The 117765-nt window shown below is 43.0% G+C and overlaps 3 protein-coding genes across 5 annotated transcripts; 2 read left to right on the top strand and 1 right to left on the bottom strand.

The window, feature by feature from the left end:
- Positions 1-3281: 3281 nt before the first annotated feature.
- Positions 3282-11577, bottom strand: bmp4 (bone morphogenetic protein 4). Its single transcript, XM_034563331.1, has 4 exons — positions 11329-11577; positions 7404-7526; positions 6453-6817; positions 3282-4265 (listed from the first exon to the last, which is right to left on the bottom strand). Exons 3-4 carry the CDS (start codon positions 6808-6810, stop codon positions 3412-3414), a joined length of 1212 nt encoding a protein of 403 aa, XP_034419222.1. The 5' UTR covers positions 6811-6817; positions 7404-7526; positions 11329-11577; the 3' UTR covers positions 3282-3411.
- Positions 11578-53374: 41797 nt separating this feature from the next.
- ddhd1a (DDHD domain containing 1a) lies at positions 53375-74018 on the top strand. 2 transcript variants are annotated; one of them, XM_034563148.1, is made up of 14 exons: positions 53421-54701; positions 56319-56495; positions 59988-60089; positions 63316-63444; positions 64524-64671; positions 66958-67067; positions 67485-67591; positions 67683-67945; positions 68547-68622; positions 68919-69068; positions 69379-69443; positions 69548-69720; positions 70352-70549; positions 70650-74018. In XM_034563148.1, the coding sequence occupies exons 1-14, from the start codon at positions 54053-54055 to the stop codon at positions 70835-70837; spliced, it is 2535 nt and encodes an 844-aa protein (XP_034419039.1). In that variant the 5' UTR covers positions 53421-54052; the 3' UTR covers positions 70838-74018. The 2 variants fall into 2 exon arrangements, with proteins under 2 accessions (XP_034419040.1, XP_034419039.1); XM_034563149.1 differs by lacking the exon at positions 59988-60089 and having other exon boundaries at positions 53375-54701.
- Positions 74019-76780: 2762 nt separating this feature from the next.
- fermt2 (fermitin family member 2) lies at positions 76781-114470 on the top strand. 2 transcript variants are annotated; one of them, XM_034525399.1, is made up of 16 exons: positions 76781-77012; positions 78719-78876; positions 91765-91998; positions 97962-98090; positions 101807-102032; positions 102163-102265; positions 102990-103097; positions 105623-105757; positions 106373-106422; positions 106923-107047; positions 107175-107281; positions 107370-107588; positions 109946-109966; positions 110914-111038; positions 111160-111301; positions 112141-114470. In XM_034525399.1, the coding sequence occupies exons 2-16, from the start codon at positions 78720-78722 to the stop codon at positions 112312-112314; spliced, it is 2055 nt and encodes a 684-aa protein (XP_034381290.1). In that variant the 5' UTR covers positions 76781-77012; position 78719; the 3' UTR covers positions 112315-114470. The 2 variants fall into 2 exon arrangements, with proteins under 2 accessions (XP_034381290.1, XP_034381291.1); XM_034525400.1 differs by lacking the exon at positions 109946-109966 and having other exon boundaries at positions 76834-77012.
- Positions 114471-117765: the final 3295 nt, after the last annotated feature.

Here is a 117765-nt window from a genome sequence, read left to right as displayed (position 1 = left end):
TTGGGACTGTAGCACGGCACAGCGTGACGCATCCGATCCTCAATACACGGTCCATAAACACTCGCTTGTGTCTTTGCTGTTTCTTTTTTTTCTTTGAGGGTCAGTTCACTCAAACCGCCTTTGTTTTTTTAGTTATAGTGGTATTTAGTCCTGCAAATTGTTTTGATTTTATTTGCAGGTGGGTTGAGATCTCCACTGCTGTTCACAACTGTTACGTTGGAGGTGAGAATAATTTCCTTTGTGGTGTTCAAGGCACGTACATATGATATTTGAAAAATTCCAGAGCAGCATGCGCTTGCAGAAACAATGTCCCAGTTACTCAGGGTGATCCCAAGAACTCACTCTGGACAGTTTTCTTTGGAATTTCTTCTGTGGGTATCTCGAAACTTAGGCAACAAACACATTGTGCATTACCACCATTAACTGCGAAGGATTTGAAAATAGATTAATACTATTCTGCTTGGTCTTAGCAGAGTCTACTTATATTCCGTCTCCTCTGATCACTTATTTTCATTTTTTATTTCTAATCCATAGGGTTTTGGATATCTAAAAAAGGATTAGGCAACACAAGTTTCGATCAGAACTTTGACAAATATTAGTTCTTTCTAGCCTGAGGATTTGTATCTTGTGTCTGTTTTATATCATCAGATTCAATACTTTTGAGTGTTTGACAGTTTATCTGATTTTACATTAAATGCTTAAATTAAATTGCTGATGGAAACAATAGTTAATTGCCAACTTGTGTACAATAACGACGCACATGTATTACTTACCACCCCTGGCTTTCATTGTAAAAACATTAAAGTGTGCTCAAGGTGGAAGGACCTCAAATGGATGTGGCACTAGTTAACATAACCAAAGTAAAAAATGAAAGGAATAGTGTAGATTTTTGTTACATGAGGTTGCACAACTCAGCAAAGATCTGCAAGTCGGCAAGACATCATGCAAAAAATGAGCCACAGCTCACAAAAACGTAAAAGATTTTGAGCTACAACAATATTAGCATTAATATGTTTTATCTTCTTTCTGCCGGTAAATACTTCTGACAGGTCTCTCAGAAATGTGGAACCACATATCTCATTTCCGTTGGTAAAGATTTAGTTAGTAATGTGTTCTGGTGTCTTGTATGAAGGCCTGATTTACAGAGTGCACAAGAAGGTAATACAAGAGAGGATCATCTTCCTTTGTTCTTGCGGGGAAGTTTACTGTCTATAAACACTTGGCTTTTACGGTGGAATGTCCAAATAAAAAACGTTTTGAAGACTTCACCCAGTCAATTAGTCGAGCAGTGTCAATAGACCTGCTGCATAATGACTCACCTGTAATTGCGTGAGAACGAGCACTTACAGGAGACTGAATGGCACGTCACATAGTAATGACAAAGCCCTCGATCTGCTTTTAAGGACTCATTCTGTAATTGACAACAAACCCCCCCTCCTCCTGCATCCCTTCACACTCCCTCACACACTCTCACATGTATCTCTCTGTTTACTGAGGTTCTTTTAATCACACGACTGATGACACTCAGTGAGGCATATAGGACTTGAGGCATGATGCTGCAAAACACAAACATGGAGGGCCCGACTCGAAGGCTGGCAGGCTCACTGCGTGTGCTGAGAGTGTGGACACGTCCCTCTCTGGGCCTTTTAATAAACACGCTTTGTGTAGGGGAGTGGGATAATGAACAGGCCAGACAATTACCATAACTGGCTGATGTTATCAGTTGAAATGTTGTAATTGCACTGTCAAGCTGCTGAAAAGATCCCCACCCCTGTTCTTCTTCCTGAACACACACATACATATACTTCCCGCCCCTTCTCCTCTGCTTTCAGCCACTTCAAAATGAAATTCTTCTCCGTCTTCTCCCCCTTTAGCAGTCTCCCTCGTTTTTGACGCTGATATGCAGGCATCAAAGAGAAGCCCAGCGGTCATTAGAGGGCCTGAGGGCCTGCGCATGCTCCAGTAGAAAAGAAACCCGACTTGTCATTAAAATAAATCACCTAGTGTTGTAACTATTTCACTTGACACAACATACCACTCAAGTAATGATTAAAAAAAAAAAAAGTTTCTATTTTGGTACCAATTTACCAGAATGTGTAGTTAATAAAACAAAACTTATTTAAAGCTTTGTAATTATTTATCTGTGGGCCCCGTACAGACATGATGATGTACAGGGCACTCTCTGCAAAACAATGCACAGCCAGCGTCTCCCAGCAGTTCAAAGGAGCCCCTCTCTCTAAACATTATCATATAATTTGGGCCAGCCGTCAGCTTGTAAATAAGTGATGTAGAAGCCTATTGTGTGATGGGGCACAGGTTGGAGACAGGCGTCTTTGCTCTGTCGGCATGAGCCGCTGGAGACAAAGGCAGGAGACAGAGCGTCTAACCTTTGATTCTTCTGAGGACTCAGCCGCCTCGTATCAGGGCAGGACGCATCGGCCAAAATCATGCCCCCAATGTGGGGACGTCAGGAACAATAGAATCACTCTCTCACAGTCGGGCTCAACAACCCACCCCGACTGCAATTGGATTAGCGGGTGTCCAACCACCACATGTTAGCCTAATTGACATAAAAGTGAAATTTGAGAACAATAAGGCCTGAACCCAGGAAGTAACAGCTTCTGTCCTTGAAAGTATCTTGAAAAAGGAGAAAACGCTGACCCACAGGGTGATTATTTGTCTTTCTTTGATGAAGTGTGTATCATTCAAAGTTGGTGAGATGTTAGATAATAGAACAAACTATTTATAATATATATATAAAAAGTGATTTGAACACATGTTAAATTCCATCTGGCAAATATTAGGCCGACGATTTAAATCAAAATTCATATTTACACAGTAATAGATCATTACTGTCAACTTGTATTTTGTACAACTGCCTTACAGTAGATAATTCATATTGTTGATTTAGTTTTAGGGTCTTATTTAAATGTGTTAATGCAGTGCTCTAATTTACGCAAATAGACAAAAGGGTGCATAATTGTGATCTGCTGTAATATGTTATTGGAGGCAATTCAAGTTTTTTATTTTTTTCTTCAAAATGTATATCATATGAAAGCAATAAATATTACCAGTAAATAAACTTTACTTTTTAGACTGTTTTTACTATTTTCTCAATAAAAAAAACCTTATACAATCTAATGTACATTATGAAAAGTTGTACAGCTTTTTATGTTTAAAATAAGGACTCAATTTATTTTTAATATGTAGATATAAATATATATATTTTGTCAAAATATATGATCATATTGTCAAAGAAACAAAAAAAAGTGAGACAAACATACACCTCAACATAAAAGTTATAAATAAGGGTCCAAGTGAACATTTTTGGGAGTAAAGACCTTCTGATTTGTTTTTGCGTCCATGTTGCTTTTTTCATGGCTCCTGTCCAAGTTCTTGTTAGTCTGTTTGTTAGCGGCAGCCGCAGCCCTCCACTACCATTTCCTGGTAGTTTTTTAGGACCACCTTGTCATGTTCGTCTAGGTAGAGCATGGAGATGGCGCTGAGCTCTGTTGGCACGCAGCAGGCCCTGGGAATGTTGTTGTTCACAGCGTTCACCAGTGTCTGAACAATGGCATGGTTGGTTGAGTTCAGATGATCCGCCAGAGGAAAGGGACATTCCCCGTGGCAGTAATAGGCTTGGTAACCAGGGGGCGCCACTATCCAGTCATTCCAGCCTACATCGCTGAAGTCCACATATAGTGCGTGGCGCCGGCAGTTGCGGTTGCGTTTACGGCCCCGCTGCTTGGGGCTGCGCTTGGTCCGGCGGGTCAGCGGGTGACCTTTCCCATCGTGGCCAAAGGTAACCAGGAGAGGGCGTAGCTGCTCCCAGTCCTCGCCGGGCTCCCGGTGTAGCGAGCGGCTGACGCGAACGTGTCGGCCCTGGTGGCGTGGCGTCTGGTTGAGGTGCAGAACCTCCACTGCCAACCCATAATTTGGGAGGCTCTCACGAGTCCAACGCAGCACCGCTGGGCTCACATCAAAGCTCTCCCAGCGTGACGTGTTGTGGCGCACAAGCCGCGTATCCAAGAGCTGCGTGATGAGCTGCCCTGGCCGCGGGGGCTTCAGCACCTCGTACACATTTATCCGGTGAAGCCCCTGGTTGTCTGAGAAGGCGTCGTCAATGGCCTCGTCAATCTGATGACGGTAGAGCCTCAGTTCGGCTGAAGAAAGCAGCTCGTCCTCTGGAATGCTGCTGAGGTTGAACAGGAAGCGCAGGGGCGCGGTTTTTACATCATCCACATCATGCACCCTCTCCATGTGCTCTGAAAAGAGAAATGGGGGACAATTGATTAGCTGCATAATTCATTCACATCAACTTGTGCAATGTGTAGAAGTTAAACTTACAACTTTACTTCATATGTACATCTTATGTATTCAAAAATATTGAGATATTAGGTTTCCATCAAGATGCTGTATTGTTTGTTCCCAGAACAACCGTGATCGTTGTCCTCCAAACAGCACCAACAGAGAAAACTAGAAAACCAAACTCCCACTTCCTCACAGTAGGTGGCTTAATTCACACAAAGAATGTACATTTTCAAGGCCTCTGGAGTGTTGAGGAATATAAATATACAGCGTCCACGCTTCCTTATCTATCTATAAGGATTATCCTGCCCTTCTCTCAATGCCTTTCTCTGAGCACTTTGCTGAAACATGCATTACAAGGAGGGTGGTGATTAACGTACCACAGCTACAGTATAAACACAGTGGAGGTACCCTGTTCCACGCTCAGTCTGCAGATTTCTGGCAAGATCACCATTGTTGGGGAAAGGAATGTTGTGTCTACTATTTTCCTGCTCAATCCACCCCTGTTATTTCACACCCAGGCCCTAATCTTACCCAGGTGCTTCTCATTATTAAAACCTGCTGTGTTTTTGATTAGCTCTGCAGTTTGTTCACTTAAGACGTTTATCATTTTCATCATGAATAATCATTAAGGAGTCAGACAATACAATAGAATGTCATTTATCTCAAGCCCATGGGACAGGAGGAGGCCTTGCGAGGGAATGCAATGTATTCAAATCCTTAACCAAAGCATATTCAAAATGTGAAACACCCTCGCATGCACGCCATGCTTTGTAGATTCATTCATCCCATCTCACCTGTTACACACGGCCAATAAGAACACAGCTGTCTTGCTGCTGATGAAAGGATACATGGGGTTTACCTGTCCTGTAAACATGTCCCCTCCCTTAACTGTCCATCTGCTGCAGATTGTAATCACTCAGTGTTTTGGATAGATAAGTCAACTGAATCAGCCTATCGCACAATGGTGCTTCCATGAAAGCGAGCACTCCCACTCAGAAGGCCTCAAAGCGTGTTATTAACATAGTTTCGTGGAGGAGAAGGAGGGTAAATGCCTGTACACATACATACGTGCACACACACACAGTGCAACACAGGCCGCAGTTTCTACTCCAGAGGCGGTGCTCTTTCTTCCTATCTAACGTTGGTACTATTAGCAGTGTGTTTGACAAGCCCCATTAAGGCTGACTCATCCCTCCTTACTCACTCCTCCCTCTTAGGCCGGACATGTTCTCTAGCCCTAAAGCTCCACGGTTTTCTCAGTTTAATGCGCTACAAGATCGCTTCCTCACTCGCTAAAGTCTGGTACATCGCCTCAGTCTCTCTGCTGACTATCGCTTTCAAGTCTTCATCCAACCGTTTCAGTCGGGCTTTCCAAACTCGACTTACATTTACCAGATCGGGTACCCTGGATCTTTTCAGAGGCCAATTGAAAACTGCATTTCTCGCTAAAACAAAGCAGATCCAAGTCACAATAAACAGAAACCCTTATAGCGTTCCGGTCTTTCTATCACACCGGCTCCTGAGACTGTTTTTCCATCTCTACAGAGAGTGGCAGCGTCTGCTCTCAGCACCCACATTGTTGGCAGTAGGGGCTTTATTTAGAAGTCTGCAGAGTAGCATTAAAGATAATTGCACGTCCTTCTAAAAGAGCCCTCCATATAAACTGGAGACATGAGAGAGGAGCACACTCCAATTCCAGGCCAAGCCCGGGCTTTTTTAAGCAATGTTCTGCTGGGTGGGGTGAGAAGTGTAAGTCAGTAATATGAAGGCCTGCTTTTCCTACAGCTGCTGACCAAACATGCAGCGTTTCTTTTCAAATGAGGCTCTTGAGAGCTTGTCTAGCAGATTTATTTTGCGGCTCTGTAGACAGTGTTTGGTGACCACATCCTTAGATTCCTTGGTTGTGGTGAGATGGGTGGAGCTGCCTTATAATCATGTTTAATGTGATGTAGGACACTGCACTGAATACTTTGCTGTCCTCGCCCATGCTAATGAAATACATTACTACCAAAATCATTGGAATGCCTGGCAGCAAAGACCGTGAGTATGGTGTAATGTGTCTGTGGTGAAATGATGCATTGATCATCTCTCTTCCTACTGATGACAAGTCACTATGTATGATCCTCAATTTGTTTCCTTACCCTCATGGTGGAAGCCCCTCACAGTGTTGGCCCGGCTGGCTGACCTCTCTGGGTACTCAAAAGCGATGTCGTGCACTCCGGCCTCCTCAGCCTCCCCAGATTGTAGCCGATAGAGGTCCAGCAGGTAGCGAGGCACAGGGGCTGAGCGGCTGGGCCGCGGCCGCTTCTTGAGGCCAAACATGTGCAGCAGCGTGGCCTCGAAGTCCCGCAGCAGTTCATGGCTCTGAGCGGCCGAACGACCCTGCAGGCCGGGTACTTTCTTTTTCCCTTCTTCAGGTATCAGGCTAGCATGGTTGCTCTCTCCCAGCAGGACTTGGCATATTAAAATGACCATCAGCATTCGATTACCAGGAATCATGATGTCTCTGAGGGGAGAAGCAGAGATAGAAAATTAGAACAGAGCAGCGGGGAAGAAAACACTAAAAAGAAGAAGCTCCAATACATCCACCTCCCTAACTGTTCCCACTGAGGGCAGGCTAATTGGTTTTAATGGTCCAGTCCGCCTTGTTTACAGTAAAGCAGCCCCCGATCAGATAGACTACTCGCAGTTTATCTTCGGCGACATCCTCCAAAGGTAAACAGCTGGTTCAAGAACCAAATTATTTTGAATAGAATCTGAGGGTCATTCCTCTTCACTCCCCACCCCACACACACACACTATGATTAGACAAATAAAGGAGGCAGCCCTGGGGTCAGAGCAAATTCTTAACTCGATAAGGAGCCACGGTCCCTCACAGTCTCCTCTAACAAGCCATGGGGCAAACCAAGGACTATGTGCCCCACATGTATCTCTAAAGGTCTTCCTCACACAAGAGCCTTGCCTTCCATACAAGTCTGGATGAATGCCACCAAAGCCAGTGACTCGGTGGACAGAGAGGAAAGGGGAAAAATGTGAGATGCAGCAATGTGTCACATGTTACAAATTGAGAATGGCACGGTCCATTTACTTACCGACAGAAAATAAAGCATGGGAAAACAGTCCATGTTTGTTGGGAGCAGGCAATGGACACGTTCTTCCAGGAAATGTTAGGTGGTGCTGGAAGGCTGCAGGAGAACGTTGGAGTGACCCTGTTCCTAAAAGACAAAGGTAAAAACACAGGGAAATGATAAACTGAATGCAATTTCAGACACTTGAGACTGTTACACACTATTTACTGGGTAGCAGAGGGTATATCTGTGTCAGTGTGTATGTAGGTTAGAGAGAGACCCAATGTCTCTTTAAGGCTTATCATTTTGGCCCATGGGCAAAGCTATTTACTGTAACTGGAATGTAAGGAGGTATGTTCCACAACACAGACAGCAGATCCGTATGCCTTATGCTCACCTAAGACTAAAAACACACCTTGTTATATCCATTCCAAAAAATTGATAAGAAACCTGTTTCAAAAGCTAAATCAAAGAGCAAAAAAAAAAAGAAAAAAAAAGACAGCCAGATAAGTGCTGACTTCAACTGAAAATCTATCCTCTCATGTTCACACACAAGACCAAAGAGCTGATAACACCACTTTGATCAGGAGTGGTAAAATCTATATTCAAAACAAGAGGGCTGTTTGCTTAGAGAAACTGTCTCCAAGTGAACTTAGTCAACCTTTATCCCCCCAAGCGGCAGAGACCACCTATTTCAGACAAGGAACTGAATGCATCTATTGCAAAAGTGCTTCATCTCTTAGTAACGCGTCCCCACTTGAGGGATCACACAGGTCGAAGTGTTGCTGATGACAGGCCTTCTTCTCTTTGACATCACTGTCATCAGTACATTCAGCACGGGTGTGTGTTGGTGTTTTTTGAAGGGTATATTTTACTCTTAATCGCATATATAACTGCAACACCATGTGCATTTTCTTGGTATATAAAAGTATTGACAAATTCTCCAACAGAAATCTTAAAATACCTCCTAAAAGTAAATAAAAGATACATTTTGGGGTGGTTTTTTTTGCAAGGTTTACAGCTACATGGCTCTAATGACTCATTGTTTTAAGCGTCATTTAATTGTGCTAAATGCTGTTGAATCAGTGACCGCAACAACAGGACCGCATTGCTACTAGGTCATTGGTCATCGTTTGGAGCCTGTTCCACTGGAGAGCACCCAAGCAATACTACACAGTGAGGATGCACACTAACAGGAACACTGTGTGTATGTGTGTGTGGGTCTGGGTTTGCATGGCTCACTGTACATGCAATCAAGGATCTTTTTCCTAACAGCATTAGACTTTGACCTCCGATTGACCCCCCCAAACCCCCCCCCCCCCCCCCCTTTTTCGGTCATGACACTAGATCCAGTGAGAGTGAAGAAAGGGGTGATGTGCGCTGTGTGTGTGTGCATGAGCTAAACGGCACGCATGCCTGTACGCGTGCATGAGTGTGTGCCACCGCTTGCATGTTCGTGAGAACTGTGGCAAAGAGAGAGGAGGGTTCAGAACATGATCAGCTCTATTACCCATGGGGTGGGGGGATAACTTGTGTGTGTGTGTGTGTGTGTGTGTGTGTGTGCGCGCACATCTCTTACAACAAACGTTCATTGTACAGCGAGGGCCTCTCCCATGATTACAGGGATTCATAGCACTGAAAAACACTGACCATACAGAACATCTTGTAACTGTAACCAGCCACTGACAAAGCTGCAGGCTAAAGCAGACAGACACTCAAAGTGGTGCGACGATGATGAAAGAAGATGTAAGGCAGACAGGGAGTAACTTTCAACTCTGGAAAAAAAAGTTATTGCGTTCATTTTTCTGGCATGTTTTCACCAGTGATGATTTATAAAAAAATAAAAAAAAATATTTGGAGTGTCACCAGCCCTGTTCATTTTTTTCAGTGATTTTCCACCACATGTATCAGCGTTGTGGACTCAGTGTTGCTCCTCTTGATCCAACAGTGACAGCAAAACCAAATTCCAAGATTATGAAATGTTTTAAGACGCTCAGAAGACATTTGTACTGACCGGTAGACACAAATGCATTTTACAACAATAAATGCAGAGCAGGGTGCAATTAGGCCAAAGCAGTCAACTTCCCTTGGCTGTGCTCCATCCCCCTTGGCCTCTCTCTCTCTCTGACCAGAGATAATGTGATCAGACTATGCACATGGCTCTTCAAATGTGTTTCCTGAGGATTTTGACAGTGATGGTGAGAGGGAAGATGGGAGGGAGGGATGGAGGGCAACAGGTTACTACAGGAACAGCCAAGTCTTTGGCATGATTTTTAAATCATTTTTGAAGCCAGTAATCGGTATACCAACAAATCTTGTATTTTTGTACTCTACTGCAACATATCATGTTAAATGGCCTTCTCTGGTTAATGCTAATATGCTGTAGATTATATGCAGTTCATAATGATACTGTGTATTCATTATTCTGATGGCCAATAGTTTCACAAAAGATGACTATCCTTTAAAAAGGGACTTTTGAGTTTGTTTCCTGACAACAAGTATGTTTTCAAAGGATTTAAAATAATTACTTCACAGTGAGCCAGTGTGCCCAACAACATGCAAACACCTCATTTGTGTTGAAATAAATAAAACAGAGTACTGTATGTCTCTTGTTGTTTTGTAGGTTTGGGATTTTATTTGCTCCCAGCGAGCAGTTCAAGAGTAAGAACATTCACAGTCAGTGAGGTCACCGAAACCAGGTTAATGGTTTTGTTCGCTGACTGCATTCTGAGAGGCAAGAACTCTGATAGAAATGATGAGTCCTATGAGTTCGTATATCTCCAATGCTGATTTTGCTATATTTTAAAGAATAAATAAAACATGACAAAAAAAAAAACTAATACATTTTGTAATATCAAATGCTTCAACTGGCTTGCTGGAATGTGTTCAATAATATACAAATAAAAATAAAATCTAAATGATCACCAACAAAAATGTTCTCCTGAAACGACCCAAAGACATTGAGCCTTTACCAGATGCTCGTGATTTTTTTAAATACATAGGCTACTTATGTCGGTTTCAGAGAAACTCGGTTCAGAGAAACTATGAAAGTAAAGGAGTGTGCCAAGGACGCCATGCGCCTGCAGGCCGCAATACTGTGTGTATTCCTTGCTGCAGATTTTCTGCATTTAATGACTCCACTTTATAATAATTAGCTTCAAACAGGTGAAAACATGTTAGTCCTTATAACAATGTCGAACGATTGAAAAACTGGTATCACTGTTGTGCCACTGTAATTAGTTGGCACTGACGCGCCGCTTAAAATATGGCTTAATTGCCCATGAATCAGTCCTAACAATTATATGTAAAGAGTAAATGAATTAAAATTAAATACATTAAAAATAGCTTTAGAAAATAACCGTTGTTTTTGTTCCTCATATATTCTGGCTCCGTGTCATCTCCATCTTCCACATTACGCACCGGGATGGCACGAAGTGAAACAGACACAGGTAGGTGGTGTTTAACCGTGGACAATTGGTACCAAACTTCGGTTTGAAAAGTTAAAATCTGAATAATGTGAATATTGAAATTGTGTTGAAGAAAGACAGCCGTAGCGAAATTGGACGCTCTGTTTTGAAATGACCTCACCAAGTTGGTGTGTCACTGCTCAACTCTCCGGCACAAAAGGCTTTAACCTGCTCCGAGCTCCATTAGGATCATTGCCCTATTGGTCCCCAAATACACTTCTATTTCACTTGGACTTCGTGTCTGTGTCAATGAGGTAGACTCTAAGATGTATATGCACATTTAAACATTTACATTTCTCCCTGGAATGCTATCCAAACTTTCATTGAAGTCGGTTAAACGCGCACAAACAGCATACAACCAACATGAAAAGCCACACACTGTCAACTTCCTCCTGTATAACTCAATACGTTTCGTTTTAAAAAAAAAGAAGCTCCGTTGCTAAATCTGCTTCGTGTGAGTGTGTCCGTAGATGTGCGCTTACCATCAGTAGAGGTACAGGTATCCTCGAATGAAGTGAATATGAACGGGAAGGTATGAGGCAGTCCAGGCGTAAAGCCGAAAAACGGCGAAATGAGCCTTAAAGGAGAAGTTGGGTGCCTTTTTGGCTCATTATTCCTTTAGCGACACCTCTAACCGGACAAGAGGAAACAGGGTCGGGGTGAAGGCCGGCGCTCGGGGTCTGCAACGGGGTTTCCTATCCGTCTCCAACTCAGCTCGTGACGGCGGGTGGTGCGCAGGACGGCCAGACTTTACAAATGATCCAGCATCTATGGCCCCTTGCAGTTTTTATGTGTCCGCCCAATTTACCGTCCTTGCCTCCTCCTCCCTCGCTCCCTCCCTCGCTCCCTCCCTCCCCGACCCCCACCTCCCTCATCTGTCTCAAACACCTTGGATACCCCCCCCCCCCCCCCTCGCCCCCCCCTCTCTCTCTTCTCTCCTCCTCCACTTTAAATAAAGAGAGTTCATTGCGCGAAGTATTTTCTTTTTCATTTCGTGAAACGTTGTAATTTGACTGTGAATAACAGCCGACGGGTCAAACGCTCAATCTGCATTTCAATGCTGGGACCCAAATACAGTAACGGACCCGTTGCGAGGTAACGTCGTGGTACTCTAAATAAAAAGACCCATGTGGACACCTGTAGGTGTAAAAGGTCTAAAGATAATTGGAATGGCATTTATTGGAAACATCAAAATTAGGCAACGAGCCTAACTCTAAGATGTGCACAGTAAACACTCAAAAATCAAATGAGAAAAAAAACAGCACGAGACAAATTTCAATACAAAGTGTTCCCTGCGCAAAACTCCCTGCTGCTCATGTATCACATCCACCGAAAATAATTGTAGTCTCTGCTCCGCATTAGACCTGGCATTCATCTAAATAGCATTTGGGGGGGACAAACCCAAAACGTTTCCTTTTTTTTGTCCTCAAGCAGAGGTGGGGACATTTATTTGGCCCATTGAGAAGTAATTATGAGTGTTAATGAGGTCCTTGCCTTCTTCACTCACTGTCAATTTACTGAAGTGCTCTCTCTGTCTTTTATTACTTTGATTATTAAGGTCATGTGGTCATTTTTAGGGGATCCTGAACAAAATATGATTATAGTCAAGAGCTATAATTTAAAATTGTGTAAGAGCCATCAGATTTTACACAGATGAATGTTATGCAAGTTCTATTACTCATTATGGTGTAATATAAGTTAAAAGAACGGTCTTTTTATGGGAACCTCAAAATCCCACAATAAACCATATGAATATTTTTGCTGTAACTCGCATTGAACATGTGGAGATGCAAAACAATGATTTAATCAGCAACTTATTTGGGGCGTCTCTTTCAATAGCTCTTCATAATAATAATAATAATAATTTTACTAATTAACATTATACTTATTAATAATAATAATGATAGAAACAAATCATGATTACAATAATACTAGTAATAGTAACAACAATATTAATGATAATATTAATATTGATAGTATCATAAATACACACACTTGAATCAATTAATTCCAGAATACGTTATGTAAATATGTGGGTTATAACACAAAATAATACATTCATCTTTAATATTGCATTTTTTATTCTTAGTACTTTTCAAAAGCATTTCTCAGTGTTCGAGAAATACAGAAATCTGTTTTCCCTTAAGATGTCTGAGAAACAGAACCACTCCGCCATGCTCTTATTTATGTCTGACCATACAACAGCCAAAAAAGCATTATGGCATTAATATATTTCTAAATAACAATTGAAGCTCTGTTTTGTTTTGTTTGCAGTGGTGTCTCCCCTTGTAGCACATCTCCAGACATACACACACTTAATATGGATATATTTATTGTCTTTGGGAAATAGATTGTTGTTTCTATACTCAAAATAACAATATTGTCTGACATTTAGCTTAAGCGGTCAATATAAATTGTTTTAATCAATGAAAAGACGCAGAAGACCCAGGAAGCTGAACTGTTGCACACCACACTTTAATAGAAGAGGCTGTAAATGATATCATATTAGTGGAACAATTTCATAGTAAACTGAGCTAAACACTAAGGAAAGCACATAAGAGGTTTATTCTGGTATGCAGTGTAGAGTGATATATTTTTACAGCATGCAGACTTTCAAAAATACAATAATTCTCCTTAATATGAACCCATAGATATTCATGCGCTGCACTTCTCACTAGATTATCCACAGCTGATCTGCTATTGTTTGTTTTGCTTTTTATTGTCTTTAGTGGCAATATGGGGAACACGTTGTCAAGCTTCCAGGTTTTGGGGAATGCACTTATAATGTGCAATGGTGATAAAGTGGATTAACTAACTGAATATCTCATATGTGTCGTTGTCACTGCCTGAGGATTTACCCTCAGGTAATGATTACATTTGTTTGAAACTTTTTCACTGATTTTATGTCCAATGTGAGTGCAACAAAAAAGTAAAAGATAGATTCAGACAGAAAGGGTTGAAAGTTTAAAATCCATCAAATATGTATTGCCAAAATATTCTTAAAGAGGGATTGTAGGTATGATTCGTATCCCTGAACCATGGAGATAAATAGCTCTGAAGGGAAACCCTCAATGCTTCTTGAGGCTATGCTATCCGTGGTTTAGAGATCCGGGATGCTACAAAGTTGACTTTATTGGTCATGTTACATGTGGTTCTACTCGAATACATTGTTTGCATTGTGTGCTCCTTTGAATCAGATCATTTATTTTCTTAATCATTATTGATCTCCTCAGACTTTGGTTCTTCCTTCAGCTCTGACTGTGGGGCTTTGCAAAAACTGCAGATTATTGGCATGTGTGTGTGTGTGTGTGTGTGTGCGTGCGTGCGTGCGTGCGTGCGTGCGTGCGTGCGTGCGTGCGTGCGTGCGTGCGTGTGTGCGTGCGTGTGTGTGTGTGGCATTTGGCATGTCCTTGGTGACTCAGTTCATATTCCTCATATACCTTCTGCTTGACTGGTGATTGTCTCATTTCAACACTATTAGTAAAACCATTTGTCTATTTAATGGAAACCTTGTCATGCACAATTTAAATTTGGTCAAATTTACAGCCTTTCAAGTGGGATCCATAATTCATTATTTTCACTCTCGAGTTCCAATGACTCTGACTCTGATCATGTTGATGACCTGGAGGATCCACATTTTTTTGTTTGTCTGCCTCATTGCACGGTTTGGTATTATTACATTATTGAACACAGCTGAAGGTAAAACAGCAACAAGTGTCGCAGGTCACTGGCACTTAATGCTAAAACATGCAATATGTTTCTTTATAATTACACATTACATTGGAACTGTTTTCAAGGTTGTGTTTTTCAGTGATGGTCATTTAGTCATCGCTCCAGTTTGTTTGCAACATTGTTAATATGATATTGCACATACTTTGAAATGAACATTTCTTCAGCTTAACATCACTGTGATGTTGTAATGTTGATTTTCTTTTGTTAATTTAACACATAATGCAGAGTTGTTAGACATGTGGTACAGTGTGACAGGACATTAGTGCAGGACATTATAATATCATGTCTGGAGGGTAAACTAACAATGAGCCAATTATAACATAATGTAGAACAGGATGTCTGTTTGAGTAGTTGTGATGTGTGAGATTTGGCAGTGTTACGTCAGCATAGTACACGTACATACATAGTACACATATACAGATACATAGTACAACATAGTACACGTAACTAATCGGAGGTTGTGTAAAAGACGCCAGCTTTACGTTCAAGCACAAGATGAAAATCGCAGATAAGCCTGAAAAAACGTCACGTAAAAACAAAACAAACAGCAAGAAGTTATGGAGCAATTTGTGAAGGACAGATAACACAAAGATACACCTGTACTGTATATGTATCAGCGGTTGAAAATGGAAAGTTTGTAAAAACCAATAAACATGACATTATTTCTTTGGGTGGATCGGTGTAACCGATGGCAGCAGAAGCAGGAGCAGCAAACCTAGACGTCTATTTCATCATTTAAACGGAGAAATTACTCCAGCGAGAAATTGCACTCATGATTATTAGTCCAACTTTATGAGGATTATTTATTATTAAATGTATATCTTATTATTTCCCAAATTTGCCATCTTACCCTTTAAAGAGTCCATTTGGCTTTCTCTTTCCTGCAAGAATGCACAAATATATTCAGCAGTGTGTACAATTATAATTGGCATATCATGGTTGTGTTATGTAATGGTCACCCTAAAAGTTTTTATTTCGGTAATCAAATAATTGTGTAGCAGCATGCTTGTTGTTACTTAATGTTAATTCGTATTGCTTGGGCCTAAGAACTTGAGAGATTTTCAGTGTCATCTTTTTGGAATAATTGTTTTGGTATTTATTCATATTTTTAAAGAGCCTTCTTTCACTTTATTTCACTCTATATATTTTTTTTGTTTTGAAAGACTGGCACACTGAAATGTTCTGATGCTCCATTATTTTGCTCATCGTTATGAAGTTACATGTTCTCCATGTGCAGCCCATGAAGGCGTCTTCCTCACATGAAGCCTCAGCCGTGTTTTACCAACCGGGCTGCTGGGAGCACTTGAAGATATGCTGTGGATGTCCCCTCCTAGGTGTTGACCAGGCTTAGCCCCTTTGAGCCCCTCCAGTTCCGAAGGTGATTACCAACTGCGGGTGGCTTTTAGAACCACTGACTATTGACTTACTCCACAACTTATAACATGAACCTCTGATCCCAAAGTCTGGGACTCGTAGATCAGAAACAATTGGTTGGAGCCAAGTGTGTCCTGCCTCCAACCATCTATCTAGTTCTGTATCTGGTTCTGTTCTAGTTCTTTTTCCTTTTGATTATTTTTTTAATGTAAATAATTTGTTTGAGAAGAGACTTCACTTGTTCTTTGCTTGAGCCAAGCTCAGTCCCAGACCTCACTTATCTTCAGTCATTTGCCTTTGGCCATTCGGGGGAGAGGTCAGCAGTGCTCCTTGCTGGGAGAGTGGGGGAGATCTCACCTCTGTCACTAAATCCTGCTCGGAGCCGCTCACCTGTGAACACCAGCCCTTAATCAGCAGCAGCTCAAAGGTGACCCGGCCGCCTAGACCCTGAGCCCCATGTCATAACACACCTTCAGTTTCTCTTTCTTCTCTTTCAGACACTCCGTGAAGTGTTCACTAGTGCAGACACGCGCCACGGCCATTGATCAAACCTCAGCTTTCACTAATGCTCGGACATCTCATTGGGACATTCTTCGACACAGCCGCCTTGTGTTTCTTTGGGTGTTGGGGCTGCAGCGTGCTTGTCCTGTAATCCCCTAACCCAGCCCTGGGACCTGAAAGCCTGTAAGTGGTATGAGGGGTTAGGGGAGGGAGAGGGACAAGGGAACCAGAGTTTGAGGATGGATTGGACAAACTATTTTAATCCCTGTAATGGAATTGGCATGTAAACTCATGAACCTAGAAGTAAACAGAAAACGGAGAGGGATGGATGTTGAATTGGTCTGAGCCTTTCCGGGGGAGCTGTGTTGAAACTCACATTCAGGCCCCTCTAAACTGCTGCAAACCCCCCCCCCCCCCCGAACAAAGATAGGTCCAAGTCTTTTCCGGCCCATCTCCTTCAACAGACAACACTGTTTAGATAAACACTATAAGTTTCCTTCTATAAAGAATGTTTAGGTTTCAAGTCTCAGAGTTGTGGTTCTTGTTCTGTGGTCAAAAATACATTTGTACAGAGTCGTTTGGCCTGAATAACTAAGTGAGTGTCAGCAGCCTAAGTTATTCTCATGATAAGATAAAGGGATTTGAGTTCAGAATAAAAAGCAGCCATGCCAAGCCATCATCTCATATAACACTCTTGTTGGAGAATATCATCAGACCCATTAGAAAGAGAGATCATCAGTGACACTCGAGCGTAAGCGATTGAGGTTCAGTCTGCCGAGTTACCGACCGCCTTCCTGCCAAGTGAGTGACAAGACTTTAATGTCCCTCCATCTCCTGCTGTCGCTGGTGCAAATCTGCCCCTGCCAGATGTTATCAAAGCGAGCTGGTCAAGTGAGTGGCGGAGGGGGGCCTTTTTTTAGGCCTTTCTCTCCCTCTGTCAGGGTGCAAGGAGGCACACTCGGGCCCCAACACTGTCCAGACGCAGCCTGAGTGGGGCAACGCCTGATGCCGGGACTCTGGGGGGGTTACACCGGTAAACCTTCTCAATGGATTAAAAAGCTTTTTTATCACCATTTGGATTGGCACTTGAGGATACTCCTTTAATCTGAGAGGGGAATTGACTTTGCCCACGCCGCGGTCTCTAAGAAGCCACGCTAAGAGGCAGTCAAATAGATTCTCCAGCGGTGGCCCGGCTTTGTGACAGAGAGCCTCGCAAGTGTTGTGTGCCGGTGCTCAAGAAAGACAGATTAGACTTGAAGAGATGGAAATTGATGCGGTCGACTCTGATACAGTGTCCGAGAGGTCCTGGGACCAGAGCTTAAAAGTTGAATATCTGGAATACCTTCTGTGACAATCAAACTATGTGTTTCATCTCAAAATCAGGTTATGAAGTCACTGAACAAAATTGCCATTCAGCTAATCAGATTTTCAGAAAGTCATGTATCACCTAAATTGGCTGTGAATGAAAGCATAAATGCAAAAGTCTTCAAACTGTACGCTTTTTAATTCCATCAGCAGCAAAGGGTTTAACCTCATAAAGTATAAATGGACCAGAGACCAGCCACAGACATCCCAGTAAACCACTGTGAAATAAGACATCAGCAAGACTTCACAGAGGTTGAATGCACTCCAGCTCTCTTCTCTCATTTCCAAACCTACCATTCCTCTATACTATATTTTCATTGTCTAAAGCTGTCTTATCATTTGAGGCTATCAAGAAGCTCTTAAATGGGCAAGTGTCAACAACATCTTTTCAAATCATGACATTTAATACAGCATGTAAATCACTCCAGGGACCCGTTATTCCTCCAAGAATGTAATTACATACTTTCAAATAAAACTTGAAAGGGTCCAACAAGTTTTAAAACGCAGTGTGTGCTCCCAAGACGGCAGGAAGGAATTCCAAGCAGTTGGAATATGCTAACATCCCTGTGTCGGCGAACCATGGGCAGCAGGAGAGACGAGCAGAGCGTTGAAACAGAAGAGTGGACAAAATACACAGAACAATTCACAGGCAATAACAAGCTCAAATCCATGGTATTGAATCTGGGTTATATTATACAGATATCTGCCATCATAGTGAAATGTAAGCACCGCCCCACTTCGTCACTGTTGCTATGGCTTACTTTACATACATGATACTTTTCAGGGATAATGGTGGCAGATTTTACCACTTGAAATTATTTGCAACCTTTGAAAATAAATCTTTGAATTCAGACAAAAATAGAGAAACTCAGGCTGCTTACAATTAGCATGACAACTGCCACTTGCAGGTTTTATCAACTAGCTAGAACATGAAGCTCAGATAGCGCGGGTTGTGGGTTGGCTTAAAACACTGTTTTCAGCTGACTTTCATTGGCACTTGGTATAAAGTTATATATAAACTGGCTATATAAATGTGTTAAAAGAATGAGGCTATACTTGCATTACCCAAGCTGTATGTCTACATCCTCACCGAAGCCACGCAGAAGACATGGACATAAAGAAGAAGCAGCATTATTGTATTGCAGAGTAGAGTACCAATATTATAAGAAAGGCCTATTATAAGGAATCACGTATCAGACTGTTATTTCACCCTTTGTGTGTATTTGCTATTCTTTATAGTAGTTTTCTTTTCCAACACTCATGTTGCCTAACGTTAGTGTACACCTTTTAAAAAATACGATAAAGAGCAGGACGGAGCTGCATTATCTGAAACGCTTTCCCCTAATACAGAACTAAATATATAAATGTATAAGCTTACGTCAAAACAGATGAAGTTACTGTTTTTGGTTGAAAAAATAAATAATGAAGAGTCCTGGAGTCCCATGCACACCAGGTTGGCATGTCATGACAGACCCGCCTTGCTTAGTTACAGTTGCTAAGCTTTAATTGGACAATTGCCGTTAAGAGGTTTTTAACAAACGGTTAGTTCAGATTTGTGCCAATAATGAGTGAAAAATGTAATGTAATTCAATTTCAACAAAAGAAGGTGAGTAGAATTTGGGGGGAATGCTTGTAAATTTGATTCATAATTAATAAGCAAGAGTGCAAAAAGTTTATTCAGTATGACCCTGGATTTGACTGTTGAATTACTCACATTCTAAATTAACTAACACACTGCTAGTACCACTTAATACAACACTAATAAAGCATGATTGTGATGAAATATTTAATACATATATTTAGCCGTCGGGAATACTGCGCCATGGTCTCTCCTGCTTTGTGAGCAAGCTGCACATGCTGACTGATTATGTGCTTGACTGATACGTCAAAACACTAATAAAAGCAGCATGAATTGATATATTAGGAGAGACCGATTTGTTTATTCAGCTTGAGTATTTGTCAAAGTGAATTTGTTTGTAATGTCAACACTGCACAACAGCTGGATGTGAAAAAGAGAGGAGACTTGTGTCACAGTTCGTCAAAGAATGACTTGGGATTGACTTGATGCTTGTATTCATAATTGATTTTTAAATACTTTGACTGTTATTACATGTGCAACGTAATAACCATACAAAACCATGAACGTACATATAACAGTTATGTATCAGTATTCTCTGTATCAGAGGAAAACAAAATCAATGGTTATTTATCGATCTTTAAAGTTCTCGATTAAATGCACTGTAACACGATAAACCGAACAATATGGCTGCCAGAAATGACACGTTTCCTTTCAGTGATACAGTTTATCCACCGGTTTAATCCAGTCTGAGTAAAGCTCCTGTGTTTGTGAGTATGTAAAGCTGTTCTCAGTATCCAATGACTCACTCCTGACGTAATATTTCATGGTGTAGTCGGATGTTACTCTCAGGGGTGTCTGGCCTGCTGCTTGGGATTTGGCATGGAGCAGTAGGTGGTCAGGCGATTAGGTCACCACACTGCTCAGAGATCTAGGAATGCTGTAAACCAGGTTTTGGGATCCGCCGTGATTCCAATCACTCTGTGGGAAGCGATATATTGCATGCTCGTGCCATGGAAAATGCTCTTACGTTGGAGCAGAGAGGGGAGAGTAGCCTCCAGGTTCCACCCAGCACCACATAATTAAACTAGGAGGGAATTTTACACACTTTAAAGAGAGAACCTCTCCACTTTGCTTTCAGGGCAGCAGCATGTAATTGCTTCTGCTGGAACGGTTGATGTTTTAGGAGTGGTCGGAATATCTTGGCGAAGCCGGTAGCAACAAAGCTCTCGTGCTTGGAAGAATGAGCCTGTTGTGATTGTTTTGGGTGGAAATTTTACAAATATGATGATGTGACATATATACTCTCAAACTGCCGTGTGTTAACGTGTGCGTGGTAACTACATCAACCCTTTCACAAAAACTGAGGGACATATTTTGGAAGCAAGTCACTTCAACAGCCATGACAGTATGGCGTTTTAGGAAAAGAAAAAAAGAAGGTAGAAGGAGAAGGGGAGGACTACCCTTCGCAGGAGATCCTATGATCTTTTTCTGGAACGCTGACTGAAAACTTAATTTCTAGCTGGGCTTGTAATTGTAGGTCATTTTGCTCTATGAGTGCAATTGCAGATTTGATAAACAAGGTCCTCTGGCAGTGCACTGTTTACTTTCAGGGCCTTGATTTGAGAGCTGAAGCTCAGGGGTGGGATACAGTTTACCCCACATACACTCACGCAGGCACGCTAACGTACTGTACAGTGTGTGTGCGCCCGCACAGACATGCACACGTGCACGTGGGACGAGAGGTCATCATGTTAATTGATGGTTTTATTCTGTATTTTTCTGATTGTCAACAAATCACATGTAAATACTAACAAATTGTTATTTTGTCCCACCGTACTTTCTTACTTCCCCAGCTTGTCTGTGGCTCTGAGTTACAAGCCCATGTCTTACTACTGAAGACGTACATCTTTAAATGCAGGTCACAACGTTCACTTCATAAAAAATTCAATATTTTTCCCAAAACAGCTGGCCACTGTAGGTTTTTAGCAAACACCACTCAAACAGGAGTATATAGCACATATTGTGGGAACTATTTTCAACTATTTCACATCAACAGCTTGGCTCATCGATATGTTTGTAATAGTTTGTTCAAGATAAGAAAATCAAGAATATCATCTGAATTATGCTTTAATTTCATATCGGTGCTGAGCTGAATATAATCTGCGAATTAATGCGCAGGGTTGTTTAATTCTCTCTCATTTAAGTTATGGTCTGCACCTCCGGTGGGCTCGAGACGATCCTAAATCAGATAGTTACGAGGCCAGATGTAACTTGAGTTGTTGACTGCTGGGAAGCTCTTAAAAGCATGCTTAGTCATATTACCTCTAATTCCACGTCAAATCAAGCTTCCTGTTGAAAGTCTGGACAGAGACGAGAGTGTAATGCCGGAGCAATGGAATAGCAGAGTTAGTAGGGTTGTGTCGTTAAAAGAGATGCTCCAGTCTCCTCAAACACATTTTATACAAAAATAAAGATAAAGACGGGAGGGAAAAAGCAGTCCGATTCATCTGCTGTAGTTTCAGAGACGCTGTAACAGATCCAGCTAACGGAAGCCACATTGCTCTCTTCTCTGTGCTTCACCACCGGTCCCCGGGGCCCGGTGACATGACACACATGATTCCAAAATGAGTAAGGAGCATTAACAGTTGTTGTGCTTTTTTATTATTATTCTTTTTCTGCAGGAGCATACTTGAGGGCTGCAGCTGGAGATCACACACACACACACACACACACACACACACACACACACACACACACACACACACACACACACAGACACACACACACACACACTGACACAGACTTCGAAGATGGGGCCAGGCCCTTGAGGAGTATAGGAGCTGGGTTAGATACCGCACACAGTAAGTTTTGGATTTTCTTTTCAAATGTGAAATTTATAATGGCTGTGTGTTTATACATACATCAATTTCCTTTTATCATCCAGGAAACACAAATACAACATGTCTGTGTTGACGCATGCAACATTGTTTCCTTTTCATAAAAGAATCCAAATAAGTTCATGGAATAAAAGTTTACTGGGAAAGTTTACTGTTTTAGTGATATTAGCTAGGATTATGATGCATGTGTCCATGTTATTCCATGTATTGTTGTCTTTAGTGGTTTGGCTCACTATCAATGGTTTCAGAGGCCTCATTTGGAATTATTTGTTTGTTTATGTGTGGTGATATCCCGGAGCACGATCTAGAAAGAAATGTGTATAAACATAGTATTCAGAATTTGAGCTTAACCAGAACAAAACTAAAAGATATAAAAAGGAAAAGTACAAGTGAGTAAACCTCCCTCCACCCTCTTTGTTCCTGTAACAAACACCTTCCATCCCAAGCTGCTTCCTCTCTTCTAGGTGCGAAAAACAGGAGGCCCGGTCCCTGCTGCGGGAGCCCGCTGGTCACCAAGGCAACGGCTCAAACACGCCAGTGGTTAGTGTTGGGGTAACTGCCAAATTTGTTGCGTTACTCCGTCGGTTTCCCCTCCAGCACTTCGCCCCACCCACATGGGAGCCTGGGGAGAGGAGGTGAGAACACAGAGTGGAGAGGGTGGAGAGGGAGGGAGGGAGGGAGGAGAGGAAAAGGAGCAGAGGGAAAAGTGGGCAACCAAATGACTTCTCAGAAGTCGGCACCGCTCCTCATGCTGCTTTGAGTCAAATTGCACTCTGCTTCCCCGTGGCTTCTTGTTCTCTCCTCCCATTACAGCACTTCTGGCTGACCTTTTTGATTTTATCTATCACACCTAGATAGATGGATGGATGGATGGATGGCCTCAAACAGCTAGATAGATAGATAGATAGATAGATAGATAGATAGATAGATAGATAGATAGATAGATAGATAGATAGATAGATAGATAGATAGATAGATAGATAGATAGATAGATAGATAGATAGATAGATAGATAGATAGATAGATAGATATATAGATAGATAGATAGATAGATAGATAGATAGATAGATAGATAGATAGATAGATAGATAGATAGATAGATCGCTCCAGCAGCATTTATACATACAGGTAAGCAATACAATATAAAAAATGCTAGACACCCACGCTTACGTCTTCAGAATGTAATTGCCTGCTCCCACTCATTCAGCTGGAGGCATGCCCACCTGGAGGACGTGTGCACAACTGTAGACTTTCACTGCCAGCCACTGAGCAGTTATTAGCAAGTGTCATGTTCAAAGGCACCTCAGCCGTGTTTTTTGGCTGATATGACTCACTCCCAGATTTTGCTCATCCACCTTTGTGTCATTTTGGCTTGATACCAAATTGGTAAACATGTTTAGGCTCCTGAAGAGGGGTTGTTGACAAAAGGACAAGAAACATTTACAGAAGCTGCTGCACCCTTCTTGGCAAGAAGAGCAGGAGATGACATCAGAGAACAACACAGTAATTCACTGTTTATGTGGTTTATTTCGGGGCTTGATTATGTGTAACTCCACAGCGTTTTAGAGGCTTTGGGAACACTTCGAACCATCGGGGCCTCAGCCGTTGTTATTATTGCCTGCATCTGTTGAAAACCAAATAATGGCGGGTGGTCACCTTTCATCAAGGAATGATGGGAATGGGTTCTGTAAGGTGAAACCGTAGAACACAGACATGGCTGTGACATCATTGCTTTTTTAATTTGTTGTCTGTCCATTAGCTTGCAGTGACAAGAAACATCTGTTGGAGGAGGCTGGAGGATCCAGGGAGAAGCAGTGCGTGTGAGCGTGTGCATCTGTGCTTGTGTACAGGACAGTATGTGTGAACCTGTGGAGCCCAGGCTTACTAAATGCTTGTATTTTGGGTTTCACTAAAAGGGTTTTAAGCCGTTTGAGCTTTAATGTGCTCACAGGAGAACGATGTGTAAGATTGTGAGAGAACGTTTTCTGGGTGAATGTCGAAGAAACACAGAGATATCGGCGGTCTGGAGTCGCTGGAGCGTGGATGTACCTTAAAACTCTCTGACACTCTCCCGGTCTCTTGCATGAGGCTTATGCTATTTGTGCCACCCGGTCTACATTAAATACACGTATGCCAGCACATACACACAACCACAGAGACACACACACACTGTTACCCATTATCGCCACCCTGCCCACACTCTATTTCAGTCTGGACTTTACCATTCCAAGGACCGCGGGCCACGCCACATAGAGAGGACTGTGTTGGGCTCTCTAACCCCAGTCAGACCAGGCTATTCGCCGGGGCGGGGCGGTGGTGGCGGGGAGGTGGGGTGAAGGTGGTGGTGGTGGTGGTGGGGAAGAGGGGGTGTAGTGCTATCCCGCAGCTGTTTCGCTAAGGACGGCGAGGTCTCTCAGCATAAATTTCACTGATATCACCTCCATCAGAAGGCCATAAAGCTGATTTATTATAAATACAGCTCTCATGTGTTTACTGCGCGCATTCTTGGGCCTGCAACATCTTTCAAAGTGAGCACTTGCAGGTGCTCTGGCTCCGTCTCCGTGGGGCAGATTGGAGTAAATCGAGGAAAAAAGAGGAGGAAAAAAAAACGACGACTCGGAGACACAGGGAGAAGGGAGCGATGCACAGGGGAGGGAGAGAGAGGGGATAACTGATGGTGGCGAGCAAGGAAAACACGGCAGCCATTACGGCAGTGATTTAGCTGAGTCTGAGGGGATGAGGATAATGTTTGAAAGTATTGAGTTACTTTCTGTCACGATACTTTCAGCTCCCAGAAAATAAATCTGCAGGTGAAATTCCAGCTAATCGGCCTCTGCTGCAAACATTCCTCCACCGAGATGCTCGGACATATCTAACAGATTTGGGCCGAATATGCCGCTCAGTTATCTTTGAACTTTAGATGTTCAAACTTTCTGTGATTCTGGGCATCTCAGGCAGTTTAGCATGCTTCAAATGAACCAGTTTGCATGAAGTAGTCACAAACATAGCGCCAAATATAGTGTGAAGAGAAAACAAAAGCAACTGGTTAATGTTTACCACTGTCTGAAATCCATTCATGGATACTGAAGGTCTTCCTGGTTAAACTTTGACCTGCTGGGCTTGCCGTAGTTGTCCTTTGATTTTGATAAACATTGAGATAACCCGTTTGGCCAAAACATACAAAAATAAATAAATAAATACAAATATTAGTTTGGCAAACTTGCGAGACCGGATAGGTGAATGGATGCATGGTTGAATTTATAATATACTAGAATCATCCTTAAAATTCACATTCACTACTCTTATCGTGAAACTACAAACTAAACTCAAACGGTAGCTTTAATAACGAATATGAAGTTCCTCATATTTCAGCTCCAGTACCTTGTGCGGTGCCTTTTTATCTCACACTCTGCATCTTTATTATTGAACTGCTTCTGTTTTCAGACACGCAGTCGGATTTAATCTCATCTCTTCACTCTCTTGACATGAATCTGTTTGTATACCAGCCCTGCTGTCAGAGAGCATGGGAAAAACACGTCTCAGTAATGACATCAAGTGCTATTTAATCTTGTTTATGAAATAAAGACTTGGCACTCATGATGTAGAGTTGAGAAAATGAACAGTTCTCATTTTACAAGTCCTGTTTATTTTAGGCACTTTAAAACTATTAACATAACAGGGTTTTGTTCTTAATCTTGCCACTTTATTGTGTGATTGCAGAGCACTATGACACAAAGATAGCATCTAAAGGAAACAAAATGGAGTCCAGATGACCGAGAAGGGAGTACCCTTCACCGCAGCTCGTGGATTTGCTTTCTCTTGATCTCACCTAAGTTTCCGACAGTGACACGGCAGAAAGGACGAGTCAGGAGGGAGAAGGAAAGGAGGAAAGCAAGGGGGGCATCTTGGCTAGGAACCCATAAAACGATCAGCAATAATTAAAAAGAAAGCAGAGGGGGAAAGAAATGTGAGTCATTCCAGAAATGCGAGGGAGCTGCTTGCTTTGTGGATACAGCAGGAGACTGGCTAAACCTCACACCGGGAACACACTGCGGAACTGCATCATTGTGTCTGTCTGACCTCACGCGCACACACTCGTACATTTTCTTTTACAAAACATATCTAATGCAAAGATGCAGCTGAAAGAAAGGTGAAAGAATAAGTCTTTCACTTTTAGCGAACCTGTAAGTGCTGAAGGAGTTGTCCTTCCCCGTGCTTCAACGCCTCTAATCAATCTTCTGCCTCGTCCCTCCTCTCTTTTATTTGTTAAACACTCCACAGTAAAAGCAGCTTTGGTAAACAGTAACGTTAAGCTACCATTGTTTTTGAAGCACCTGCTATGCCACGGAGAGCGGTTAGGCTTGGTATTTATTTGCAAAGGCACACACACACACACACACACACACACACACACACACAGCGACATGTAAACAAATACCCACAATCGTCCTACCACTAGTCCACAATCTGGCTTGTGTTTGCTTTCCGGCATTTTTTCACAGGGTGGAAATATTTAGCCCTGATGAAACATGCATTTATCTAGCTTTTTTTCTCCCCAACCACAACCTCTAAAATCAAATAAACGAGGGAGCTCTATTCTTTTTTTCTTTTTTTTTCTTCCATAAAACCCCATCAACAGGAATGCTGGTAATCCATGTCTACTCCTCCATCATGCCTTGTTCCTCTCATTACCAGCCATGTTGTTCCGATTACGCCTCAACATCCTCCGCTCTTATCAAGATAAATGCGTTGAGATATCATTTCATGTTCCCTCCGTTTTGCTTATTGCCTTCCCCAAACACAGAACACAGGTTCACTGCACTGAACCAATTTGCTGCATGGTTGTGGTGTGAGGGGTTTTCTTTTCTTTTTTTTGTTCTTCCATCCCTTTTTTCTTTCTCTCTTTGTGAAAGCTTTTCCACTGACTTTTCTTTAGCATGAGGAGTTGTTTACTCGGCTCTTGTTAAAGATGGAACACAAGCCTCAGAGACTTGCTTTCGTTCGAGTGATGCAGAGAAAGAACGACAACAACATGTAGGTGACTGACATACACAACACAGAGGACGGTCCATGTTCATTAAAGCGGATTGCAACAAGATTTGACAGGTCCCACTTCAGACGATTCAGGGGATTTTCAGAAAAGTCATATTTTAAAATTCCCAGTTGTTTACAGTTGTTGTTCCCATCCACTATGACCTTGCACAGATCATCTTATTCCTCAGCTCAGTATCGCTAGGAATTACACCTATATTGGCCGATTCCACACCTCATGATTTACGCCAATTTTCAGTGCCAATGCAGGAAGTAGTGAATGTGCAGAAAGAATGTAGCACGTCTAACTTTCTATAATGCAGTCCAGCTTTCTACAGCTTTATCCAGCAGAGCAGGGCGCTTTATACACGTCATCATGTTACTTCTTTGATATCCATCCATGCTCTCAGTTTATGCCACTTCTTCAAATTTAACTTCCTTTTTGCTTTAATCTCTGCTGTTTTAAGAACTTGGATTTTGGACAACGTTGTAAAATCCCAGATTACATGCAATGACAAATTTATTTAGCATCTATCACATTGTTTAAAAGACTTCTACTCGCTACACCATCTGCACATGCAACTGTAGGTTATGGTTTTGGTCAAGGAAGGACTGCAGTTATAGTCAATACACTATGGTTAAGGTTAGCCATGGGTATGGTAAGTGAAAGATTGTGGTTATGGAAGTCATACCTGTGACTAAATGCAAACTCCTGTCTGGCCTCATGGAGCTGATGCTTTGTGAAACAGATTGACTAAATCTAATACCAGGAACTGTGAATACTTACCTGATCAACACACACACACACACACACACACACACATGCACACACGCACATAGCAAAGATAGCGCTAAGTTTGAAAATATCACAAATTGCAGTGACTGGCTTCCGACTAAGCTGGTGATGTTTCTTGGCCTTGTGGGAAATCGTGTGTGTCAAAAACATCCTTTACAGAAATATTAATATTTGCTCAATATGTTTTTTTAGACAAATGATCACATTAGGCAAGATTATGTTGTAACAGTTCTTGTTGTTCGGTTTTCTTACTCCTGGCACAGAACCAAGAGAGAGAGAGAGAGAGAGAGAGCACAGACAAGAACGAGGACAATTAGCCAGTGTGTGAACAAGCTCTTGTTTATTGACTTTCAGGGAGAAACTTTATTAACCTGCCCAGCCTTGAATGGAAGACACCTGCTGTTGGCACTTAGGCTGTCATTACTGCAGTAGAGAGCCACGGGGAGGGCCCTCGCCATGCCCAGCTCCGCCTGCTGTTCTATTGTGCAGCGCCCCATCATCCAGCAATTGAGTGCTACAACGTTTACAATGAGATTGCCCTTTGTTGGGTATCGTCGCTAAGCTGACAGACCTTTTTCCCCTCACTTGTCAGCAATCAAATTATGGTGGACAAACTCACCGACTCCGGTTTTGTTCCTTTTGTCTGTCTGTAAAAATAGGCGCTGTCCGTGATTGACTGTTCTGTTGAGGTTGCTGTTGGTGAAGTGGGCGATTGCGAAAGAATTAAGTTCACTACAATGCTGGAAAAAAAACCCAGTTTGGATGGATAAAGAGCCTAAATGGGAGACACTGAGTCATTGTTAGCTTTAAGTTAGCCAATGTGGACACCATACGGTAGACAGGACTGGACATTCGGATTTCACACACTTCCCTGTCAAACTCGTTGCACTTCCTGATGTTTAGATAACTAGGTTGTATAAAAACAGAATTTTCCTTTAACATCTGTCGGACAGAACAGAAGAGCAGCAGCAACTATAATTCAGTTTGACACCAAATACATAATTTTCTAGCAATAGTAATAGATTTAATTGCAAAAGCTGTTTCTCTCATATGTCTGATCTTGCCCCAGAAAGGGGAACTAACTGTCACCAAGGAGATGAGAAGATAGATGGCTACTCCTACTGAGTGATACTTCCTCTAAAGTGCATAGTGTCAATGGCTGACTTTCAGCAGAGCAGATAAAACCCAGCTATCCTGGCTTTTATCGTCCTTCGCGGGCTCAGGGAGCACTGATACCGCCCATTACAAGGACAGCACTGAGGCGAGCCTGGATGCGTGGGCTTCGGTATGTCTGCAGCTAAAAGGAGTATGTGTGTGTGTGTGTGTGTGTGTGTGTGTGTGTGTGTGTGTGTGTGTGTGTGTGTGTGTGTGTGTGTGTGTGTGTGTGTGCTCTAACTGATGTATGTCCACTAAAAAAATAGTTGGAATTATTGAGTGTTGCTTAGTCGTCTAAAGTCTCTTTATGCAAGTGTGTATTTATTTACTTGTTCTCATTCAGGAAATTAGGTAACTGAAAACCAAGAGCCGTTTACAACCAAACATCCACAAATATACAAGCTGTGCACATCCAACTTTTAACCTTACTGGAGCCCACATGCACTCTGTGGACCCCTGAGGCAAACATTATGGTGATGATCACAGTTCAACAAAAATAATGTCGCAAATTCAGTTGTTGCCTTGTCCTTCCGTTCTCCCAGTGCCCGACAACAAACTGTTCATTTATTTATACACTGTTGGAAAAGATTTGATACCAGACACTGAACTTCCGGCTTTTGCTTCTTTGTGTGCAACTTGTGCTCTCATTCCTGTCAAACTGGCCCACAGTTCTGAGCATGTTATGAGGGCTGAGGTGATTAGCTGTAGCAAATTCCCAAGGATTACCAGCCAACTAACAGTTACAGGTCAGCCCTGCCTGCCTTCAGAAATACCAAACTGTAAACAAGTCAAAGCATGACATAAGCACATGTTTTGGTCCAGCATCGCTGCAAAGCTGCATTCTACTGTACTCTCAAACTAGCTGCTATACGATTTGATTTAAAGAAAATGCATTTTGGCTTCAATGGGGTGTCAGTGTGTGCATGTGTGTGTGTGTGTCTATGTGTGTGTGTGAGTGTCTCTGTGTGTGTGTGTGAGTGTGTGTGTGTGTGTGTGTGTGTGCGCGTGTGCGTGTATCTGTGTGTGTGTAGAATGTGGGGAGTGTTAATTAGGTGTGGAATGATGACCTTTGCCTGGCCTAAAGGGACCTTTATGCATAGCAGCCATGGAGAGATTAATAGGTATTGCTAGGCAACATCAATGTGTGGTCTGCAAATTCTGGTCATTAAAAACACTTCATTTAGCCATGTCAACACCATATCTACACTCAGTGTTAAGTTGTGGACTGTAAAGCTATGATTTAACCCATGTAAATGTGCGAACACTAGGCTGCACAAAATAAGCGCGGCTCCAGTGATCCAATGAGTGATAGTTTGTGTACTTAACAGCTTCTTGCTGATTAAAGTGCAACAATGCAAAGATAACAGAAGTTATTTGTGCATGAGGTATGAACAGCATTATTAAAGATGCGTTCATTGTTCTCTCACTCAGCCTCAACACCAGCAATAACAAATATCCCAAAAGCATGTTAGACGGATTGATGTCTGCATAAATGTAAATGTGTTGTCGTCTACTAAAGGTCATTCATTTCATGACTCCCACAAGCTCCATCCCACCCTTTGTCTGCCGCTTCTTGGCCAGACTCAAGAGAAGAGGCCGTGGAGCTAGTGTGGTGGTGGAGCGATCTGTTCAAATAAAAAATTAATTTCTCTCTTCTTCTCTTGGTGTATCTTCCTCTCGGTCTTGGGTCGTTCTATCTGCTCCCTCGTGTGTCTGAGCACTGCTGAAGCCACTTTTGTGGTGCTTTTCGAGAGGAACCCCTTTCAGAGGCAGCTCCTCAGGGACTGGGGACAGGCAGTCGGCCAGCTTCCAGAGTAAACATATAATCATCCTTGGACAGCTATAATTATATCTTAGACGTGAAGGAACAGAAGCAAGCGAGAGCCACGCAGATGCAGAGCAGGAGAGCTACAAGCAGAAAGCTCTACACTTAATATTTGTTTTCTGCCTTGAAATAAAGCTCAGGTTGTCTTCGGGCAAACAGGGAAGAGAGGGGAAAAGATGGAAAAGCAAGTTCACAGCCTGTTAATTCTGGAGAATCCTTCTGGCCAGTGGCGTTTACGCATAAGCGTGCACACACAGACGTTTAATGTTAAGATACGTCTGCGTCCATGCAAACACACACATGCAGGCACCCACACCTTACATGCACATCTCCACCCACGTACAGTTGAACCACACAAGGAACAGTGGGTGGTTTCAGGGCCAGTATGGGGAGCTCCCCTAAGGCCTGTTCTTTAATCCAACGTCTCTCAACAGAGCAACTTTAATGCGGTTCAGGCTTTGTGGTCAACTGCTATTTCACCAAGCCACGCTGAAGAGAAATTGATTACAGCGCCTGGCTGGAAAATGAAACGACTTCCAGGTTGTTGATTCTGTAATTAAAAATAAATTTGTCGCGACTGAGCAGCAGAAATGAACCTGGCCAGTGAGTACCTGCATGTTTTCCTTTGCATCACCTGACTTGAAACCAGCCAAGCCTTCGTCTTTTATGTGAAAGTTACCCTCTAATTTTCCTTGTCTATAGTGCCCCGAGGCGGGCTGGTTTTAGGTGGGGATGGATGACATCACACCATTTAGGCAAATTCCATTTGAAACCCAAAAAAAAAAAAACGGTTGAAGCTATTGTCTATAAAACAGTGGAAACGCTATAAAGTTATAGGAAGCGATTAGGTAATAATTAAGCAACCTACACACACAACCACCCATCGTTCTCACACATCATTACTGCCTCCCCGAACATACAAAGCAGTGCACATGTGCACACAGTGGAGGTTGAGGCTGTCTCTAGGGCCGTGGGTTCAGGCATCGGGAGCAACAGGGACCGAGGAGGGAGGGATGAGCGAGCAGGCTGCAGCTGGGGTCAGGAGAAGGCACGTTAATCACCGCTATCCTGTCAACAACAAAGAGTGGGCCTCACCCAAATGCTCTACTCGGTAGCCATAATAACACCACGTAGGTATCACTGTGAGTCAGGCAGAGGTGTCACTAGAGAACCGAGGAGAAGGAAGTGAAGACACGGTGTGATGATGCAATTAGAGGAGTAAAACAGGAGAGGGGAGGAACAGAGAGTATAGGACAGAGAAAAAAAACTCAAGTGGTTCCTTTTTTTTTTCTTCCTTTTTTCTACAACCACAGGTTTTTTTAATGGGATCCCACACACCCACTCACCCCCCAATTAAAACACTATAAATTATCATCACTGGCTGGTGTCTGATGTGACTTATTGCCTGTATGCCCCGCTCATCCCTGTAAACACAGTTACTCCGCACCATGCAGTCACACTGGATACTTGCACTTCAGAATTGTGTTACTGTCACTCCATAACCTCTGATTTATTTATTTTTAGTTTTAGCCTCCATCTTAAAGATGCTCCGAAAGTCACCTCTGTGCATACACGCATGCATGTACACTCTTTTTAGTTTCCATTTAGCAAATGTGTTGATTCAAGCCTCGGTAATTGAAACATAAGCCTTTCCTGCAGTGACCAGACTGCGACCCCACATCGGGTCACATTACTGAGCAATGGACATGTTTAGATTTTTCACTCCAAAAGAAAACATCATTAGGATCTGAGAGTGGATTTCACTTTTCCCTCATGTCCGCAACTCGGACTCGCAAATGACGGCCTGCACCCCCCCCACCCAGCAAGGACCGTGGCCTTAGACCTGACATTCAACCTACTGGCCCTCCACAGTATACACACACACACACACACACACACACACACACTATGTTTTGTTTTGCATTTCAATTTTAAAAAAGCATTGTCACTTGCACAAGTGAACTGTCTCGTGGTCTTTTTCTCTCTCTTCCATCTGGACTGTTTCTGCTCCAGCAGTTGTCTGATCTGACACTCAGTCTGATAATAGGGTCGGGCCCAAGTGAAACCAGAAACAATTTGTTTTGGTCTGAGCTATCATTCCATTTCCCATAAGCCGTGCCTCTCCCTTCTCTCCTCTCAGCCCCTCTTTGTATCTCTTGCCAAGAATTAAAAGGAATGACTTTCGACACAGTTACAAAAAGCAGCTGCTGAGCAACTTTCCTCTTAGAAGCATACTAAAGGCCATTACAGATTTACATATCTTATTCCAAATCACAAACTGCATGCCTTTTAAAGAGCCCCAAGGCCCTCTGCTCGCTAAGATGGAGCAGCATTTCAGAGCCCTCCTCTGGAATGAATAAGGGAGGAAGTGGAGAGGCCACACTCACCCCAAGGCAGGAAGTGACATACACTCAGTGACGCTAGGCAGCAGTTGTTTTGAATCTTGTCGGACAAAAAGAAAGTTCTTAAGAGCAACGATCGACTGAAGGGGAGAGAATGAGGAAAGGAAAAGGTAATTTGATTAAAGTCGTTGCCTACAGCAGCATTTCCAATTCCAAACATGTCCGTCCTAAACCCGTTGATGTAAACACAGCATGCTCTCTGACCTTTGTGGTAAACATCTGTTCAGGGATAGGCTTTCACCCTCATTCGAGCACCGCCTGACATGACATTGATGAATACGCTTTTAATCACCAAAAGCAACACATAAAATGAATCTTCATTATCTACTTAAGCAACTAAGTAAACACTGCTGTCTTGTGAGCACCAGAGATACAAGTAAAGCTGTACAAGCAAACTTTATTGACACAAACAAAACGGGAATTTCAAGCTTGCTGCAAAGTCTATAATCCATGAGGGTTTAAAGAAACTATGAGTCTTAGAGATCAAATCCCTTTGGGGTGAAGAGTGTCAAACGTTGTCCTACTTTATTTCAGGACAAATTCTCCTTCATCACTTCTCATCACTCCTTCTATCTGTCCTCAATCTTGACGGCAAACAGGTTTGCATGTTAGTACAACTCTACTGTATCATCTGAAAATAGAGACAATTGTAGTCTCGGTGCCTCAGGAGACAGAGGGACATCCCTCTGGAGAGGAGGAAGACCCTTGAAAGGGTGATCAGCAGCCGGTGAGTCCGGGGCCTCGGCCTCGTAAAAGAGCCGCAGCCGGCTAGGCCAAGGGGGAGGAAGGAGGCAATTAAAAGACCTGCAAGTGGCCTGAGTACTGGGCACCAGCTGACTTTTATCACGTCATGAAATAACTACATGCAGGGACAATGGCAAATGTAGAGAGAGTGAGGTAGAGAGAGATGGAGAAAGAGAAAGACATTGAGATGGAGGTAGATGAGATGTATGCTGGATTGGTGCTAGGCCTGGCCAGACCACCACTGAGAAAAGAGGAAGGCAATATACACAGACGACTTCCTACCGTAGTCTGATTATCCCCTGGAGGCCTAGGGAGAGCGCAATAAAAGCCTCCTCATTAAGACCGGACCATTTATAGACGGCTTAATGAGTCTAGGCCACTAAAAGAAGAGAGGGAACGAGGGACTGATAAAGAGAGTGTCCACTTACTACTTCAGGGTTCCTGTCTCTGCACCTCCCTGCCCTCAGAGGTCTAGTCGGAAAAATCCCCATCATATAGGCGCCAAGTCCAAATTTTACAAACCCAAAAGTCAACATATTTGTCTAGAAATGTTTACCTACCTCGGTTACCACTGTTGGCTTACATTGGGAAGATTCAGTTTTTCTATTAAAACTTCTTGAAGTCATCTATTGTTATTTTCTCCACCTGCTCACACTTTTTTGCCTCAGAGGCAAAGACTGAACGTCAACCAAGTGATTGGAGGTCATTTGTCACACCCCTCCTCCTCAAGCTCCATGCATCTTGGTCACCGCCCTCCATGACTGATAAACCACACTGATGCTATCTGTTCCTCTGAGAACAACAAACGCTACATCTTGACACCAGCTCCTTTAAAGTCACCTTCAACGCATGTAAGTGTGCACACGAATTTAGAAGCACAAACCTTGTCTGCTATATGATCTCAATTAGAACCAGATGCTTCTTTGTGACATATTTGAGAATCATTCAATTACATTCAACAAGTAAAAAAGGAGAGACAAATATCATAAAGCCTGCCTCATTTACACTTTATCCAACACCATCCTTAAGACCACATTGTAAAATCCCAGTTAGACCAATCATGCAATACTTATAATAATGCAATGCCAATTACTAATGCCATAAAAGTGCTGGCAGTAGTGCAGGAGTCCTCTCGCGGTGCACTTCTAATGACTCCAGATGGATTAGTCTCTTCACTTGTTCGGCAGCACACTGGGTGTTATTCTCCCCCTCGGCGTTTTGTTCTTTCAGAAAAGGGTTTTGAGGTGGTATCAGTGCGCCACTTTGTGCCAAGGCAGAGAAAAAGAAAGGGAGAGCGAGTGAAGCAGTTTGAGGAAGAAGAGGTTGAGAAGAGTGAATGATTAATAACGCTGCGAGCGGAGAGCAGTAGAGCGGGAAGGGATGAGACACCACAATAAGACAGGAATCTGAAGAAATCTTACACATTTAATTAGATAGTCCCCCCCACACACAGATCCAGGCAGCATAATGCTGCGTCTCTCCTGTAAAAGGATATAGTGACGAAAAATAGTGTCTGACAATCAAAGAATAGCTGAATTCGAGGGACATTTTTTTCTTCTTTCAGCCAAACCGTGAAGCACCTTGGAGCATGAAATGTGGCTCCAATTGTTACTCTGTGTGTGTATCCACCCATAGCACCAGAGAAGGGTTATTGGCAGGCAGGAGGAGGGGAGTTTCGGGAGGGGATGCTGAGCTGAGAATGCCAGGAATGTCCAGTCCTGTTTACAGCCCGGGCCGGTTCACACCTGCAGGTCAGGGTGCTATCACCAGCCCCGGCCCCTCCTCTCCCTTCTGCCATCCTCATTACAAGAGGGTCAAGCTCAGAGGTGACCTAATTAGAAGCTCATTACATCACAGACAATCTCCATTAGCATGCCAAGCTGGCCTGTTAATCCATTAGCACCACAGAGGCCCCCAGGGCAGCCTTTACATTCCTGCCCCTGTGGCCCTCACTGAGGGCCCCCGCCACACACAAACACGCAGTCACACACACACACTTATATCTATGTTGATGGGAGACACCGAAATGTACTTGTCAGCGTACACCCTAATATAATGGTTGCCAATTCAAGATGAACGACAGTATCAAGCTTGAGTCATTGTTTTAATACCGTTAATGACAATCATTTTGGAGTTTTTCATAAATCGTGTACTACTCTGAGGATCGGATTAAACCTCTTGATTTACAGTACAGTAGATGCTAAGGTATGTTATCTATTTTAATCTACCTCATTGTTTGATTTTTTTTTTTAAACTGCTACCACTGGTTCAGAGAAAATCTACATTCGTCATACAGTAAATTTAGTTTTTTCAAGTTGCATTGGTCCTGTGAAAGCCACCATTCAGAAAGACATTACTTGTGTTTGGTGAGACCTGGCCAACATGACATTTCGATTAGGCGGTGATGTCCTAACACTGAAAGGTCTTTTGCCACATTGGGACAGCCAGAGGGGGGTGGGGTGTCAGCTACTTCTGGGCTTTTATACAACTAAGAGTGTTTTGGCTGAGGCACGAGTGAACAGGCTTGAGAAAAACTCAAAACATGTTAGCTGTACTCTGGATCTGCTAAAGAGCATGTGCAGCTCCAAGATAAATCCTTTCCTCCCCCATATGACCATTAGAGAGAAATGAAAAAAAAACAAAAAACTGAAAGTCATATTTCAGCAAGCTATTTTTTGGCACTGAAATTTAAAAGTTACAACCCTCTAAATGCATTTGTGTATTCACCCTAGGTCTGCTTGTAATTATCGTATACTTCCAAGTGAAGTTTTTAAAAAAGTGAAAAAGTACAGATCCTCTAAGGAGCTGAGCTGGAGTCAAGCATATGTCATTGCTCTTTTTCCACTGTTTACCACCATAAATGAACTTCCCGCTCTGTGTCTTTGTTAAATAAGGCCTCTCATGTGCTGGGTGCAGCTGTGGGGTTGTGGCCCAGTGCTGGGGACTGAAAGAGTCAGTATCTATCTCCTCAGTAGGGACCTGGGAGACACTGAGCCCCACTACCTTCCCTTTGAAACCTCTCCCCTCTGGTGACTGGCAGACCATACAACGCTCAGAGCTTTGTAAGTGACTCCATTGTCGGGGGCAGATTGAGAGGAAAAAAGGAGGCTAGCCCTAGGGATAGAAAAGCAAGGTGAAACAAAAAGGTCTGGCTCTGTGGTCTGAAGAGGGCAGGAATGGATCAAAGGGCTGGGTGCTGACCTGCGGCCTTTGTCCGTCAGACAGCCCTGGCTTCATTTAACCTCTCTCTGGAGGCCGGCAAAGCCCACTGGGATATCGTGCTACACAGAAGCCATGCCCTATGGGGACATCTCAGTGCCTCCTCTGCAACCCCTCCACCTTTCCCTCTGTCTCTTCCTCCACCCCTCCACCTGGGACAATATCACAGGTGAAAGTGGAAGGGAGGGGTTGGTCTGCGCTTCGCCCCAACCTGTCAGGGATCCACCACAAAAGGAGCTGAGCCCTCTCTCCGGATGCCCGGCGGCCAAGTCTTACCTTACTGCACAGCATTCACATGGCCTTGCTGCCTCCCTGCCCTGGCTCCACTGGGAGAGCCACAGCATGGAGGGAATCCGAACAGAGAGGAGCTCTCAGTTGCTCACCTGGGGACGATAAACCTCAGCTATGTGGCAAACAAAGGTGAACTTAGTGGATCTCTGCTGCATTGTTTAGTTGGGGAAACTTAAATCTTCCAGCCTTAATGAACTGCTGAATAGAGGGGATTTTCTATGGTTCAAGGGGCCATGTGTGACTTTTAAAAACCTGTCTATCATGCTTTCTATAGGGGCAAGCCGAACAAACACACTGTGCACAGGATAGGTTCTGAGATAGTCAAATTAAATTTTCAGCAAAAGAGCACTGTTACAACACTATTAGGACGATTATCACATTCATTTATATCATTAAACTGCAGGTTTTATGTGGAGGCCCTGCTCATCTCACTCATCATGACATTTTAATTATTAGAGGCTAAAAGTAAGTGCCTTATAAAGAAGTTGTCGCGGCATTAGAGCAACAGGTGAGCATTTCCAAAAGAAGCAATTGGCGTAATTACTGGGTCACTCTGCCCCAAAAGGCAACCAGAGGTCAAGGTGTGGAGTAGCTGAGGAAGAAGGAAGCTGGGACTGGAAGGCAGATTGAAGCAGAAGGAGTACCTGCGCTGAGATGGGGATGGGGGGTCTAACTATGTTGGGAACGAAAGCGGCCAAATCGTCCTGCTTTCATTAGTGCGCTGAGTGAAGCCTCTGCCGAGGCCTCGATTCCCAAGACTCTCAGATAACAAGTGGCTTCCCACACTGAGGCTTTCTGTTTTCTGTTTCCTCTCCAATAAAACCAGCCAGAGAGCGGGAGAGAGAGAGACGGGCGAACAAGAGTGATAGACGGGTGGGGAAAGGAGAGAGGGGACCCCCTTGGTCTGCTGTTATCTGTCTAACTCAGTCATTTGGGGGAGGGGAGGGGCAGTTTGGTTTATTTTCCCTAAGCCCAATGAATGGCTGCTGACAAGGCATTTCTGATGGCCGTGATAAGATACCCCACACCCGGTGTCCAGCCCCTCTTGCCCCAACCAGACCTCCAGCTCCGGCCTTTTAAGTAACCAGGTTAACCATCCTTCCAAGAGCTGGTACTGAAAGACAAAGTGAGGTGGTCTCGCGCTGAAACGCACAGATATAGCAGACTGAGTGAAAGCGGAAGGCAACGAGTGGAGGTCACTTAAATGACCCCCCCACACACCGTAATGCACAGACCGAGACAAAAGCATTCCATAGGCAATGCCAGCCATCCTGTTAGTGATAGGCTCTAGATAGGGCCTATATAGGACTCTACTCCATGCAGCTGGCTGGTGTATGTGGAGAATGTTGTGTTTGTCTGAGGCCCAGCTACGGTCCTATGGATACAAACATTTTGAATGTACAGAGGTCAGTGCTGTGGACTGTTTAACCAGCTGCCAGCTGCTATCATACTGTATGATCATCAACATGTATTCTGTATATACAGAAAGAATGGAAACAGTAAAGCCATAAAGAGTCATTCATCCATTTGTGGTTTGTGTTGCATGAGTGAACGGAGGTTCCTCGTCCTCCTCAAGACAGTGATGGGGAAATTGTTCAGACTGAATGTGCATTCGTTAAAGACAATGGTAAAAGTAAACGTTTTTGAAAGATCTATAGATTTGGTACAGGTGCCGTCATATGAGCTCAACATGGATGGGCCGTTTTCTCCGCTCTGTGGAGTGGGGCTGTTAAACACCACATAAAAAAGAAGTTAGGAGGAGGCCAAGACATGAAATCTAGCAGAGACAGTCTTATTACTTCCTGTCACATACCCTATCATCCCTCCTCCCTCATGATATGAAAGGAACACACTCAAAATATACACACAAATGTGAATGAAATTGAATTGAAGTGCAATTCACACTGTCAGAAACCACACAGTAAGAACTTCTTGTCAGCACTGAGCAGAAAGGGCTTGAAACTGAAGCACAGTGAGATGAGAGGCAGCATGGGCACAGAAGCTAAACACATGTACACTAAAACACACAAACACACGGCCGGCCACAGCATACTGAGCCAAGCTGCTTCTCATTTAGAGGTTCCACTACAGAGCATGCACACCCCCAAAGGGACTTGATCGAACCCTCCCTGCTCTGCCCTGTCCGCTCACCTCACTGACAGCAGCTGGAGGACGCGGTGGAGGGAGGGACGGAGAGGAGAGCAAGCGGGTGTTTGTGTTGGAGAGGTAGGGTGGCAGCAGGGGTGATAAACTGTGACCTTCTCCTCATACTGCAACATGCCTAATGGCTGCCCTGAGTGCCCCAGCTCAAGGTGTCTGAGCCTCTAAATGGAGGGGTATTTTTATCCAACTCACTCACGCACACACTCACATATTAACGAACGCTGTGAATGGTGTGTAGAGCCATGTCTGACGTCCGGGTGCACCACAGGGTGAGGGAGGGCGGGCGAGTTGGCACGCAGCGCTGGCAGTACTCAAGTTCCTGATAGCTTTCAGGGGCCTTTGATGTTCTTTGCATCCCCCGGCCCCCTCACCGCTCCATCCCCCACGGCCTCCCCCTCGCAGGAAATTGCATTCTGTCCGCTGCCATAGCAGATAAATGAGGCAGGAGAGGGGCTGCACACTGTCACCAGCCGACCTGGCCTGTCTCACACTGCAACCTGCTGTGTGTTAGCCGCGTGTTCTCCTATCCGGCACCCACGGCTAGCTGGCTTGCATGTGCACGTACATGTAAACACACGTGTGTACGGACAGACACATAACCAGAACTGTAGACAAGCATGTCGTTGTGTAATCTCACATACAGTAACACACACATTTAGGTACTTGTGCAGTTATACAGAGAAGGCAGGCATTACCGATTCCTAATAGCTGTGCAAACACATACATCCTCACCTTAACAATAGCATCAGACAAGGATAACAACACTTGTCACGCTTGCAGCTAGCGTGTCACATCTGATTACATCACGGTGAGATTCCTGCGATTCCTTCGGAGACACTGTCTGGGAATGTCGAGAAATAATACAGCTAAAAAGGACTGCTCACGCAATGGGGACCCCAATGGTACTTACGGGCATTGAGGTGACGTGAAATTTACGGGACGTTGCCTCTGAGCATGTGTGTCCGTGCATGTGTGAGATCATGCCTTGTGATTGTGTGTAAATGTGCACATGTGTGGCTATAGGTACGTGTCTGAGATCATGGCCGTTTGTGCAAGTGACTAGCCTCAGCCAACAAGTATGTTTGATTAATGTTGCGCTACATGCAGCAGGGTTCGCTGTAATGAAATGAGTTACAGCTACAAGGTGATGTCAGTCCTATTGAAGCCCAATGGTGCAACCCCACCCTGCATGCTGTAGGCTTGTAGCCCTTAAACTAGGGGGCCACTACACTAGTGCTTTCAGATGTTTAAGTATTTCACATACAAACATCAAATATTCCAGTCAAATTCAATTTCCATGTCCAAATAATGATACGACCTCGACTCTTATCTTTCTGAGGCTTTATCAAGTTGTTTCAGAGATATTTTGGGAACTTTATGATGCACCGCCACAAGTGTCAAGTTTTATGTTGTGTATGACTCATGAGCATGATCATCACATGGAACATTTACTACTTTGATAGACTGTTGTTTATCTTCCCACTCATACACTTCCTCTTCCCCTCAGTCTAATGAATGAAATGTTGGGCTTAAACAGGAGGGAAAGCTGCTTCATGTTCCGAGTGTGTGGCCTGAACCAAGAGAGAACCAGTCTGCTCAAAGAATCTCTTTTCTCTTCTGTTTTTGTTCCCTTTTTTTCTCAGACCATATCCACATTAGACAAATGCTTTTGAAGACATTAGAATTTGAAGGAAAAGAGTTATCGAGATGCGTGTGTGTGTGTTTCCATCAACTTGCGTCACATTATCCACCTGAAAGGGCATATTTGTTTTTTTTAAATGAAGGAATTTGTCTCTTCTGGTCCATGTGTACTTTCTGTTGTTTTTATAAGCCGTTATTGTAATAGAGAGGGGGGGCATATGCAACAAGCGCCAGCGTCTGAACTTTAACTGAGGACACTGCAGTTACATGCACCCCCAACACCCTGCTGGCAAGTAACATGACATGGATGTTTTTATTACCCCGGTGATGCAGATGCCAAAACAATATGCATTTGATATATCTCTTGCCTTCAGCCATGACTGGATCTCCGCTTTTGTGAAAAGGCAACCTTTGTGCAAAAAGTCAACTATATTTTATTTAGTTTCTGGTGTTTCCACTGGAGCTTTTATGTGCAAATGGCTGAAAACATACACCACTTGTATTGATTTATGAGCGTTAGTCACATTGACGTAACCCGGAGTACAATTACAGAGACAGTAGCAGGTGACAGAATGTGGGATTCATAGCGTCACTGACTGTCAGTAATGTTTTTATTTAATTTTTTTCAAATATATTTACTCTGGACTGTGTTTCCAAAAACATTTGTTTTGAAAGCCAATTTGAAGGAAAAGAAAAGTGTTTTTTTTACAGCAAACATGGCCTAACTCCCTCATCCTTTCCTCTGCGCAGAGACACTCCCCTCCCCTAAACACTCTCCTGTTGATGGGAGTGATCCTGCATGTGATGAGTGAGGAGAGCAAGGACACCATGTGGTTCCCTCCTGTGTAACACACACACCAAATGCACATACACACATTACACCGACCCCATTACCCACCACCACCACCACCTCCGCAACTGCCCCATATGACCCTTCATACTCTCCTGAGCTGTACCAGAGCGCCCCTACAGATCAGCGGGCTTCTGATTGACAGGCCGTGAAGATACACCAACATGGTCTCCATTTAGCTCAAGTACCACACCGCCATCACCTCAGAAACCCCCACCCGCCCTCCGCTCCATGTCCCAGGAGAAAACACACTTGAGCCAAAGTGTTTCAGAGCAGGATGTTTCCTGGGGAGAAAAGGTTTCGTCTCGGGTCAGCGTGCACTGCTGTGATGGAGGGTGCTTTTTCACGAGGGTGTGGGAGGGGGCGGTCAGCTTATGGTGAGAGGATGGAGAAAATACCAGGAGGAGGAGGGGTAGTGAGAAATGGAAACAAGGCGTGTGTATGCTTGAGGAAGCGAACCATGGCATAGGTAGGGTGGCAGGAGTGTGTGTGTGTGTGTGTGTGTGTGTGTGTGTGTGTGTGTGTGTGTGTGTGTGTGTGTTTGGGACGGGCTGGAAGTGGAAGTCGGGTCAGTGGATGAAGGGGTAGAGGGGTGTCAGGGGGTTGGAGAGTTTGCAGAGGTGAGATGGTGGAGGGGGTGCTGCGGGTGTTTAGTCCTAAGAGGAAACATTAGCAAAGCGAGGAAGAAAAGCTGCCAAATTAACTTCTCACCCTTTCAATCACACCCCTGAGAGTTCCTGCCCCACTTTACTTCTTACCGATCTGGCTCCACTTTTTGGATGGAGGAGTTGTTTCTTTTTTCATTATTTTCCCTCTTTCCTTTGGCCCTGCACCGTATAGAAACATTGCACCCTCACACCAACCTTATGACCCTCTACACCCTTGCCCATGCATCTCGTCCGACTGCAAACACTAGTTCCGCAGCCAATCAGCTTGCAAAAGAACCTCCTGTGCCTCAGCTCCTGATTCTGCAGCAAAGGAAGGGCTTCAAACATGCCTGTCTAAAATAACAGCAATGTGTCAGAAATCCAACTCATACCTTGTTAAATATATCCACTCTCAAACACTGGCCAAGAGACTGAATTCGAACCCCAGAGAAAAGAGAAAAACACTCTCAATGTATCACATCATTCTAGGAAGAGAAAGAAACATGCATTAATGTGGGTTTAAAAGATCACCAGAGGAGTGGAGCAGATGGTCTTTCATGACTGGTGCTTTTGTAAAGCCATCCATGTGCATTCAGCTCAACCCGCTCCAGCCTGAGCAGCATGGTCTGGAGTGTGGTAATACAGTTCAGACCTCTCTCCTCCTCTGTCGTTCTCTCCCACCCTCCCTGACATTCCTACACAAAGCCGTTCTAGCCTAATTTGTTTGTATTTGTGCATTTTGTTTCAGCTTTCTGCTTTGCCGGCTTTCTTTTCTCGCTCCCTCTCTATCATGTACCAGATTAGGTGGTTGGTTCCTCCCCTTTAGGTCCCTTCAATCTAAAATAGATGATTAGAGTCATTCTGCAAGACAAATGTAACTTTTCTGGACGCTCTAAATCTGTTTAGGCACATTTAATAGTGTCAATTATTGTGGGGCCAGGCGGGGGACTTGGGCCTTTCTGTAGTCAGGGCCCTTAATAACATTGGCTACAATGAGAAGCAGATGCTGACCCGCTTGGTCCCTTTGAAAAAAGACATTTGAGTAGCTCTGCTTCTAATTTATGAGCCCCCCTCCACATCTGGAATTCTTTATAATTAAAACATAAACCCCAAAGTTCTACTTCCACCTGTCAAACGTTGAGAAGATGAACATAGTAATGGGCTTCTCTTGCATTGGTGGAGAGATGGAGAGACTGGTTTTGCTTGTTCTTTTTTTAAGGGAGGGAAAAGGGGGCGATAAGGGGGTGCAAAGTGAGGCCTTCTTTTCTGATTGTTTTGCTTTATGGTAAGGTCTGCTGCACTGCACAACTTTCAGATCAAGTTTAACTAAAGTTACTAGATCCACAAAAGTGAGAGAGAAGTTAACACACTTTGGTGTACAAATTCATATTTGAGTCAAATCCTCTCGGGGTCAATAATAGGGAAGGAAATCCTGAACAAATGGGCAATTTTTTTTCTTTTGAAGTCTTTTTCTCAATCAGGTTCAAAGTGATGAGAGACAAAAGCATTACAGCGAGACGGAAACAAAGATTTCCGATCTCACACTCAACACTAACCGGAAACAACACGTTAAAGCTTAATAGATTTCCTTTCCATGTATTGGCAAGTAATCAAAGCAAAGAAATGGATTTGCCATGGCTGGTGAATAACATAATTGCCCATAATAGGGTTTGTTCAAACAGATCAATATGACCTGTGTGTGTGTGTGTGTGTGTGTGTGTGTGTGTGTGTGTGTGTGTGTGTGTGTGTGTGTGTGTGTGTGTGTGTGTGTGCGTGTGTGTGTGTACGTGCCTGGGGAGGTGTGCGAGCGCAAAGCCTTTCAGACTTAAAGCTACCTTCATTAAATCGAATTAAGATCCTGCAGCCAGCAGATTAATTTTCTTTGTCTTTTTCTTCTCTTTTCTTCCTCTCCTCCCTCCTCCTCACACCCTCCTTCCGAGACAAAAGCAGCTGTGAGAGGGGCCGTCGAGCTCGTGGAGGTTGCAGAGTGCAGCTCGTGCAGTTAATCCTGCTGTGAGTATGGCCATGAGGACAGCATTCCTTCCATTTTCTCTGCTATTACCAGATCACCATAATTAAGTCCTCAGTGTTAACGGGGACACCAGGCCCGGGCAGAGAGCTGATTCCCACCAGCTTCATGTGGCTACAACAAGAATTGAGGAGGGGGTCCAACATGCCGAGTCTAGGAAGAAATGGGTGTTTGAGAATCTCTTCTCAAATGCACACCTGTAACACCTGCAATACAACTCATGGACATATGAGCCTGCATGGATTAACACATGCTAGACCACATGCAAACATAGACATAGTCTTTATTCCCAAAGTGAAGGTCAACATCCTGTAGATATCTTGCTCCTAAGAGGGTGTTTGCAAATCTTCCTCATCATTCTCCTGCAGGCAACTGCCCTCTGTTGCTACTGTCAACTCACACTGTCAGCAGTGATGAAGAGGCAACATTGTCTGCAGGTGTGAGGCCGTTAAAACCAGACCAAGGTTGTTCGTTCCCAACAACGACATCAAATGCACAGCCTCAAAGGAGATGGAGGCGGGTGTTTTTAAAAGGGAGGAGGTTACGCTGTGGTCCTAAGGGAGAGAAACAAGCACAGTGTGTGACAGGTTTGGGAAAAGAGCGCGGCTGAAGGGAGGAGAAAATGAGCTGAACAAGGTGGACGGAGTGAGAGAGGGCAGATTATGAGTTGAGCGCAAGAAAAAAAGGGGGGAAAGTGGCAGAAACATAGGGGTTGAAAGGAGGGGAAGGGGAGCAGGGCACGCTGCAGGGATCTAGAGGGAGAGGGAGCGAGGGAGGAGGGCCTCTTTGTGGATCATTGACAGATAATGGGCTCATTAGGCCAAACGTAGCTTAAAAAGGCTGTGGCTCTCTAAACAAACAGAACGGGGCGCTGAGGAGACGGACTTAAGGACATGGATAGAGATATAATGAGGCCCTCTGCCCTCGTCCTGCAGAGCAAAGGGAGCAACTGGCTGCCCGCTCAAGTTCCCCAACAATCCGCCAAGCAGCTTTAACCCCTGTTGCCCTCAGCTCCCTCACAAATGAACCTCCACTGATTCTCTGTCCACCTACTTTTTTCTTCTTCTTATTTATGACTATCTTCAAAATATTCGTACGTTTGAAAACGCATCTTTTCCCTTCTGTTTTCTTTACCGTGAAACGATCATACAGCAGCAAAGGAAATACTATGTAACAGCTATTGACCGGCGATCACACTACTTTTAGAAAAAATGTAATACTGTTTGCCAAAAGAAGAAGAGCATTTATCATTGTTCGTTTCAAATTTTATGATAGAACGAGAGTTTTCTGAAAACCTGGAATCACTTGTGAGGATGTGTGTTGTTTTGACACATAACTGCTGTTTTCAATATAACTTGCTTAGAGCAGACAAAGTCCAAATCTCGTACACACACAAATACAAACACTTCTCAACTCCCCTTGCTCCATTTAGTGGCCTGGCCCACACATCAGCCACCCAAGCCTCGCTCACTGCAAACAAGTCTGTTTGTTGTCGAGTGGGAAATACTCATTTTGACTCATGCATCGGATCGGTTCTCCCTCACAAAACACCTGGAGTTATTTATTTTCCATCACCTTGTAAAACGCAGTCAACATCATACTGTACACGCCATCATGCTGTATTACTCACTCATTAGGTTTAGCGATCCAGCACTGTCCTCATCCCCGGCTCTCCCCGGGGAGCAATATCGCAAATAAAGACCCTCAAGTGATGCAAATAAAATGTTACTGAGAAGGCAGAAGAAATTTGACCTGCAGTCTTTAATGTTTGTGGCTATGGGATGCTGCTCCAACAAAGACGTTTGTGGGAAACTTGAATTCCTATTAAGCAATTGGGATGTGAGTTGCATCGCCAGAAGGGAATAGACCTTCAGTTGTGTTCACTCAGATGCCACTTCTCTATGCAGCAATTGCTTTGGTGAATAACAAATTCCTTTTGAGGTCCAAATTGATATTGTATGACAGCGCATGCGATTGAAGTGCTCCACTGTAGCATACTATTAGGTACCATGGCTGTAAGCAATAACAGAGCAGTTTGCCTTGAACTCTTGTAATCAACTCGGGGAAACGTTAACACAGAGCGTGGCCATCATACCATTGAAACTGCCACGAGATTTATAGCGAGAAGAAGTAAAGAGGCTGCTGTCTGGTTCTCCAGGAAACCAAAATATCTTCCTCTCCTCTCCCATTACAGAATGGTTGCCTTTGTTTCCCTTTATTAATATCAATATATTACTCAGGGAAAAGCAGGAGAGAATACATGGAAGGAATTAAAAAAATGGAGGTATTGTAAATGAGGCCCGGGCAGTTTCTGTTCATCTCCAGCTGCTTCCCTGCTCATCATGCTGAGAACTAACATGAAACACGCTCACGCTACGGCCTCCTTTCACACACAGCTGACATCCATTAAGGATACTGATGGAGGACCAAGCCTCTGAGGGGAATTGCGGTCCCATCTCTCAGCTACTCTCCGAGAAAAGAAAGGAAGGAAAAGGGGAGGACGAAAAAGATTGTTAAAAGAAACGGGGATATTTCTGACAACTGGATATTGGTGCAAACTTGGGCAACAATGCACACATTTTCTCCTCTAGAACACATGTGCATACTTCTTCTTTCTTTTTTTTTTTTTACACATATAAAATAGCATGTACAATTTGGTAGGACATATATTTTTAGCACAACTCCCGCTGAGAATTGAGTGATGTCTTTCTACATCACGGCATAAATTAATAGACAATAAAAAGACAATTATAATGCTAACACCACTGGTAACAAACCAAACAGAATAGACACAAAATAAGTCTATTTCTTGATCTGGTTACCCCAGCGTGTGGATCATACCCATCTTTGAAGGTTCTTGGGCCATTCTGTAAAAACATTCCTCTGTGAGATATGTCTATTCCCTGGGAACTTTTCCCCACTCAGATAAGTCAACCCTGACAGTGTGAAACATCATCTGAAAACACTGAGGATCGGCCCAACACATGTAGGTCTCCATGCTGGGCCACACAGGTCCTAAGGGCAGAACACTCGCCTTGTAAATGACGGGCAGATCTAAAGAAAGAGAAAGGGTTCTCATGGACAATATACTCAACATCACCTTTTTGTGATTATCATCCTTCCTGGAAGAAGAAAAAAAAAAGCAGAGTAGAACATTTGCATTTGTGATGTCTGTTGAAGAAAGTTCAAACTGCTAAGCTGGCTCTTTTCTATAGTAAGCAAGCACACAGCATCTCTTAAACGCACTAAAGCTAAGCATACATGCTGCTGGCTCTAGACTTAGCATTAACAGTAGGAGAGCGGTATCACCCATTTCAACTTACTCTCAGCAAGAATGCAAATATGCATATTCCCCAAAATGTCAAACTATTCATGTCACTTTTGGCAAGAGAACAAGTTCAGCTCGGTAAAAACAAGAATAATTGATAGGACGTGTGTAGATTGAAGAGTCTAGGTGTTTGTCTAAACGGAGAGAAGGTGTTTGTCTAAACGGGGTAACACTAGCTCCGTGTTTGATGTGTATAAAGCCGAGTGAGAGGAACATCACCCTGCTGTCTCCTCTCCTTGTTTACTTCAGCATGGTACCCCATCGGGCCACCCCACATGGACCCACAGCCTGCACAGACAAACAGAGGGATAGAGAGCAAAGGTATAGTGTGAAAGGAAGGAGGGACACACCTCATTAATCTTCCTGGCACTTACCACTCCGCGGCTGTCTGTTTCGCCAGCAGGTTTACTTTTACGTGGAGGTGAAAGTGACCGATACCCAAACAGCCTCCTTGAAATGCAAAATGTTCAACATCACCCACAAGTAATAAATTTACACAGTTTGTAATGTACACGCCATCTTATTTTCCAAACTCTTTCACGCTCTCTGCATTTTCTCATCTCTTAAAATGGAATTCCAAATATGTTCGGACAAATACTTTCTCCTCCTGGCTGGTGTTTTAAGGAGTGAAGTCTATTATGACGTGTTGAAGAGAGCACATCAAAACCTACATGTACAGTTAGTGAGTTTTCCTGATAACATTTGTGGTCTAAAGATGTCACTCGTGAAGTGCTTTGACTCACTCACCAAAGTTATTTTACTCGAGTGAAAGAATTCTGTCTGCGGACACAAACCAGGCCGGCAGACTCGTCCACCTTATAAAAACGGTGTGGCACGTCCGTTCCTTCTATTAAAGCAGACACAAATAAATGTTTCAAGGAAGCAGTTGTCTGGTGGTGCATTAAACAAAGTAGCCGACGATTTTTCTGGAACTATACTTGCTCGCTGTCTTGCAGAGAGAAGAAGGTTGCCGTCTTGTCCACGCTGAGGTTTTCAGGCAACCAGCGAACTCACTGCTCCTGGCACATAACTCCACATAAAACCGCAACTTGTCATTTTCACACTTTGTTTTTTGCAATGTATTATGTAAACGAGATACAATGAGCTTTAAAGTGGTTGGCAGGTGGACTTTTTTGGTACGGCCAGGCTTGTTGTTTCCCTCAGTTTACAGTCTTTACGCTAAGCGAACCGTCTCCTGGTCCCAACTTCAATTTTAATGCCTAGATAAGAAAGTGATACATTTTCTTACTTAAATCTCAGTCAGAAAGCCAATAATTGTATTTCCCAAAATGTCTATTCCTTTAACCTTACTTGTATGCAACTCTCATCTGCTTATGATGTAATTTAAGTCTGTTTTTATTGTTGTTTTCAAGTCTAATAAAAAAAAGAGACTGCATCACAGACACAATAACAAAGAGTAGACTTTACTATTAACATGTCTCACTTATGAGAACACATTGTGATTAAAATACCACCACATACAAAGGCGTATTATTCTGGACAAGCTCACATTCTCTCACACAAACAATCATGGGGACAGCAGTCAGGCAGCCCGTCCCAGGCTCCAGTGTGGAGGGATGTCAGACTTGTGAATTGTAGCGGGGAGTCTGAATGACAAAGGGTCTGGGATCCCTGGAGGAGATTGTTATGGGCAACAGGACCAGGCAGCGGCTGCCGTGTGCAAGAGTCAACAGCCCCAATCACCCACCTGGAACCTGGAGCCCAGACAGCCGGGAGGGGGGTGGGGGGGGGATGGAGCCGCCACCCTGACCACGGCTACAGGCTGCAGGGACAGTGGAGCCCCCGGCCCAGACGGATCACCCAGGACTGTGTTGTCTCCCCGCTTTAAGTCCCGCCCTGTTGGTGACCTGCATGTGCCCCTCCCTTCCATTATCGTTGCCCAAAACCAGCCTTGTTAAATTCCCCTCCATTTGCTCCCATCTACTACCAGCTCCTCCTTTTCAGGACCCTTTTGACCACACCCAGTTATCCCCACCTAAAACTGCTCTGCTCTAGTTTAATCACCTCTGGATGTGGGTGGAGACGGGTGGGGGCTTTGAGGGAGTGGAGGCAAAAACCACACATTACATCATGTATTTACTTATCCAGGGTTGCTAGCGAGTGACATGGAGAGTGGAGCTGGGGGTGAAAGGTGAAGGATTCAGGAGTAAATGAGTCATGACCAAAACCAAAGGCTTGTATTCTGGGGACAAGGTTGCTTAAACACCTAAAGGTTCACAACACCTCCATAAAGACACTAAGATATCTGTGGTTGGAGCGTAAAGGTCCTTAAACTCTCACACGAACACCTGGGGTTTGTGTGATTGCTACAGACAAATTTCTAACCTGATCCTCAGAGGCTTCCCAGATGTACACATCTTGAACATAACACCATAATGTGTCCCAGAATACGGAGTAAGCACTTTAAGATTATTTGCTATTAATGAAAACAATTAGGGGCTCAGGCTTTTGGTAGCCTGCCAACTACTGTTTCAACATTTTCCCTTCCTTGCAAGTGGAATTTGAACTCTCTAAATTGCTTCGCTTTAGTAACAATGCCGTAAACACCCTCCAATCCCCTCTCAAACTTCTGCCCATGGTCAACATCACCTCGGTAACTGCTAGTGACATGTGCCGCAGATCGACCTTGTAGTGCGTCCAACCACCCAACCTTAGAGAGGTGGTGTGGCTTAGAGAGCCCGAACAGACCCAGTGAAGTCAATCAGCAGACTGTTCCATTTACAGTGAGGGTGGGATTACTATATTTGAATCGAGAGATCCTCAATCCCCAGAAAATAGGCTATGCAGAGAGGGTGAAACAGAGGTAAAAAAAAAAAAGAAAGAAAGATAGAGGAGGTGAGGGAGAAAGCAAAAGAAAACAGAGGAAGGGTGGACTTCCACTCATTTATCTCTCATGTCCCAGCAACCCTGGCCTGTCTGTTGGAGCGGCAATGGCCCACGCGGAGACATCAAGCACATTCCAAGAGTCGGCCCAATTACGGGCAGATGAGGGGCAGTTCTCTTTGTTTAAGAACAAAGCCAGAAGTGACACAACTGGTCTTTAAAGGGAGCTCTCACAGCCGTGGCTGAAGAGAGGGGGGCAAAGTGGGTGGGGGACGTGACCAGCTGGTTATAAATATCTATTTGGTCAGTTACTGGAAGGAAAATGTGCAGTTTGTTTGTCATCCACTCATCCAGGTGGTGGGCCTGGTGGTTGCAAAACATCAGAGCAGAGAGAGAGAGAGAGACAGGGGCCAACCTGTTTCAGTTTGACTGCCATTTGTATATGAAAGCAACGTGTCATCTTCAAGTGTGTACCTGCAGTGAGAGAAAGCTCTTGGCAAGATCTTGTTGCATATTTAAACCGGTAATTATTCTGACCGTATACTTGCGATGTGAATTAGTCTTGCACTCATAATGAAAAAAAGTGGAGCATTTTTTTAATGGCTGTCATCTGGAAAATGCCAATATACTTAAGTTGAGTTGACTGGGATTGCAGAACATTCTATGTTGAGCAATTTATGAATATATAAGAAAATAAAAGTGTAATTACAGGCTTTTTGGTTCTACTGTCAAAACTATGAAATGCAATAAGCTATTGTGATAACTATTGGGGTGACTCAAAATCTTTATTTTGAGTACGAAACACCCAATAGGCTAGAAATGTGCCTTTGAAAAGGGGTTTTGTTGGGGGGGATAGTCAGTTACAATGGTTTTCAAGTTTTCAAGGTGGGCAAAAACATCCACAGAAACATTTCAAACCACTTTTAAACCACGCAGGGTAATCTCCTTCTCAGCTGTCCATCCATAATTCCAGAATGTTTCATCACCCATTTTTTTTTTTCAATAAAGAGGTACATATGCAGATTCCACTTTGTACTAATGCCTAAAAAAGAATGTAAAGCTCCTCCGGAAGCTGTGTTTTGTTGGGAAAGACAACATTCTTCACATCCATTTTTCAAACCTACCAGGGGTATGAATTTCTGACAGGAAGAACACTGTTATAATGCACATTGTGCAAGTCGTTATTGATGGCAAGAAGCATGGAGCATTGGACTGCAGAGGGGCGGGACAAGTTTAAAGTTTAATTCCCACTCTGCAGTAAATTAGAACACAGCAGGGTAATGTCTGTTTATCCCAAATACAGCTGCCTGGGCCTCTCTTCTATCCCTCTCTCTCTCCCCACAGTCCACACCACAGCCCCAGGATCACCTGGACCAGCAGTACACACAAAAACAGCGCTACACAAAACACACATTATGCGAACACATGCACTTGCATAAAGAAATAAACTAGCACATGCATACATGCATGCATATGCATACAGATACGAACACAAACACAGACTCACACAGTTCTCATGCAAACATATGCAGAGATGTAAACACACTGGTTGTGCACAAGATCAGATATATTACAAACCAGATTTTGGAGTTCAATGACACTAGTGGCTTGTGGGCTGAACTTAAAACTGAGAGGCAATCACTTTGTGGCTATTTGCCTTATTTTGATTTTCAGTAAGGGGGTGATTGTATATATCTAGATTATATCTCAAAATAGTCTATAAGAAGGAATTTGTAGTGTGACTGTCAGAAAGGTGTTTATTTTTGCTCTATTTAAAATGCTGTGGCTTTAGCAAAGTTTTCAGTCAGGCTGTATTAGGCTGTTCTTGTTATTTTGGCCACCCTTCTGACTACAAAAGTTGCAGAAGCTTGTAATTCTGTTTTTGAGACATTTACTCTAATTCCTCGAAAAAGAACCGGGCAGCAGGGATATTGCTTTATTCTGAGTCGTTATGAGTAGATATTTGCTGCCATCTAGTGGTGGTTCAAGTCATCGCATGTTGCATACCATCAACTTGAGACTGATAACCATTAATGGGTGTTTGTCTCCATCTAGTGCACGATAAGAATAATGCAGTTTATGAGCGGACCGGATGTCGTCATGTTCGCGCAAGTTGTACGTGCGCGTTCACGACCGAATCCTGTGCTCTATGCGTCAGCTGTCAAGCCATTCACACGCATATTACTGTACTGTCTCTATGCAAGATGTGTTTGTACAACGAACGAATCTGAAATCCCACAGAGACTGGAACACCAACAAAGTATGAGGACCGCAATGGTGCGCCTCTCAAGCTGGACTAAAGCGACTCTGTGACAAGAAAGTGGTTTGAAAAAAAGGCGAAACGTTACATTAGTTAAAGAGAAGAGAAAAAGAGGAGAACAGGTTTTCCGGTTGCAACGTTGCAGACTTGCTAATAAGCTAGCCTGGGACTTCTACAGCCCCGGCTTCATTAGCTTAGCTAGCTAGCGAGCTAACACACTGATGTAGCGACATCAAAGAAATGCGGTGGGAGTTTGTCCCGAGGTCTTTCATTGCGTTAAAATGTTTATTTTAAAACTAAACCAGTATGACGTCGTGTAACAGCCGCTGTAAAGTAACACCGAGAGCTTTAATGTGAAGCGGCGGGCGAGGAGGGAGTGAGGTTGCTCAGGTAACGTTAGTTATGAGCAGTTTCAACATTGCAACCAAAACCTTCTAATTGAGCACCGACGGCAAAGGGTCCGCGTTAGCGCCACCATCAACAACAACAAGGAGTGGGGTCTCGGGGGCGATGTGTTTCCGTGCTGTCACGAGATGAGTCCCATGGACGACATGATGCAGGCAGGTATGTCCTCGGTCCAGTCGGGGCTGGACGGACACCTGCCGCTTCTCCACGCCAGGCACCACGGCGCCCAGGACGGGCTGCTCCTGGACCTGGACTCCACGACAGCCTTCCTCGACAGCGGCTCTCTGGAGTACAGCGACAACGACGGCAACAACGCGGGTCCGTTGTTCGAGAGGAGGAAGAGATCGCGCTCCAACAGCTCCAGGCACCGCTTCAACGAGGTGGTCACGGAGCTCGGTCCCGAGGAAGTGCGGTGGTTTTACAAGGAGGACAAGAAGACTTGGAAGCCCTTTCTCGGGCACGACTCCCTTAATATTGAGCGCATGTTTCGGAAGTACTGCGAACTGAACCCTGGCGCGGCAGGCTCCCAGGTCAGATGCGGGGAGGAAGACTGCGGGAATAACGGCGTGGAGGGCAGAGGAATTAACGGCACGGTGCCGGTGGAGACGAGGACCAGCAGTGTGCACGGTGGACACGGGTCCGTGGACACATCCACCGTGTCCTCGGAGGAGAGGGACACAGACTGCATCGACATCAACGTTGAGCCTGTCTGTGTCCGGGGAGGGCTTTATGAAGTGGATGTTAAAGAGAGGGAATGTAATCCTGTTTACTGGAAGCGTGAGTATCGTGGCGAAGCTAACATAAACAAAGTCTATGAAATCATGTGTTTGCTTTACATCACTCACAAATGATTGTGAATGAAACGGTTGGCAGGTCTCAAAAAGCATCACTGAGTGCATTTACATAGGCACTAATTCCTGCTCATATATACTTAATATTCTGCAGTAGAATGGCTGACAGCATGCATATTAGTGGCCCACAACCAATCACATGTCACACGCAGACTCATTGACAGTCCCTGCTCCCTTAACAGATGCAACCCAGCATCTGATTATCCATTTAGTTTAGTTACTGACCGACCCCTGCATTGTTTTGAAGTTCTTTCACTGGCCAAGTAATTAATTCTTCTTGTCTTTTGGGAACATCCAAACAGCCCAGGAAGTCAGTCTATTAGACTCAGCTGATCTGTGCTAACTAATTCATGGATATTTCCAGGAAAAGGCCGGGAAGAAATGAAGGCGGTCACTGTAGGGCCTCGCCAAACCTGACCTTGATAAAAGGGTTCATGAATAGCTGGTACATGTGAAAGTTAATCCAAGTGACATTTAGAGAAGCAGTTATTTTCCTCAATGTTCCTGCTGTGGATGTAAGTCCTTTTGTCGGCAGCTCAGACATTCCAAGGCCTTTTCAGCCTAGCCTGTACCACTGAAAACACAATGTCATGTTAACACTTAAGACCCTGTTGCACTACGAGGATATTATTTTTAGTAAGTCATCAAAAGCATATCAGTTAAGAGGAGAGAGGCCAGTTCATGTAATAGGAGATGTGGAGAGTAGTGGATGTCGATATATTGTAATCCAAGAAGTAAAACATCCATAAAAATACTAAGGTGTTGGACAGCTTTGTGTTTTAACAAGGTGAAAAGATCACTTATCGCTTCATGAGAACTTAAAAGTACAGACTTATCTTTTCTGACCAAACACAATCCACCTTAACAAATGAGTGAATAGTAGCTACTGTGGGCCTCTTATCAGTGTTTTCTTTCTTGTGTGTCTATCTTGGCGTTGTCTCGTGGGCCTCTCGCCGTAGATAAGAGAATGCACATTTGCTTTTATACTTTTCCAGATGAGCGGTTTCGCCTGTCTTTTGCAAAGTCTAAATTCAGAACTGCCTGTACAATCTTATTCACCACCAGAGAATCGTTTAATAATGTTGCTCACTGTAATCAAAACTGTCCTCGCTCCATGAGCCACTGAGACTTGCCCCCCCTGGATTTTGCCAGACTTGTGGAGGTAAGTGTCATCCAAAACCCATTCTGAAAGGCAAAGGGATCCACTCAGTTCCTAAAAAATGACATTTTACAGCATTGTTTACACACATGTTTACAAGCTCACAGTCTTCCTTTTCCCGGCCTTTGTTGGCACATTGCTGCATGTCTTGGCGTGTTACCACCACCTTTAGATTAGTGGTATAGTGTGAAACATTTGGCAGGGCTGTGCACAGCATCACCCGCAACCACACTTGTAGACAAACAATGCCAAATGTAAAATGTAAAATGTCTTAATTTAGATAGATATTCCACCACAGACTACATAGGCTCCTGACCCCGGAAGGCCGGTTTCAAAATGTCCATCCTTAAGGTTAAGTCCTTCTTTTGTCTTTTTGTCTTACAGAACAAGACCATATCCCAGTCATGAGGGGCCAGTGGTTTATCGATGGCACCTGGGTCCCATTGGAGGAAGAGGAAAGTGACCTCATCGAGCATGAGCACCTGAACCATTTCCGCGGGCAACAAATGCAGGACACCTTCGAGACGGATCTGGTGGTTAGGACCGTCGACAGCAAAGATGGTGAGAGAACAGGAAGGGGAAGAATAAGGATACGGTTGTGTGCTTTTAGGAATGTGACAGACTCTCCTAAATCTAGAAAGATCTTTCAAACAACACAGCACTAAAGCAACCATTCTGGAAACTCAAGTTTGCGTAAATAAATACAGCTGATGACTTCATTATAACTAGATTTGGAAGTGAATGTTGTGATGGAGTCAGTGTGTGGTTCGGTGTAGAAACATAAGGCCAAATCACATTATTGCTCACTCACCAGTATTTTACTGCTGCATTCACTTAACCCTGCAGTGTTTGTAATCCAGGCAGGCAGGTAGTAGCAAAAAGAACACCCTAGTACTGTGTTAGGGCAGTGAGTACATAAAATACTCTCATTGGCATTATTACTAATAAATACCATACCAAGTTAAGTCATCAGTTTTACAATAAACCAAAACAAAAGCATTGTGAGTATATATTTAATTATGTTAAAATCCTGCCTGCTGTGGTATCGATTCAAAGTCAAGAGAAGTGAATGCAGCAGGTGCTTCCAATCACGTGAGTGTAGGTTTTGTCATGTCATCCTCCCAATGCAAAGCAGGTGCAGCTCGTACACTAAGAGACGTCGTCTCTCTGGCTCAAGCAAAATGTAGCAGGCTTTAGCTGCGAGAGGCAATAAGAAAGAGGGTCTTTGATTCAGCAGTCTCCTTAAGGCAGCCAGATCTCCAGGACCTTCACTGGTGATGAATGCGTGGGTGTGTAAATGTGGCAGATAAACAGAGAGGAGCAGTGAGAAAAAGCAACTGTTAAAGGGAGTGAGAAAATATTTAGTCTGCATCATTAAAACAGAGAAAATATGTGCGAGAGACATAAACCATCACAAAGACAATACAAAGCATTTATGCAAATGTTTAAATAATCAGCCTAAACCAGTTCTTAGCAGTTAATCCTGAAATGTCCTTTATTTCCTGTAACCCTTATTGATTAATCATTCGCATGAAGCCTCTCTAAGTTTCTTTTTTTGCTCGCCTTGTTTCGAGCACGCTTTACTGTAACTGACATGTCAGGATACTGTCACTACCCCCTACTCAGAATAAATGAGGTCCTATAAATAAAGAAGAAAGTCACTGCAGTAGGTCAGTCTGGCTTGCATCGTCACTCCTTGTGTGATGTGCTCGTAGCTACTGGCACTTTTCTGAACTGAATCACAGAAGTTGTGAATCAAAACTGGAAGGTCACCCCCGATGTACAAGCATTCGTGTACATGTACACATGACACGAGTAGACCTCGACACCAAAGCAGGTTTATAAATAATCACAGGGGACAGAGGTCTCAGCCTCATAGTCAGATTATCTGCAAACAAGGAGACACAACAAACAGATCATGTGAATTTATCGTCTCTATTTGATGAGCTACTGCAATTATGACTTGTACCTTTTTATAATTCTACTCACCATATCATAAGGTGAGACATAAGTACATACCCTGATGAAATATATGTGTCATTAAAACCTAATGCCTGCCGTATTTTCACACGTTCTTGTGGTTTCCTTTATGCATGGAACTTGAAACGGTGAGCATCTGTTTGAAACCCTCCTGCGGCCTTTGTTGGCAGATTGCTTTCCACTCCTATATTTAGCAGAGTGCGAAAGCAAAGTGAGTGTTAATTCACCTTGTTTTGGTCTTTATTGCAGGGAGCCTTTACAGTAGAGTGTTTCATCTTGGAACTAATATTCTGAAGCACTTGGAGCCATAAGCGGGCTACATTACAATTGATAAATGGACCATAAAGCCAGTGGCAATACTAGTACATACATTTCCCCTGCTATCTCCTCCCCTCCCTATCTCTACTCTCTTCTCCCGTCCTTCTCTTTGTGTCTGAGTAGCTAGTCGAGACTACAGGTTAGTAAAGCAGAAGACAGGCATACCAGCATGCTATGCAGGCATAGCATCATAATGTGGGCTGGACGACAGAGGTACCAAATGTGTATGAATGTCCCGTTAGTGTGCTTTTCTGCCGATCGGTAATAGATCGTAAAGGAGGATGGCAGAGCGGAAGAAAAATTGTGTTTTAGGGCTGAACAATGGTAGTTTTCACAGTCGATCTTTCAGATATTAGAGGAAGTGAGGATCCATTTGATGGCTTTTGTGAACTTGATGTTATGAATTGTCCTTCACAAATATTTTTCTTAATCACAAAGTATTTATCTGTCTTACAATAATTGTCTTTCTCCTCCCAAATTCAACATCCCTTATTAGTGTATATGTTACTGTTATTAACTTTCTTTAATGAGTGACTGCTGCCGCAGAGGGAGGTTGACTGGACATGTCCACGAGGGCATTACAGTTGATGCGTTTTAGCAAGCAAGCCTGATGGTGCCAATTATATTTTCCAAGCCCAACTAAGGAAAATGTTATTTGTAATTTACAAAGAACTAAGAATTAAGAAAAACAACCCCTGAATTAGAAGAGAACCCCTTATATTCACTGTAAGCTTCTCCAGTGAGTGTGTATGTGTGTATAGAGCAGTGAAGCCCATTATGGAAACTATAGGGTGTGTCCCTGTCTGCCTCTCTGACGTCAGAGGAAAAACAAAGCCAGCGGGCTGGGCGTCTGTCAGCATAATACTTTTGGTATATTTGAGTTAGGCAGGTTTGTGAACACTACTTGTTATTGCATATTTATTTTATCATTACATCAGGATGGGAACACACCGCATGCTTAATAACAGGCATATGCTTAGAAGAACAGCTGATCATCTACAAACAGCCCTCCAGCTCCTGACACTTGTTAGATTGGCTCGGCACTTGTCCTTAAGATATCAAATATGTTTGAAACCATCACGTGGCAGCAGTCTTTTACATTTAATCAATATGAGATTGTCTAAACATGCTTTCAGGTGACCCAAAAGTCATGTTGTGTGATCTTAACCCCAAGACCAAGCAAGCACTACACACTACCTGACCAATCAATTTGTCCTCATTACATCCATATGAGGATTCTGTGTGTAGTACATATTCCAGTCATTAGGGAACACCAATTTATATTGATGCACCCATCAGTGCTGTAATGCCCAAATGGACTTTACTGATAGCTTTTACGGCAAACAAACTTCCTGTGCACTCAGGAGGTCTCTCCTCCTCCTCCTCCTCCACATTTTAGCTCTGCTGAGGGAGACACTGCTGACATTTGCAAGTCAGATATCTGTGTTATCACGGAATCAAGGATTTAGTCGAGTCTTGAAGACTTTGCTGATTTGATTAACAAATGCGGAGACGGTCTTTATAAATGTCAGACATTCTTCTACAACCAATTCAGTTGTTACAGCAGCCATATGATTCAATGCTTTAAGTTAGATTTTAACTGGTATGTAATTATTGTAGAGCAATCATTTTGAAAATATCAATTTGCAAATTTGATAGATTTGATAGATTGGCCTGATCAAGCGTGATGACAGCGGTAGCCTGTGTGACTGATGCCAGGTTAATAGCCATTACTCACTCTCTCTTGGTTGTTAGTTCTCTCCCACCTGCCCCCTTTCTACCTCCCTTTTCTTTTCAAATGGAGTGGATATCAGACGAGTGCTAAAACTACAGGTCACAAGCGCAAACGCTGCCAAGGTACTGTAAAATACCACGTTCTTTTTTAAAAAATTTTTATACCTCTGCTGTATTAAATCTGCTATCTTGTGTGATCTCTCCTAGTCAATCCTAGATCCTTATGGAACTATATTTTCCTTTCTGTTGTGGTTCAGACCCGTTCAATCTAATATTTAGAACTAGACCTAGGCTCAGTTAGAAATGGTTGTATAAAAATGGATTTAGTCTGCTCTCTAAGTTCTCCATTGCAGCCTTAACTGGGCCTAGTTCCTAGAGCTTCTCCCTTTTGTGCTGTGACCCAGAGTTTGGTACTACTGCTGCTGCTGCTTTTTGAGGAAACTTTTCTCCCCGTCTCTCCTCTCCTCTCCTTGCTTGAGGATAGTGAGTAGACAACACACTCTACAGCTCGGGCAAAACCCTTTAAGCCAGCAGATGTGAAATAAATAAGCTGGTCCTCAAAAAGCCACCCTTCTTTACCCCTTTTTATCTCTCCAGCCCCGTCTCCCACTTTCTCATCGCTTCCTTTTCCTCATCCCTTCTGGCAGTCTGACTGTCATTAATGGACCATCACCAGCTCTCACTCTAAGAGCAGTGAACAAAGCTCTCTGTTGAGAGCTAAACACAAGTGATGAGCTGGACAGTAGCGCCATTGTGGTCCTTTACCATAGCCCCCTAACATGTTGTGTAGATTCACCCTTTTAGAGGTCCATTGCTGTCCTGAGTTCTCGGGGAATTGACCCTTGCCATAAAACTCTGAGCAGAGAGGTCTTGAGGTCTGTGTCTTAATCTCGTAGTTAATCCAAGCGACCATTGACCTCAACAGAGACCTATGATTTTCCTGCACTACACGCCGCCTGGGTTGAGAGTATTACAGTGCTGCTAGTAGAACACTTTTGACGGACATTACATTAAGATTACACTAATACTTTTTCTTCGCTACAAGAGGTGTGAACACCTTGTGAGCTGATATGTTCCTCTTTCTTTAGCCAGGAACACGTTTGAACTGGTATCTTGCCACTCATCGTTGTCCCATAGCACATTGTAGATGTCATTAGTTAGAGGGCTCCCTTCTCCTCCCAGCTCTGTACTTCGTGTATATTTCCCAAACGCTCCCTTACACAATTTTTTTGTTTCTCCTTTTCTCTAACGCCCAGTTCCTCCATCCTCTTTGTCACATTCTCTGCCCTCCATCCCAAACTTTTTAACCCTATTCCTTATCCTGTGTGTCCCTCTGTAATTTGCCAGCAGTGTAAGAGAACGCTCTCAGTGAACTCTTCAAAAGTTCTTGTTTGAGTGCCAGCTCCTCTGTACATCCTGATCCCCTGCCTTTCCTTTACTTTCACAAAGCTTTGCCTTTCATTGTAAAACAGGAGGCGTCCTTAAACAGCTCCTTAGCACCACTTCATCTTGCTGGCTACATTGACGCCGATAAACAATACAACAATAATTTGTATTGATAAAGCCAGCTAACTGGAGAACTTCCCCATACAGGAGTTTCTATTCTAGCTGGACTAATACCTCCTGTTTTACAGTGGACTCAGTTATGAATACAGCTCAACAGTCTGGAGTGGCTTAATCCGCCCATGTGTAATAACAATGTGTTGGTCTCATGACAACTCCAACCGTCCCCTTTTTCCTCTGCCCTCGCTTGTGACACCATGAGGTAGATGAGGAAATGAGGCCACTCTAAACTGTTTGAGATGAAGCCAAACCAGATGGTGAAAGGTTCTCCTCTCAGAAAAGTTGATTGTTCCCCTGCGCTGCTTCTGTCATAGATTCGTTAAGTGATATCCTGTGTAGTGGTGGAGGTTAAGCATATGTTTGCTTTGCTGTTGAGTGGTTTCATTTGAGGATCTGCAAAGATAAATGGAAATGTGTGAAACAGTATCTCTCGCATCAGGTTCCTCAGGATATGAGCTTTATTGTTTTATGTGGTTAGAAAAACAACGTGCTTCCTTTTTGTTATTCCAAATTTAACTAGCGGCCTTTACTCCTACACTTCTGTTCCTGATAGCGAATTCTTCTTCCACAACCTGCCTGTTCTTCTCCTTTAGAGGCAGCCATTTCTTTTAACACTGGTTGCCCTCAGAGTGAACATCTAAGGTGCATTAATTGCTTGGCCTCGTATTACCCACTAGTCATGCTTGTCCAATGAAGAAATTGGCCTGCCAGGCTACAGAGGCCCAGTTTTACTTCACCATGTGACACACAAACACATGGCTCTGTTTATATATCGTTGGTTATTAATTTACATGGGAAGTGAATTTAGAGATGGACACATTTTGGAACTTCTTCACAAATGTCTTAATTACTCCTTCCTCGTATACTATTACTACTACTAAATAAGGAATGTTTTACACACATAGAATAAGAAGACATAAAACCTATGGAAAGGTCTCACACATGACATACATGATTCATGTTTCCACTCTATGAAAGGTACAAAAAGATATTCAGTAAGCCCTATATAGGTTTTCTTATTGAAGCCCAATTGCAATACAATTTCATTTAATTTTCACATTGCTTGTGAGACTATATTGTTACACGTTTGTTAGAAAAGTAATCTGAGGAATTTTTATTCCTCCAAGTACTTACCCCCATCCTTAAGGGTTTTAATCCCCAGATTGGTTCAGAGCCGTACAAAGAGTCATGACTGTGCACTGGGCCTACGGCAAAGTCCTCCACCAATTTCATCCAGAAGAACTGGACTGCACAGGACATTTAAAGGACAAGCTGCAGAGACATAAATAACTCTCTCAAGTCAACCAGTTTCATTTATCGCTCTTCTTTGGCAAATGGTGTCTCCTCCCCAGCCATACCTCCGCTCTTACTTGCCCTAGTCATTGCATTTCAGTTTGAAGCATTCACATGGAAGTAAATTGAACTGAAGGTGAAATGAATTTATAATATAAATATATATAAGCAGGACAGACAAGCAAGAGCTGAAATATGCATTCATGGTGTGTGTGTGTGTGTGTGTGTGTGTGATAGTTTGATGTGCAGATCAATGCTCCGGACTGCATTTGATTGAGCTGTGAATAGTGTTCCTAGACTGCGTTTAAGATGATCACAACTTGGTGTAATTCTTACAATGTCTTCACCCTCTTTTCTCTTGGAATTTGTAATCACATCCCTTTTGTATCGGTGATCCTTTTTTCTGATTTTCCCTTCCCTTTGCCCAATTTCCCCACACCATCTACCAATCCTCTGTTCATTCATTCACTCATCTCTCACTGCCCCCCTACAGCCATCCACAGTCTGAAGCTGAGTCGGACCCATGTGGATTGGCACAGCGTCGATGAGGTATATCTCTACAGCGATGCCACCACTTCCAAAATTGCACGCACCGTCACCCAGAAACTGGGCTTCTCCAAAGGTCTGTAATCTTCACGTTGGTATGATATTTTCCGATAATAAGGTGAATAAACAGTTCCCTGATCATACTGTATATTTGTGTTTGTACTGCTAATTAGCAGTACAGCTGAGGCGGATGGAAATGTCATCAGTTTAGCAAGTATTTGTTTATAAACCATAAGTTGTGTGTGTCAGTGGTGCTTAATCGACCATCAGAGGGGTCACTAAAGTTGGAACATATCACCATGAGGCCTCTGTACCAGATGTCACGGCTATCCATCCAATAGTTGACCAAAGTGGTGCACCAGCTGACAACAGACCAACATTGCCATCCATAGAGCTAGCCTTGCTAAAACCTTGACTGCTTCCCTGATACACGAGAACTGCGCCTGTTCCAACTTTCTTGCTCATCTAATGCAGACATGATATACTTATAGCTGCCTTCCCAGTGTGTCGCCATTTTCTATTATTCAACAGTAGTTTAAACATGGCTGTGTACAGTTCAGTCTCTTAACTGGATTAGCCCAGAAAATCACCCAGTGTCCATCTGCTATTCTCAGGCAGGCGGCAGCTGCAGTTTGACCTCATGTTCGATGTTTGATCTGTATGCATGACTCTAATCTGATCTACAGTCTCTACGGTGCATTTTCATCTCCTGCTCGCAGAAAATGAGTAAAGGAGTTGTCACTGGTTATGTCAACCTCCCCTGCCACACAGATGCTCAGTGAGGGAAATCTCCTTAGTGTTATCTAGAAAGCAGCACATGACTGGACTAAACTATAGATTCTAAATACGGACACACACTCAACCCTCGAGGCACGGTACAAATGCTGGCACGGTGTTGGGCAACAGTCACAGCAGGGCCTGGGCCTCGCCTACTGGCCTCTTTGGCCTCAGAGCTGCACGTTACTTAAACCCAATCATTTAGAAATCTATGGCCATCTGGTCATTGAACATAAGGGGGGGGGGGGTCTCACAAAACACAGCACATACAAATACTGCACAGAATGTATAATTGTTTTGCTTTACTCACTGTACAACAGGCCAATAGCTAAATACATAATAAGTAACAGTCTGACGCTGTAATCTGTTCTCTTTCAGCCTCCAGCAGTGGAACGCGGCTCCATCGGGGTTTTGTCGAGGAGGCCTCACCTGAGGACCGACCCCCTCAGACTACACACATCGTCTTTGTGGTTCATGGGATTGGACAGAAGATGGACCAAGGACGCATTATTAAAAACACTGGAATGTGAGTTTTTCAGAAGAATTTGCTAGTATGCATGTATATTGTTTTTCATTTTTGTTCCATTAGACTGTAAAGCGGCTCAGCCAGATTTAAATGTATTTGCACACAAACCAAATCAGTTTAAGAAAAAATATTTCTCGTCTGGCGAGATGTTTGAAATGCCATGAAGTTTGTTTATTGTTCTTTTTCTTATCTGTGTGAGAGACACATTCTGACTCTCACACTTCTCATTCGGTTTTTACGGTGGCTTTTCAAAAGAAAGCTCACTTCTTCCTTCTTTTTACTTTGTATATCTATTTTGTTACAACAAAAGAGCCGGAATAGGGTCCAGGCTTAATATTGCAGCCATTGAATGTCTCACATTATCTTGGTTCATCCAAGGCCAATCAGGGTGGAAGTTCTTTCCAGCATTTCTTTTGATAACACTGCACCTGCAGCTTTTGTATTTGTTTCTCCCCCCTCTGCCTCACCTTTGTCTTCTCCTGCTGTTCTCTTTATACATACACATCTTAACGACACAACTGAAACTGTTGCGTTAGTAAAAGACATGTTAGTGTCAACAACAGCAACATTATAATACTGGCGCTTTGCTTCCATGTAAATAGACTACACAATACATTTTACACAACATGTCAACATTCACCCAATCACACACATTGAGGCTGCCATGCAAATGCCACCTGCCCATCAGGATCTAATCTAAATGCTCATCCACACACCGATGGCACGGCCTTGAATCCTTCGAGCAGCACAAACAAATGAAAATGTCTTCCTATTTTATTGGAATGCTGGCACAACCTTCAGAGACAGATATCTCATACACTTGGCAAATCAATCCAAAAGTATCAGCATGGCCTGGTACTGCCAGCTGTTGATTTAACCAGCCTTTTTTTTATTTTTCAAAAGCTTACCATTTGAACGGGGAACTTGGTCAAGAGTAGATATTTGTGTAAAGGCCACAGTGGGGAAGATACAATAACACAATAATGACTTCTGCCGTAAGAGACATGATAGAGCAGATTATGTCTATTGTTCTCCTTTTTTTTTAAAAACACCAATGAAGTCTCGCTGCAATCATCAGTGTAGAGGCTGTTGATCAGTTTTGAATTGTTACTTAAGCTAGGCACAGTCCCTTTTTCTCTTTTTCGTGTCTTAGTGTGATGTATTGTGTAAATACCCCGACCCTGAGTGGCACCGCTGTACTGACCACGAGCATTACAGGCAGTAGTACAGAGCGTGCAGACCAGAGCCGTGTCTGTCTCTGTGTCACTAAGTTAGCGCCGGGCCACTGGCTGCGGCTTAGGCCAGCTAAGCAGGTAAAGTAGACCAAGTCAAGCTGCAGAGCACTTTAAGCCTCACTCCCAGCTCCCTGTGGATTACGGCATACATGCTTTCCTCAGCCAAGAGGAAAGATCAACTTGACATGTCTAGCCAGTTGGTTTTTTATTTTTTTAATTTATTTTTTTTACCCTAAAATAATGTCAGCTCCATGCCTTTCTGAGTGTCATCAGCAGCAGTGAAAGGAAATTATGGGGGGTTTATGGAGTGTCCTTTTAAAACCTATTTTAGCTAAACTTAGTATGTAAAAGAAATCAATGCCAAACTATTACCAACCTAAGAGTGAGGGGAATCCTTGTGGGAGCAACACAGAAAGCTCTGTAATGCAGCGCTCAACCCTCTTAAGTATCTTCACAAAAGCACACAAGCCTGCAGGTAGTCCTGTTAAAACGTACATTAGGTGCTCCATTCACAGACCAGTCGCCTAAAAGCCTCCATGTACCCATGTAAACACCCAACCTCACTCTCTCCCTGTATTTAGTGTGTGTGTGTGTGTGTGTGTGTGTGTGTGTGTGTGTGTGTGTGTGTGTGTGTGTGTGTGTGTGTGTGTGTGTGTGTGTGTGTGTGTGTGTGTGTGTGTGTGTGTGTGTGTGTGTGTGTGTGTGTGTGTGTGTGTGTGTGTGTGTGTGTGTGTGCGCGCGCTTCATAAGGGAGAAGCAAAATGGGCGTCATTCTTTTCTTACTGAAGGTCATTAAATTCTGTGAGGGAACGAGTGTGAACACGGACTCCCTAGCAGTCAGTAGCAGGGCTACTGATGTTGCTCTTCCACTCAGAACGTTATAATACACTGCGGCCCAGACAATGTGATGATGACATTTATTGTTTCTGATTCAAGCACTTAGCATTTTCTATCTAAATGTTTTGGCAACATATACCAAAATCCACTCTGAAGTAATAAGGATGTTATCCTCATACAACGTATGGTCTTCTTTTGCATTGCGTCTATTCAGGCTGAGGGAGGGTGTGAGGAAGATGGAGGAGAAGCACTTTTTGGAGCACAATGACGAGCATGTTGAGTTCTTGCCTGTTGAGTGGCGCTCCAAACTCGCGCTGGATGGAGGTCAGTCAGTGTGTGTCTTTGAGACTGTGCTTCCATGTATTCATGTGCAGTGTGTTTATTGTTAACTCTGCTTATGGTGGATGCTTCTTTCTTTCCTATCCTAGTGGAAAAGTTAATGAAGCATAGCCCGAGTCATCCCTTTTTAAAGAATGTATTATTTTTTATGTGTATATAAATATATAGTATTTTCTTCTACTCTATTTAATACACTACAAGTACCTCCTACAACCCAACTTCAAATAACCAAAACTAATCCCTTTAATACATCTTTGACAGTGGCAACATGAATATTTTTGTGAATGTGGATTTTATTGTACGCTGTTCTATTGCTTTGCATTACATTTTGGTAGGTATGGCTAATAAAGTGGCAACTGAGTGTATGAATTCAGGCTCCATCGTGTGGCTTTGTTTTCGTAGATACGGTAGACTCAATAACTCCAGACAAAGTGAGAGGACTGAGAGATCTACTCAACAGCAGTGCCATGGACATCATGTACTACAACAGCCCCCTTTACCGGGATGAGGTGAGAGTCACACGCTTCCAAATAACAAAAATGATACTTCTCTGTGACCCACTATTTCTACTTGAAAGTTCTTCCCTCCCCGTCCCTCCAGATTACCAAGGGCCTAACACAGGAGCTGAACAGACTGTACACACTTTTCTGTTCCCGGAACTCTGAGTTTGAAGAGAGGGGAGGCAAAGTGTCAATTGTGTCTCACTCCCTCGGCTGCGTCATCACCTACGACATCATGACAGGATGGGATCCAGTGCGCTTCTGTCAGCAGGAGCATCACGCTGTGGAGGAGGAGCTGGACCTGCGCTGGATGTCCTATGAGGAGAAGCACGTTTTAGAGCAGCTGCAGCTAACCAGGAATAGGTAGAGCTTGCTCATGTGGATCTTTAGTGACGTCTCGCTTGGCCTCGGGGGTTGAATGTATAGCTAAGGATCCTCAGGAGATGTTTGGGTTGAATGTGGTCAAGATCTCAGAGAGGCTTGAGATATAACTTTTGATATACAATACATAATAAATGTAGGTGTAGTGAAGATGAGTTCTTTCAAAACAATATCAAACCAAGCATTTGTCTTTTTTATTTGATGAGCAGCACACGTAACCCTGTGCTGTTCATCACATGCTCCAGCTGGTTTTTGTGAGGTGGCCGGGTATTGTGATACGTCGCAATCAAATAGACTGGAAGAGGCTTTGAATATATTTCCTCTGCACCACCCATCGCTCTGTAATATCATTAAGTGTGCGCCCCATTACTTTAGTGAGACAGGAAGCCGCTGGAGAATAAGTTGGTTGATCTACTGAGATTATTTTTAGTAGCTGATGGGAGAAATCAGAATGTCTCGGTAGCTTGAATTTATAATAATGCATATGTGAGTATTTTGAAAGAGAGAACTTTCAGAAAATGTTCTCATATATTTTTGTTTAGTTTGTGAGCACTGTACTGTGTCCCTTTTCTGCTTCGAACAGGTTACAAGAGTTGGAAAATCAACTCCTCACACTGGAAGCCTCAAAACCTCTAGCACGCCCAGCCCTCAAATTTAAAGTAAGGTCCTCACTTATTTGAACTTGTTGTGTGTGTGCTATTACATTATAATTGTATAATTGTTACTCTAAATCGATAAGTAATGGTGCTTTTTGTTGCAAATATATTTGCATTGAAATGATACTTAATACTTAATGCCGTGTCTTAAGTTTTGGTTTCCTCGTGAACGTATGTTATTTTCATGTGTCCATTATTATGGGACGCAATATAAATGATAACTGTTCACAGCATTGAACACATGATATGTATGTCAATAGCAAAGACTCACTCAATTATTATCATCTTTTGTCTCACAGGTGGAAAACTTCTTCTGCATGGGTTCTCCTCTGGCCGTGTTCTTAGCTCTGAGAGGGATCCGGCCTGGTACCAGCTGCCACCAGGACCACATCCTGCCTACCTTCATCTGCAGCAGGCTCTTCAATGTCTTCCACCCCACAGACCCTGTGGTAAGTCTCCCTTGATGGCCCCAGCACATATATATGCACTTTCTCAATCAGGCCTGTGACACCAAGTCCAGATTTCCTTTTTATCATTATTTTCTGACTGACTTCAGCCTAGCCCACACACTTCTAGGGGGTGATTCTTAAGTAAATTAATTTGCTGTTTTTACCGGACTTGCCATTTTCCACTGCACTCGGCGAATGTAAAACCAAACCTTTGCAACTCACTCAGACGGATGTTGGAATTGAAAAAGTGCATTGTTCGCATTTGACAGCTTGTACTGTAAGCTAACTGAAGTTGTATTGATCTGTTCAGGCCTACAGACTGGAGCCCCTCATCCTCAAACATTACAGCAATGTTTCACCTGTTCAGATACACTGGTAAGAACTTACATATTTTTACACTTGATGTTATATCTGTACGCACACAGAATGTTTTCAGAGTGTGCATGTTTTGAATGTTTGGGGTTTCTTTTCTCTGTCAGGTGTAGCGCCATTAACTCCACACCGTACGATGAGCTCCGGCCGACCTATCTGAACCCAGTCAAAGAGCCAACATCTGACACTGAGAGCATCCCCAGCCCGAGCACTTCTCCTGTACTTGCCCGCAGGCACTATGGAGAGTCCATCACCAACCTGGGCAAGGCCAGCATACTGGGTAAGACACGACCATCACCTTTCAAATTCAGGTCTAAATTTGGCTCTAGTGGTGTACATGACTAGATCGGTCTTTTAAAGCTAGCTCATGATGAAGAATACAGAAACTAAAGGTATGTTGGACTTCAAAACTGTTTTATGTTTGTGAATGATACAATGATTCTATATATCAGTCCAGAAGAGTTGTACAATTATTGAATAAGCCAATACAAAAAACATATTTAACTATTTAAACATGTGTGAGGATAGACTGCTATGATGAAAAGTGAAGAAATGTAGATCATTTATTTGTAATACATATATAATGGCATAGAGAAATAACATGAGTTCTGACAGCAATGAGTGAATTCAATTTGACCCCCGAGATGGTCCTTATTCCACAGGTAAAATCCATTCTCTCCTGTGAGTTCAATATTTGAAGTCATGTGAGACGCTCACTTACTACAACAACAGTGCCACCATGTGGAGGGATAGAGAATGGGCGTATACACTTTGCTTTTCCTATACCTTGAAATAAATTGAATTAAGAAAAAAAGAAAAGCCTTACTACCATTATTTTTGTCTTGCTCTGAAACCTCATCCCACTCAGCGTATCTCTTTTTGTGTCTCTCCTCCTACCATAACCAATATAGGAGCGGCGAGCATAGGAAAGGGCATCGGAGGCATCCTCTTCTCTCGATTCTCCCGCTCCAACAGCCAGCCCTCCGTCTCGTTAGGACTGGAGGGAGGGGTGAACACGGAGGAAGAGGAACAGAAGCGGACTGAAAGCCAGTCAGCATACGGCCTCTCCACCATGATTCGGCCCACCTCACCCATTACTGACACATCATGTTAGTTTACTTAACTTGTCCCAGCACTAAACAATCATGGCAAACATCTCACATTTGTTTGTTACAAATCAGTTCCAATGTCTCTATTTCTGTCTTACAGTGGAGCTGAAGAGGCGCGTCGACTTTGAGCTCCGGGAGGGTCTGGTGGAGAGTCGCTATTGGTCAGCGGTGACCTCGCACACGGGTTACTGGTGCTCACATGACATAGCACTCTTCCTGCTGGCCTTCATATACAAGCCGAAGGCGACGCCCCCTGACCCAGCAGAAGATACTCCAGAACCAGACTGAGGCAGCACATGCGTCACACTTGAATGGTGTCTTATAACCCTGAAGTGGGGTATGTCAACTTCTTGACAAGACACAAAAATAAACCTCATTCATTTATTTTCATGCACACAAACTGCTCGAATACAATAATGATCTTATTTTGTTATAGCTCCCTGTGATCCCGCGCTTTTAACTCGTGGGAATCATGACTGACAAACTGATTTAATTCCAAGATGTGCATTTTTGTCTTTTTGTGTGTGTAATTTGTATACAGTTGCGCACCCTAAGGGTGACATTGTTGGACTAGGAACCCCTAAGGAGGTGCACCCTTTGCCAGTATGACCACAAGCAACACATAAACATGGAATAAGGGTCTTGTAAATTTAATCCAGAAGAAGAGAGTTCTATCTTCACCCCCAAGTCTTCAACCTTAAACAGCTGCAGCCTGTTGATAAAGTGTCCATACAATTCCTGTTAATCAGTGCTTAAATCATCCAGCCCCCCCCCCCCCCCACACACACACACACACTCTGGAGCCTTGTGACTCACATGCCTAACTCTGTCACTGAGGCTTCGAATTCTGTGTCTGTTCCTTCTTTTTTCTTTTTTTTATACTCTTAAAGAGAAATATAATTGTCAAAAAATATGGTAGTTTTATCATTAAAATAAACCTTTTAGCTACTACTTCTCAAAACGTAATGCTAACAAGCAAATGTGATGCCTTTCAAAATAATCCAAATAATTTTAATCTTGCAGAATTACTGTTTAGCTTTTCCGTACAAAAACGTAGGGCATTATCCCTTTAATAATGTTTTCAAAGTATGAAGAAAGACATGAGAAAAAAATATATTATTACTGGTTTTCCTCATTTTAACATTGTTTGACTTTTTAAATAGATTTGCACCAAATAAAACATGAACAAAGCGCCATTTTTTATATACTACACAAACAGTAGATTTTAGTACCGGGCACAAAATGTCTTTTACTAACACAACAGTTACAGCTAAACAGCCTCCAGGACATCTTTAGTTTACATGTGATATTTGCTTTACATACAGAACTTTACATGAGTCAACCACTTTTCTTTTTTTTAAAACATTGATGTCATTCACAAGACTAGAGGTCAAAATCAGTCATTTAAACTACTGCTTCTATGTTAGGCGATAGTTATGGAGAGGATTGTCTGCTATATCTTTATATTGATACCCAGATGAAATCAGGGGTACTAGATGTATTTTTTCTTTAAAAATAAATATTTTTCCTAGTGATTTTCAGGCTTTTGTGGATATAAACCGGGATCTCATCTCTTGACTCAAAGTTGCGGCCAAATATTATTTTTGTGTCTAACTTATGCTTTGCATTATTCATTCTCATGAAAAAGGAAATTAACTAGGGTAAAAATAGATTTTTTTATTGTTTGGATCTCTTTTGCCTTTTCTTGTGACCAATTTTCACGTTCCTCATTTGAGCAATGGACATGCCAGCTTGTCTCTTCATTTCTGTGAAAGAAGAGTTTCTTTAGTCTTTAAAAAAAATACTAGACACCAGACTGTGTCTTTGCCTAAATGACACTACTGGCAAATTTACTCCAAAATAAAAATCAAATGTATACAACTGGAGACACCAAATCATGATATTTTGTTTAAAAAAAAACAAAAAAACTTTCTTTGACTTTTGCTGCTTAACATGACTCTTGCCTTGGGTTTGTCAGAGCCCTTATTCAAAAAAAGAAATTCTCTTGTAATGATGGATCGTACGCCTGTCGAATGTGGTCCTTTTAAAAACATGCCCAGTTAAGATTATGCAGAAGGTCGACCACTTACTCACTTTGCATGGTGTTATATTAATAGTGGAACAAGACAACATTGCAGAGAGTGCCAACAACTCCGTTGTGTTCTTTATTGAGTAGAAACCCACTCATGGTTGTTTATAGACTTCTAATGAAATCATTTATAAGACATTTGCATTGGATGAAGAAATGGAATTACCCTCAGATTGGAATTAATCACATGTAACAGACATGAATATTGTCCGTGTCAAATTTTCTTTGTGTCCTACTTGTTATAATAGGGTATCAAAACGTTTCTTTTTGATTTGCTTTGGTGCAAGCTGCTGCTTTACTTTTCCACACAATCAAGGGCTGTTGTTGACTTGTCTACCACTTAATGGAATCCATTTATTGGTATTTAATGTCTGTTTTTTATGCAAAGGGAACCAGGCTGCCTCTCAGATGACCGGATAGGTGACAATACTGGAGAGTGATATGAAAATGTTTCTTTGTTTGATCTGGTGGATCTTGCACATTCATCATTTATGAATTGCACAGAAAAGATTTTTTGTTTCGTTTTTAAACAGCCCATTATTGATGTTTTTATTTTATTTTTGCTGAGCATGTGTTACATTGCAGCAGTAGATGCAGAACCCATGTTGAACATGTCACTTGGACAGTAGGCTTGCAGTTTGCCTTGGAGACCGTAGACATGTAATGAAACATACAAGGACAATTCCATTGTTGCCTCTGTATCTTTGAGTGACACCGTGTGGGTTCAGTCACAGCAAATACGTCACGTAAGAATGTGGACAGACCATCATAAACAATGACAACAATGTTCCCGAAAGTGTTTGTTTCCAAAATGTACCTTCAACTTTGCACATGTTTCATTCTCACCGTCATCGATTCAAGCAAAAACTGTTACTAAACTGGAGCGCATTCACGAAAACTTTTGTCAAGACACATCATACTTTTGATCACATGAGCATTTAATTAACAGCATTCTGAATGAGAACAGTATATTTTTCTTGTTAAAGGCAGCGCGAGCATCAGGGAAACGTCTGCTGTGACATGTTTCGTCCGTCCGTCACTGCTGTTGACGTCAGTTTGAAGCCATTATTGAGGAAGAGAATTGAGTCACAGATGTGTTGTCAGTCTTTTTAATGTTCAGTGGTAAATAAAGAAGGGCCTGCAGCCATATGTAATCAGTCACTGGGTGAGAAGGAGAAAGAAAACACATTGAAATTTATTGTGGGTGAATCGAATGAAATTTGTGTCAGGTATCACTGTTGCTCTAACTTTGAATGGATGTCAGGAAAGTGATTTTTGTCTGTCCTTAGAGCTGTGCAATAACCCATGCCTGTTATGGATTCTAACTGCCATCCAAAGCACTGTATTTATTTCCTTTTATTAAAGCATTTCTTTTTTGGATACCATACTTCTTCTTGATCTATCACATCCCACTGAGAATAGTTGGGAGAAAATGAGTGAATTTGGACTCGTGCTGTTGCGTAGGAGGTGGAAATCATCGGAGAAAGATGGTCTCATTGCTCATTTCCAGAATGAATTTGGCAGAACAATAGAACCATTTGTTCATCTGAACCTCAGATCAGATTCTTTCCAAGGCACCCCCTGCTGTGAATAACAAAGCTGACTTTTGGATCATGAATAGGCCGCATTGTAATACTCAAGCAGTTATGGCTTCCACATGAGTTACTAGGGCTTTAATGCAGTTTCGAAACATCTGCAAAGGCAAGGCTCACAGATGGGATCGTTTAGAACAGCAGTGATTCTCATAATTAATGCATTTGGTCCTGCTGTTCTCTGTTTGTCCAGAAGATGTCAGTCATCTATTGATAAGACTGGAACAAAGACCCTATTGACCATCTGTTGGCCAGTGTCCTTTCTCCATTCCTATTTCCAGCATATTGCCCTAAACTATTATAGTTATTTTTACACTTGTTAATGCTCTCATGTATGACTTGATCAAGGATGTTTTGAGGTTTGTGAAATAAAAATGAGCAAATTGTTAAATTGTCAATAAATACATACAGAAACTCACTCATTTAATATCACCAGCTACAATCCCAATGCTTAAAAGCTGACTGTTTTTCCAGAGGTGACTTCGGCAGACAGTGTAGACCTCCCCTCACATCCTCCACCTTTTTGCTTAAATCTCTCTCCTCTTCACCTCATCATCATCATCATCATCAGCCAAGACAGCTCTCCTCTTCATCTGACTCTCCTGCTCTGCATCTGACCGACTCAAATATTTACTCCGCAATTAAAACACAGCCTATAAAAGGCAACGTGTCGGGTGCCAGACTCTGACGAGGGGGTCGGAGCTGCAGGGAGAGGAGTTATAAATCGCTTTGATGCCGACCGTAGTCTGAAGAACCAGATTCCTGAGCTGGAGGATTGGAGCTGAGCGAGTTCACCGGGACGGGGAGCCAGAAATCGTGATGATTCATGGGCCTTTACTGCAGACCACTTGGAGAGTGTGTGATGGAGTGTGTATTGTGCCTCTGCTTTGGAAAGAGAGGAGACAGCAGCCTTTCTCTATTCCACCCCCGATCATTTGTTTGAATGCACTCGTAAAATGCTGTTATTCATCTGCAGCAGTGAAGACGTAAGCAGACAAGATCATGTTCAGTGTCTTGCATGTAATGGATGAACAAAGCCGTGATCTTCACGTATACTGATGATATGCTATTGTATTCTCTTCCTGTGAACCCCATTACAATTTTGAATTTGGCACAAAAAGGGAAAAGAAAACATGAAACACATGATGTTGCCATGCACTGAGGATTATTTTAGTGTATAGTTACAGTGCTAATTATAATGCAGACAGACTGCTGCAGACAGCTTAGGATGTCTCATGGTTATTAGCCAAACAAAGTAAACATGGTATTGAGTATCTGCTACATTTGAAGGCATCTAATATGGGAAATCAGGTGAAGTACTTAAGAACAGCTTCGAAACTCTTGGCACTTTAATTTCCATCTCTCTGTCTTGTGAGCAGTTGCGTTTGTCTGCAGCTGTATGTACATGTTGCTCTCCAGAATGCAATTTTATATTAGAAAATAAAAAATGAAATAATGTATTTTATTAACTTTAAAACCCCAAAGTGTTTGTGAGGTAGTTTGACAAACGTCTGCCTAGACCAGCTATTCAGCATGCTGCTCAAACATATGTGTCAGGAATGAAAGTAGATATCTGACGTTGGCTAATTCCTAAACCTCACAGTCTTCCACTGGGGCTGTTTTTGGTCTAAATTAATTAGTCTACACTGAAATAGGAGGGGGAAAAAGTGAAGAAACACATAAAAGGGAGATTTTTGAGAAACTTTTCAGTTAATAAAACTGTAAAAGTGACAAACCAGAGAGCCTTGTTATGCTGTGCCGTTACTTCCTGGGCTAAAGACCCAAAGGTCCCTGAATGCGGCCGCAAGGCTCCGCAGCATTATTGCCATAAAAGGCAGCTTGTGATCTTCACTGCATGTCCATCATCCACACAGCGTTGAATGTTGTTCTGCAACTTGATGAAATCTGTAATAAAACACACGTACAAACACAAGGCAGTCTCTCTGTTCTATTTAAAATATGATGTAGTTGAGTTACTTGATTTATCTTTTTCACACATCCAAAAAGTTATATTGACACTCACATGAATAACTGTTCTGAAAAAAGTATTTTACTATTTGATGCACAGAGTATTGTTTTTGCCGGAACCAGGTCCAGAATAAGATGAATTGTTTGTACTAAATTATGCAATGCTATGGATTTCAGTAGTCCCCCCCCCCCAATGTGGGTGGAAACAAACATTTTGTACTTGTTTTTAGTGGATTACAGAAGTGGAAAATATGTTAGATTGTTTTGGACTATTTTGAAATGTTTTAATGCTGAATACCAGACTAGACCAGTAAATTGTACTGGTAAAATAATTATAGATATATTATTTTTAAAGCCTGACTTGTGAAAAGAGGCTGTCTGGTTACCAGAAAAAGGAGCAACAGGGAGAAGTAACCCACAATTCCCACTCACGGGTCCTAAACGTGTGTGCGTGTGTGCGTGTGCGTGTGTGCGTGTGTGTTTGTGTGTGTGCGTGCGTGCGTGTATGTGTGAGGTGACAGTGGGGCCAGTAGGGGACCAGAAAAGCTCCCAGTATGAAAGGAAAAGTGGGACTGGAGCAGTGACGTGATATGCTGCTGGAAAGAGGGAGGGAGGAAGAGAGACGGCTGGACTCCATTAAGCCGAAGCCTGCAGGGGAACTGTTTGGGATACTTCACTTCTCCAGCGAGTTCCTCGGGGATTTCTTTCCGCCTTTTATTGTCTGAAAAAGACGGTATACATGATTTAAAGAGGGGGAACTTGTTCTGCACCGAGTAGCCGACAGTTTTAGTGTTTTCTTTTCGTCTTTGTGAAGGTGAGTGCACAGATTTAAACGTTCGTCCTCAAAGCTGCTGCTAGTTCGCCGCTATGAAATATGAACATGTTTTTTTGTGTGTGTGTGTGTGTGTGTGTGTTGTCTTGTCGTCGTCGTGTCGCTTCTGGTACATTTCACCCGCGTTTCAATTAACAACTCTTTAGCTAATGCGAGCGGCTCGGTTCGTTTTCCTTTTGAAGCCACTTTCTGCTTCAACTTAAAGCTTTAAGACCGACTGCTGAGTGCGCGTGGAGCCGAGGAGCTGCTGGTCGGACTCCGCTGACATTACCAGCCCCTCTGCCTATTTGTAAGAGTGCCTTTACCGTTAGTTTTTTATTTATGTAACAGGTGAACCGGCACTTTTGCGGAGTAAGCTGCCAAAGGTCCTTGTCTAGACTTGTAGCCGCGGGCCTGTGAGCCTTTGTTTGCCGTGTTTATTGATTAGACTCCATCTGATCAGAGAATGACAGACAGTAATGTAACTTTTCTGGCAGTGACTTCACACAACAGGGCGCGTCTTGTGCCCCAGCAACGAGCACGAGGAGGATGACGTTCACCTTCATCCCGTTTCCAAATCATCCCGTGAGGGTCAAATGGGCTTTCGTGAGCTAACATGTCTCATCTGCCCCGCCACTGTAGTATTTTCATAACGGTATGCAAATGTTGGAGGAAGTACGTCATACTTGAATAGAGCGAAAGAAGCAATAGTGGAATAAAAAAAATAAAAGTGATTCTTTCATATTTGTACTGATCAGCAGCAATATATTTAAATTAAAAAAACGTGTTGGGAATGTAATATAAATACAATCTTTATTGATCTGTAGATTGAAAAACAGTTTAGTGTATTGTATCCACCACCAAATCGTGAAACCTAATTTTTTTTTTTACTCTATTGCCGATGATTTAGTTTTGTATCGTGTTTGGAAAAGTCCCCGGTTGTTTAAACTCCACAGTCTGTAAGGCTGGCTTTTTATTATAAATCTGTCTTCCCACTCCAAGGTGACATACAGTAACCCTGATGTCATCAATATGACACCATCACAGTTACTTTTGAAGACATTACCCAACTGTTACATGTTGAGTAGTACCAGTAACTTCGATGTGCAGTGTTGCTGGAGTGCCCCTGTAAAAAGGGTAGCTACAGCACTACTGCAACCTCTATTTGTCTTTGTTTTTGGCTCTTTGGAAGCAAGAAAGTGCATGTGTGTGACATAGTATTGGCAAGCATTGATTATTTTATGTTTAAGAACTATTTTTCCTAAGCGCTGTCTAGGTGGTGCTCAAATCGATTCCCTTTTTATGCCATCGCTTTATTTGTCAAACTAATCATGTATTTTGAACGTAAAATGTTAATCTACAAAGCAACCAGCAGCTACAGCTGTCAGGTACTGCAAATGGAGTGGAGTATTACTGTAAAGTCTCCCTGGAGAAGGGTGTATTTATAAATTAAAGTGCTGCAGTAAAGTACTGTGCTCAAGAACAATACTCAAGTAAATCTACTTGGTTAATTTACACGCCTCCAAAGTGCACATGCACAGAAATAGCGCCTCGGTTCGGCCTGATATCTAACAGGGTACAGTTCTAGTGCATGGACTTTGCACCACATGTATTCCATTCCAGAGGGTCAAAAGGTTTCTTTTCACGCCGGTGTGACAGAATTTCAGCTGGACCTTCTCCCTTCTTGACCGTGTGGGTCTGTTTGGCAGGATGGCGCTGGACGGGATCCGGATGCCCGATGGCTGCTACGCCGACGGGACGTGGGAACTGAAGATGCACGTCACCGACCTCAAAAGGGACGTGTCGCTGAGGGTAACTGGGGAGATCCACATCGGAGGAGTCATGCTCAAACTCGTGGAGAAACTAGGTATGTATGTATGCACGCTGTTGCCATGCAGGGGCCAGAGCAGTTCACTGGTGCTTTTCAAAGATCTAAAGTGTAATAAACAGACTTGATCTTATTTTTAATTGACTCGTTTTGACATGATAGAAATGACAGCAGTCCACCGTGAGTCTTCAGACTTAAGATGCATCCCATTTGCAATCGAGTGGATATGGTTGGCAGTAATAAAGGCCCTTTCATTTGAACTCATGACCCTCTACCTTGTGTCAATGGCAGATTTGTGTTCATATTGGGCAATAAATACCTCTTTTTCTCTTTTACCATTCTGAGAAGTGAGATTCTTCTAAGTAAATACGACACGTCTATGCAAGCGTACAGACCGTTTCTCAATACTGGCCAAAGTTAAGAACATACATTCTCCAATTTAAAAAAAAAAAAAAAAAAAAAAAAAAAAAAAAAAAAAAGCTGCAAGGAACACTGAGACAAAGCGTATGAAACTAGAGGTTGGGAACAAGCTGCATTATTGTCTTTGTAGATATAAGGAAACCTGTTTAGTTTAAAGAATTTTCTAATTGTGTAGACGACATAATGAGTAATTGTCTGTCTTGTCTTTGTTGAGTTTCCATGAGATTGTGGACTTTCCTTTCAGGGGTTAATATTCCTCTTTGTTACCCTGCAGTGTATATGGGTCAGTAACCAAAGGTATAAAGAAACCATACACAGCTCCACCCCCACCCCCACCCCCCCACCTCACCTCACCTCCCCCCCTCCCCCACTGTATCATGCACTGTTCTGTAGCTGCAGTCACACACTTGACACATTTTGGGTGAAAGTAAGCATAAGGGTCCTCTGTTCCAGCCTCTTGAACACTGCCCTGCTTCATGGAGGCAGGAGTAAGTTCACTGGTGACGGCGGCGGTGCGATTTGGGAGTGACAGTGTTGTGTGTTGATGGCGCTTGAACGCTCGGCATTCCTGCAGCGCTCCAAGGTTTTATTCCCTGCCCATGGTCCTGTTTTTAGCTCTCCTGTAAGAGCGCCACATAATTGAGGTCTTTGTTCTCTGTGGCCGTCTGTGTGGACCATCATCTATGCTCGGCGAGTGCGATGTTGCTGCCGCGTGTGGGACAACATGAATTCATTGGTCCTCCAACGTCACTCAAGGCCTTATCCATTGTTTGAGTTGTGTTTGCCCTTTTTGTTCAGTTCTGGTTGAAGGGTATGACCTTTCTGGACACGACACCTTCTCTGAGGTGTAGTGTGAGAAAAGTCTTTCAGTGGTGGCTATTTGTATATTAATTTGTTCTAGAATACATTTTTGCTTCATGTGTTTGAAATTGTATCAGTTGTAGTGACAAGTTGACAATAGCGTAGCGTGAAGAATGTTTTTCTATTGTTTTCCTCCGTCCTAGTTTCCTTTTGGATGTAGCTATTAGCTGATGACCTTTTTATTTATCTTTTATGGATTCCGGCTGTTTGACAATAGTGTTGATTTGTTGACCGTTGTTGGTTTTTGTTGCACCAAAGTAAAATAACAGGACATGGGTGTGCATGATATTTCCATTGTCAAAATATAAATACTGTAATTCCTGCCATGGTTACTGTTATTCAACTTCCTTTCATCATATCATACTACGACCACCTTTTACTGCAGTTAAATTAGCTCACTGTAGTATGCCTGAAGGTAATCGAGCCTCTGAACAAGAAGCAGAGCTGACATCAAACTGCTCGGTGAGTGTTTGAGAGTGTCTTGGTGCCTCTTGAATGGTTTCACAAAGTGAGTGTGGGGACATTTAATTTGACTGCCATCTCCCTCCTGCCCTGAGTCAACACGTTGTTTTTCCGTTGTAATCATTAACCCGTCGACAACGTGGGTTTTCCACATGGCCACACACTGCAGGGAGAACTGTACACTATTCGTTCCACGCACAATATTTTGCATTTGGAACAGGCAATAATGTGCTCTTGATTCAAATGTGTCCAATGAAATGATACCGTAGACATGATTTTTCAGTGACCCTTCTTGTAAAATCCAATACCAGGCTATGTGATATTGTTTATTTGATGTGAGGGGAAACAATCTGTGCAAACAACTGAGTTGCGTTGTGAGGTTAAAGAAAATGGTAAGCCAACATATTTCTTTTCCCAGTGGCCTGTCTCTAAACCTCCCAGCTCGCGCTGGTGACGGTGCTGCTCAGTCCTCACTGAACACCTCTGAAGTGCTGTCACGTACCCACTGTTTGCTTGGACGTGGTGGTTATACATAGACATGTACATGTCCAAATGCACATGCACGTTTTTACGTGGTGCTGTGAGAAGGGACACACGTATGCCACAGAGTTTTGGCAGGCAATGCAATGCGTCAGTCTCACATTGGAAGGACATCCTGGTGCAATGACAAATCTCTTCCTGTCCTTCCTCGCGCTCCAAAATGAAGGATCTGTTATTCTTTAATAGATTTCCATGAGGCTGAGAGTGTGCTGTCTTCTTTTTTTCTATCAAACGTGTGTTTCTGCATGCAGAAGCAGTATGTGCTTGTGTGAGTCAGCTGTCCTCTGTACGATGGCCAGTGTTCTCATTAGTAGTATTTGTGCGTGCGTTTGCACACGTGAGCAGGGCCGTGCGGGTCGGTGGGTGTGTCTCGCCAACATGTATCCTGCATCCATTTTTCAACTCTTCCTGTGCGCTGCAGGTCTTTCATCCACATTGCAGACTCAAATGGCCTTTCGATAATGGATTAAATAGACAAATGCCAGGAAGGCACTTAGCTATTGATCACGGTAGCGAGCACTGCTTCCATTTCCCCTGCAACCCTCCAAGAGAGCAGTATTTAAAGCCAGCTGATTCCCCACCCCCTGGTCCCCGCACTCTTGTGATCCTTTCATCCCTCCTTTCTTACCACCACTCCTGCTTTCTCTGACTGTATTTTCCTCTCTAAAAGCTCATATTGCCATTTAGATGGGTAAACAACTATTGCACAAACAACATTAGCTGGTGGGAGATTTATTGGATTTCAAGGGATTATTCCCAAGTTACATTGCATTTAAATCTGGTAAACTGTGGTTTACAGTAAGTGCTTAAGCTATCAATGTTTCACACAAATGTATTGTTGTTTTGCACACACTTGAGGTGGAAAGGTTTTTTCTGTATAAGACTCAGACTTTCAAACCTGTCAGGCCTGTAGATGGGAATACAACATTTTAGCTAATTGTGCAAACCACTGAAAAAGCAAGCAAGTCATGGAATGAGCAGCATGAGTAGCGAGCAAACGTAAATGATGGGTGAGTGTGTTGTTACAGTTGCATTGCGGGAGATGCATTGGCTCTGCTTTGCCTCACAAAAGACAGCTGAGGGTAAAGGGACTGGATGGAGGAGAAAATGGGAGGGAAAGAGAGAGGTGGGGGTAAGGGGATGTGTGGAGTGAGAAGGGCCTGAGCTTTCTCGCTCTGTCTCTCCTTCCCGTTATGACGTTAGCCACGCTGCTAAAATTCCATAAAAGTCTTCGATGAAGCAGGAAATGACTTCCAGTGTTTGGCATGTTGTTCTCTGGTCACTGCCGTCATTGCTGGATTCTCTGCTGCCTGCTTCATCCACCTCCCCCTCCCTATGTCAACTCCCTCCTTTCCATTCTATCTGTTTCCCCCGCCCCCCTCCCCTCCCCTCTCATTCCAACTTCATCAAAAAATGTTTTGTGGAAAATATATATTTAACATTTTTTGTCTCACTTCTTTTGGCAGCAATTCCCTAACGTTTGACACAATCCGCTCCTCTGGCCACGTAGCAAGGCTCACTAATCCATAGGAAACATTGAAGTACACATTGTTCCCCTTTCTCATGGCTTCTGAACCAGGTCCGTCTGTGCTGACTGTTCAATGCTCCATAAATAGAACTTGAGCGAACTAATTGGTCCAGTGTGACTCTTGATAGTTCATGTGGTTGTTTCCAGTTAGGGGCCTGCAGTTTTTGGCTGAAGTACCACCAGCCGGCCACAAAAAAACTTTCCCTGCATGTCAGAGAAAATGAGTGATTTGTATTTGCGATGACCTACATATTCGCAAGTGAATCGACGAAAGTCATCCGCCCACATTCACTTCGTCCAAATCATGTATTTTTACAAGATAATGCTGTCAGCTATTTGAACTCTGTGTCCTTTTTGCGACGTCAAGATGCTGTCTGCTGGCGGTTGTGGTGACCAGAGCGAGATGGCTTCGGTTTTGACAATGGAGCGCAGGTTTCATTAGGAAACAGACGTGATTTAACACAGGATGCTGAACTTCCGCTGGGCTTTTTTTTTAATGCGCCTTCTCCCTTGTGCCTTCCTTGCATTCCTGCCTTCCTGCCCTCCTCAGGGTTTTTCTCTTTTAAGGATATGATTCTTTTGGGCTGAGCGGAAAGATGGTTCTTCAGTAGATGGTTCTTCAGTCCCTACAGAAAGCCAGATGAAGAGCTGAGATACTGTAGTCACATCTGTGAATGAATGCTGTGAACAGCTCTTTACATTCAACATCACACACACAGGAGAGTGTGAGATTTATTTGATGAATGTCTACAACCACTTTCCCTCTCCTTGTATCGGCTTGCCCTTACACACAGTACAGATATGTCACCGTGTGTCATACGACTCATTGATTGTGACTGTGGAGCCATCCTAAATGTCTGTCATTACCAAGTGAGAAATGGCCTGGCGGCCTGTGTGATCATCCTGCTCTCTAATCTCTCAGGACAGGAAGTAGTTAGCGGTCCTGCCCAGGCCAGAGCTTTCCTGTTTCACTCGCAAGATGCTACATTGATTGTGCTGTTCTGTACTCTGACTTGCTCATGTGTTCACACATAGACGGCACCAAGCCTATACATTCACATGCATCAGTGTTTCCCATATAGAGAGTTCAATTTAGCCGCCCCCACACAAGCTAAACATATCTATTTTTTAATTATGTTGGTTATTTCTTCCGGTCAATATTCTGCTTGGCAGTGCGAACTGGATTGAATGAAACGTTAGTCTGAATGTCACATGTGCTACCAGATGGATTGTAAAAGTTACCTCCCTATGAGCAGTCCTTGACTAATGCTTCAGAACTATGATGTCAGTGAAGGGATCCAACTGTGGAAGTAATGCTGTGCTATCCTACCAAGTTAATTACTTGCAGATCGTTCAAGGAAAAGTTTTGTTTGAGACTGATATAAACTTGACAGTTGTCAGTATTTCGATAAAGCCCCTCCATGAAGGGTCGTGTGGGAACAGTATCAGCTGCTTGATGCGCCAAACATCACATGAAGACTTACAGGGTACTAGGGCCTCAAGAAAATGAGGACACAAATTCATATTTGAAAAGATTAATTTGCTATGTTAGAAGGAGGAAAAAAATGATAATTGGGATATTTCAATCACTCTTTGTCCTCTTTCATGAAAGAACCGGTGTGCTTGATAAGGGCGATCGTTGTGTTTGACTTTTTAAACATGCAGAAAGACAAACTTTCATGTCACCTCTGGGAATTGGAAGCCTGTTGCTTTTTCCCCCCCTCGCCTTCCTGTTGGCTACGCAGTAGATCCCTTGGAAGGAAATGTTGGAGCAGCACATTGTTGTCGTAACACCACACACACCTGGGTGCTAATAGAGTAAACTGATGTGACGTTTTTGTTCATGTTCTCAGCCCCCCTTTTCATTCATTTAAACTCAGTCAGTCTCTGTATTATCCTTTTACAGAGCAAAGCAGCAAGTGAGTTGTTAATTTTCATAACCAAGAGATGAGGCTTTATTCTTGCTTAACTTGTTAAAATGATTGCATTACAGCTATGTCAAGTTTAAACATGATTTAAAATTCCGGGTTATTTAAAGGCGACATTGGTTCCCTCATTTCCTCCACAGCTGATGCATTTGTCAGAAAAATATCTCAAAATAGGAGATTCACCATTTACATTTTTTTTTTATTTTTTTTTTTACATTTTTCTTGGCCAATTTCTGTTGAAGTTTCACCTGCCAATTCAGATTCTTCCTTTCTAAGAACTATAATTAACAGCAAAGCTAAAAAAAAAAATATTCTAAATGTTATCATTTTACTTTGTTATTGTGATCTATCATGGTTATTTGCATAACATAGCATCTCTCCTGTAGTGTCTTCAAAATGTGTGAAATTTAACAAAACATCTCTTTAAAGGCTGTTTTCTCTCTATCTCAATATTATTTAAAATATGTCTTCAAATTGCAATTTTTTTTCTGACCAACAGCACTTCATTTATAATTTATATTAAAAAGATACAATTAATTAACTATAACAATTTTTCTACTTGAAAGTGATTAGTTGGTTGTCAGATTAGTCTGCTCATTTATTCATTGATAAATCAGTTAAGTGTTATTGTTGAATATATTGTTAAATATTAAACAATAAGGGTTTCTAGATATTCAGCGAGAAGCTTCTGAGCTTCTGGTTCAACTCTCACCGGCATCAGTGGGCCCTGGCAGGATGTATTCATGGCTAGAAGGACAGATGATTATTGTCTATCTGCTCCATTGATCTTAGTCCCAGAATTTCTTTGTAATGTCATTATTCCACCGGGTCCCTGAACACTTAATTGTATAAAGCTGTGTCAGGGCGGAGGGGACACTGTTTTGCTGTGTTTGTATTATGACAAATGGATACAAACAACATCTCTAAGGAGGTTGGTCTAATAGCCCTCCTGGCCTCTCCTAATGCATCAAAGCCTGTTGCCCTCTCTTCTTACTCCAACTGGCTGGATGTTCCCAGATTTCCTGTTAAGATTTCTGACCCATTCCACTCTGAGGAAATATCTTTATTGTCTTTTACTGAGTATAAGGCATGATTCTGCCTCCACCACTTCGCCTGTCAACCTCAATTGTAGCAAAGCAGGCTAATCTCGTCCTTTTTGGAGCTGTCTGGTGAAGTGAGACCTGAACCATGATGCAACAAGGATTGGGTATCGTCCCATTTCAGATGGAAAGCCTGAGTGTTACCAGCGTCGAGCTTCTCCTGAAGCTCATCTTCTATTCTTAAGGCTATACAGCAATGAGCACATTTGGGATATGTGTGTGTGTGTGTGTGTGTGTGTGTCTGATGTCAAATCAGCCAGCAACTTATTCTCTGAAAAATAGAAATAATCTAGATTTAGACTGGGTTTGTCTGTCCGTATGTGGTGAAGACGTAGTGGTAGTATAACACTTTTGTATGGAATCAATATCCGTCTGCCACAATGTCCCCCGACTCCTTTTAGGCCAGCCCTGACCTTAATGATCTCTCACTTGCGTGAGCTGTGTATCACTGACACAGGGCACAACCTCAATGAACCTGTGTTTCTTGTTTCTGCAGCCTAAAACACTTTAATGGCAGCACTAAGTGTCTCTTTGTCTAAATGATTTGTCAGGTAAAGTTTGACAGCTTGAAAGGGTTCAGGTGGGTTTTGCATATTTAATGACTGTGATACATGGCCTGTTTGATTTACTATTGGCAGGAAGCTGAGCTGTTGTATAATAACTGACTGAAATATCAGCGGTTGCTGCTGCATGAGCGCCGATTAGCTAGCTGGAGCATGGAGCCTCCCCTCACATGATCGGAATTGAATGAAGTACTCATTTGGGTTCATGTCCTTATCACTTTAAGGCTACTGGTATTGTCATTATTTGTTTTAACAATACCCATCCTTCAGTATTGCACACTCTTGGTTGTTTATCAGATGGAAAAGTTTCATGGCACGTATGACTTCTGGGTTTAGTTTGTTATCTGTTTTAACATTCATCACAAGTGCAGAAACGAGTTTGTCTGCTGCAAATCTTCACCTTTAATCCTGTGTGACCGTATCTCATGTCTGCCACACATATTTTGCAATCACCTGTCTCAATCAAACGTGTTGTATACATGTGAGGTATCTGATGTTGATACTATCTTGTTGGCCGGCAAGTCACAAGGGAGAGAATGCCTAAAAAACATTTACAGTAGATCTAATTTAAGGACGCTTCCCGTATTTTTGCTGGCCTCAGACCTGGAATATATTTAGAAAGAGAAAGGCTTTTGTGTTCTAGAGGGAAAAGAGCTGCGTGTGCTTGTTAATAAGACTGACAAATCTGCAGCTTTGTCTTTGTTGTGTATGAAAACAAGTTGTCGCCTCGCACCACTGCCCCCACGGCGTCAGCCTGGAGTCGCCAAGGAAACGGCATGACCAGGCTCACCCAGATGTCATTTTTTACATCAGCTGAAAATGACAAAGCCCTTGCACTGTGTGGCCTTGCTTATCACTGATGGCTAACTGCGTGACACTGACGGCGTGCGTAAAACATGTGAAACACTTTAATCACCTTCATCAATGACGCAAGAGATGAGCCTGCTTTACGTGTCAGCTGACTGGTACTGCTTTGCTGCTTGAAGACAAATAAATAGTAAATATGAGTCATCAAGTGCACATGCAACAGCAATGATGTATTGCCTTCCAGTCCAAAGCCTGGTGCCAAGTCTCTAACTAATCATAAAATTGGTGCGAGTTAATGTGTATTGTACCTAATTTTGCCTAATTCAATTAGCCAGCGGCGTGTCTCAATTTAAGTTTTTTCATACTTACACTTGCTTTTTTGAGTGCATCGGTGCGTTCACACTGACAAGTATGTCAAAATGCAGTGCACTGACTAATAAGATGGAGTACTAACGGTCCAATAGTTGAGTGTGGAACCATCACACCCTCAACGCTCGCTAGCAAAAGGAAGAAAAAGGTGGCGATGCCGGCGTATTGTCCACCTCACAAGCAACTAAAAGTAAACTCGCCAAACAAGCCGAGTGACGCGGTCATCTGCTGTGATCGTGCACAACAGATGTGTTCGATTTGAGACGGCACTACCCTAATGAAATGTATGCACTAAGTACATAATGTACACAGTACATACATGGGTTTTTCTGTATGCATGGAAGTCTACTCACGGAAATATCCAAATTTAAGACTACCTTCTGATTTTATTGAAATGTCATACAGAATTCCCAACACATTTTAAACAAATTAAACGCAGAATAGCTTTCTGATGGAAAAATAACCAAGTAGTTTTTTACAGAACCGTAAAACTATAAATCCGACAGCTGAGTCATCGGCTACTGAATCTGTGTGTGTGTGTTTCAGTAGAAGTCTGTCGAAAGGCAGTGTTTCAATTTCATGCGATAAAATTGGAGCTGCATGCAAACTTTAATTTAGCTCCTCCCCTGTCCTCTGCTCGTCCTCCTCGTCTTTCTCCTCGTCTCTTCTGTCGTCCCATCCCCTCCCCCACAGTCGGGCCTCCATAAACATAGCTGCCTCCTAATGTAAACACCACAGATACTCGGAGGGGAGGCATTGAGAAAGCAAAGAGGAGTGATGGGGAGGAGAGGGAAGGAGGAACAATTCAGTTTCCTGTATTAGTCTTGCAAACTTAAAAACCTTTGGCCTTCTATACAATATTTTAAGTACCATGTGCTATTTGTGTTGTCTTTTAATTGCTTTGTTGAATATTCAGAATTAACCCATGTCTTTTCCAAGCGGTATTTCTCGCTGTGGTATCTGGTACTCAAAGCAAAGGAAGTGGTCTTGTTAGAGAGCTGTGATGGTGATGGTGGTGAATGAAAAGAACTGTTTGACATAATTTATGGATTAATTTCGCTTGTTAAAGCACACACACACGCACAATTGCACAGAACTAATGTAGTTAATGGATGGATAAGAACACCCTCCCTTCCACAAATCCCCACACCAGTGTGTGTGTGTACACACACACACACACACACACACACACACGATCTCTGTATCATCTTTCACATCCTGCGGAGGTCATAAAACATGGTTTTCCTATTCTGTTCCCCCCCCTCCCCATGTCTTTGAAGCCCTCCTTGCTCACACACACGCACGCTCGCATCAGTCCACTGAGGGGCTGTGGGTCCACATTTCATGTACCCAATTACTTAGGCCTCCGCTCCTCTGGCTGCTGCATTACGTCAGGCTTGGCAGGCTGTATTTTTAGCTTGGAGATGCCATTGGCCCTCTCTCCTTCCCTCTCTGTAGATTGAGTTACCACCTTGTTGCTGAAAGAACCCAATGGACGCCACGCAAGCTGCCCTCGTCCAATCACAACACATCGAACCACTGAGTAATGACACAAGCGAGCAGAAGGAAAGGCTATGTCCATTAAGGTTTTGCTGGTGGGCGGGGACAAAGAAACGGTGGAGCAGGGGCTATTGAGAGCAGGTTGAGGCTAACTGGCACCAGCCAAGGCGTGCATTCATGCCTTGCCACAGACTGTATGGTGGTCATGCATGCTGAGTATGAGGACGTTTCTATAGAACGTGGTCTGTGGTGAAGACCGGAGTGCCACATTTTGATGCTAGCTGTTCAGCATTGCTCCCAGACACCAGCAATTATAAGGTTGTAAGAGGAAAAACTGAGCAGTTATGAAAATATATTTTGGTCTATTTAAAATGTTCCTCTCCTTACTCCCTCTCATTATTTCAGCCTTTTAATAGTTGCAGTGCACTTAAGGGAGCCGTTTGGTTGATGGTAGCAATGAAGTTGTGTTCCGCACAGCTGACGCATCAGAATGGAGCGATGACAGCTAGACCCCCATGCTGCTAGAGTAACTCACACAGGGTCTCGGAAAGAAAGCCTGGAATGTTTTCTCTCAAGTACCAAGTGTTTATCCACGCAGTGGACGGTAAAACACCCAACAGCTTGACAAACAAGTCCTCCCCAAATCAATTCACACGGCCCTGGGCCTTCACAATGACATCTGCATTGAGACTGGTGGCCAATGTTCCTCCCCATTTTAATCACCAGTGTAATCTCTTCCTCATCCCAGTTTGCTTTACTCTCATCGCAGCGGTCTTATTTCCTGGCTCTAAGCAGCTAATCCCAGTCATTCAGCTTTTAGAAGGGATCAGCAGGAGTGTCAACAATGCATATGGATGCCCGTATGTAAAGTTAAGGTCAGGGGAAACAATAGCAGCACATGGAAACCAAGGGCCACTCGAGGTTTAGGTTACCATGACACCAAGCTGTTTGACAGACGCAGGAGGTCAATGTAGACCAACATTCAAGTTCCCCTTAACTTTTAACATTGTTGCCATGTTCCTTTCCCAGTGAGTATTGGAAGCAATACGCATCAGTCAGTGTTGGACTTCGATGGAAATAATCCAAACTGCCATGACTCCTAACTGCTGCTAGCTCGCCATGTGTCAGAGGGTAATTTTAGTCCATTAGTAGCTGTGTCCTTCCTCCTGTTATACATGGATGGAATATGTTAATGCCACATGTAAATAATGTGCTACCAGCCTTGAGTATAAAGTAGATTTGTTTCTCAATGAGGCTCTTTACTGTATTTTCTACATCTATCTATCTGTGTGTGTGTATATGAATGAGAAGATTAATGATTTTCCAGCTATTTAGATACTACTTGAAGAATCAATTAGTCATTTATTGAGAAATAACAACAGTTACCAGTTTAAGCCTCTCAGATGTGAGGATGTGCTGCTGTTCACGTTTTATCTCTGTAAATGTAATATTTTCATGTTTTGGATTGTTGATAAAACAGAATAAATAAGCTAACAATCTTATCAAAGCTAAATGCTAGCTCTAAAGAATTAATTGAACAATCATAAGTTGCAGCACTCTGGTGAATAACATAATACATGGAAGTATTATTGAGAGAGAGAGAAAAAGTCCTAAATCAGGATATATGCCTTTAAACTCCTGCTGACACTGCAGTTGAAACGGTTCAGATTGACTGTTTTGATTAAAGGATGACTAAGCAAACCCACATCTGTGCCTGGTCACAGTGACTGTGTGTAGAGAGAGAGAGAGAGAGAATAGGCTGGAGAAGCGATGGAGTATGTGGGTGGAGGAAATTAGACCCCGCTTTGGGAAGTGCCTTCCTGGACGAATGCTGACGCAATAACATCACTACATGTACTCTGCCGGGGCATCTGATAGTATAATAGGCTAAACTTAAGGTGTATTCACTCCATCTCAACGATCATAGACTACTAAGGCGTTTACTCTTGAACATAAAGTAATGTGCATAGTATGGATTTGCTGGATATTTTAACACTCTAAAAAGTGAAGAGAAGCTTCTTTTCTTTTAGCGAGTTGGCCTGCCATTCTTTTTTGACCCGATTAACACACTTTAGCTATTTTGCTAAATTATTTCATTAAAGTGATGCATAGATGAGGAACGAATGCAAAGGAACTTTTACACTCCGAGTGGACAATTCTGCCTTTTCCACTTCGAAGTGATTGGCAGCTCAAACCATTACAACGCTGCTCGTGTAGAAACCAGAGCAAGGTGATCTGCAGAAACAGCTGCTTTGAGTTCCCCTAAATCCCTGCGGTTTCCACCTTCCCCTTGAAGTCAGACACACACACCATGAGACCACAGGTTGGTACCCATTGTTTCTGAGCCCCTGCGGAGCTATGTGGGGTTTTGGGTGGTTGTGTCTGCTTTAGAGGGATCACAGTGTGACTTTTGAACAAAGAGGGAGGTATGAACCTGATATCCCCGCGGTGTCACACAAACAGCCACGTCTTTCACACACTCGGTCGTCTCCTCCCACTCACTTTGACTTCACCGCCCCAGTGCAAACTTCTTATGCCCACCCCCCACCCCCCTTCTACCACCCTTTCACCCCAAATGTGACCCTCTGCCCTGGAGGGACATATTTTGAGCTTGGGTCAGTACAGTGTGATGGTTACAGAGCGAGCTCTCTAGTTACACTTTCCATTTGCCAACAATATCTTAACCTTGCTGTCGATAGATAAATATGGCAACTAATATAGCCATGCTCTTTAGCAAAGAGAGTGCTAGTGACTTCAGTCTTTTGCTGTGTTTATTTTGTTGCGTATCTGCAGTTCTTATTACCAAAACTCATCCACTCCACGTTTTTCTTTCCCCCCCCCCCCCATAGATGTGAAGAAGGATTGGTCCGACCATGCTTTGTGGTGGGAGAAGAAGAAGACATGGCTGTTGAAAACCCACTGGACGTTGGACAAGTACGGCATCCAAGCCGACGCCAGGCTGCTTTTCACGCCGCAGCACAAGCTGCTGCGCCTCCAGCTGCCCAACATGAAGCACATGAAGGTCAAGGTTAACTTCTCGGACCGCGTCTTCAAGGCCGTATCCGACATCTGCAAAACTTTCAGTAAGTGGAGCGACTGACTCATTTACAGGACAGCTGGCAGATAAATGTTCAGAATGTTAGCCGAGATGTGGAAAACTGTCTTTAAGCAAATGTGAGATGAGGTGTGGCTGATTGGCGGATAATTATGGGAACGAGTTTACTATAGTGGTCAAGTTTACTTGGCCCGACTGAAGGTGCCCACCCTGCTGAACCAAAAACATCTCCCAGAAAGACTATTTTGGAAAAGGCTTTGGAAATGCTCTCCATCAAACGTGGCTAATCATGTCCTTCCTCACTTTGTTTTTGTCCCTGGCAATTTGTTGTGTTTATTAAACACAGTCTAAGCTATGCATGCTGGAGTCCACTATTAGCTCTGGAGTCATGTCCTTGGAACCTGGGCTCCATCGGACTCACAGTAATGTTTAGTAAACAGAGATTATCAATCTGTCTCAGGCCTTATAACACAGACACACACCAAAGAATACATTGCTAGATGTCTTGCTTACCTACTGTCTCTTTCACTAATATCATGTCCACATTTAACAATCCCCCATGGTGTAAGTAGTACCAGAGGGTCACTCACACTCTGCCATCCCTGGCACCACGATGTCCTGACAGACGAGTCAGAGGGTCACACACTGGACCCCAATGACCTTTTCCTCAGCTCAGACCTCGCTCTTTGCCCCTGCCTCCTGAGGCCTTTACGCACCAGGGGGGCGTAGTGTAGAAACAACACGGCAATGCGAATTACTCGCCTGCAAATATTATATGTTTAGGGCTTTTATTGTGAAAGGTACGAACGTAAGGAGTGGATCTTGTACACACCATCTTTCTCAAGGCTCAAAGGCGTAATAGAGTTTGTCGTCTTGGTTCAGACTATTGGAGCCTCCGTATAGTTGTTTTATAAACTCAAATTGCTCCGTAAAACGTGATTGGTCAATGCCTTTATTCACAGTTTTTAGAAAAATCAACCTTGTTCCGGGAAAAAAGAAATGAAAATATTCAAGTTCCGTGTTTTAAGTATATGCGCAAAAAAGAATAACTTCTGGTGTGTTCAGGCCTATAGTCACGGTCTTACCTCCAGTGGGGTTTGGAGAACCCTCACCAATATAACTCCTTTCATCAGGAAGGGTCATAACACACCTGTTGTGTCTTTGTCACTGGACTGTGTTCAGCTCTCCTGCTTTCATTAGCACTACACTTTTTGCTTTTCATTTGGCAGGAATGGAGCTTTACATATTTTTCCAATGTCTATGGGGTCAGATACAGTTCTATGACATGAAGAGACCAAATGGCACATTTAATTTAGTGTAAATATACAAAGACGCTTTTGAAAAGCGGAGGCGGGGGAGAAACGGCCTAGTTAGGAATGTGTCTGCTGCTTCTGTAATAAATCTATTTCAGCTTCGTAGAAATTCAGGACGAATTGCTTTTGGCTGACGTGGCGCGTGCCAGGATGTCGCATGATGTTGTCGGTGGCTGTTTAACGATGCATTATTTAATCCACAAAAGCAGAACTTGTGCTCACGGACAGTTAGAAAGCTTTTAACTTAACTGTGTGTATGACAGCTGACTTCTCTGGCCTGGAAGCATTTAATTTTGTTATCTGGGCGGGCAACTTTTAGTTTGACAATTTCCTGTGCATATTTCTGCTGACTCCATGTGAACTGCACAGTATAGCGACTCGGATGGGACAGGAAGAGACGAGGCCAAATGTCCTTCGCTCCAGACAGCAGAAAGGGAGGGGCAGATATACTGGAAGACAGTAATGTCATTGGAGATTTGTTGTTTTGATTGGTTTTCAGCAATGTGCAACTTTGGCCCCAGTTCCTTTTCCCATACAAATTTATTGGATTATTATTATTTTTTGCTGTAGTGTGTACAGTTGGACGGTCACACAGAAGCTATTTCCTGTTCCAAAAGAAGTTCAGTCCTCAGTATATAGTGTTTGGCTGTTTTGATCCCCACCCACTCCGGGGTTTTATTTTTGTTATTTCACTCCACAGTTTAGTAGTTATGCCATTGTCAGCTTTTCAATCTCTATAGCACAACTCACTGGCAGGGACTGTGCCATAGAGTGGAAATGCATGGAAAATCAACAAAACACTCCAAGTTAAAAGTATAAAACCAATTATGATCGCTGTACTTCTCCCATGTCCATGGCAGCTGTGTCCTGACACAGACACAGTCCATCTGGGCCGGCTGGGAACCTCGAGGACTCGGCAAAAGTTGATGTACTGACAAACATGAAAATCCAGTTTCACTCCTGTTTTGACCCCTGATTACAGTTGGCTGCTCTTACATCCTGTGCAGCACTGGTCATTTGATAGTGAAGCATAGGCGTTTGGGATTTTCCACTTTTAGTTGCAAAACAACATTTTTGAACTGTCAACCATTCTCCGAATTCTCTGAAACCAAAGTTGAGTTTTTTTTTTAAATCTTAAGAATCGCTCAGCTATAATGTTTTTGTGTTACAGTGGCAGCTGAAACAAAATATGCTGTAGGGCTGCAACAAGTGATTAATTAATTATTAATTATTAATTAAGCTATTGTGCATGGCTCTTTTTATTATGACCATATTCAGTTTATAATGATATAAAACCGAAAAGCAGCAATGATTAATAGATGTTCACAACTGTTAACTAATACATTATTCATGAAAGTATTTTGGCACTAAATTGCTCTATGACTTTAGAGGGGAAGAAAAACATAATGGCACTGAACTGACTTCTCTGGCTTTTGATCAGGCTAATTTTTCCCAGTGAAGAGTCAAGACATGAGCTTGTCCCGTCTAGACAACCTGGGTCACGTCCAACACATTAAACACACTAATACACCTCCTCCCTCTGACAGGACTCTGTTCTACTCACACAAAATGTGCTCTTCACAACTGACTAACACATGACTGGACCTGGGGGCCTGAGGTGGGACAGAAATTAGGCCGTTTCCCTCAGCAAAGCCCCACTTCAGTGCGTTTTTAGTAAACACTTGTTTGCTACTGTGTGTGGGGAAAACAGACACAATAGCATTCTCTGGAATAGGCCCGGGGCAGCAGCAATACTGTGACTTGTTATTATTTGTCAGCACCGAAACTTTACAATGAGTCAAAAAACTGTCTGGAGAAATTGATGAGCAGGATAGTGATTGAGAGGGTGTGTGTTAAGATAGTGGGACAGAAAGAACACAGGAGGACATTGCAGAGAAGTGTTTCGTCGTTGTCCTCCCGAAAGATTTTTTAGTTTTGTGTGGGACCGTTGCTTCATCGTTTTGGTCCAACAGATTTATGGCACATCAACCTGTGGTCTGCTGGACTGGCCCGAGTGAGCTGGCTTCTGTTGTCATAACACAGGAGAAGGGCAGTTTCTCCTCAGCTCCAACCCCATAATGAAAGTGCATTATTATTATAAGTGGCCTTCTAGCTAATTTGAACCTGCCTGTCTGATGGATGAAGATAACCTCTGACACTAAGCAGCTGAGGTCTATTAATGTCTCCTGTTGTTTTTTTCTTAAAGTTAAAAGTGATCTATTTGAGTCATAGAAATCTCTAAATGCCAAAACCCTTACTTCACTGTACTTGTCATCAGCCAAATTCAGAAAAAGCTATAAAATATCTACACCATTACGTTCTTATTATAATTTTCCCATCGGACTGAGGCTGTATGTGAGTTATCTTTAACCCCTGCTTTTAATTAGTCTTCCATGGAACAACTGCTTTTTCTTGCCCTTAAGTATTGATCAGCCTTGCAGCCCGATGAGTACCTCTTCATAACATGATGATTAGATTAGATGGTGATTAGAGCTCTTTGATTTTATTATTTTTGTCCATGTAGGGTCTCAAACTGTTTGTACGGTAAACTCTGGTGCTGTAAAATTAGACTGTGTGACGGTGTTTGTGAATCTTCTGCGGTTGGCCGTACTCACTGCAGTGAATCATGTGTTCCTAGGAGTCGATCTCGCAAGCCCAGCTGGCTCTCAGTCAACTGCTCTGCTCAGGCTCCAGTCCTGGTTACTGCCCACATGTCTGCAGGATGGAAGCTCAGGGTCTCATTGTCTTAAGGTGTCATTTCTGCTAATGGAAATCAACCAAGCTTTTGTAAGCACTCTAACCACCACTCACCCGTCCGCCTCCTCCAGACACACGGCCACAAGTATGTGGTGAGCGACGTGGCAGTCTTTCCCTCCAGATCCTGATTCTTAAATTATCACTATAAACATATAATTCAACACTCTACTGTGTATGTCAGCAGAAATTGACAGTAATGCTTGCCCGTCTAGAAAATGTTATGTTTTTTGTTATTTTCTTCTTTATTTCTACCGGTCAATCTCTTTTTTTTCCTCTTCAGCAGACATTACATCTTCATTGTATTGACTCTACTCACTTCATGGGAATGATGGAAAAACGCATATCCTTACATTTTCTTTCTCCCACCGCCCGCCCACTATCCACTTCTCTTGTTTCCAGGCAATTCAGTAGAGATACCTAATATATTACTTTTTACAGGAATGTTTTTACCACATTGAGTAATGGTTTGCCAAAGATGCTTATTCACCCACACTTCTGATCCATACACGGTTATAATATGTTAGGAAGCAACAGTTCCATGTATATAATCGATAAATGTTGATTTATATCAGACGTTTTACTGTGTCGGATTAGTTTAGCTTGGGGTTGGTGACAATGAGGTCATAAGAATGATCTTTAAAAGTGACTGCGTAGTAAAATGCCACATGCCTGTGCAATGCCTCACCAAGAGACACAGTCCTCCCCACGTACACGCAGTTGGATACAATGTGTGTATTAGCCTCCTCGCACAGCTCAGTGGGACTAAAGCTCGGCAGCACGCCTGCAACTCACATGGCTGTATAAGGGCACAGGGATTGCGCTTCATCGCTGCAGCAGAGCGAGAATGAAAGAGGGAGGCCGAGAAAGAGAGAGGTTGAGCTCCCATCTGGTAGTTCTTAAAACTGCTGGAATGCTTTTGCTTTAGTTACACAAACCAAACAAGCTTTCTCACCAAGCCAAGCCGTTCTCTCTCCTCCGCCCCTCAACACCATCAGCAGCCTCTTTAATTGGTCTGCAACACCTTTCCAATCCTTCGTTTAAAAAAAAAAGGAGAAGAAAATAGAGATTTGTCAGTGGACATGAGAAACTTTTATTTTTCTCAACAGTCCTGAACAAAACAGTGGAAATAATAAAATAAGGCTCTCAAACATCAGCTTGCTCAATTGATGCGTATGGAATCTTTGGAAAACCATATCCAGCTGAGGATCCAGATGTGCTTGCATCCAGACTAGCGCCATCTATTCTAGTCTTGACACACACTGGTTGTCTCACTGCTACATCAGGACTATCCCAAGCTCATTTGAAAACTGCTGCTGGTGAGTGATGGCTCCCTGCCCTCCGTGGGAGGGTGGAAAACGATGGTGGAGAAGCTGCTCTGTTTTAGTCATTAGTTTGGAGAAAAATCATCCTTGTAGATACTGAGATACCATAAATTCCTTTTACTCACCAATAGCAACTGAAAATGTTTTGTATGCGTGTGTGTGTGAGGAAAAATCATAGGACAAGAGGGTAAGAAGAAGATGGAGGTTGTGTATGCCCTGTCTCAGTTGGGGATTACAGTTAAAGCAAGATTAGTTGGGGCCCTGAGAAAAGGGATTTGCAATTTTCCACCACTCGTGTCCACAGCTGTCGACAATTGGTACACATCTCCTCAGTCCCTTTTAGCGTTCTCTTACTTCGCCGCTGTTTTACCCAAAACCTTTTCCAATTCAAGTTACATCAATGTCTCTGTGTTCACCCCCATTACACGTTCTACACATCGTCTGTGTGCTCTGCAAGAGGTCTTGTGATTTATTTGAAACAACACAAGTTACCGTTTTGCTTTTAGTGACTTATTGTCGTCTTGCTTGGCTTTGTTGTGAGGCAAGATTTTGTTAATTTGACATGAAATGAACTTTCTTGCTCTCTTTCTTCCCTCCAGATATCCGCCATCCAGAGGAGCTGTCTCTACTGCGTAAGCCCCGTGATCCCAAGAAGAAGAAGAAAAAGTTGGAGGAGGCAGAGGAGGACGATCTGGAGCTGGAGGGTCCGCTGTTAACCCCTGGATCAGGTGAGCTCAGCTGATGAACCGTAACTCCTACACGGAGTGCACTTGTTCCAGTCTTTGCTCATAGATATTACAGCTGAATGTCATAGGGTTAGTAGGAAGGAATGATAATAAATTAAATGAGGCCATTGTAAGTTATGCACTTCACAGTTTAGAAGAGATATGGCTCATGCAATACGAAGCCTGTATGAAGTTTCTTTTAGTTCAAGGTCTTCAAAGTAATTACGGAGCATTGGGTTTTATTTTTGTATTTCATTGTGAAAAGTAATAATCTCGTTTCCCTCAAGCAGCAGGTTGAATAAAAGGTTCCCCTGGCTGCTATGGGGCGTCTTGCACTTTTTTTTGTGGGAGATCGCACTTGTGGTTCGAAAACCACTAAGGTTATTCCAGAGTGCTGCACCATGCTTCCAGTGACCAAATATGAATGTGTGAGATTTAGGTCTGCATGATATCTGGAGCCCTGGCTCTCAATTCCTTGGCAGGGAGGACGAAGAATGGTTGAGATTCCACACATAGTTGGTCACGGTGCCATTTTAAACCCAAACCAGGCTACACAGCTATACTGGCCCTCCGCCCTCCTCCCTCCTTGCGCCAGTGAGAGTTACAACCATGTGAGCAGAGAGGATCAGAACAAACGGGCAGTGCTGCTGTCACAGAGTTGGCATTAATCAAAATGGCTAACTCTAAGAGACAGGGTCTTTGTCTGTCCACTGGCTCCATAGACTCAGAATGCATAGATGCACTCTCATGTGAGTCGAAAGAGGGCTGACAATCATTGTGAAGTTGGTTAACCATCACAATGCTCATTGTCAAGAAAAACTCATTCTGCTCACAGTGAAGCTAGCAGCAGATTATGTATCCATTTTCCTTTTTTTTTTAATCAAAGTACAATAAGGGATAGAAAGTGTAAAATGTTTTTATGAAGAGCAGACATTTAGTTTTCAGTGGGCAACTGTGGTCACACTATTAAGTGTTTCAACAGGAATGTGTAGAATCTGTTTACCGTCAGTCACACTTCCTGTGTCCTCCCTATAGGATCACATGCTCCAGTCAGAGAGTATATTTCATGGCCAAGTTGCAAGGCGTTAGTCTGTCCCTCGTGGGGAAGGGCTGGCCTCTTAGCTCAGGTCTCCTGATAGGAATCACAAGGTTTTGCCAAGAGGCAGCGATGCAATCACAACCACAGCCTTCCCCTGTGCAGCGGCACACTCCACACCACCGGGGAGATGAGAGACAAGGAGCCCCTCCTCAAGAGAGGAGGGCTCCTTGTCGCTCACCGTGGTCTAACTTTACAAACGCCATGGATGGATGGTGACCAGTAAGGTCATATGAGGAGAATGTGACCAACTATTTCTACCCTTTTCCAAAACTCCAACCTCTATCCTTAAATGTAGTGTTGAGGAAACCCCATGTCCCGTCTGTCTGCGCACTCATGTCAAGTGCCTGACAGAATTGGTCATTTTGGTATATAAAAAAAACCCGTTACTGATCTTAAACTGTTGTCGTGACTCGGAAAAGAGCCCATGATGACAGTCCACCGAGTCCCTCTGGGCCAACCACATCGCGGCTTGCCTAATGTATCAAATTATCTTTCCTGTCATCGTGGACAACATACCTCAGACACGTTGACCAACGCCTTGCCTGGGTTTTCAATCTGTCATTCTGTGTTGGAAGACTATGAATGGTAACGACAGAACCTCAAAAATCATTCCAGGGTGATCTCCCTCTGCAAAGGGGGAAACTGAGTCATCCACTCTGAGGCTAACAGTTTGCTGTGCCCATGGAAATGCCACAGATCTCCCCGTTCTTGTATTTCCCTACGTTTGTCTTTTCTCATCTGTTTCCTCCTGTTCTTGTAGAGTTTTGAGTATCTTAAATCTGTCCACTTGAGCTCGTTTGCTCCCCTTCTGCGTCTTCCCTCCACCTACCTCCTGTCTTTTCTTTTCTTACTCTTTCTCTTTTCATCCTAGCCTCTGAGGTAATATACATCGGACCTGTCAAAGGTAAGCTTTCCTCTTCCTCTGTCCTTTACTCTTCTGCACTGCTTCCTCGCCCTCGCCTTCCCCTCTACCCACCACAGCTGGAGTGTTGAGGTCACATGAGAGTAAACTTCGGGACTAACCACAGAGTCACCTGACTGCTCCTCCACAGGAAGTCAGCTGATTAGAGTTGTCACATGATTAAGGCATTGCCTCTCATTAGAAATAAGCTCAAAGCGCACTTTTTCTTCCAGCTACCCCAGACCTGCTCACTGTGCCTGCTGACTGTTGTTCACTTTTTTTGCCCTTGAAAATTGTAAATTATTAGTTTTTTTTTATTTATTTATTTTTATAAAGGGGTCAGAAAACTGGACAGGTATGATGTTCATTGGTCCATAATCCTACATACATGCCACAGCCAATAGGTCACACAGAAATGTTCAAAAATCTAATCCACTAGAGACACTTTAATTTATTGACAATCCTCTCATGTTTTACTTCTGGTCTTAACAGCCCATGGTGGTCCAGCTCCATCCATCTAAGCCCTCTCTGAATCCCCAATGTGGGAGCATTAGGGAGTCAAGTCATGTTAACATTCTTTGTGCATTTTCTCCTGTATTGGAGTCAGTAAACAGGATGGAGGAGGCCTCGCTGCATTTTTAATGGGCTGCCAGCTTTCACCTTAGACATGGTCTCTCTGGATATTTGGTATTCCTCAAGAGACCCTTTGGGAGATGGGAGTACTCTCCATGCCCTGATGCACTCAGCAATTAGGGAAAAACCTTGAAAGAACCACCAAGCGTTCTCATGACCTCAGCTCGCAAACACAAACACACACACGTGCACACTCACAAACACAAACCACTTCCTGATTTCACAAGGGATTTAGTGGTTTAGCCAGTGTTGCTTCTTGACCTCGGCCCCACAGAGGGAGAGGGAGAGAGAATGGGGGATATGCGGCCAAAAATATTACCATAAGGCCAGCCAACAGGAAATGCACACAGCTTCCCTTTGGTGGTGTGCTAATGTTTGCAGCCTAAATGGAGAATATACTCTGTGTGTGTGTGTATGTGTATATATATATATATATATATATATATATAGATATAGATATAGATAGATAGATAGTGTGTGTGTGTATATATGTGTATGTGTATATATATATATTCACATTCATTCAGTGAAGATGTTGACTTGATTTTTATATAGCTGATTATTTTCCGCTTTGTAAATGTTTTTCTTATCCATGCATCCACTCATATCTTTGCGTTCCCTCCCTCCTCTCTGTGGCGAGTTGTGTAGTAGTTTGCTGTGTATTCCTGATGTTGACTAAGTGACCCTGATCATGCTCTGCATCATTTGCATGCTGATCCACATCAATCCCCCCCCCATCAGCAGGAGGAGGTGGTTGAAGCCATTCATCTGCAAAGTGTAGGCTGGTAGTCACATGGTGTTGTTGACCGCTAGCTGGCCTGGCTAGGCTGCAAGTGTGTGTGTGTGTGTGTGTGTGCTTTTTTGAAAAGTGATCACTCCTGATCCCGTTTGTGTTGAATAGTATTTGTGAATATGCACTCCATTGTTTTGAAATGGGAGTATTCATTAGATTGTCTTTGAAGAGTGTGAGATAACTATTAAATAAAAACAATATGTATGTTGAATTGTTCTTTTTAATGAATATGATCTCCTTTTTTTGGACCTCGGTGCACTATTGGGGACTAACTGATGACTGTATGTTTTCAGGGAGCATCTACTCCAGTCCAGGCTTGTACAGTAAGACTATGACCCCCACCTATGACTCCAGAGACGGTAGCCCCCTGTCGCCCACCACTGCCTGGTTTGGGGACAGCCCCCTCTCTGAGGGCAACCCCAGCATCCTCGCTGTCAGCCAGCCAATCTCCTCTCCAGACATCTTGGTCAAACTCTACAAGCCCCAGTCCCTGCTGGACAAAGCCAAAATCAACCAGGGGTGAGAGAACTTTCCCGAGTGGTTAGGTTTGGTTTGGTAAACTGCTCATAGTCTGAAATGCTGTGGTGTATTGCAATACATGTAAGGCTGTGTAGAGTTTGTTTCAGAAGACATTGTATTCCCTGTACAGGTGGTTGGACTCATCCAGGTCTCTGATGGAGCAGGATGTAAAGGAGAATGAGGTGCTGCTGCTGAGGTTTAAATACCACAGTTTCTTTGACCTCAACCCTAAGGTACGTCCCATAGACAATGCTGTTCACTTTCACCTTGCTAACCTTGAGTCATTGAGGACATTTGTTGAGGTCATGGTGTGCCAGAAAGCATCGAATCAGTTCATAAAAGTTCAAAGAGAGAAGGATTGTACGAAGTGTCCTGAGAGCACAACCGGCATAGATTTGTTTTAATTAATTGTAAGGCATTTTAGCGTGTAAAGTATACATACTGACAACCTAAAAGTGAACTCAACCGGTTTTACACATCAAAGTCTGTGTACAGGTTTTCGGGGAGTACTACTGCACATGTAACAAAAAGTTGTATAAAGCTTTTTATGGCTCCAGAGGGAGCTGCACGAAATCTGAGAAAAGAATTTGATGAGTTGGAAAGCGGCTCGCCAGACTTCCGTAGCCCACTCCTCATCTCTGCTTGCGGCTATCGGCTGAGGGTATATTAGGCGCTAATAGCATAGCACACAAATCTTTTTTTTATTTACTTTTTTTTCACTTTTCGCCATTAGTCCGCCAATGTCATATTAGTGTTATGCTAAATCGGTGCAATGCTCCTCTAAGTAGAGTATTTGAAAGTCAGTGGACATTAGTCATGATACCAATAACGACGTAACACTTCTAACCAGTGCTCCACACAAATCTAGTTGTGTCCTGTCTGTGTGAGTTTGTTTTTACTTACTGTTTGTTTGTTTGTTTGTATGCATGTTGACCTCTGTGTCAAACCTCTCCACAGTATGATGCCATCCGAGTGAACCAGCTCTATGAACAGTCCAAGTGGGCCATCCTGCTGGAGGAAATTGAGTGCACGGAGGAGGAAATGATGATGTTTGCTGCCCTGCAGGTAAAGAGAGAGTGCTTTTACGTGTGTGTCTCTGCCTAATCTCAATTTTCCTTTTTCAGCATTCATTTGTCAAGGACTGAAGACCTGCAGTGCTCTTTTCATGGGGGAATGGGCACATTGCCTTCTCACCCGAAAGCCAATGAATTTGGTGGGCTTGAAGCCCAAAGCTGAGACATATGGCTGCCAGTTCTGCTGCACGCATACTTAAACCTGGCTATTTCGCATTTGATACTGATTGAATTAATAGGTGCATTATCACACATTCCCACTGAGCTTCTCAATATGTCTCAATGTCAATGAATTGCTTTTTTTTTTGATCATCGTTCATAGGGGGGAAAAAAAGTGTCATTAGCATTTTGAAAAAAGAAAACGAATATTAATTGTTTGTGAATATTTAATGATAATGAACAAAGACATTAAAGCATTTACCCCACTTAGTTAATTAGAGTGAAGTGTCACATCGAATGCCTGGAAACGAGGCTGAGTGAGTCATCATGACAAGGAACTAAAAACATGGTGTTTTATTTAAATCTTTGAATTTTCTTAAATGTTTTTGGACTATATACAATAACCTGTAGAACTCTGCATTCTATTCTTTTGACATTAAATTCTCTCCCTAATACCAAAGAATGTCCAGCATGTTTGTATACTGGGCCAAGGCTATTAGCGTTATGTGAGTAATTTCTACAAACCTTGAGGCAACTTGCTGCAGCCACTCATACAGAGCTGGGCCGGCTGGACTTGGGAGTCTCTGGCAGCATCAGACACATATGTTTCTCTTTTGAGACTCGTTGAATGGAGGATCAAGAGGAGGAGAAATGAGGAGCAATGGAAGTGATATACAGATGTGAGCCCCTTTAGCCCCCTGCTATTTCTGACCCTCGTAAACTGTGGGTGCCAAGACCTGAGGACGCCACCCTGTCCTCACCCCCAGGGTAATTATAGAGCATCTAGGGCCACAGGACCCAGTGCCTCGGTCCAGACCACCCACCCCCAGCAGTACACCATCTTATAGATGCTGCTCACATTCCTCTAGGAGCTTACACTCTGAGGTGTTAGGTGTGTGTCATCAGACCAGTTATAACTACACTTAACTGGTTTCTTGTTTCTATTCCTGAGAGCGATGCTAATCCGAGTTTGGTGTTTGGACTGGCGGCTGCCCTGTTGCTACCTGGCTGTTAGCACGTTTGCCAGATTCTACTATGTTTCAGCGGGGCAGTATGAGCCCAGGGCTTTTTGCTAATGTTTCACTGGTGAGTGGATACAGAGTCTAAAAAAAGAGCAGTCCACATCCAGTATGTTGCTGGCTTGTGTTGGCATGCTATCACCTGGACGTTTTACTTTGGCAGTACATAGAAATGAGATAATCAGGAGTCGTGAACAGTAACTGACCTCATAGTCACCGACTTGGGTTGACAGCTTGTGCTTTGAGCCTCAGCAGATCAAAACGTACATTCAGCCTCTCATGCAGACCAATGGGAAACAAGCCTCCCAGTGTTGCTGTTACAAAAAACAAAAAAAGTATTTAAAGACTGTTACAGTGGAAGAGGCAGATGAATGGAGTGTCATGGCGAGCCCTTTGTCCCACATTCTGAAACCTAAGCAGGCTACAGCCTTGCATATCTCTCTCAAACTCTCCCTTTGTATCTCACTCTCTCGACAGCTGTTCATTCATATATTGGTGAGGGGTTGGTGATGGGTTGACATTATGAATACCATTTGTCAACAAGTTGTATTTAGTGTCTGTGACTCACGCTAATGGGTAAACACAGTTGGGTTTTCAGTACATCCTGATAAATTGGTGGTTCCAGTGTTCTTTTATCCTTATTGGCCCAATCTCACACATGTTCCCAGTAAAATACATTTCATAGCCTGTTAAAATGTAGAGACATGTTGAGAACACATAGCTCAAACTGTGCCCCTTAATTCTTTCAGGGACTCATTCTCTCACCACCAACCTCTTCATCTTCTCCTCATCATGAAACTAATCTCCTCATCTTCATCTCCTTCAAAGACATACGGGTCTTTGATTTATCTCTGATCAACTAAATGGTGCATACTGGCCTCATTTGCTAACATAAATGCCAACACATCTTAAAGTATTTATGTGGCTTTTATCACAGACCAAATAACTTTTATAAGATGCAGTTGGATGGTTTGTGCACACAGAGCAGGAAACTTTATAGAAATCAGTGAAAGTGTTGACGAAGGTGTTGGAGTTGAAGATCGACTTTTCGAGCAATTGTCAGCTGTTCCCTCTTCCATTACTTTAAGTCAATGTCTGGGAAATGTGAATCTGGTGGATATAAACATTCTGTAACTGGAAGATTGTAGCTTTTAACCGTGCTGTGAAGATGAGATGCTGCGAGGACAAGAAACCTCGTCCACAGCATGACAGATTTAGCGAGCCTCTGATCTCCAAAGCCAATATAAAACATTTTAATAAACTGGTTAAACACAGCAAATAGTGCTAAAATATGATATAAAAATTAGCCTAACAGAGGATACCTCTTTCTTTTCCTCAGTACCACATCAACAAGCTGTCAATCATGTCTTCAGACCACCACATGAATAACAGTGAGAAAGAGGTGGATGAGGTGGATGCAGCCCTGTCAGACCTGGAAATTACTTTGGAAGGAGGGAAGACGTCCAACACACTGGTATGACAACGCTGCTACGGCTCCACATTCACTGCAGGAAATACCTTTTGCTTATCCCTTACATGTACTGGGTTCCAAACTCATTATGTGACTATTTTTTCAATTGCAGCAGCTTGGCGTGTTTGGTCCTTAATTTCTCTACTGTATTATGAACAAGTTTCTTGTCATTAGCTGTATTAAACGGGAACTAAAGCCTACACAGACACCTACACTGACCCAGGGGAGTGGAAATCACAATACATTTCAATGGAAGGGCTAAATTACACACAGTTCTTTACGAGGCCTTCATGTGACAAGAACCTGAGGGGGGTGAGATATTTGACACTTGAACAAACCCAACAAAGGATGCATGTTACATGGATACGTCATAAATGTATGTGTCCGTTATTAAAGCCAACACTCCTCAAGAACTTGTAAGGTTTATTCAGCTTATCAGAGGAAACTGTGCTTTGAGATATTACATAAGAAGTGTTTTCTTTAGCAAACTCTACTGAGCATTACAACTGTACAAGTGTAGCCCGAGGTCATTGTTTTGGTTAACAATGTTCTAGTAGTGCTTTTATACTAACTATACTAGAGTTTTATACTAACAATGTGTTTTTCCCTTCCTCCCAGGGTGACATCACATCTATTCCTGAGCTAGCGGACTATGTCAAAGTCTTTAAGTAAGTCCACATCCAGAGCTACATGACCCCACAAGGCCACATGCACGTTCAGTTATTAAAAAAAAAACATGAACAGTGAATGAATGTGTACAAAGATTGCATTTGTCCAAAATATGCTGAGTCCCTCAGAGAATCAGGAAATACCATTTCCTGGCTAAATGAGAGAGCTGCTGCGTGGTTTGCGTAGTATAATAGGCTGCATTGTTTGACAAATAACTTTTACAGGCTGAGCTTTGAGTTTGGCTTTTCAAAATGATTACAGTTGGACCAAGCATATTTTTACCCATATTCTTTTTTGTCTTTAAGCCTTTGCTGACTGGCAGGTGGCCCCTGGGGTGATTGTCTCATGAAATGGATAAAACATAAGGGGGCAGGGGGTGATATAAAGAGGCATTTAATCTTTAATGGTTTTCCATTACTGTTCACATCCAATGCTGAATTGAGAAGCTCTTTTTCTCCTCTCTCTTATGATCTCCCTCTGTCTTCTATACATTTTACAGACCCAAGAAACTGACACTGAAGGGCTATAAGCAGTACTGGTGCACATTCAAGGATATCACAGTTTCCTGTTACAAGAGTAAAGAGGAGGCGCATGGGACACCTGCTCTTCAAATGAATCTTAGAGGTGCAAACACACACAAAAAATGTCATTTCATCCGTGTGCAAGAATGTAATGCTTATTGTTTCTGTCTAAAGAATGGGTGTGAACTTTGACCTCTTCCTCCGCTCCTCATTTTGGCTTCCATATATAGGTTGTGAGGTAACTCCAGATGTTAACATCTCGGGTCAGAAATTCAACATCAAGTTGCTCATCCCAGTGGCTGATGGCATGAATGAGATCTGGCTTCGGTGTGACATGGTAAGACTAAAGTTAGTAAACATTGATGATTATTTCTTGTCCTTTTTTAGCAGGTTTTTGATCATCAGCGTTTAACTTTCCTCCCCAGGAGAAACAGTACGCCCACTGGATGGCTGCATGTCGCCTGGCCTCCAAAGGGAAGACCATGGCCGACAGCTCTTACAACCTGGAGGTCCAGAACATTCTGTCCTTCCTTAAGATGCAACACATGAACCCTGACCCTCAGTTCATTGAGCCAATCACCACCGATATCAACCCAGAATGCCTGGTGTCCCCGCGCTATCTGAAGAAGTACAAAAACAAGCAGGTAAGCCATGCAGGCTGTGTTTCAGATATATATCCTCGGAATGTGCCGTTTGCTGTACAAGTGGGAGCTGAAGGGTGTAGTTTCAAAGTGACAGATGTACGGAACTGCTATTTGCTATGTTGTGAATTTTGTGTGAGGATGATGCCTCCCAGATGGGCGCCTCCTGGCATCAGGCTTGTCTTGCATTGGAATGTAGCCTCCCTCGCCTCCCCCTCCTTTGCTCTCCTCCTCTTCCATCGGTTCCTCTCCCCACCTCCCTCTGTCAGAATGGAAACCAGGACAGCGGACGTCCAAATGACTCGACATGCTTACAGTAGAGTTGCTCATGTCTCAAGTAATGGATACTTTCTCTGTTCTTGGGCCTTTTTGGTGTGTGTGTGTGTGTGTGTGTGTGTGTGTGTGTGTGTGTGTGTGTGTGTGTGTGTGTGTGTGTGTGTGTGTGTGTGTGTGTGTGTGTGTGTGTGTGTGTGTGTGTGTGTGTGTGTGTGTGTGTGTGTGTGTGTGTGTGTGTGTGTGTGTGTGTGTGTGTGTGTGTGTGTGTGTGTGTGTGTGTGTGTGTGTGTGTGTGTGTGTGTGTGTGTGTGTGTGTGTGTGTGTGTGTGTGTGTGTGTGTGTGTGTGTGTGTGTGTGTGTGTGTGTGTGTGTGTGTGTGTGTGTGTGTGTGTGTGTGTGTGTGTGTGTGTGTGTGTGTGTGTGTGTGTGTGTGTGTGTGTGTGTGTGGCTGCCATAGCTGTGTTAGTTGGGGATGGGTGAAGGATGTGGGGGGGGGGGGGGGCTGCCGGGTTGCCTCTATATTGCCTATTCACTCAGTCTGGTTTTTTTGTTTAAGTTGACGTAGAAAAGTGGAATGCTGCTGGGGGTTGGTACCGTATGTGATGACTCAGAAATGGTCCCTGAAATATACTGGATGTCTAGAGAGAGAGGTAGACAGAAAGATGCATGCATTTCCTGTAAATGGGTGGCAGCAAGGCTTGTTGAGTATGCTGCAGGCACTTCTAGTGCCAGACCGTTGATACTGAACTCATCCTTGACCCATTCATATGGAACAGCTGTCACTGGTTAATCTCTGAACATCCCCTCAAGTCTCCAACTTCAGTTCCACATACAGTGCTGCTAAAAATAAGAATTAATCCAAAATAACAGAAGTACCAAATAAAGTTTCAGTTCTCTATTTCTGCATCTCATTTTCTATATGATTTGTAGTTAGGAAATCCCTTTTTTAAATGTAGTTGGGGCCAATAACATGAAAGTACTTCACCGTCTCTAGTAAAGCCTGTAGTAAAACCAAAGTTTCAGTGAAGAAAGGGTCATGACGCCAGGTCAAACGATACACGTTGACCCATTCAGACCAGCCAAACTGTGTTTAACCCGAAAGCTGAAACTGAGATTTCCCCCAACATGTTCTATAGACTAGACTATGGACAGAAAGCTCCTGTATCGTATTTTGTTTTGTGCCTGGAATAGAGGCTAGCTTGAACAGGGGGCAGGACTTCAACATGTCAGGGTATTAGCTCAGCAGGGTGTGTGTCCATCTGGGGCTGTGGTTCTTTCTGGTCCGGCTCCAGTCTCACTCATAATCCCAGTCTGATAGGGGGTATCCCTAGGCATACAACATGAAAGAGTAGTGGCATGTGTGCAATGTGTGTGTACGCACCCGTGTCACACCCACACATGTGCACTCCTGTAGTGGGAGTGGGGCATCAGGAAATGAGCCGTGCCTGGGAATGCTGCGCGGGAAAACTGTGTGGGAAAAGCCTGTTTGTTCTCAGTCAGCTGGACTTCCGGTTGCTCCTGGTCCGAGGAGACTTCTGTGCTGCAGCTCCCAGCGGATACACACAAAGGAATTTTTTTGATTTCTTGAAACGGTGTTGTCTTTGGCCGAATCAATACTTTTACACAAGAGAAAACAAGCGTTGAGGACACAATAATAAACTCATCAGTATGAAGTATGAAGACATGGCAAGACAGTGTGCTGCTTGATGCATACCGCCATCCTGTGGATGAAAGTGGAGGTGGAAGCTGTGTGATTATTTGAATGACCCATTGTAAAGTATGTGCAGTTCCAGTGCCTTCTTACCTAAAGTGAACCTGCACAAATGTTGCATAATCTTCCTCCCTTTCTTTAAAATAGATGACACATTGTCTGACAGCTGCTGTACTCCTCCCCTATTGTTGCATGATCTCCAGACTCTTTTATTACAATTGTGGCCTCCTTTATTGTTTTTGAGCTTTCCTCCCTCGACATTGATCTTACTTGCTTGTTCTCTTTGTCCAATCTTTCTTTCTTTTCCCACTTCTTGTATGCATCTCCTTCATTCCTCTGTGCCCTTCTCCCATCCCCACCTCCCCATCTTCAGCCAGGCTCTATCAGGGATTTGGTAAGTTGAGTTATGTGTCCACTGGGTGCGTCCAAAGCCTTAGATACATGGATGTGCATGTGTGTATGAACTCTGAACACTTTTTATGTCCGGTTTGCCTCATCTAACCAAAGTAGTGCAGCTGTATAACATGTCATAGTGGCTGATAGACACAGTAGAATATATAGAATCATTCCTGTTGGTTTGTTTGTTACTTGTCACTAGCTCTAATGTTTTCAGTGTGCCATAAGACGAGCAGATGACACAAAATGCTATTTATACATTGAGACATCTGTATTTTGTATACTTTTCTTTACATTACCAGTAGGGACAAATATATAACAAACACTATTCAGTAAAATAAAAGAACCATGCAGCTGTTTTACATGTTTTAGCCCATTTAACAGATTATGTGAAGCTTCGATGTGTTTTTGAGTTACGGGCTTTACGACACCGTCTGTAAAATAGGATAAATAGCTACTGGTTAGCAATGCTAACTCCAGCAATGCTAACCAGTAGCTGACTGTAACATGTGGGAGGTGGACAAAGGTTCACAGTGATGGATTAGTTCATACTTACTCAGCATGTCTACCTGCTCTCACACACACACACACACACACACACACACACACACACACACACACACACATTAACCTTAGCCTGGCTCCTCAGTGGGCTCATAGGTTAATATTTGTTTGTCTGTCCCTTTTTTGTAGCAGTGTGAAGTAGTTTTACTGTGAGAGCCCTCTTCTTATTGGCTGACAATGTGTGTGCTGATGGCTCCATGGAATTAGCCACTGCTTGTTTACGCATTGTGTGTGGGGGGGGGGGGTGCATCAGGTGGTTGACTTTTGGTGATGGGATGCATTTGTTTAAGCTGAGGAATGTGTTGGTGTTTCTCTAGACTCAAATAGTGGGAGCATACTGAAGTGTCACATGTGTCATGTTTGCGATTGTGTTTTTGTCAGATTTCAGCCCGGATCCTTGAAGCCCACCAGAATGTGGCCCAGATGAGTCTCATCGAGGCCAAGGTGCGCTTCATCCAGGCGTGGCAGTCCTTGCCTGAGTTTGGAATGACTCATTTCCTTGCCAAGTAAGCTGATGTGCCTTTTACACGTGTATCACCCACCCCCTCAGCTGTGTGCGGGGACTCATATTTTCATTTGATCTGCCCAGTGTGATTTCACAGTGGACTCTCTGCTTCTTCTCTGCAGGTTTCAGGGTGGAAAGCGGGAAGAACTGATCGGCATCACTTATAACCGTATGATCCGGATGGATGCGAGCACTGGAGATGCTATCAAGACCTGGCGCTTCAGCAACATGAAACAGTGGAATGTCAACTGGGAGATCAAAATGGTGGGGAACCCATTGAATATGACTTTTAATTTAATAGGTGTTACAAATATATTCATATTATATTACAAATGAGTTTGCAGCCTATTTTCCCTCAAAGTGGTCTAAATTAATGTTGTTTCTAGAGCTGAAACAAGTGTATTTAAGGTGAAATCCATTGATTTGGCACACAAAAGTTTCCCTACAGGTCTTTGGGAAAGGTTGTCTAAAACTTTTTGTGGGTTCACAGCGAGCTCCACAAAATCTGATACAATTGCACCTTGTGATGTCTTTCGAGTGACTCAGTTGGGGTTTCTAGTTTGAAAAGGAAAGATATTTGTGGGTATGGAGTTAGAAAGAAGGGGAATGAGCAGACTACTGCAGCCGGCTACTAATCTCTGTTTGAGGCTAGCATACTAGAACAACACATCCAAATCTCTTCCAACCGTACTGTTGTACAAGCTGCATTGTGGGTAATGTAGGTGCTGGGTTTTAAACTAGAAAGAAGAAGAATGTGTGGAATAAAATAAGACCATACCTCAGGTTCTTCTGCATCTATTTTGGTGCTCTGTCCTTCGTGAGCCCAAAAATGCTATAAGAGTGTGATCCTAAATCTGAAAAGTCTGAGCACTTTAAGAATTGGTAGTATTATCAGAACAATTGTTTTCTTTCAAGCAACACACTAATGTGTACTGATGCCAGCTTCTCAGAAGTAAACACATGCTTGTCCTTATAGATGGCAAATGTAATATATTTAGATTTTGTAATGTCGGGGGAACAAACAAGACATGTTACAGTAACGCAAATGCATTTGGCCAGTTTTCATTGACGCATGACTGATGTGCTTCGCTCCGTGTGCTCAGGTGACAGTGGAATTTGCAGACGAGCCCAGTCTGTCTTTCATCTGTGCCGAGGTGGACTGTAAGGTGGTCCACGAGTTCATCGGCGGCTACATCTTCCTGTCCACACGTGCCAAGGACCAGAACGAGTCTCTAGATGAGGAGATGTTCTATAAGCTGACCAGCGGCTGGGTCTGAGCCACCCCCAACGATAGTCGGTCGGGCACCAGGAGGGGAGAGGTTGGGGGTCAAACCACCGCGAACGGGGTTTATTTTATTCTACTATATCTCAGTCTCTTTAATTGTTTGGAGCTGTGCCGAAGAGTCCAGAGCAGCTGGTTAAGCAGACGCCTAACACAAGCCTGAACCAGGAAGTTGTTCCTCTGTTCTCCTACGTCCACCCGCTTCCTCTCCTACTGGACTGATGACCATCAACTAACGTCCATGACAACCTTTTTAAACCAATCAAACACCAGATTTAATCCCAAAGAGTCCCCCCCCCCCATCCCCCCTTGCTCTTTCTCTCACTGCCTTTGTTTCTCCTCTAGAACTGGACTAAAGGAGCTGACATCAAACTGTCATTAAAACATCATAGTGCCACTGATACTTCCAGTTATATTGAATTATTTATCCTAAAAAACGGACTTCATCAAAGAGTCTGATCAAATTGCTATCTTTGAACAGCAGAGGCCACTGATTGCAGCACTACACATCCATCCTATCTACTCTATGAAGGGTTCAATCTCTTTGAAGTCACATGTAAGCACTTCTACAGTATACAGTCCTGTTAATGAATAAGCTGTTTCCTTTTGCTTTTGATGTCCGTTGTCTTTGTCTCAGAGCGATTGTCTCCTCTGTGTCGAGTCTCTCTCGTGACTTCTCATTGTATTAGCTGACAGGTGTGACATTGAGAGTCTGAGTTGTGTTTTGTATTAAATAGGCTGCGTATAGTGAGCATGTCTGGAAAACACTACAGTTCAAGGCACTGGGATGAGTGTCATGTGGGTTTGAAAATATTTCAAGTCATCTCATTAAGTCATTAGCTCTAGTGTTCAGTGTATCTAATGTTTCTTTAAAAACAAGGCTTAATAAGTACTTTTGTGGTTGGCATGTTGAACTAAGGTAGATAGCTAATGTTCATGTGTATTTAAAATATCTCACATCGTTGTTTTAAAAAAATATTTGAAGACTCAACATGAAGCTATATGACTTTTCAAGATGTCAATTATTTCCCGACTTTGAGGAAAAATGCGTTTCATCTTCTGACCTGGCATTCAAAAAGAATGTGTCAAAATGCATTAACAACTTGCAAAACATGTCTGTTTATGGCGGCTGTTCTGACCACAGCTATAAGTATTTTTTTTTTTTTTTTTAAAACGGCATATTAACAATCGCCTCCAAAGATGAAAACCCCTGACTTCTCATTGCTAAATGCATGTACACTGCGCAATAGGAAGAATCATTGCTCCCTTGTACCATCTTTTAACGTTATTGCAATTCTGTCTCTCGCACCATATAGTATTATCATTTTTATCATTACACACCAGCAAAAGGTCAGAGTTTGAAGAATGAATATGCAATGTTTTAGTTTTTTTGTCACTCTGTCCTCAGTATGAAGGATCAGTAAATGAAGTATTATTTTTTGTAACTAATGTAAAAACACAAACGTTTTATAGAATTGTACAGTTTTTTTCTGTTTTTGGGGGGGGGGGGAGTTGGAGGTTTTCCTTTCAGAAAAGAGGGGAGAAGCCATCTCTTAACAAGTGTATTATTCAGAATTGTGCCTGCTTATGTTGTGTCCTTACTGAGTTTTCAGATGAAGAGAGATATGAATATATATGAAGATAACACTAGTCTCAAACTCCAGGTTTGAATAAGATATTTGTCGAGTACATATTATAATTGTTTTTTAAAGATACAAATACCTATGTCTTTTCAATGTGCTCTTTGTTCTTGCATTTCCACTTTATTTTATTGATTTTCTGATTTCTCTTCTGTCCATTTGTGGCCCTGAGTTGTGTTTTTAGCTCATTCTTTAGACTGACCGTAATACTTAATTTTTGCTGCAAATTTGATTTGCTCTGCGCCTTTTTAATATACTTCACTTATTTGTCTGGTTGTGTCACAACTGAAGTGTGCCATTTAATAATGTCCATATGAAGGAGACCCACATTGTTTAGACCCTGGAGTTTGAGACAAATCAGCATAAGTGAACAGAAAACCAAGCCTAGTTTTTATTTTCTCTGATGTTGTTTTTGTTTGCCTCCAGTGTCGGGAGCAGCGGTGCATGTCCTGCTGCTCTGTTTTCTGACTAAAAAATGCATTTATTTTAAAAAATAAAGTAATTTTTATTTAAAAACTGCGTCTCTCATTTGCCCCAAATGTAGAATGTCTTTTAAGGATGGTGTGACTATATTTTAGTTATCGTTAACAATGAATATACTAAAATTAACAATGCGTTGGTGCTCGTGTTGTGACACCTCAGCCATGTCTTTCGAATGCATTCCTAAGCCTTTTTTTTAAATTCCCACTAAAGACATCCATCTTTAGAAGTGGGTCACAAATATACATTAAAGTGAAAACATTTTTAAAGGCTCAATTTTGGGATTTCTATTGAATTTAGTGAATGTTACGCAAAAAGGAGAAAAACTTGTCCACAACCAGACTGTGGCTCGTTTGAAACACTTTGTTGCCTTTAATGGAGGTCTATGGAACAAACGAATAAGCTTAATCAGGCTTTGGTTACACAGGTTATAGTTGTTTGTATGATGGATTTATTGTTGGATATGGTCTATTCATGACTGTTATTGCCAGCCCTATCCGTTTAAGGTTCTCAGTCATCCAGCTCATGTTGTATTTAGGAGAAGTAAGTTAAATGTGACTGGATGTTTTGGTTATGAAGGCCTCTTTAGTATGCTGAGCATAATCAACTCGTGAAAAAAAAAAAGAAGCTGTTGTCCTCCTGATGAAAGTGGGATGAGTGCATTGAGTTGGCACAAAGCAAAGTAAGACAACGAGGGTTGGAGATGAATTACAACGTAAAGGAATGAAGACCAAGTTGTGCTTAGAAAGATGTTGCCAGAATGGCACCATGCGTATCCTCGCACATTAAGACATACTGCATGAGCATTGGTTGTGTTTCTCCACTAGAGGGCAGCGCCCCACCACCTGTGTTTCCTGTCTCGCTGGTCTTCTCGGGCACAGTCATAACTCCACATTACATATCATTAATTTCATTGCAGGCAAAATAAAAACACATGGAGGTTAATCAAAGTCAAATTCTCTTCACTGGGTGGGGCGAGGAAGAAACCTGCACATGCCAGCCTTGATGGCACATTCTTTGAATCTGAAAATTAACATCTGTCCTGCAATTGTGCATATTTCGTCTAATAATTTAATGTTACAGTCAACCCCTAAATCCCCCAATAGCTGACACGTGTATCCACCCTCTGGTCAATAATGAGGTCAGGTGAGGTGTGCAGCATGGCGGTGGGAACAATGAAACAAATCCCGCGAGAACATCCCCTTCTCTCTAATGTTCCGTGTGAAGCCCCAAACCCCGTGTGGGATCTGGCGCGTTGTGTTCACGGGAGGTGAAGACGGCTCCGCCTCGTGACGTGGGATTCCTCGGGCCCCCCTCTAGGGAGGACGGGGCGGATGACGAGGAGACTTGAGCGTGACGTTTATGGATGCTCACGAACAATTGCCATGCAGGAAGGGGAACACCTCAAAGAAGTAGCACAATACACGGGGAGCAAGGCCGCACCTGTCCGCCATTCAACACGGCCGCTTCCTGGTTGAACCACGTGCATAGTGCAGTTTTTTTCTTCAAGGAGGAGTATGGCCCTGCTTTCCTCATTCCGGAAGTTCACAGCTGCTTGAAGCTATTGTTAATGTCATGGCAATCGCTCTCTAGGAAAGTGTTTCTGACATCCACCCCATTGCCTGCAGTGACCGCCGTGCTTAGATAATGTCATCACAGTAGATGTCCTGGTTTTGTTAGTTCCAGATTAGCCTTCAAAGGAAACCCTTTTTGTCCTCATGGGCCTACCAGTGATTGAGCTTGACAATTCTTTTTTCTATTCTCTTTTATTTCTAACTGCTGACAATAATTGTCATGAGGTTATCATTAGAGGATGTTTTATGGTGGCTGGGGGTTAAAATACTAGCTGCCAAAATGACCAAACATGCATTGCCATTCATGGTCCCTGAGAGGATACACCATAGGCCTACTGACTTTTCATTAAGCACCACCAGCAAGCTCACACTTTTGGTCTCTATTGCTTGACTCTGCAACATCACTACACATAGTGTATGGGCTTCATGGGTTTATATGCTTGACCTCTTGGATTCACATATTAAGCATAAAAAAATCCACCCTAAAAAGAACTCACACATGTTATTCCGATTATCTTGGACAGTTCAGTCTAGATGTGTTTCCATGAAAAAGGCCCAGTCTGGGCTAAACACTGAAAAGTGCCAAGACTTTTATCTTTTTTTTTACACTCTGGAGCTGCTAAACCGGTGCTCTAGAAAACACATTATCTATAAGGCTCTTTCTGGTTCAAAGGTTAAACATCAAATCTATAAACTCACAAAATCCTGTTCTTTTTTTCGTCAGATTGGTATTAGTGTATTCTAGCTGAGGGGGAGGGTGGGGGGGATTCTATTTTAGGGAGGTTTTATGGAAAGTAGTTAACATTGTCTTGAGGTCTTAACCGCTGACTCATACACTACAAGTTGTCTAAATGTATTGCTGCAAAAGAGGTTATCCATCTTCAGTTCATATGAAAACATTTGACACCACTACATCTCATCTGTTGGATGATTACTACCTTGTTAGTTTTGCCCTGAAAATCCAGGACATCGCGCATGCAGTTGCAGAAATGATAAGCATGTCATTAAAGTCTCAGAGCTGATCCGGAGGGTGTCCTCTCAGCTGATGAGGTCATGTCACATGGTGTTTATCGAGATGAGCTTGTTGTGAGTCAAGGCGCTTGCATCATCTATTTCTGCAGCACGTAATAATTTTATGGTCATGCATACAGTACATGCAGTACACAAGTATACACAATTTGTGGACAGCAAATACCAGCTAAAGCTACACTTGTTGTGTATTCCAGCTCATGTACCATTTCAAGTTGAATCTTCTCTCTGGCTATTTGCTGTGGGAGTCTTTTCTAAAGTAATCCACTTTAGAAAAGTCTTAAGCACTGTTGCACAAAATTGGTTCATTTGCATTTCCTCGCTCACTAAACCCCGTTTTGTACATCTTGTTTTTCAGCTGTGTTAATGCAATTTATGGGGCTGCTTTTGTTCGGGGATACTTTTTGGTCCGATTCCTTTGTTTTTTCTCCTTTCTGTGGTGGTGGAAGAACCTGTCTTTGCCTGCGCCATGGGCCAAGTCTACTGACCTGTCGAAGAAGGAAGAAACACAAGTATGCTGGGAGATATTTTGTCAACACTGAAATAATTAATAGGAATCTTGCATTTGAAAAAAGATTAAGAAAATGAGTAGAGAAGGAGATAGTAGAGGTCAAATTGGAAACTATAGCTTCAAATTTCTCTTCAATAAAGGCATGTATTTAGTATGAACTAGGCCCCAATGTAACATTGTGAGATAATTGTAAATTAAAACTGCACATTTCC

This window comes from Cyclopterus lumpus, chromosome 22, assembly GCF_009769545.1.
Source record: "Cyclopterus lumpus isolate fCycLum1 chromosome 22, fCycLum1.pri, whole genome shotgun sequence".
Lineage (NCBI taxonomy): Eukaryota > Metazoa > Chordata > Actinopteri > Perciformes > Cyclopteridae > Cyclopterus > Cyclopterus lumpus.
This window is presented reverse-complemented; position numbering and strand designations above follow the sequence as displayed.

What these genes read in the sequence shown, in the direction of transcription:
- fermt2 (XM_034525399.1), top strand. Translation starts at nt 78,720, where the DNA reads ATGGCGCTGGACGGGATCCGGATGCCCGATGGCTGCTACGCCGACGGG. An exon ending in TCTGGCTTCGGTGTGACATG is followed by an intron (nt 107,282 to 107,369) that starts GTAAGACTAAAG and finishes TTTCCTCCCCAG; the next exon opens with GAGAAACAGTACGCCCACTG. An exon ending in CAGGCTCTATCAGGGATTTG is followed by an intron (nt 109,967 to 110,913) that starts GTAAGTTGAGTT and finishes TGTTTTTGTCAG; the next exon opens with ATTTCAGCCCGGATCCTTGA.
- bmp4 (XM_034563331.1), bottom strand. Translation starts at nt 6,810, where the DNA reads ATGATTCCTGGTAATCGAATGCTGATGGTCATTTTAATATGCCAAGTC. An exon ending in GAGGGGCTTCCACCATGAGG is followed by an intron (nt 4,266 to 6,452) that starts GTAAGGAAACAA and finishes TTCTCTTTTCAG; the next exon opens with AGCACATGGAGAGGGTGCAT.
- ddhd1a (XM_034563148.1), top strand. Translation starts at nt 54,053, where the DNA reads ATGAGTCCCATGGACGACATGATGCAGGCAGGTATGTCCTCGGTCCAG. An exon ending in CAAACTCGCGCTGGATGGAG is followed by an intron (nt 67,068 to 67,484) that starts GTCAGTCAGTGT and finishes TTGTTTTCGTAG; the next exon opens with ATACGGTAGACTCAATAACT. An exon ending in GGGCAAGGCCAGCATACTGG is followed by an intron (nt 69,721 to 70,351) that starts GTAAGACACGAC and finishes TAACCAATATAG; the next exon opens with GAGCGGCGAGCATAGGAAAG.